This window comes from Hydra viridissima, unplaced genomic scaffold (genome assembly GCF_058129835.1).
Source record: "Hydra viridissima isolate aposymbiotic clone 2 unplaced genomic scaffold, HvirCarnegie_v1 scaffold_3, whole genome shotgun sequence".
Taxonomy (NCBI): domain Eukaryota; kingdom Metazoa; phylum Cnidaria; class Hydrozoa; order Anthoathecata; family Hydridae; genus Hydra; species Hydra viridissima.
In genome coordinates this window covers 14,274,997-14,419,175 of record NW_028324302.1, presented here as the reverse complement: position 1 = coordinate 14,419,175, position 144,179 = coordinate 14,274,997, and the positions used below count along the sequence as shown (strand labels likewise).

The following is a 144,179-nucleotide window of genomic DNA, read 5'->3' as shown; positions in this document are numbered from 1 at the left end:
CTGTAGTACTCCAAAAGTCTTTTATAATTTGGGTTTTAGAATGAAATACTCCAACTAGTAGAAGAAGACCAACTAACTCACAAATTTCATTAACTGTTATGTCAACCAATTGCTTTTGTTCTAATTCTACGAGTTTCAGAATTAGTGCAGTTAACAACAATGCGAATAATTTCTGATGTTATAAAAAGTTTAAAGGCAGAATCCACATTCATACCAGAAGTTTTATCTTAATAAGTAAAAGTTGTGCAATAAAAATATAACAATAAATAATGTATGCGGATGCTACAATTTACTCATAAACATCATATCAATGCTTCATATCAACGCTTCTCGTATATCACGCTTATATCAAAGCTTCTCGGCCTAATGGCTAAGATCAAGTGTAGCGAGCTGGCTAGGCCGGGGTGCTTGTGTTAAACTGATGCTTTTCTTTTTTTTCCGCCCGTTCCTCAAAGGGGAGGCAAACTCAGGGTCGACGTGCTTCTGGGTCTTCCCTGGAGAGGTTCGGGCAAGTCTGCAAGGCATTGGATGGAGAACTCAAAATACTCAATACCTCATATCAATGAAAAAACAACTAAAAATAAATTAATTACTTATTTCATGTCATTTGTAGTTTATAAATTGGTATGCTAACTAAAAATGAAGAAATTTGGTTGGGGCAGAAAAATACCCCAGCCGTCATTAACGCAACAAAATTTATAAATTATCAAATATTGTTGTTAATTTATAAGTAAAACAAAAGATTTGTACACCAAAAACTTCATTATATAATACTAAAAGATGTTTTAATGTTGCAGATCAAATCGAAACAGTTTGTGTCTACAATATGTAAAAGTACACCCTTAGATTCTTAAATAATATATGACGAGAAATTTAAGACGTCTGAAATGAAAATTAATCATTATAAGGAAAATCTTAGATTACTTTATTTGTTTAAGAAAAACTAAAAATAGCTATCTTGGAGAGTTAATTTTTACTTCAAAAGTATGAATATTGAAAAAACTTAAGAATACACTATTATTTTTACTTGAAATTGACTTATGATAAGCAGACCATAGTATGGTCAAAAAGTTAATTGTCACTGATTATATTGACACAAGTGTTTAAAATTATAATTTACCAATAGTTTGATGACATTTCATATTTGAATTTAAAGATATCACTTATATTTCAATTTACATGGTCAATAAATTATACTTTGTGGATTTAATTGAGTTATTTAGGCCTGGTTATTAACCTCTTATTTAAAATGAGATTGTTAGAGACTTGCTGCATTTCCTTCATCAAAAGGAAGAAAAGAAGCTAAAACTTTAAGAATATGATGTGAAATATGATTGGTTAGAGTAATTTCAACAAAGAGGCAGTTTGCATAATTACTATTCAGATTATGAAATGTTAATTAGTTAAAAGGATAAAAATAAATGTACAGGTTTTAATAACTAACGTTTATAAATATTTAGAAAAAAACGTACTGGCTTTATTAAGCTTCGGAAATACAAATGCAGTTCAAGAGAAACCCAAAGTAAATTGTCTGTGTAAGTAAAGTAAAATCAAAAAAAGTAAGAAGAAGAGTTTTACAATTCATCTAAGATTTTCACTTGTAAATATAAATCCACTTGAAATCCACGATAAATTTACTATAATCCACTGATATAAATCCACTTGATATAAGTGATATAAATTTACTTGTAAGACTTATGTAAATGATTGTTAAGCGGTGGGTCAGGCTGATTAAGGTACTGATCAATTTATTTTAACTAGGCAGGGTCGAATATGTTAAATTTAGTAGGATATTGGTAAATTATTTACTAAATTTGGGAAATTTAGCAAAGTCCCATCACCAACGTCATGGCAATCCAACTTTCTAGTAATAAAAGAGATTACTTATTAGAAAATTTAACATACGATAGTTTTTAAATTTTAAAAATAACTCGTATGACACAGATCGTACTGGAATATTAACTTATCGTTCAAACGAATAATCGTTTGAAAAATATTTGAACGAACGAATATTCGCTCTAAGGATATGCACGAAAGAATATTTTTTCGAATGCTCTTTAACGAATACTCGTACACACATATACGTAAAACGAGTATTCGTCCCTGCCTTATTTGGCTAAGACAAAAAAAAACAAACTATTTGTAAGGATTTTTGAAAAATGAATGCTGCGGTGTTGACACTCCACCATTTTTAAAAGCAGCATTTCTAACAAAGTTATAGGTTTTCTGACGAAGTTAGACGATGTTCGAAGCCGAATTAGATGACCGAAGTTGGTTATATAAAAACTTTTCCACTTCAACGAAGTTAACATTGGCTTCCGATCTGAAAAAATTAGAAAATCCTTCGAACTTTGTAAACTTCGCTTCGTTTATTATCAATTTTAGAATCGTCGAAGTTTTTCTCACACCAATCAAAATCAATCGTAACATTAATTTACTTAAAATAACGAATATCATTATATATGGAAACTTATTTTAATGATTTATTTAGGGAAATCATGAAAAATCACAATTGACTAGAGAACAACATTTTCTTCTCACTTATCTGGCTCAATCAGCTGAGCAATTAATAGCATTCTTTTTATCTAAGAACTAACGTTGTGTGTTCTAGAAAGAAACGGGTGAAAATTTCACGTAATATTGGCAAATACTTAGGTTCTGCTGAATGTATCTATGTGCAACAATTGATTGAAATATGGAGAGAGTGTGGTGCACATTCTCATATCGAGTTAACCAACTTTCTTTGTCTTTGATAACCATTCTTTTCTAATAAAGTAAATGAACATCTTTTATTTCGTAACTTTTCAAACCTTTTATTTTGTAACTCTTCAAAAATTTGATTTAAATCAATAATTCCATATAGGTATCCATAATCCCTGAAAGTATACTAGAAGGGTATGTTTTTTTTCTAAGATAATCTTCTATTTAATCAAAATCAAAATGCCTTTGTGACTTGTAAATTATACTTTTTAGAGTCTTAATTTAATGCTCTGATCATAAATTCCTGAGAAATTATGACTCACGACGTCAAAAATTTATAGGGAAACCAACGTTTTGAAGTCCTATTTTCCTGGGGTCTTAATTTACCGCTAAATCAGTTAACCATTAACTGTACACTGTACTTCGCAGAGGCCTCTAAAAAATTCAAACTTTCTGGATAACAATCTACTTTAGTTTTCAGGTCTGTTTTAGGGGCGTGATATATATTCAGAGACTTTATGATGATCTGGTATTGTTAACTCAAATCACCATTGACTTTCAGTCACAAAGTTTGCTTCTCGGTTAACACTACGTGTTGAGATTTGGTATTTTCAATACTTTTTCTTGCATTGGATGGATCTTTTGAAGACATTCATATCATCTTATCCAAATCTTTCTTACCCGATATCAATATCATCTTACCCAATACTTTCCCTAGAGTTGATTTAGCCCGGAAAGCATTGGCTGCTGTTAATGCTTCTTGAGTTTTTGCGAAACTAAAATAAAGTATAATAATACCTTTAATTTTATATAACTTTAATAACATATAACTTTTGGCTTAGAGTTTATTATCTTTCAAATATTATTTTGAGATAAGTACCGCGGTTGTACCTAAGTATTTTTTAAACAATATATCTAGTTATTGTTTAAAAGTAATAAAATATATGCAAATATTTCTATTATAGCATCCAAATTTTATCATTAGTTACAATAGGGCTTTCTTACAGCATATTTTTATAAGAATCATGGTGTGACATGGTGTGACCATAGTGTAACCAAACAAAAGTGCTGTATACAGCACTTTTGTTTGGTTACACAATGGTAGTTCCAGTATATTGCTTTGTCAAACGAATTGTTTACATCTTAATTTTAGGTACAACCAGGTCCGAATAGTCTGATGTAAAATGTGGGCACCTAATATCTAAAAATCTATACTTGTCGCTTTAAAATACTTGGCTTCTGATTTATCCCATAATATAATGGATTCATCTGGTTTTCATGCTTCTAAAGGTTATCTTTTTTGGGTATTATTTATGTCTGCCTCTACAGCTATAAGATTTACCTAGCTTTAATCTGATATACAACTGCAGTAGAAATATATTTTTCAGATAAATTGAAAATTGTTTGAATTGCTGCAATACAATCTGATTTGAAAAATTAAGAATACTAGCGAATGGATCTTAAAAATTGAAACAGGTTTTGGGAAAGGTTGCGAGTTCAGATTGATCCAGCATTGATGCTGAATGTTAATATTGATAAAAGGAAATATTGATTAAATACTACATGATTTGTCCAACTTTGATTTTTATTTTTAAATATCTTCATTTTGGTGGACTGTTTTGAAAGTAAAAAGTTAAAGAAAATTTGAAAAGTATCATTTTTTAAGGATCCAAGTAGTGTATTAATACCAAACTTCATGTTAAAATCAACATAACTAATTTATTAAGTGTAAAGTTCAAAAAACTACTACAACTCTAAATTTTAGAAAAAAATATCTAAAAACTTGTTTATAAACATAAATCTCTTTAAAGAAACTTTTATTACCTGTTGGTGTCATTTTAAGCATTAATTTAGATTCTTTTATTTATTTTAGATGTTTTAAATGTTAGGTCATCTTTTTAGTATAGCTAGTGATCAACATGTATGGGGTAATTTTTTTAAACCTTTGTACATGATAAAATTCACTTTTAGATTCTCTTTTTTTTAAAAAAAAAAATCATTTCTTGAACATATAAAGAACACAAATTTACCTGTTCCCTAAAAATATAAGTAACACTGCAATTGTCTAGATCAACATTTGTAAATGTGTTTAAGTTTTAAAAATGTATTTATTCTAAAAAAGAAGGCTTCATCTTTAAGGATTAAATAATATTATTGCTATTAAGATAGAATAAAAAAAAAAAGAAGTCATCTTGGAAAAGTCCATTTTTTAAAAAAAAACCAAAGTGAAAAAGGTAAAGCTGAAAAGTGAAAAGAAATTTAAGGTTTCTCTTTGAATTTTAGTCTTACTGCACTCTCTGGCATTTTGACTATAGTTATTTAAATCAATCCTGGAATATTGTATTAGAACTTATAAAAACTAGGTTGTGAAGAGTATGCTGATTATTAGTATATTTGTTTGACTTTTAAAAATAAAAAAGTAAACAAGTTTAAGTCTCTATAATTTTATTCGATATATCTGTTTTTAATTGTTTTTTTTTTCAAAAAATGTACACATTTAGGCTTTATTGAACTACCTTTTTATTTATTCGAGAACATCTTGTTCAAAGTTTTAATTATTTCAAGTATCTAATTGATTAAATCAACAATATACGCTTTTCTTATTTAAAATTTCTACATATTTTTAGGTTATTACCGTTTTCTTGTATTGTTCTTCAACTGTATGCTTACATTTGCACCGTACTTCTGCTTTGATATGCCAAGGTTATTTTTCAAAGATTATTTATTCAGTTTTAATTACACATGTTTATAATTGTATCTGTGAAAACACAAAAAAATGCACAAGTAGAAGCAAATGTTTAAATCTTTTTTAAAAAAAACATGGTAAAGTTTTAGAATGAAAAAAGTTGTTGCTTGATTTAATCATTTTTTTACTTTAGTGTTCTACAACATAATTTTACAGGAGTAAGTTCTTTCCTTAAAAATGATTGTAAAATAAATTTGGTATATAATTTTTTTCTGTTCAAGGCTTTTTATAGGTTTTCTAAATTGACTTGAAAAAGTTGTAGTAGAAATCTGTTCAAATTTACATTTTATTTTTTCTTATTTTGTTTTAAAGAAGTATGGGCTTAATTGCACAACAAGCAAAAGTAATGTGACTACATGCAAAGAGTATCTTGGTTTGTCAGAGACAGAGTATAATCTACTTTATACAGTCTATGCTTGGATGTATGTCAAATGATAAGTTTCATAGTAGAGATTGATTATGATTATTCATTTACCAATTACTTTTTAAAGAGTTATTTAATGTGTTTTCTTGAAATTTTAAAAGTTTTCTATTTGTGTTATTACTTGATTTGTTCTAGATTTTTTGATAAACTTTTTTTTTTAACTACAAAAAAACAGGAATGCTATTGTTGTTATTGGTGCTGGTGTTTTGATTGATAAACTAGGGCAAAGAGGTATATTGTTATGTTAGTCTTCTTACCAAAACTAACTGCAAGAATTGAGATGTAACTTATGTTTGTAGGAAAGCTAATTACTCCCTGCTATATTTAGTTGGAGCAGTTTTCTTCTCTACACTTTGTGTGATTGGTTCAACGACCTTTGCTGCTGCCTATTTTTTTAAAGGAAGGAAAGAAATGTTTGTTTTGTTCCTGTTTGGCAGACTCCTTTTTGGGTAAGTGTGTGATCTAAAGGTTTAGTTAGTTTAAGTGGAGGAGAAACTTTATTTGTTATTAATGTTTAATTTTTAGTTAAAACTTTTAAGTTATTATAGTATTATATATACCAGAGTGTATATGAAGTACCTTTAAAGAAATCAGAAAAGGTTACCTTGAATTACCTACAATAAGTCAGTGGTTTTAAAAAAATTATTTTAATAAACAATTAAGTAAAAAAATCATCTGAATTAAGTAAATAAATCAGCTGAATAAGATTGCATAATTAAAGGTTTTACCAAAGTTTAAAGGCAATAAAATGCTTTTATGGAATTGCAGAATGCAATTAGAAATCTGTGGAAAACATCCCACTTGTAGAAACATCTTTTAAATCAAACAAACATCTTTTAAATCATTAAGTAAGTTAAACTTATTTATAAAATCAATTTAAAAATCTTTAAACTTTATAGTAGGTAAGCATGATCTCATTGTAAATTCTAAAAATTATTTTAAAGTTCTTCTGGTTGTATATTGTTTTTCTAATTTTTTTTTTCTAGTGCTGGAAACGGATCATTAACCAGTAGGATTGGTTTTTTTGCTATATTTCTTTATTTTTCTTGCAAATGAAGTATTTGAAGAAATTTTGTAAATTGTGTTACTAACCAGTTATACTAATTTTCTTAAAGCTAATCAAAATATCAATTTGTTCTTGTGTTCTGTTCCTGTAAGTTTTTTTTTTTTTTGAAGTATTATGTATGGAGAATTATCCCCCTTCTATTGTTAAGTAAAAAAATATTATTTTGACTCCAAATTCAGAACTTTAAATATCGATTGACTCATTGATAAATTTAACTTTAGTTAAACAATTCAGGGAAACATGTGTTTGAGCACAGTTTGAGAATGCATAATTTCCATAATTAATAGCATGGTTGCATTTATATTGTCTTCTGTTAAAGCATGTGTGCATAATAATTAAGTAATATATTTTTCTTTAATGATATCAGAATAGTTTATTTGCTATACATTTTTTGCTAAATAAAATGACAAGGAGTTGAGTTATGTATTTTTGAAGCATGTTGCTAAGGAGGTAATGAATATTAGGGTGGGTTGTCCATAAAGGATTTTTTTTAAAAAAATTCTATTAGTGAAAGAAGTATGCATTATGATCTCCTAAAACAATATATTAGAATAACATAGAAAAAAAGCTAGTTTTTAGGCTAGATGGTCTTGAATTTTCATAGAATGCATTAGAACATTTAGCGTTTATTAAGGATTTCAGTTTACAGTGTAAATTAACCCATATATGTAGTCTTGTATTTTTGTGAATGTTTGCAATTACTGATAATGTTTAAATGAGAAATGTAAAAACTGTTGTTGGATTGCTAATATCCAAGAGGGTTTAAAAAATTACTAAGTTTATCAATTTGTTTAAACTTTGCAATGTCAAAATACAGATTGTCATGGAAATTGTTTTTATTTTAAGTAATTCAAAACTTTTGATAAGCTGAGCGCCTGTAATGGGTAAAAGAGTTGAACATCTAATTGTATAGCCTTCATGAAAGCATAACCACAGATTCTTCCGTAACAATTTTATAAGAAATGTATTGACAATTTATTATACTGAGACTTTTCTACAGTGTCCAAGTAATTTAAAAAGACATGGATTAGAAGAAATTCAGTAAGCAATCCAAAGGAATTCTGTGTTGATTTATTTACTTTTAACTACTATTGCGCAAGAGTTTAGATTGATTTTGTCAATAAAATCTAATTAAGAAAAATATTTTAATTAAGTATCAATCAATTTTGTTGTGCATGAATATTAAAAATTCTCACATTGAATGTTTAACATTTACATATTGAGTTTTGAAAATTTATGTTTTAAAATTAAAATAAAACTAATAAACAACTTTTTTTAAATGCCAACCAAAGTTAAAAAAAAATAAAATGTTTGTTTCAAAGATTTAGTGACATTAAAAAAAAAAATGTTGAAAGAAATTTCTATAAATAATTTGTTTGATTCTATTTTATAAAAACGTTTTAGTTGCTCAGGGCAAAATATTAGCATTTTGGTTTGAAGGGAAAGAATTAGCATTTGCATTTGGTTGTACCTTATCATTTTCACGACTGGTATGCATTTTTAGAGTTTTTGCAAAGAAAATTTAAATGCTCTCTGATTTCTGAAAGTAGAATATTTGCATATTTAGGGAAGCGTTTTTAATTTTCTGTTCACTGAATCTTTTGCTTGTAATTATGGTTTAAAATGGACTCTGTGGGGTGGTAAGTGTCTATTATGATACATAGTAAAAATAAAAATTTTGATACATAGTAAAAGTTGGATGCTTTTTAAGTCTGCTTTTCATGTTTCTGTTAAAGACTTGTATCAGTTTTCAAATGAAACTAAAAAATTTAGGTGCGTTTTTGTGTCTATTTGGATGGTTCAGTGCTATAATAGTATATGTACTTGATCGAAATGGACAACGGCAGCTAAATCAGGTAAATTATTTTTTTGTTTTTTTGAGTGTTCAAATTTTTATTTTTTAGGTTTTTATTTGAGTTAAGTAAATTAGCTTATTGAATTATTTTTTAGGAACAAACTATGAAAGCGTCAGCAAAAAAAATGGTGAATAAATATTCTTTTTAGCATTAAAAAATGTGTTTTATTTTATGCAGACCATTCTCCATATTTTTTTCCAGAGGTTAGGTGATATCCGAAATTTAAACCTTCAATTCTGGCTTCTTGCTGTTATGACCATGTTCTTTTATAACACCATGCTTCCATTCATTGCTGATGCAAGGTAATTTTTCTTTTTTTAATTTCTAAGTTTAGATTATTCTTATAATTAAATTTCAATTGGCATTATAAATTTATGTAGTTATCAAGTTATCAATCTGATTATACTGGTCATACCATTCCATTTTAATTTAGTTTAAATTATTATTATACTTTAAACTCAAACATTAGTTAAATTAAAAACCATAATTAAACAAATAGAACATATAATAGAGCATAGTTTCCTAACATAATGTTTCATTATTTTATACTGCTCTTAACCTAGTTTAAACTGTTTTTTTAAATTTTAATCATGAAGTGTCAAAATGAAAGTAAGCTCTTGTATAAAGTTACTTCTGCAGTTTGCAATCTGGTAAAAAAAAATACCTTATTAAAGATAAGGTATTTTTTTAACCAGATTTTTAGAAGACTTAGGGAACAATATTTTATCTGCAATTGTTGTTTTATTAATAAAATTCCAAAAAATTCAAATTATTAGTTCAAGTTGTTATTGCATTCTTGAGATTAATGAGAATAAAGTCATTGAGGTTTTTTTCTCCTTCTTATGATATTTCCTTGTTGTTAAAGCTTTGGCAAGTTGATGCATTTCTCTTTCATCTAGTCCAATTTTGGCAAGTTGAGGTATTTCTCTTTCATCTTGTCCAATATGCCTCTAGACTCAATACAAGCAGAGTCTAATTCAATGGACTCGGCTTATATTAAGCCTAGAAGAGAACAAGGAAAATTGAATAACAAAGGTTTAAGTTATTTGAAATTTCATTATGTCAAGTATTTACTACAATGATAATTTAGTTCAATTTAGAGAATGAAATTTAATAAGTGTATAAAATAAAAAGTATGCATATAATATACAGCTATTCACGAAAGTTTAAAGGATTGCAGAATTTTCAAATCTAATCTTCGGTTTTTCTTGAATAAAAATCTAACGGAAATAGATATCACAATAATTATTTTTCCAATTTGGTAAATAGGTTATTTGTTAATAGAATAAAAAAAAGTAGGTTTTGACTCATTACCGTTTACTCAGAAATTTCACTAAAAGGTAGGTGATACAAATTAAGAGGTTTCACAAAAGTTTAAACGATTTTATTTAGGATCAATTATTTGCTAATTAATTGATAAATCCACTGCGAAATTTTTTTTCGCAGCAAATTTATCAATTAATTAGCAAATAATTGAGTAGTTTTTCAATCAAAAAATTCATCACAACATCATCAGGCAGCTTTAATTCATTAAAAATCAACTTAAATATTGTGAATTTCAAATTAATTTCAATTGCGTGCAAATGGGTCGAAAATCAGTTTCTAGTGACATCAAATGGCAAGTTATTGGTATGGCGAGGACAAAAAATCACACAAACGTTCAAATAGGCAAAATACTTAACATTTCTGAATATTGCGTTAGAAAAACCATCAAAACCTGGGAACTTACCAAGGATGTCTCTGACATGCCGCGTACTGGGAGACCATCCAAACTCAGCAACCGTGACAAAAATGGTATATTCAGAATGAGCAGAAAAAACCTCAGACTCAGCTACAAAAAGCTAACACAAATCTTCAATGAGTCAAAAAATAATCCAAAAGTTAGCAGAGAGCTCGTGAGACGAACATTGTCGGACAAAGGTATTGGAGCGTACATAGCTGCTAAAAAACCTATTCTTTCAATCAAGGATAAACGTAAACGACGAGTGTGGTCCAAAGAAAGGGTGGACTGGTCTGTAGAACAGTGGGCAAAAGTTATTTGGAGTGATGAAGCTAACTTTCAAGTTGTAAACCGCAAGGGAAGAATCTATGTCAAAAGATTTGCAACTGAGAAATATTCAGACAGGTTTTTGCAACATCGTCGACAAGGCGGTGGAGGTTCGGTTGGCATCTGGGGATGTTTTTCTCACAAAGGTATAGGCTTCTGTGAGCTGTATGAAGGCCGAATTAATCAATACACCTACAAGAACACATTAGAAACGTGTTTAGTTCCATCAATCAGACACTTGTATGGCAGAAGCAAGCAATTCATCTTTCAACAAGACGGAGCTTCAGCTCATACAGCACACTCAATCAAAGAATATTTTTTGAAAAAAAAGTTCAATGTGATGCCCAGGTGCCCTAGATCACCAGATCTCAACTCTTCAAAAATATTTAGTCTCGGATCGACAATCAACTGACATACCATAAAATTCAATCAACTCAGCATTTAAAGCAATTTTTGAATGAGTACTGGCTGAAGGTACCTCGCGTGATGTGCATGAAATTAGTTGAATCAATGCATAAACGAGTTTATCTTTGCTATAAAAACAAAGGAGGACACTTCAAATATTAATTTCGCCTTTTTTTTCATTTTTTGTTCGAATGTTGCAATTCGTTTAAACTTTTGTGCTTCTTATTTTTGCTATAAGATTTTTTGTAATAGCTTTTTTCTAACTAAATATTAAAATTTTTATAACATGTTCATATTCATTTTAAAGCTAATTACTTTTTCTTTAATAAATAAAAAAAATTAAGTCGATATCATTTTACAGTTTTTCTTTATTAAACAAAAACCAAACATACTTGATAAAAATTCTGCAATCGTTTAAACTTTCGTGAATAGCTGTAGAGCAGTCTTTCAAAATTAAATCACTTTTTGTTGTTTTTTAACTAGCAGAATATTTATCAAACCTTGACAAGAAATTTATTTAAAAGCAAAATGATTGCCATAGTTAACGCTGAATCAAAAAATTAAAATTTTTTACAACAAATAACATTTTTAATTAATTTTTTGGTTTTAAATGTTATAAACCCTAAAAATTTCAAGTCAGTTTTATACCTTCTTCTCAACGAGCCTAAGTTGAAATTAAGATTTTTGTATTATATACATGTTATATATTTTGTATTATATACATATTATATGAATTCGGTTTATTTGTAATATGCTTACATAGTAAAACGTTTCTTGAATTTTAATGATAGCAAATTTATTCATGAAAAGTATGGGTACGAAGATCAGAAATCTGCAGTTGTTGCTGGTTCTGTTTATGATATCTCTTTGATCCTTACACCTTTACTCGGGATAATAGTGGTAAGAGTTTTTTTATGATTAATCACGTTATTTTCTGTGACCGATCTGTTTGGGTTAAAACAGTTCTAATCTTTGCATAGGGTTTAACGAAAATGTAAATTTCTACCAAAGTTAAGAATTTAAAAAATATAACATGGACAAAAAAGATATATGGATTGCTTTTTTGTTAGGATTATATTGGTTATCGTGGAATAATGGCATCAGGATGTGCATTGTTTACTATACCTGTTTTTTGTATACTTGCGTTCACTTCTTGGCCCCCATTAATTGGAACGCTATTGCTTGGTACAACCTATTCAGCTGCTGCGGTAGATTTTAATTAAAAGTTGTTTTGCAATGTCTGTTTGAATTCAAAGCTTAAAAAATACTTCCTTTTATACTTTATTTGTTATAACATTCTAAATTTTCAGACAAGCTTATGGTCTTCGGTACCATTAGTTGTTAATCCTAGTTTTCTGGGTACTGCCATGGGTCTGATGACCTCAATGCAAATGGTTGGAATTGGTTTATGTAATTTAGTGGTCGGAAGCATTCTTGATGTTTTTAAGTAAGGAATTTTTAATTGGCCATCATTTTAGTTTGGCGTTTTATAGTGCAGGGTCTTTTGCAAGATCTCATTTCAAGTTTTAAATGAGTAAGGGATTTTGTTATTTTTGCTTTTCATCTCTTTGATGTTTATCTTATCTTTTTGTTCAAAGAAAAAATCCTCACAAGTGGAAATATGCAATCTTATTTCTTTTTGGAAATGCAGTGGCATTCGTGGTATTATCTTTTGTTCTGAACATCGTTGACTTCAGGCGGGTAAGATAACTACAGGTTTTAATCTCCATTCTTTTTTTTTTCTTTTGATGTTAACACAAGAGACCGCCGATCCGTTTATCGGATTGTCGGATTGCGCTCCGAACTATGTTTGCTGATCGGTTCAAATTATTTACGGATTGATTTGATCCGAAAACAATGTATCGGGAAATAGTTCGTTAAATTTTTTCAGATAATAATTTGGTCCGATACTTTCGGATCGGATCGCAGTCCGAAAATTTTTTCTCGAATTGGAATCCGAACCGACATTATTTTTGCGGATTTATACAGATTCAGAATAAGGAATGCTTTTGAAATAAGATTCATTTTTATTTATTTACAATATTCAAATATACAATAAAACGAAATGAGTTGCACGTTAAGAAATAAAGAAAAAGATGTCAAAATCACAGTGAAAGTTAATCATTTTGTAAATTCATTTCCTGGCCACGCAATGTCTTGAGTTTTGCTGAATTCCTCAGTGTTTTCTTTCAAAACCGAAATCTCAACCTTTAAGATTGAAAAATTGGTTCTTCTAGTGTTGTATATGTTCCCTGCTGTTGAGAAAACTCTTTCAGATGTTGATGATGCAGCAGGTATACAGAGGTTTTTTTTGGCCAGCCTTGACATTATTGGGTAAATATACTGATTTTCTTTCCAGAATTTCAGTACATTTATATTTGCTGAAACTGTTTTTGCATTCAAATACCCATCAATTTCAGCTGAAATGGCTTACTTGGCCCTTGTTTCACCTCCAGGATTAATGTAACCTGCACCAAACACAGGCAGGTTTTCACTGAACAGCTGAGGAAGACATCATTTGTTCAGTGAAATCCAAGTTGTCATCATCGTCATCATCCAACATTGAAGGAGAAGTGGTTTGGCTTGCAAAAATTTTTTTTTAAACAGTTCTTCCATAGCTTTCTTTGCTCTAATCTAATCTTCCTCTAATGTTCTATAGGTAATTAATAATGGAACAGATGCTAACATTCTTTTCGCTGCTGCATTCCTCGGAGAATTCTAAGAAGCCTTTCAGAAGCCAGATGACAGATTGAATAGATTCCACTTCATCTTCTTTTGGTAAAAGATCTGTCAACTTACAACCTATAGAAACAGTAGGGTTCGGATTCTTTAAAGAATGCATCGCCTGAAGAAGATCCTTCACAGACTCCATTTGTTATTTTGTGGCTGAGAATTGACCACTTGGGACACCTTTTATCATCGACAGCACCACTGACAACAACATTTAGACGGTGGTCGACACACCAAATTGCACTTTGTACGCCAATTGATTTTCTAACACCTGCTTGGACATAAGCTGCACCGTCAACCGTTATCCAGGGCTTAACTCCAAAATCAAGTTCAAGTTTGTTGATAGATTCATTGAGCTTCTTGGCAATATTGTCCCAATTCATTGAGCTTCTTGGCATTATTGTGTTCGGGAAAGTAGGACATTTCCACCAAGAAGTGCTTTAATTGTAACTTTGAATCTATATAGGGAAGTGTAAGGCTCATGAAAGACAAATTGTTGTGATCAGTGGTCCACACGTTGGATGTAAAGACCACTCCATCTAGATTTGATTTTTTCTGTATTGAAAATATTTTTTACTTGCTCCTGGATGAATTTTAAAAGGAAAGGAATGTATTTTGTAGATATATTGTTTGCTGTAATGGCTCTGAATTAACCTTTGGTTGCAGTTTTCATCATCCAAGTGAATGCGTCAGTTTCTACAATAGAAAATGGTCGACTGTCCGCAGTTACCCATCTATTAATGTTAACAGCAGTTCTTATTTGGTTGATGTCTGTGACTTCCCATTCTGGTTTGGTAGCCTGTTTTCTACCTTGCCGTGTCTGAGCATTGGAAGTGCCACAAGTTCCACTTGGTCCAGGCTGTGGCGATGCTGGTGTATCTTTCTGTGTCTGTGGATATCTCTTCTCTTCTCTTTCTTGTGTTTTTTCAAAATCTAAATCTTCAGAGGCAAGCTCATCAAAAATGTTTGGAATTATTGATTTTTCCTTGTCTTTCCTTTCTTATTTGTTTATATAAATTCAAATGGACCCTTTTCAAATGGTTCCTTAAAGGACTTGTGGTGCTTTCATTGATCAAGTATGTTTTGCCACAGGCCTTACATTTTCCCTTGTTTTCCTCCACCTTGTTGAAGAATTCCCAAATATTAGATAGCTAAGGTATCTGAAAAGAAAAAAAAAGAAACAACATAAAAATGAAACAAATTGGATTGTTTTTCGGATTAAGTTTGCAAGATCGGATCGGACTAATATTTCGGACTATTTATCGAATTTAAAATCCGCAAAAACGGATCGAATTAGATTTTTGGTTTACGAACAATTTATTGAAATATTTGTCTCAATAATTCCTTAATATTTACCTCAAAAGTTTTGAGGCAAATATTAAGGAAATTTTTGATGCATGCAAACAGTTTCCGAAAAAGAACTAATCATTTAAAAGTTATTTGAAATTTGTCCTTAATATTTATCCAAATAAACAAGGATATTTTAGAGGCCTGCATAAAGTTTTCAATAAAGGAACTAATTATTTAAAGGTTATTTGCCTTAAATGTTGAAATGAAAGTAACAATTTTTCAAACTGGTTTTTATCTCTATTTTTATTTTTATTATATAACCAATTCACTAATTGTAGCAACCGCAAAGCAAATTAATTCGCAAAGGAATTCGATCCGCAAAAAAAAAAAAAAGAAATTCCGCAAGAATTCAGTTAAAAAAATTCTTAACTTTTAAATCAAAATAATATAATAATGGCGCACCTTAAAAGATGTAAGTGAAGAGCAGTAGACTTGTTGATTTGTTGAACAAATTGTTTTAGATTTCCAAATAGGACTGATTGAAAATAAAGAAACCCACTATTTATATGACGTACACAATAAAAATATAATTTTTTTTCGACCGTACCATTTAATGGTGACGTGAACGGAACGCGATTGATATAATTCGCTAAGCGAACTAAAGTTCGGAATCCGCAAAATAAAAATTCGTTATTAGTTCGTAAATTAATTTTCGGATTATGGTTTGTAAAATGTTCAACGAACGGACTGTTATAATCCACAAAATAAGTCGGATTGGCTTTTTGCGGATTTTACTAAGGGTCTGCGTATCGTTATTATTTTGAACCGATAACGATATGAAACGATAATGATATCAAGCGATATGAGTTTGTCTATGAAACGATAATATCGGTTTAGTTATCGTTTCAACCGATAACCAAACGATAACTTATCGGTTGAAACGATATTATCGGCTTTTTTTATCGGTTTATCGGAATACATAAAAATAACGAGAATACCGATATTTATCGGTATAATAACGATATTGTTTACAATATTCCAATTTATTATTTTTTTTAAATGCCAAATTTTAGTTCAAATATATAATAAATCTTCAAGTCGAGTCAAGATGTCGTTTTGCCTATCTTTACCGGTTTTACAAGTTAATCCTTCCCAATTGAATATATTATCTAGATGTCTAACTTCACAAAAATTCTCTAAAGAAAAAGTGAAGCAATACTGTTCTCCAAAATGAACCCCAGGTTGAAACTCTCCCCACTCCTGATTTTTTTACATTTAATCAATCATATGCATTAGTAAACACAATATATGTTGTCAAAAAAATCTGAACTAAGTGCTAAATATGTATACTTCCAAAATTAAAACGCATAATTTTTGGCTTTTTTTCTTCCAAAGTTTTAATAAAGTCAGCCATTATGGTAGTCAAAATAACCCATTAATATATATATAGATCAAAGTACCTTTGATATACTCTCTAGCCAGTGTGTGTGTGTGTGTGTGTGTGTGTGTGTGTGTGTGTGTGTGTATGTATGTATGTATGTATGTATGTATGTATGTATGTATATATATATATATATATATATATATATATATATATATATATATTAACACAAACACATACATATTGGTATTATATAATATACTTAAGGTAAAATAATGTATTTGATAAAAAGAATGTATTTCAGGTAAATAGGAGTACTATTAGGCGAACCTCTGATATGTATCCAGACAAATAATTAGCCAGGGTCAAATACTTTAAATGTAGCTGAAAAAATCTGTGGACTCTGCTATTTAAATCTTAGTATAGATTATTTATATTTATGATTTTATAATTTAAAAATAAGGTTTAAAATAAGATCAGTTAAAACATTTTTTCTCTTTATGTTATTTTATAGTTTGATTCAATATATTTTTTCTGTTTTTACTTATTTCAAAAACTGATATAAAATTCTTACTATTAATTTTAGAGGAGTTTCTCATGATTGTTGCAAAAGTCAAGCTGTAACCAATATCGTAGATATTAGTGAAACACTTGGAGATAAACATGCAGAACAAGTAGCATCTGGATTGTTAAAGCATAAAATGGAGAGTGAAAGCATTTTAAGTGTAGAGCAGTTCAAGATGTCTACAGGTGGAAATCTTCTCTCTGTTACAGTTGGAGTAAATGAAATTAAGTCAAAAAAAAAGAAAGAAAATCATATCTTGTTCCAAAATATTATGGAGCTATCAAATGCATTAGAACTCTCTAAAAATAAAACCAAAAAATCATGTTCTACTTTACACAGGAATCTAACAAGTGCTGTAGAACCAATTATTAATGTTAAAATGACTGAATTGCAGGAAACTCTGAATATCTTTAAATGGTGGTCAAAACTTCTTAAAAGTTATTATTAATGTTTTCGATCCAAAAAATCATTATTCTTCCTTTGAAATATATGAAGATTCCGGTGTCAAGAGTGCTATATTCTTGCCATTGTGGAGATGGTCTTAGAGGATAATGGAAATCTCCAAAAATTATTGGCACTTCTTCAACTTGAAGTAAACTTCAGTATGGCATTTGACCTAAAGTGTGCAAATAGTGTTTTTAGAACTTTCAAGTCACTCTGGTAAATATGCTTGTCTGTATTGTGAAGGAGAATGCTCCCTTGAAGCAGGGAAACTAAGAATGTTGGGCTCCATAGACTTACGTTATGATCAATATGTATATGGTGGAAAAAAAAGATTGAAAATGCAGGAAAACAAAAATGTAATAAATCCTCATTTCATTTACTTAAAAGAAGATCAAGAAACTCTTCTTGAACACATTGTTCCTCCACCTGAGCTTCACATTATGATGGGAGTTGTGGATAAACTTTGTACTTTGCTTTAATATGTTTGGTCAGCTTTTCAAAGCTGGTTGAAAACACATTACATATTAATGAGAGGGTATCATGGTGTAGGTTTAGATGGAAACAACGATAATTGATTTATGCCCCTGTTAGATATTTTGGAGAGGGGTTTTACCTTAAAAATCAATATTTTACCAATAATTGTTTGCGTAAGTTTTCATTAGTGAAATCAGCTGTGTTTGGTTTGGAAATGGGTACAGATATTTCTGTTAAAATTGAAGATTTCAAAAGTTCATTTTCTTAACTATATACAAAAGATGTATTTGGCTATGACTTAACAGTTTAATTGAAAATACATATTTTAGTGTATCACATTCTCACCTTATTAGATTGCAATAATATTAGCTTAGGTAGCTATGCAGAACAATGTGGTGAATCAGTTCATCACAAATTTAAAAAAACTTTGATGAACTATAAAAGAAACATAGGACAAAAAAGTTATGGAGAAAAGCTAAAATCTGCTGTGGTAAATTTTAATTTAAACAACCATTAACTTAAATATCATTTGTGATGATATTTAAGTTAATGGTTGTTTTTTTCATTTACAAAAAAACCATAATATAAATACAAATGTATTTATATTATGGTTTTTTTGTAAATGAAATAAATAAATATTAATGGGTTATTTTGACTACCAAAATGGCTGACTTTATTAAAACTTTGGAAGAAAAAAAGCCAAAAATTATGCATTTTAATTTTGGAAGTAAACATATTTAGCACTTAGTTCAGATTTTTTTGACAACACATATTGTGTTTACTTATGCATATGATTGATTAAATGTAAAAAAATTAGGAGTGGGGTCAGTTTAGAGAACAGTGTTGCTTCATTTTTTCTTTACAGAATTTTTGTGAAGTTAGACATCTAGATAATATATACAATTGGGAAAGATTAACTTGTAAAACCGGTAAAGATAGGCAAAACGACATCTTGACTCGACTTGAAGATTTATTATATATTTGAACTAAAATTTGGCATTTAAAAAAAAAAACAAATTGGAATGTTGTAAAAAATATCGTTATTATACCGATAAATATCGGTATTCTCGTTATTTTTATGTATTCCGATAAACCGATAAAAAAAGCCGATAATATCGTTTCAACCGATAAGTTATCGTTCGGTTATCGGTTCAAACGATAAGTTATCGTTTCATAGGCAAACTCATATCGTTTGATATCGTTATCATTTTATATCGTTATCGGTTCAAAATATCGGTTCATACCGATATACCGATAACGATACGCAGACCCTTAGATTTTACGAACCAAATCGCCGGTGCCTAGTTAACACTCTTTATGCTCTAAATATATAATAGCTTTTTAAAGAATCTTTTTTTGTAATGTTCTCGAATAAATATTGACAACTTTTGAAATTTGTTGGTTAGCATAAAAACAACTTTAATTTAGAATGGTGTTTTGAATAAGGCCATGAAACGCAAGCGAACGAAAAAGTATGTTCTAAACGATAACGATGCTCTAATCGTAAATGAAGCCCACGACAGTACAAGTAATCTTTATTCTGTAAGTAACCGTAGTTTTTATTCTCATTTGAGTGAGAGCAAAAAAAAAAATAGAATGTCCGTTTTTTTTATACATTTCTTTTTTTCGTGTAGAAAACTGGTTGATAACGGCTGAAATAAAAGAAGTCTGACTTTTGCGAACTTTTGATGCTTATGATATTTTCTACTAATTGATGAAAAATGTGTTCAATTGTAGTAAAGTATTTCTAACAGTTTTGTTTTATGTAAGAGTTTTATAAAATAGATATATTTTTTAGTATTTATTTTTTTAATAAATTTTTTTTTTGAATTATGATTGTTTTCATAACGCTCACGAACAAGAAACCCAAAGATTCCCCTAGTTCTTTAATTCTTTTGCAAAGTTTGAAAACCTATTTTGAAATGGATTTCAAAATACTGAATTTGTGAATGTATATTATGTAGTTTCTTAAACGTGCTGCTCATTTAAAGTCGAAGTTTTTCAAAAAAAGCCGATGTTATCGTTTAATCAATAAGTTTTCGTTTTGTTATCGTTTCAAACGATAAGTAATTGTTTCAAAGACAAACTCATATCGTTTAATATCGTTATCATTTCATATAGTTATCTGTTCAAAATATCGGTTAATACCGATATACCGATAACGATACACAGACCCTTATCTACCACCTTTGTTACATTGAAAATATTTTTAATTTTCATCCCAGAAATATAAAAGTCGTTAAACTCTTCCCTTCTCATTGATATTAAATGTTACGAGGTTCAAGCTGATTGATGTTGATGATCAAATGTTGTGTTCGGTGTTTTGATCAAAAGTTAATTCTTTTTTACTCACTCTCCACCTTATAACCTGGTTTCCTACACCGACTTTAAGATTTTTCGATGGAATTACTAAACTTTGTCTCTCACCTTTGCTGTTCTATCTTGCTAGATAAGTTAGCTTTCTTAAGCTGTTCTATCTTGCAAGATAAGTTTGCTTTCTTACTGGAAGTATTTTTGAAAATAACTTAAAGCACTTGATTAGATGAGTGGAGAAGGTATTACTAGGAAAATGAGAGTTCTGGGACAAAATCATTTTTTCATGTTCGTTGTGCAAATTTTGATAATCGCGGGGGGTTAAAAATGTTGTGGGTGAGAAAAAAAATTTCAAAATTTTTTATTTTGCTAAAAAAATTTCAATTTTTGTAAAGATGTTTAAATTTTCCATTGCGAAAAATTTCTTTTTCTTTTTTTCTTTGTTCTTGTTCTTGTTCTTTTTGGATGATGGATTTGTAAATTTCAATTTCGCGCCACCCTAGTCCATTATTTTTTAAAAATTGAATGGGATCCAGTATTTTAAAACTTCGAATTTTTCCGTCGTCATTTCGTAAGATTATAAGATTTCGTAAGATTTCGTAATAATACGCTTGTCCGAGAAGGTAAAAGCTTCCGGATTGACCGACTTGCGCGTCGCCAGAGTTGAGTGTGACAACGAGCCTTCTTCCAGCTGCGACGCTGGGCATGGAGTCTGCCTTTGCAAAATTTCTGTAAAAGGAAATGGTGGTGGTGGAGCCGATGGATGCGGTGGATTGGTACAGCAGTCCTGTTGATTTACTGTGGAACGAGGTTAAGTTTGCTCCATTCCACGAAGACAAGTAAAAGTCTTCAAGTCCAGACGATGAAAAGAAGCTGGACTTGAAGACTTTTAAGGACTGGTGCAATGATTGATCCTGTCACAGTTTGCGACTTTAAACCCAAACTGGTGAATCCTGATCCTGGAACAAGTCCTAAAAAGTTGGATTTTTGTAACTAAACGTCTGCGTAACTTTTTGTCACGGCGTCTTGCGCGTTTGATGGATTAAGCACATTGATCAATTTATGGGAATTTAAATTCAAGTCTGCAGCTCCAATCACGGTGCCAGTTCTTCCAGACGAATGCGTGTCCACATAATTTTTTGTGGTGGCGTCGTGTGAGTTGGTTGGTTCTGCCAAATTAATGATTTTTTGAGAATTAAAATCAATGTCTGAAGTGATGGTGCTGGAACCGTCTGTTTTAATAAAAACGTTGCTTGCTGAGTCTGTTGAATTATTGTCGAAATAAACGCTGAATTCGCTTCTGATGAATTTGTCAATCATTTTTAAATGGGCGAAATTTTTTTAAAATTCAATTTGCATTTACCAAAGGGTGTTGACGACGTCTTGAAAGCTGTTTCTCTCTTCACATTTTTTCAAGACGTAAAGACACAAGTGACCGTAATAAGACGTGTTTCCAAATTGAACTCTTTCGCTGTTGTAAAAGACAGGGCTTTTCAAATAACCGACGAGCTCGACAATAGGGGATTGAGCGTAAGAGTCAAAGTTGAACTTTGCGTCTCCGTCTTTGTACCAGCACACCCAATGAAATCCTCCCGTGCTCGAATCCCCTGTGTTAATAATCCCGCATTCTTTTCTTCTCGGATTTTTTGGCAATTTGTCTCTGACAAAAACTCCCCGAAAGTTTTTTATTTTTAGTTTTTTTGCAGCTTCCATCAACTGAAAAGTGGACAAAGCCTCGTTTGGCAGATCAATTCCATGCATCAATTGAAAATTGGTCAAAGTTCCCTGCACAATTATTTTTTTGTTTCTCATTTTTACTTTGTTAAAATTTTTTTAAATCCTCTGGACTAAGCGATTATCCCTCTGCACTCTGAGATTAACATTTTTTACTTATTTGAAATTTCTTTGTTCTCTGCGATTATCTTTCTGCACTCTGCGATCAACCTTTTTGCCTCTTCCTCTTCCTCGGGTTCTGTCTCTTCCTCTTCCTCGGGTTCTGTCTTTTCCTCGGGTTCTGTCTCTTCCTCTTCCTCGGGTTCTGTCTTTTCCTCGGGTTCTGTCTCTTCCTCTGCCTCTGGTTCTGCCTCTTCCTCGGGTTCTGCCTCTGTAGATTTTTTTAATTTGTAGTGGCCAACGTGTGAATTCCATCTTCTAAAATGATTCTTTTGTCGTCGGCAGAGCTGAGAGAGACTTTGTTGATTTCTTCCGTGTAAATGTCGTGCAAATGGGATCGGATGATGTTCATTTTGTTTACCTTTTCTTTTTTGGTTTCGAGACATTTTTTATAATCGTCGTGGGTAATGTATTTATCGACGACATTTGTTTTGACACCTTTGCATTTTTTGTATTTTTTTTCTTGTTTTTCTTGATGTATTTTGTAAGAGCACAATTTCGACCGGAGGCCGACAAATTCTTCAATCTGTTTTCCTCCGGTTTCGTCTTTGAACATCCCAATGACCTTTTTGTTTACGCCAACTTTTAACCCAGCGCTTTGAATGGCTGGATGGTTTTTGTCAAATTCGCTCGTGTCGAACTTGCTTTCCACATCCTCGGAAATGTCTTTGTAAAAATCGTCCGCTTTTATTTCATAAATCAGCGAGTCCGTGTCCGTCGCCAACAACTTTGTTTTGTCGGAATATTTTTTTCTGATGTAATCTTAGTGGAATTCAAACATCAAAGTCTTGCTCTAATCCAAGATGGACATTCCCAAATAAATTGGTTTGTTGAAAAAAAGCTTTGTTCTTTTCATGTGAACGGCGAGCAAGTTTTTATCGAAAATCGTGTGTCTGGTGTAATTTGGTCAAGCCGATATTTCATTGCCTCTTCCTTTTTTGTCACAGTCTCACATTCACTCGCTTTTCAATGTTTTCCATTGTTTTTCCAAACACCGAATTGTTCATCAGCTTGAAAAAATCCTTCTCAAATTCGCTAGTGGCTTTTGTTCTCAAATCGGTGTTGAGGTCAATGTATGGTTTCATCCAATCCTGTTGCTCAAATTTGATGCCTCTGTGCACCTTTGAAATTTTCATTCCCAATCGTTAGTACAATTTCAGATTTTCGCTGTGAAGGACGTAATTCTTTTTGTCGTTCAAATTTGGAACGAGTTTGTCCACTTTTTCAATTTTCATTCTTTCAGGAGCCAGAGGGTAATCGTTGTGTTCGTAGTGAAGACTTTCTGGATAATCCAAATCAACTTCCAAAATGCACGGAATCGATTTCCAATTTGAAAGTTCGTCTTCAGTCATCCATTCAAAACCGTGAGTGTGAAGAGGTTTGCACACTGCCCATCCGTACAAGTTGTTGGCGTCCAAGTATTGAATGAAGGACGACTCTTTGCTCGAATCGAACGAATCTCCCATGTATTTCTGGTTCGATTTTCCATATCGGTTTGAAATCATGCTGATTCCTCCACGTGTTCCTTTTTGGACGATGCGAATCATGTCAGGATCGCTCAACAATTCCAATTTTATTTTTGTCATTTTCAAACAAGCGTCCCAAGCCAACCCGGGAGATGTGTAATACCAGGCGGGGTCGAGCTTGTAATTTTTCATGCAAACGTCCCTGAAATTTTCAAAGACATCCGCCAGAATCAAAACGTCAGACACGTTGTACAAATCGTGATAATCTCTGAAAGTTTTGCATTGAAACTCGTTCCAAACCGTTTGAGCATGCGCGTAATTTTCGTCGCTTATTCCGTCGTGGCAGAGTTTTGAGAAAAACGCTTCTTTTGGAGGCAATTGCGTTTCTTGAAATTCATCGAATGTGTCTACCCTAATCGTAAGGGTACACGCCTTTTTTACGAATCAAAACGAATTTTTTTCATTCAAAATATTTTGCGAGGTTTTTGAACTGTTCTGGCTTTAAACTTTTAGACAAAGTATCCAAACTGAAGTTCAGGAATTTAAAACTGTCGATGAATCTCAATTCAATTTTTTTTTCTTTGGGTTTTCCATCTTTCCCAGTGTACTCTCCCACTTTGATTTTTTTCGAAAAGCTGATGCATTTTTCCTCGTTGCATGGAATGCAGTTTATTTCTCCGCCTAATTTCTTGATGAACAAATGGCAGTCGTAACCTGACAAATTGTAAAAAACGACAGGAATGAATTTTGGAATTTTGTATTTCAAATTACAATCGTTGTGGGCAGCTCCTCGATATTCTCCAGTAAAATGGCAGTGATCGCGCACTTTGTCTTTATCGAGAATTTTGTCTTCGCAAATGTGGCAAACTGTCGCGGATTTGAAATTATTTTCATCATCCTTTGTGAGGACCATATTTTTTTTCTCTGTTTTTCTATAAATTTCTTTTATTTCTTTTTCCAAACTGTCAACAAAAAATTTGGCAACGTCAACATTTTCGTCTAATGTTTTGCACGTTGACGGATGGCCGTCATAAACGGTTTCGTTAAAACATTTGATGTAATAGGAAAAGGAACTTGGAACGTGCTTTTGGAACTTTTTAGTGTACGACTGGTCTGGATTTTGTTCGCACGAGTCCATCGGTTTGACAAAACTTTCAAAGTCTGCATAAACCACAAATGGGACTCTCATCGACCTTTCTTTGTACTCAAATTTCATGAACGAATTTTTTGGAGGAAGATCTATTCGAACTGCGCTGTGCTCTCTGCAATAGGCTGAATGTCTTGAAAGATTTTCCTCGCTTTTCATCCCCTGCAAGCAATTTCTGCAAAAATATTTTTTTCCGTTGTGTTTGGATGATTGGGAGGAAATGAGTCGACTCAGATTTTTGATCAGGCAATAATGATTTTTTTTTTCGTCTGAAAGGAGCAGCAAATCAATTTCATTTTTCCGTTTCAAAAATTTAGATATTCGTAAAGGTTGAATGGATTTATTTTCGCACATGAAAACGTTGACGCTGATTTCTGGATTATTTTTTTCAAATTTTTTGATTTGATCGAGTTTGACCGGAAATTCAATCCCCTCCCAATATAACTCTTTCGATTTTTCAATCAAATCTTTGTCAATTCTTTCACCGTGTTTTTCTTTCATGTTCAGCGCTCTGGTGACACACCACTTGAAACATTCGTTGTCTTCGTTTTCCATGTTGATGATTGCTTTTTTGCTTGACAGAAAGTCATTGAGAGGGACGTACGACCGACCTCCGATGGGTTTGTAATTAATCATGTTCATTTGCAACCTCAAAATGGAATTCAAAACCCAATCCGATCCCTCCTTGTTGTAACCGATAATTTTTTCAAATATTTCTTCTTTCGATCTGTTGTAAAATTCTTCCAAATCCGTCGACTCCAAAATAATTTCAGAGGTGGCTGAAAAATCAACAGATCGAAGTTCGTTGGTTTTTTGACGTTTCATCTCGCACGTCAAAAGAATCCAAATTTTTTTATTTTTGTTTTCTCTCAGGATTTTAAATACTTCGTCTTTCGCAAAGTCAAAAAAGTCGGGGACGTCGTTACGAATTCCCTCAACTTCATATGTAAATTGTTTTACAACACGCCCAAGAGCGTGATTAGTCAATTGAAAATTAATTTGTGGTCTGTTGAACACGAGCGATTAGAGAGACAAGATTCTTTTTTTCAATTCTCTTTTTGTATTTTTCAATCTTTTTTTCAACACCTCTGGAACGTACGGATCAACGAACTCAAGCACGCTGTTGAAACTGTTGAGGACTGCATTTTTCACAGCCGTCGTAAACCTTGAAAATATTCCAGGAGTCATCGCAGGAGGCGAATCTGGAATAGGAGCGTCAACGAGGTGATGCGATGGCTCTTGAACAGATCTCGTCGCAACGACAGGATTTTGCAAATGAGCTGGTTTAGGAGCAAGAGCTGGTTTCCACATGAGAAATTGACTCGACGAGATGACAGGTCTCGGTGGAATTGTTGACGGTTTCGGAGCGATGACAGGTTTTTGAACAATTTGACGCGGCGCGATGACAGGACGCGGAGCAGGAACCGGTCTCGAAACGACAGGACGCGGAGCAGGAATTGGTCTCACAACGACAGGACGCGGAGCAGGAACCGGTCTCACAACGACAGGACGAGGAGCAGAAACCGGTCTCGTGTTTTTTATTGCTTCAACGAGATCAGCCTTTCGCATCTTTGAATAGTTTTTCAATTTTTGGGCTTTGGCGATTTCTCGCAATTCTTTGACAGTTTTGTTTTCCATTTTATCTTACCAAGAAATTTTTCTTAACCCAAAATCATTTTTTTTTTCTTTGGCAGTTTTGTTTTCCATTTTTATTTTGCCAAGAAAATTATTTAACCCAAAATCAATTTTTTGGACTTTTGCATTTTTTCGCATTTTGTTTTCCATTTTATTATGGCAAGAAAATTTTTTTTCAAAATCAATTTTTTTTCTTTTTTCCAAGAATTTTTTTAATTCTTTTTTCCAAGAATTGAAAAAATTTTTTTCGGACTTGTAGATTTTTCGCTTTTTTTTTTTATTTTTTCGGACTTGGCAATTTTTCGCATTTTTTCATTTTTTCGGACTTGGCGATTTTTTTCTGTTTTCGAGTTTTTCAGAATTTAAAATTTCAATCTTAATTCCATTTTCCACTTTTCCATCTCGACGCTCCAAATATCTCCATCCATGCCCCGTCTTTTTCATCGCTTTGTAAAGAGACTCATATTCAACCACTTCCCCGGTTTCGATGTTGGTTGTTTTCACAGACACAGGTTTTTTTCGAATTGAACCAAGCCTCTCGTATTTTGGGTCGATCGGTTTTTTAACATTTTCCGTTTGCACCTTTTCTGTTTTTATTTCTTTTTTTGGTCGACCCACCGACCTGTTCTTTTGCACCTTCCAAAAGCAAATCTTTGCTGGTCAGATTGTTCTCAACCGCAATCAACATCAAAGTCAACAAGTTGTTTGAGGTTTTTGTGACTCCATTTTCCCTCAGCAAATTTTTCAGATAATTTTTTGTGAATCTCATGTTTTATTTTTAAAAAGAAAAAAAAAAATTTTTAAATCATTTTTTTGTCAAGAACCTCATGACGGTCTTTCAGAACTAAAAAAAAGCGTTCATGTTGGTTCCGTCTGAAACAAATTTGATCAATTTGTCGGAAATGATCACTGCGAAAATAACGGTGCCGTCTGGCACTGCCGTTCGGAATTTGAGGTTCACGACCAATTCAGCCGTTTCAGAAACAACTCTTTCCTTTTGCTTGCTGATGTCGACAAAAAACAACGGAAACAAATTTTTATATTCAAGAAGACTCAAACCAGATTGGCAAACAAGTTCGTTTGTGCCGTAATATTTTTCGTCAATAGAGAAGGCGTCAGAATGAGCCATGACAATTTTCTTTTCTCCAAAATTCAAGTCGTAATTGTAATTTGGATATTTTATCCCATTGAAGGTCACGAAAAAATTGTTGACATCGCTATGATCGAATACAGCTGGATTTGCAGTTTGACTGGAAGGTCTGTTTGTCTGAAGTCCGAACACGATATATCTCGGAACGCTTTTGTCCGTGATTCTTCCGAGAGTCCAGGTGAATTCTGTTAGACCTGAGGGAACAGCTTGCCTTTCGACTTTGTTTGCTTTATAAGCCACTGGAACGGAAATTTTCTTCGACATGAAATTCAGGAATTCGGATTTCTTCAAAACATCCAGCTCAATTCTAGGCATAAAAAGTCGGAATTTTTTGATGTCGATCATACCTGCAGCAACAGTTCCAGCTCTGTAAATGGCGTCGTCATATTTTTTTTGTGTGAAGGTGATGGTATGTCTGAATCCATAAACGACTTTGTCGTAAATTTCGCAAAAACCAAAAATGTGTTTTTAAGGTATCCTGAACGAAAATGCGCCAATGGATGTGGTGTCTGCAAACAAGTGGTCTCGTCTGACGACGAATCCTGAATTTCCAGTGGCGTTTGAAGTGTCTTCGTACCACATTTGCTTCAAACCATCGGCAATCTGAAAACCGAAAGGATATTTCAACAATCCAAGTATTGTTGTTCCCTGACCTGCATACATGACTCTTTCCACTTGCTGTCCTGACAAGTCATAAGTGACGTCACTGAACAAATACATGATGGCGTTGTTCACCAAGGCAATTTGGTCTGCTGCTGCGTAAGCAGTTCCGTCCGCTTTTTTCAGAACTCCCTCGACGAGGATGTAGGCCTCAGACGGAAGTGTCTGCACAGACTGGCAATCAATCTCAAAAACGATCAATCCTGAAGAATTTAAATCGAGATTTGTGGGAAGGTACTCGAAAAAATCAACTTTTTCAATGCCGGTGTCGTACTCGGGCATTTCATCAACTCTTAATCTGTCGGTGTTTATCATTTTTTAAAATGAGAAAAAAAAAAATTTATTTCATTTTTGATTCGTGAAAAAAAAATCACGCAATCAAAAGTCCACTCCCCATTTTGACGAGATCTTGAACTCTGGTCGCGTTCTTTTTCGTCATTTTCCTTTTTACTTGAATGGACGAACCAAACATTTTTTTATGCAGCTCTTCCATCGGATTAATATGTGCATACTGGTCCACCTTTGCCGCTTCGTTCACAATAGTGTTAATCAATTGGTTCGGATTCACCGTCCCTGTCTTGGCGTAAACTTTTTCAATCGCTTTTTTTCCTTTGTCGATGGCAACGTCTTTGGCGGTCAATATAGCTGAAGAGGCTAATTATCGCTTCTCTTCCAATTTCGCTTGCTGCTGCCTTTCTCAATAAATGAAGAGACGATCTCGATGCGTTTGAAGCTGCCATTCTCCTCAAAAAATTTTTAATCGTGTCTACGATTCCTTCGCCCCCTACGACGTTCTTTTTTAAATATCTTCTGTTATTCACAATGAGCATTTTTAAAATGAGAAAATATTTTTTTAAATCCGTCGTGTTTCACGACTCGATGTATTTTTGAATCGACTTGTATTCCTCTTTGTTGTTTTCCCCCTGCCTCAACAGCTCGTCACAAATTGCGACAGCTTCGTTTCTCGATGCGATATTTCCAGCATGACCTGCGGCGATGCTCAAGCTAAGTCTTTGCGCAAGCGCATTCGGATCGCTCGGAAGAATGATCACTCCGTGACCTTTTTTTCCCCTCGTTTTAATTTTATTTCTTTCCCAAATGGGTGCAATGATGGTAACATATTTTTCACTTTTCGAAGCTTTTGGTCTGTTCGGATTTGCATCAGATTCAATCGCTCCAGTGCTGATCAGGATTTTTTCGTAATTTTTAAGGTCATCGTCCGTGTAAATGCTTTTGTCAGGTTTGGATCTTGAAATCAGCTCCCAAAGACCTTTTGTTCCAGCATACTTTTCTCCACCCACAATGACGTCATTTTTATCGATGATAATTTGTTCTTTTCCAATGTACATTTTGCCACCTTCTCCTGCGTGAATTCCAAACACTCTGTCTGCAGAAAATCGTTTGGATGCGTATTTGGACAAATAATCAAAAGCAGTATTTCCAATATTCATTTTTTCAGGAGGCTTTTCAACACTCTTTAAACTTTCAAAAGACGACTCGCTTTCTGGGTAAGTCAAAGCCAATGGCTCAACTTTAACCACTCTATCAGCGATGTTCTTCAGCTCGTTTTTCACCTTTTCGTTGCTCTCGATGAGCGGTTTGTAAAATTTGCTCAAATCAGTCTGATAATTTGCATCTGAAATGTTTGCGTTGATACTGTCATTGTAAAGCTTTTCTCTGTTGGCCATATAATTTTTCACAATCTCCTCTCTCTTTTTCGGGTCTTGTATTTTAAAGAAGGACATTTTTAAAATACGGAGAAAAAAAAACTTAAACAAAAACCCAAACTCGTTTGTGTTTTTTGTGTTTATTCACCTTTTTTAAAAAGGTTGTTAAATGCTTTTATCGCGTCTTCTCTTCCTTTTTGGATCAACGACTCTTTGGTCAATTCGTCAATGCTGCTTTTTGCATTTGTTCGGATTTCTTCAGTCATGGCTTTGAATTTTTGAAGCTCTCTGAGAATTAATTCGTACTCGGAATCGCTCACAAATCCGTCCATGAGCGATTTTGAAATGTGATCGCTAATGGTGTTCAATTTTGACTCGGAAAGAACTTTTAATTTTTCGTGCTTTTCGGCCTTCAGCATCAGTTTTTTGTTCTGTTGATTTCCGAAAATGGACAAAGCTCCCATTCCAACCGCAACACCCTCACACGCAATCGAAACTGGAGTGGCAACGACGGTTGACAAAAGTGCAATTCCTGTGATTCCCAAATCAATGCACACCGTTTGCAATCCATCATCTGCTAAACGAATAATCTTTGCAGCTCGATGGTATTTTTTGCTGAGAGCCATTCTCTTCACTTTTTCATCCTCCATTTCTTTTTGGATCTCGCTTATTTTTTGAAGTCGGTAAATGTGACCTCCATCAGATGGTGCTGTTGGAAGAACTGGGTAAATTTTTTCAGTGTTTTTCAATATTTCCATCTTTTAACAAAGTCAGATTTTTTTAATTCCAATCGATGTGATTTATTTTACAGAGCATTTCACATTTTTTGATGAGGACGTCCTGGTGGCTGTTGTTGCACACATCCAAAACGATGTCATCCACAGACTCTGAAAAAATAACATCGTTTTTGTGGTATTTCAATTGATCGCTGATTTTGTTCATCAAAGTGACGACAGCAATTCCTTTCTCCAAATTCAATCCAACGGACAACGATATTGGCGTGTAAGAAAGAGCAACAAATCTAATGTCTTTCTGAGCAAAAATCTCGTACTGTCCGTTGACGTTAAAATAGGTGGGATGATCCAACTTTTTTTTGACCACAATAATATTTTTCGGATTTTTTCATTCCAACTCTTTGATTCTCTCCTCCAAATGTTCCAAATGCAAATTCAAATGTTCCAAATTCAAATTAAAACTGTGAATTTCTGCTGGGGCGCTGTTTTTATACAACTTGTGAGGGGCGTGCATTTTTAATATGAAAAGAAAATGTTTTAAATCATTTTATTTTCATTTTTTGCGTTATTTTACAATTCATCCCCAGATTCCACTTCTCCCAAATCTAAATCGTCACCCATGATGCTTTGAACTGAAGGTGAATTTTTTGCAATCACAACTTCAAGAATTCTAACCTGAATGGACTCGATCTGCGCTCCGACAAAAACACCTTCAATTTTCAAAGAAGCGATGGCATAGCACTTTTGTCGAACATATTCCAAAGGATTTACTTTCATGAACTCTTTCGTTTTCTTTTTGAAATACAAAGAAGACACTTCAATGTTTTTTTCGTTTTTCTTTGTGAACAACTTACCGAAAAAAATGGGTGCTGCGTTTGGATTATCAGATTTGTTTTTAAAAATGGACAAATCCTCCGTCATGATTTTTTTCGTTCTTCCTCCTTTTTTCAAAGTGGGCATCATTTCCATGACTTTCTCGCGAAGAAATTTTGATATTTTTTCAGTCACCTCGATGAATTTTCTTTCTTTTTCGTTCATTCCGTTTTTTTCGTTAAAACCGAGAAAGGACATGGAATATCCCTCCAGTTCTTTCGTTCCAAAACTGCAATTTTCAAACACACCCAGAGAAAACAAAACGGGAGTCCTCAAAATGACAGGACCTTTTCCAGAGGGGTACTCATAAAAAAGCGGAATCTTTTGGTACTGAATTGGTTTGGTTGCTGAATAAATTTCTCCAACCGATAATTTGCTCTCATCAAAATTTTCAATCGTCACAAAATTCATCTTTTTAAAAAGAAAAGAAAGTTTTTTTAAATCATTTTTTCAAACGGATCAATTCTTTATGATCCACCCAGGAGTTGAACGAGTCTGGATATCCTTGCCATTTGACTAATGATTTGCTCTTTGTTCGGCGAATTATTTTTTCAATTCTGAATATGTCTTGATGGGTCTTTTGCATTTCCTGTTCGTAAAGAGTTCCTTGAATTTCTTCACCGTTGGCATCGGTGACTTTGTACGTGGGTGGATCCGTGTTTTGAATTTTTGACACTGTGAAAACCTCCTCAGTCCATCTCCAATTTTGAAAAAGGGTACACCCCTTTTTCAAAATTGGACTTCTTTTTTGTGATCCTCACATTGTCACTCATTGAAAATTTCGGCTCTGGTCTTTCTGTTTGCATCTTTCCATTCAGGTTCATCCAGACCTTATTTTTATTTTTTTCATTGCTGGCTTCAACTGGAGTCATTTTGATGGAGGAGTGCTTTGTGTTGTTGTAATTTTTCACCATTTCGTTCAAAACGTCAATGTATTTTTTGGTGTTGTTTGCTGAAAAGAATTTGAACATTTTTTCTTTCATCGTTCTGTTCCATCGCTCAACGACACAACTTTTTTCCTCGTTTTCAGTAGAATACAACTGCACTCCCAGCGCTTTCACGTGTTTGTTGTAAAATTCTTTTCCTTTGTCCACCCACATTTTGGTGCACTTTCTTTTTTCAAAGATTTTTTTCAGCGCTTCAGCCACATCAAGACCAGTTTTGCTTTTTAAAGAAACGATCCACCCATACTTTGAAAACACGTCGATCACCATAAGCAAATATTTTACTCCGTTGTTGAATTTTGAAAACGATTGCATGTCGACCAAATCTGCAGCCCATATTTCGTCGACGCCATTCACAAACACTTTTCTTTTTTTGAAATGTTGAATCACCGGTTTGTGAAGCTCCTCTGCAAGCTGATCCGTCTATTTCAAACTGGGAATTTTTTTTTTCGCAGAGACACCCAGTCCGAATTTGGCTTTGGCTTTGATGATGGGCGTGATTATTTTTCTTTCGTTGATTTCTTTTTGAGTGGGGTTTTGAATGGAGTTCATTTCTTCAAGCATCATTTGATCCGCCAAATTTCTGTTTTGAACGTCGCTAAAATATTTATAAGCCAAATCGTGATGGTATGCTGCATTGTCCACTCTGTCCACCGGTTTGCTCCATTCCTGATACATGTCAGTGGATGTTAGCCTTTTGTCCAAGTCTATACCAGGTCCTGCAAAATTCATTCCTGGAATGTGCATTTCTCCTGGGAATTTTGCCCACGGAAGTTTTATTTTTTTTGAAAATTTGTTTATCGATTCCACCAAGTCTCCTCCTTTTTGAAATGATTCATGCAAAGGAGCAAACTTGCATTTTGTCGTTCCGCAAACGTCACAAGTTCTTTTGATCATATTTCTGTTGTTTTTTGAGATTTCGCTTCTCAAATGGGTCGTTTCTGTTTTCCTTTTGCATTTGACGCAGTACATTTTTTATTTTAAAAAAAAATATTTTTAAATTAAAAAAATGGAAGTTGCTGATTTGTCATGGAATATTGGAAAAAGCAAAAGGAACAACAACAAGCTTCTACCGAGAAGCATTCGAGGAATCATCGTCGGAAAGTCAGGTTGTGGGAAAACAACTTTGCTTCTGAATTTGCTGTTAAGACCTGGATGGTTGGATTACAACCATTTGCAAGTTTTTGGAAAATCTCTTTTCTAACCCGAGTACAAAATACTGAAAAATTCGTTCGAAAAAAATTTGCCAAAAAAGATTATTCTTGATTTGTTCAAGGTACAAAACGAAATGGAAAAATTGAACTTAAACCCTGAATGCGTCATCGACGACCTTTCAAAAAATTATTCCGAAAACGAGGACATGGAGTGTCAGTTTTTTGAAACGGCTGACGGTGTGCCTGAACCTGAAGATCTCGATTCGACCAAAAACAATTTAATGATCTTTGACGATTTGCAACTCACCAAGCAAAACAAGTGCGAAAAATATTACATCCGAGGAAGACACTCCAACGTCGACTGCTTTTACCTGGCACAAAATTATTTCATGCTCCCAAGGCAAACAATCAGAGAAAACACCAATTTCATTTGCCTGTTTTCTCAAGATTCAAAAAATGTGGACCATATTTATCGAGACCACGTTTCGAGCGACATGAAGAAAGAAGAGTTCAAAAAATTTTGCAGACATTGCTGGTCTCAACCTCACGAATTTGCAGTGATTGATTTGTCATCAAAAAAATACTAAAAATAATTTTTATTTTCCAAAAGAGGTCATTGAAAAAAATGATTTAAAAAGAATTTCGCCCATTTAAAAAATGTCAGGCATAATAATCGACGTGGATGGAAATTCCAACGTAATAATAACAGAATTTTTGGACAAAATCGTTTTTGAAAAAGGGAAAACTTATGAAATGGCTTTTCTCGGTCTGGAGACGTACAACAGCTTTCCAAACATCACCAGCAAAAACAATTCTTTCAGGTACAGCATGAACAACGGAGGAAATTGGGAAAACGTCACCATTCCAGACGGGAGCCACGACATCATCGACATTAACAATTACTTGCAAAAGTCCGTCTCAAACACAATAAAAAATTACGCGTCACAAAGTGCAAGCTACGTCACAGCAAATAAAATCAGCTACTCTCCAGAAAACATCAAAATCGGATCCAATTCAAACACTTTAAAATCAACCATCAAACTTGGCTTGAATTATTTGATGGACTTGAACGTTGAAAACAGCATCGCCTCACTTTTGGTATTCACAAAAAGACAATTAGACTCCAATTCAGAATACGAGTCCGACGACATTGTCAGAATTTCAAGCGTCAACACGATCAGAATCGTCAACAACGTTATCGGGTCGGCATACATCAACGGCTCACAATTAAATTGCATTTACTCCTTTTATCCCGACGTGGGTCCAGGTTTTAAAATCATCGAAAGACCCACCCACTTGGTTTACCTCCCTGTCAAAGTCTCCGAAATTTCCACGATGATCACTCGCATCGTCGATCAAAATGGAAATTTAATCGACTTTCGTGGCGAGGACATCACGATCCGTTATCACATTCGAGAAGTGAAATAAATATTTTTTTTCCGGCATTTAAAAAAATGAGCAAATATGTTAGTGTCAAATTAAATGTGTCTCAGGGGCAGATTGAAAAAATAAAAAAATCAATGATGGAAGGCAAACCCGTAAGCATCAGGATTTCAAGAAAGGATTTTAACGGAAACGATGTTTTGCTTGTAACGGAAAGTCAACATCGAAAAATTGCGGACGCTCTCCATTGAGGAGTTGGAGTCACCATTAAAATGAGCAAAACTCAAGTAGAACACAACTCAAGAGTAAAAGGAGGATTTATCGGAGCTCTTTTGCCTTTATTAGGAATGCTTTCAGCTCGAGCCGCTCCCATTGCTGCCACTGGTCTATTAGGTGAATTACAGGAAGGGGTGTCGTTTACGTCAAAAAAAATGGAAATGGAATTAAAATGGGACTCACAGAGGAAACGGACTGTTTTTAACACCATGGGTCAGAGGAAGCTCAGTCAGAGATGGACTTTACGTCAAAAGCGGAAGAGGATATGAATCCATCGGCGCCGGATTGCTTCTCGGACCAAACTCCCCATTCTCAAGCGTTCCTTTTTTAAATTTAATTTTGTGAGAAAAAAAAATTTCTTGGCGTATTAAAATGAATGACACTCACAAAATTAGAATCTTACGAAATGACGACGGAAAAATTCGAAGTTTTAAAATACTGGATCCCATTCAATTTTTAAAAAATAATGGACTAGGGTGGCGCGAAATTGAAATTTACAAATCCATCATCCAAAAAGAACAAGAACAAAGAAAAAAAGAAAAAGAAATTTTTTGCAATGGAAAATTTAAACATCTTTACAAAAGTTGAAATTTTTTAGCAAAATAAAAAAATTTTGAAATTTTTTTTCTCACCCACAACATTTTTAACCCCCCGCGATTATCAAAATTTGCACAACGAACATGAAAAAATGATTTTGTCCCAGAACTCTCATTTTCCTAGTAGTGAAGGTTGTTATTTCAGTCTATTAATTGCATAATGTCTCACAATAAAGCCTCATAATGCACAAATAGCATTAAAATAACATTAAAGATTTTGAGAGAAGTTCAAAAATTTCGAGGAAAAAGTATAATGAATTTCACACAATTAAATACATTTTTGTTTCACTGCATATTTTTTTTTCTTTCTACTTTAGATTATAGCACTTTACTACTAGTTTTAAGACCTATGTTTTTACACTAATCATAATCAGCATAAAGTTCTTTATCTTAATCAATCATAAAAATAAAGGGAGGGGATGGGTAATGGTTGAAATCGAGTAGCGCCAGTTAACCATTCACTTTGCATTCTACTTGGCAGAAGTTTCTGTAAAATTTATACCTTCTGGATAACAATCTACTTTAGTTTTCAGGTCTATTTGAGGGACGTATACATATCAAAGACTTTATGATAATCTGATATTCTAAAATCAAGTTGGTATTGACCTTCAGTGATAAAGTTTGCTTCTCGGTCATCATAACATGTTAAGATTTGGCATTTTTGATACTTTTTCTTGCATTGGATGGATCTTTGGTAGATTTTTTTATTACCTTGCCCAAATCTAATTTTCCAAGACTTGATTTAGCACGGCTGTTGTTAATGCTTCTGTAGTTTTTGCCAAGCTAAAATAAAGTCTAAAAATGTTTTCCGTGACACTTAGAATTTTATATAAATTTAATAAAATATAATTTTTTCCCAAAAAAAACATGGTTAACGTATTTTATTATTTTGGTCCGTTATTACTTTCCAAAATATAATTTGGTTACAGGAAATTGCTTTGTAAAAACAAATTGCCCTGCTTTTCCTTTTAGGTACAACCAGGTCCGAATTATTCCGATCGTGTAGGCACTTTATATCTAAAATTCCATACTCGTCGTTTTAAAATACTTGGCTTCTGATTAATCCCATAATATAATGGATTCATCTCGTTTTCATGCTTCTAAAGGTTATCTTTTTTGGGTATTATTTATGTCTGACTCTATAGCTATAAGATTTACCTTGCTTTAATCTGATATATAACTGCAGTAGAAATATATTTTTCAGCTAAATTGAGAACTAATTGCCGCAATAAATCTAATTTGCAAAAATTAAGAATACTGGCAAATGGATCTTAAAAATTGAAACAGGTGTTAGGAAAGGATGCGTGTTCAGATTGATCCAGCATTGAAGCTGAATATTAATATTGATAAAAGGAAATATTGATTAAATACTACAAGATTTGTCCAACTTTGATTTTTATTTTTAAATATCTTCATTTTGGTGGACTGTTTTCGAAATAAAAAGTTAAAGAACATGTGAAAAGTATCATTTTTTATGGTTCAAACAATATGGTAGTAGTATATGACCTTTATTAAGTGTAAAGTTCAAAAAACTACTACAGCTCTAAATAAAAAAAAAAAAAAAAATCTAAAAACTTCTAAAAAATCTCTTAATAAAGATTTTCTTTTTTTTTTTTAAACAAAACCAAAGTAAAAAAGGTAAAGCTGAAAAGTGAAAGGAATGAAATTTAAGGTTTCTTTTTTGAAGTTAAGCCATGCTGCACTTTCTGGCATTTTGCCTATAGTTATTTAATTCGAACTTGGAATGATGTGCAAGAGCCTATAAAAACCAGTAAGCAATTTAAGTTAACAATTTATTAAATCCACCTTTTTAAGTCTAATTCTCTACTTAATTAGTTGTTTTTTCAATGTTTTTTTTTCTAAAAATCATTTCATTTATTACTTATTTTATTTCATGTTGAAGCAATAGTTTAGATATTTAAAATTTGCATTAATTTTTTTTTTCAATAGTCTGATTAATCAGAATAATATAGATTAAGTAACATCTTCTAGTTAATTAATTTGTATTATAAACTGATTAAACGTCGGTAATACTGATAAATGGTGATTGTTAATTATTGGTAATATTATTTTAATACTAATACTATGATTTAAAACACTATCTGTTTATATGATATGGAGTTAGTAGGAATAATGCATTTCAATATATTTATATATTGAATTAGCTTTACACTTTGGGTAGAATCTGAAAATATTCTTTATTTTAAATGGAAAAAATGAAATGACTAATGAGGTATATAAATTTAGCTTGTGTTTAACTTTATGAAGTTTATATGATATAAAATAATTTAATTCAAATTAATGTTAATAAGTTTTATAGAAAAAGTTTAACTTGGGTAAAAAGACTCTTTTACTAACAGGCTTCAGAGGAAAAAATTAATTTGATAGTTATGCAGAGTAATTTCATCAAGATTTATAACCATGTAAAGCTTAAAATTTTCTTTTCCTTTAAGATTTATAACTATGTAAAGCTTAAAATTACCTCCAATTACCCCCTGATATAATTTTAAATGGTCTTTATTTTTAAATGAAAAACTTTTTTTGATGTAATTTGAAATCTGTCGATGGATTTTGATCTAGTTGATAATGGAGCAACAACAATTAAAGGAGACTTAGTTCTAGAAAGGGGGTAGTTAGGGGTCGGGGCGTGGTTGATTTAACTCTAATTACCCTAATTTTTTGCAAGTCATCTTCATTTGACTCCAGTATCAACATACTAGAATTTTGAGTATGCCCCATGCCTCTTAGTCTTGAACAACAAAATTCCTGGGCACTCCCCTAAAATATGTGATTTCTCCGCAGGCCCCCAATTTAAAAAAGCTGTCTTTTACATTTTTTGCATTAGTAAATGATGATCGAAAAAAAAATTTCTGGGGATATGTTGCAAGGTCTTAGAGCATGTTCCTATGCACTGTGAGATTCTTATCTGACTATTTTGATAAAAATGAAATTGTCAAATTTTAACAAGTTTTTGTTAACAATCTTTTTGTTTTAGTGCTTGTTTTTTTTATTGGCTTCAAAAAAAAATTTTTTACCAAGGAGTATACAAATTGTTATTAAGTAATATTTCATGTATGCTCTTCTAGTTTTAAAATTTCTATATATTTTTAGGTTATTATCGTTTTCTTGTATTGTTCTTCAATTGCATGCTTACATTTGGATCATACTTCTGCTTTGATATGCCAAGGTTATTTTTTACAGAGTATTCAGTTTGTTTCGATTACACATATTTATAATTGTATCCGTGAAACACAATAAAATTTTTATAAGATTTTACACAAGTAGTAGTAAATGTTTAAATCTTTTTAAAAAAGAAAACATGGTAAAGTTTTAGAATGAAAAAAATTGTCGCTTGATTTAATCGTTTTTTTTACTTTAGTGTTCTACAAGATAATTTTACAGGAGTAAGTTCTTTCCTTAAAAATGATTGTAAAAATTCTTTCTTTGACAATTAAAAAAATGACAATTAGATAATCTCAGGATTTAATTTTTTTCTGTTCAAAGATTTTTTTTGTAGGTTTTCTAAATTGACTTGAAAAAGTTGTAGTAGAAATATGTTCAAATTTACATTTTACTTCTCCTTATTTTGTTTTAAAGAAGTATGGGTTTAACTGCACAACAAGCGAAAGTAATGTAACTACATGCAAAGAGTATCTTGGTTTGTCAGAGACAGAGTATAATCTACTTTATACAGTCTATGCTTGGATGTATGATGTATAAGTTTCATAGTAGAGATCGATTATGATTATTCATTTACCAATTACTTTTTAAGGAGTTATTTAATGTGTTTTCTTGAAATTTTAAAAGTTTTCTATTTGTGTTATTACTTGATTTGTTCTAGATTTTTTGATAAACTTTTTTTTTTAACTACAAAAAAACAGGAATGCTATTGTTGTTATTGGTGCTGGTGTTTTGATTGATAAACTAGGGCAAAGAGGTATATTGTTATGTTAGTCTTCTTACCAAAGCTAACTGCAAGAATTGAGATGTAACTTATGTTTGTAGGAAAGCTAATTACTCCCTGCTATATTTAGTTGGAGCAGTTTTCTTCTCTACACTTTGTGTGATTGGTTCAATGACCTTTGCTGCTGCCTATTTTTTTAAAGGAAGGAAAGGAATGTTTGTTTTGTTCCTGTTTGGCAGACTCCTTTTTGGGTAAGTGTGTGGCATAAAAATTTAGTTGGTTTAATTTGAGGAGGAAATTTACTTGTTGTTTTTGTAAATAAAACACCTGTGATTCAGTATTTTTTACTTTATTTTTTAATGTTCTTACAGTAAGTATAAGCTGATAAGGTTTATTATTAAAATTACAAGTATCATTTTATCATTAAACCTTTATGGAAGGTGAGCAAGATTTCTTTGAAAATTCTAAAGATCATTTTAAAGTTCTTCTACTTGTATATTGTTTTTCTGCTTTTTTTTTTTCTAGTGCTGGAAATGGATCATTAACCAGTAGGATTGGTTTTTTTTTATATACTTGTTTATTTTTCTTGTAAACGAAGCATTTGAAGAAATTTTATAAATTGGGTTGAACTTTAGTTCAGCAGTTCGTGATTTGAATTATGATTAAAATTTCTGAAACCTTTTGAAGCATGAACTTATATCATGCTCCAAAATAACTCATGCTTCATGAATTTTATAATAAGCATTTTTAATTGAGGATGTGATTTGTTAAAAAATTTACATTCACTACAATTATTTCGGAAGATATTGATTTTTCTACTAGCAAATAGCTTATATCAATTTCATCTGCAACAGTTATTTTAAATTTATATATTCAAAATGTCATGAATTTTAGATTTCAGATCATAGAGCAATATATTGCAGCTTTGATTGTTGCTTACCCTTTAAATGCTAGCTCATAATTTTTTCTTTAATTTCTTACTTTTAAATCGTCTTCAAGATTCAAGAATGCCTTTGTCAGATACTTGCTAAAGAAAAAAATATTCCTATAATAGGGTAGTTGCAAATGTTTACATTTTTGCTATATATTCAATACATGACCAATAGTTGGTAAACAAAAATGAAAATAAATCATATTGTAGACAAATTTTTGTAGTTTTGATTGCTAAAGTAGAAAAAAGGAGTTTTTAAAATTTTTTACTGTATTCCATTTGGTACAACAACAGAAATAGAAAATGGAACAAGGAATATACTGATAATTACAACAAAACATGATAAATAGACAGATAAAAAAAAAAGACAATAATCCTATTTGCAGTCTTTGTTTTATATCAGCTATAGTTTTATAAATTAGTTCTTTGAGATATTACTTAATTGTAAGGTTGTTTATAACTCACATGGAAAGAAATCAATCCATTAAACCCTGACTCCATTTTTACTTCCCAGCTTACTCTGTTTCAATAAAGCAGAAAATTAAACAAAAATGGAATGATAATCATCACGAGCAATCAGTAAATCAAGAAAATAAAAAAACAGAACTGAAGAAGAGGATGAACTATCTGAAGCAGAATTATTAGTTATTGAAAATGAAAAAGTTATTGTTGATTAAGGTGCCTATAATATATTTATAAGACTGAGTTTTTTTAAAGTTTGTTTTTAATAAAAAATTTAGTTTTGTTGTTCTATAAAGTTAAAGATAATCAATAAAAACTAATTCCTTTATATTGAAAAAATAAAAAATATTAAAAAAAATATCAGTTAGCTAAAAAAGAGTTAAATATTTTGTTATATGGACTTTTTGAACAGAATTACAACAGAATCTTCCATTAGAATTTTCATGTTTTAAGAAATTTCATAATTGATTTTATTGAGATTTTTGTACCACATCCAAGTAACTTACAAAGATGTGTATTAGGAGAAATTCATTAAGCAATCCAAAGAAATTCTGTTTTTGTTTATTTACCTTTAACTAATTTATGGCAAAAATGTAAACATTTGCAAATATCCTGTAGATAAGTACTTAACTTAAACATCATTTTTCATTATAAATGAAGTGAAGATTTAATGATGATACTTTTTCTTTGACTTCACTTGGATTAGTTTATTAGTTTATTAGGATATATTTATTTATCAGTTTATTAGATTAACTTAGATAGTTTAACAGTTAAATGATTTTGTCAATAAAATCTAATTAAGAAAAATACTTAAATTAACTAAATATAATAAATATGCTAATGTTTTACATGTAGATATTGAGTATTGAAATTTTATTGTTTAAAATTAAAACAGCACTAATAAACAGTAAGTTTCTTTAATAGCCAACCCAAATGTTAATAACACGCAAAATATCTAAAAGTTGAAAAACCTGTTGAACAAAATGTTTGTTGTAAATGAAGTTTAATTTATTAGTTTGTGTTTGACAATGTCTCTTGTGTCCATTGGCCCTCAAATGTGGAAAGAAATTTTTATATTGCTGTAAATAATTTGTTAGTTTCTTTTTTATAAAAACATTTTAGTTGCATATTTTAGTTGCTCAGAGCAAAATATCAGCATTTTGGTTTGAAGGGAAAGAATTAGCATTTGCATTTGGTTGTACCTTGTCATTTTCAAGACTGGTAATTATTTTGGAGTTTATGCAAAGGAAATTTAGATGCTCTCTGATTTCTGAAAGTAGAATATTTGCATATTTAGGGAAGCGTTTTCAATTTTCTGTTCACTGAATCTTTTGCTCGTAATTATGGTTTAAAATGGACTCTGTGGGGTGGTAAGTGTCTATTTTAATACATAGTAAAAGTTGGATGCTTTTTAAGTCTGCTTTTCATGTTTCTGTTAAAGACTTGTATCAGTTTTCAAATGAAATTAAAAAATTTAGGAGCATTTTTGTGTCTATTTGGATGGTTCAGTGCTATAATAGTATATGTACTTGATCGAAATGGACAACGGCAGCTAAATCAGGTAAATTATTTTTTTTTTTTTTTTAAATGTTCAAATTTTTATTTTTTAGATTTTTATTTGAGTTAAGTAAATTAGCTTATTGAATATAATATCTTTTTTAGGAACAAACTATGAAAGCGTCAGCAAAAAAAATGGTGAATAAATATTCTTTTTAGCATTAAAAAATGTGTTTTATTTTATGCAGACTATTCTCCATATTTTTTTCCAGAGGTTAGGTGATATCCGAAATTTAAACATTCAATTCTGGCTCCTTGCTGTTACGACTATGTTCTTTTATAACACTGTGTTTCCATTCATTGCTGATGCAAGGTAATTTATTTACTTTTTTCTACATTTCTAAATTTAGAAAAAATTTAAATTTTTAATTTTAATAAATTATTTTAATTGGTATTATAAATTTATATAGTTATCAATTTATAATATTTTTATTTTTTAAAAAACAAAACCATTATCTTAGTTAACACATTACCAGCTTTCATAATTTAATGAGCAATCAAGTAAAAACTCTTCTTAATTGATTTTTTGATTTTCAATGTCATAAACCATCAACATTTTAGGTCAGTTCCATGCCTTCATCTCAACAAACCCAAGTGAATATCCAGAAGTTTTATCTATGACTTTATTGAAGCAGAAACTAAGATTTTTGTATTATATACATGTTATATATTTTGTATTATATACATATTATATGAATTCGGTTTATTTGTAATATGCTTACATAGTAAAACGTTTCTTGAATTTTATTGATAGCAAATTTATTCATGAAAAGTATGGGTACGAAGATCAGAAATCTGCAGTTGTTGCTGGTTCTGTTTATGATATCTCTTTGATCCTTACACCTTTACTCGGGATAATAGTGGTAAGAGTTTTTTTATGATTAATCACGTTATTTTCTGTGACCGATCTGTCTGGGTTAAAACAGTTCTAATCTTTGCATAGGGTTTAACGAAAATGTAAATTTCTACCAAAGTTAAGAATTTAAAAAATATAACATGGACAAAAAAGATATATGGATTGCTTTTTTGTTAGGATTATATTGGTTACCGTGGAATAATGGCATCAGGATGTGCATTGTTTACTATACCTGTTTTTTGTATACTTGCGTTCACTTCTTGGCCCCCATTAATTGGAACGCTATTGCTTGGTGCAACCTATTCAGCTGCTGCGGTAGATTTTGATTAAAAGTTGTTTTGCAATGTCTGTTTGAATTCAAAGCTTAAAAAATACTTCCTTTTATACTTTATTTGTTATAACATTCTAAATTTTCAGACAAGCTTATGGCCTTCAGTACCATTAGTTGTTAATCCTAGTTTTCTGGGTACTGCTATGGGTCTGATGACCTCAATGCAAATGGTTGGAATTGGTTCATGTAGTTTAGTGGTCGGAAGCATTCTTGATGTTTTTAAGTAAGGAATTTTTAATTGGCCATCATTTTAGTTTGGCGTTTTATAGTGCAGGGTCTTTTGCAAGATCTCATTTCAAGTTTTAAATGAGTAAGGGATTTTGTTATTTTTGCTTTTTATCTCTTTGATACTTTATTCTCTTTTTGTTCAAAGAATAAGTCCTCACAAGTGGAAATATGTTATCTTATTTCTTTTTGGAAATGCAGTGGCATGCGTGCTATTGTCTTTTGTTCTAAACATCGTTGACTTCAGGCGGGTAAGATATTTACAAGCTTTAATCTCACTCTTTTTTTTCCTTTTGTCGTTAGCACTCTTTATGCTCTAAATATATAATAACATTTTAAAGAATCTTTTTTTGTAATGTTCTCGAATGAATTTCGACAACTTTTGAGGTTTGTTGGTTAGCGTAAAAAACAACTTTTTTAGAACGGTGTTTTGAATAAGACCATGAAACGCAAGCGAACGAAGAAGTATTTACTAAACGATAAAGATGCTCTAATCCCAAATGAAGCCCACGATAGCACAAGTAATCTTCATTCTGTAAGTAACCGTAGTTTTTATTCTCATTTGAGTGAGAGCAGAAAAAGAGTAGAATGTCCGATTTTTTTATACATTTCTTTTTTTCGTGTAGAAAACTGGTTGATAACGGCTGAAATAAAAGAATTCTGGCTTCTGCTAAGTTGTGATGCTTATGATATTTTCTACTAATTGGTGAAAAATGTGTTCAATTGTAGTAAAGTATTTCTAACAAATTTGTTTTATGTAAGAGTTTTATAAAATAGATATATTTTTTAGTATTTATTTTTTTAATAAATTTCTTTTTTGAATTATGATTGTTTCCATAACGCTCACGAACAAGAAACCCAAAGATTCCCCTAGTTCTTTAATTCTTTTGCAAAGTTTGAAAACCTATTTTGAAATGGATTTCAAAATACTGAATTTGTGAATGTATATTATGTAGTTTCTTAAACGTGCTGCTCATTTAAAGTCGAAGTTTTTTTCTGTTAGATTCAGAGTTGTGGAGTCGGCAAAAGTTCAACTCCAACTCCGACTTTCCTCGTGTAAACGTTTATGGTATATATTTTTAAGTGAAAAGTGAATATGATAGATTGCTATTTACAATATAATTATTACATTATACTATAATTATAATTAAAAATACATTACAATATATATTACATCAAAATGATAATTGCTATTTACACTATAACTTGTAGCTTGATACCATATTCCACGGTGGCTTTTTTAAATGCTTAGGTAGCCTATAATAAGTTAGTAACCTTACCTGTATTTATAGATACAAATTGTAATAAAGTATAATCACCATAACTTGTATATTTTTTATCTTTAAATGTTGATTAGCCAAAGCGCCTAATTGATAATTAAACCAGTCTGTGGTGATCACAGGAAACAGAACTAAACTAATTGATACACTACTGAAAGCTTTAGCTAGGAGCTTAGTGATAATAAGTACAAGCTACCTATAAAACACTGAATGATCTTTTGCATATTACTTAAGAGCATAACTAGTGATCACTGAATGATCACTAGTTATGCTCTTAGGTAATATGCAAAATGACAAATCAGTCACAATAAGTATCTTAAGACAATAAGTATGTTAAGACAATAAGTATGTTAAGAATGTACTTTTATTTATCTATTAATCGTCTCAAAAAGTTATTATTTTTCTCTATTACAAAGCACAAGCTGTAAATAAAAATGGAAGACTTAAAATAGTATGTTACAAATTTTGTTTCACACTACACCGTTCTACTATGGTAATATTGCAGTACTTTTATTACTAGCGGCTAGTAGCTGTCAAGCTGAGACGTAACATTAAAGATTTCCTATTTTTGCAGTAAACAAATTTTAAGGAAAAAAGTTATTGAACTTCACGCCCAACTAAAACTACTTTCTAAGAGTATAAAAACTTCCACGTTATTGACACGTACGTTATTTGCCGTCGCTTTCTAAATAACTTTTCGAAAAACTTTTTTGATTACTGATTATCTTTTTTTTAATATCTAACTATTTTTTCTTTATAGGTAGTCATGATTCTCACACGTTCTTAACAAGCCGTAGTTAGTTTGTATTCCGCATTGTCGTAACTACCTTCATTATACAATCCGGATTCGTCAGCAATGGTTTTGAAATGTACAACACTTTTAGATGAATTTCCAACTAAATTTGTATTGCTTTCAAAGAAATTATTTTCTGAAGCTTTAGTTTTGTTTTGTGAACGAAAGCTTGGAAATTTGAAACACCCAATCGACTCTTTAGGAGCCCTTACTGCTGTATTTTTAGGTTGATTATTATTATCAGGTAACGAAGGTTCATCCTTCGATTTTCTTTCGGAGTTTTTGGTTGAAAGGTAAAGTCTTTTGGCAAGTTGTTCTCGATGAAAGTTTTTAACAAACAAGTAAGATATAAATAACAGCATCACCACGCATATAGCAATAGGTATGGGCCATATAATGATGTTCTCTTTAATAGGTGCAACCACTGCCGCTATAAAAAAATAAGATCATGCACATGTTAGTTAAATCGTGACGTTTAACATAACATAATATTAAGAAATGTGATATTAGGAAACATGATATTAAGAAATAAGGAATTTGTTTGTCTTACTAATTTGGTTTATTCATTTTTTCCCAATTTTACTTTCAATTCTTCCTAAAATGAAACATGCAGAAGTTTGCACATAAACACTTTAAAAAATCTTACATTTTTCGCATATAAATGGTAGTTGGCTCAAACAACCCACATTATTCCACTTTCCCCCTTTTATTATTTGAATGCATCTCCCGATTCCTGACGGACTAGTAAACGCCCAATTTGTGTAAAAATTTTCCGTCAAATCTTCCCAGGTTTGAAAACTTGATCGTTTATAACCTAGCCAAGCTTCACTTAAAGTATTGTTTCCAATTATTTGCTCAGCGAATTTGTTTTCGAATTCATCATTTATCGTCATTAAACTAGCTGTTGATACTTTACAAAAACTTTGCGCAGTATCGTAGTATTCTTGCTGTTGGAACAACTTATAACACGATTTGCGAAACATGACCCAATCATCTTTGCATTCTAAGCAGATTGAATTGCATAAATACATGATGCAAATGAACCTTTTTTCAAACTGATCAGCTAAGATTCATGTAAGGTGTAAACTTTAGACAATCAAAATAAAATTTTACAAAACTAGTTTTATTAAATTGAATTTCAAAGACGAGACTCAATTTTAATAGACCTCGTTTTTACACTGATTTTAATAGACAATAAAAGTATAGATGTTTCACATAAATAAATCAAATGTCCGTGGCCTAGAAGTATGACACTTTAATAAATAAATAAACAAATGCCTTGCTTTTACAGCACCCCTTTACAAACTTATCAAAAAGTTCTATCTCCTATGTAAAACATTGCAAAAAAAATTACAACGGGTCCTGCTTCTAAACTTCTTATTCTTTCGTTTTCCCAGTAAAAATAAACAATTTTTAAAAAACACTTTTTTTTGTTGTTGTTGTTGCCAAACATTTTTTTAGTTTCGCAAATCTTTTGAGAAATTATCGCGTTTGTATTTTTAATTCCCGCTTTTGATTTAATTTTTAGAAATCACAAAATAGCAAGTTAATCGCAGGTGCCTTTCATCGCAGTACATCAAAAGTTTATACCCCAGAAATTCCTGCTGACTAAGCAAAACTAAATGCATTTTTAACAGTAAATGAAAATCTACTTTTAATATATACTTTTATATGTCATTCTTATTCATTTATATGTGCACGTAAAGTGTATACATCCAATACCAAGGGTTTTTTTAAATTATTTTTTACAATTAAAAAGATCTATTGAATTTAAGGGTTCGATTTCAATATAATAAACTCAATTCAATATTTTCTACACATTTTTTATATAATATTTTACATATGTTTTGCATAAAATACTTAATAATTAAAATTATTATGTTTCATGAGAAGTCCAATCAGCGTTATTGAGTTGTTGAAATGATCAAAACTTACTTTGCGTAAATGAAACCGCACGTTAAAATTATTACTTCTTTTTTTTTTTACTTATTACTTTCAACGGAAAAAGAAAAAAAAAAAAAAAAAAGCACAAAAACCATGATTTTGAAGCAGATGTATTTAATCAATGTGCTAATGTAGTTTACTGTCTTTTGAAAATTAATCACTGTTTGATTATTGTTTATAACTTTGTTTTTAGAAGTTTTTATTTCAAATAAGTTATTTGTTTTCGTTTTTGTTGTAAATCTTTAAGTCTTATTTCAGCTAAAAAAATAATGTACACACACTCTTGGCCATAGCTGATTGGTTTATAAAATTGGTGAAATCGCACATAATAGTAGTAGTAGTAGTAATAATAATAATAATAATAATAATAATAATAATAATAATAATAATAATAATAATAATAATAATAATAATAATAATAATAATAATAATAATAATAATAATAATAATAATAATAATAATAATAATAATAATAATAATAATAATAATAATAATAATAATAATAATAATAATAATAATAGTAATAATAATAATAATAATAATAATAATAATAATAATAATAATAATAATAATAATAATAATAATAATAATAATAATAGTAATAATAATAATAATAATAATAATAATAATAATAATAATAATAATAGTAATAATAATAATAATAATAATAATAATAATAATAATAATAATAATAATAATAATGATAATAATAATAATAATAATAATAATAATAGTTACAAAGTGTAGATGAAAAAATGCGCGCTTTTAATTTTCAAAAGTGCAAAAAATGCATCTGGTTTTTTCTTCGCCTTTTAAAATTTTCGGTAGCAACTATTTAGGATTCCTTAGCAACAGTCTAGTAGAAAAATGAATTGGTATTTTGATAACTTGATTCGTACGTAAACAAGTAATAAAATAAAAAAACTTGATTTTTTTTACAATTGCTGTCAAAAAAAGATCTCCATTGACCTTAATCTCTTTGATGTTACGCTCAAGAACATTTCAGCAAGACTTGAGATTGCTAAATGAACTGTGTATAACATTTTAAATTGATTTAAAGAGTTTGGTTGCATAAAGAGGAAACCAGGAAGTGGTATGACAAAAGCTGTGAGGACCTCAAGGCTTATTAGAGCAGTCAAAGGGCGAAATCTTCGCAATCCAGTCCGTCCTATGAGAGAGATGGCCCAGGTACTGTCTGTGAGTGAGCACACAATCAGAAAGATTCCTTCTGTGATAATGGTTGGAGTTGTGGCCTCCAATGTCTAAAGATGCTGCCAGATTTGAAATCTTGGAAGCCGTATCTTGAAATCCTGATGAAACAGGACTGCCAGAAGCAGAAGTGGCTCAGAAAAAACATACCAGTTTTTTGGGGGAAAGTGTTTTAGCAACCATTTTTCCCAGATTTAAACCCTCTGGACTACGGTATATGGGCACAAACTGACTCCTCACTATGCTATTGTAGCCTTTGTCATAAAAAGGTGGAATTTCATGCCCAAGATGTATGTTCAGAAGACATGTATGAGGTTCAGGCAAAGAACTGAGGCTGTGATTAAGGCAAATGGCTCACAATTGAGTAACCCAATGCTGGCCTAGATGCGCTTTCGATAACGGCGCGATGCCGTTAAGTATCGCTAGCATGGGATAATTTTCCTGCATTTATCCGTGATTGTATGCCAGCACTGACCCGTTACTTTTAACCAATATACATACCCTTGCACGCAAAAAGCAAACACAAAAATAAAATATTTTTTGAAATTTATTCCAATTCAAGTCGACAAAAATAATTTTAAATAGTACAGATATTATTGATAGTTTGAAATAGTACTATTTTTTCAAAGAACTTTTTCGTTCTTCCTGAGCTTTTCGTCCATCATTTCAATCTCGTTAAAGCTGAAAAAACTCTTCAGCCAACGCTCAACCTCTTCGCTTGATGCTCCCGAGTTTAAATGATTTATTTTTACAACACCTAAACACAAAATTTAATTTTAATGTATGACTAAATTGTATATATATAGCATATATGCAATATATACATATATAGTGCTATTATTACAATACGTATTGCAATAATAGCACAATAAAAAAACAACAGCAAAAGCAAGAAATTTGCGAAATATATCTTGTAAACCTTTTATTTCCCTTCTATAACATCATCATGGATAACGCAGAAAACATTCAAAATAATGATGATTATGGCTGAACGAAATTCGGCCAAAACTCTGTGGCTACCAATAATATATATTAACTAGATATCTAACTCGTGTTTCAGCAGTAAAGCAAATTTTTTGCCAGCCCAGGTTTGTTTTGCCAGCCTAAAATGACACAATGATAAATCAAAGCAAATCAAAAATGAATTATTGTCAGTTTAAATAAAACGGCTACCTGCATTAAAAACTTTAAAAACTTGCTACACTTTTACATACAGAATTTTTGTGAAGTTAGACATCTAGTTAACATGTATCATTGTTAGCTACTGCAATCGGGCCAGTGTTGGCTAATGCCTGCTAACTCGGCTAAAAATCCATATATTTAAGTGTAATTGTCTGTACATTAGAATATGGGATGTCTTGAGGAACCATATTCTAGACAACACTTTATGAAACACCGCTGTTTTCTTTTTACATATATATATAAATATAAAATAATTTTATTGATACACTTATAATAATATTAAATATGCCATCCTTTTGTTCAGCCATCAATTGTGTAAACAAGCGAAGAAAGAGCGTTGGACTATTAAAGATAAACTTTTAGCTTTGAGGATTATGTATTGCAGTCCACAAGCTTTCAAAATGCTTAGAAGAGTTTTTTCATTACCTCTTTGAAGCACTGTTTCCATGTTTCTTGAAAAATCTTTTGGGAACCTAGAACCTGGATTTTCCGATAAGGTTATGGCTTTACTAAAAATGAGAGTAGACACCATGATAACATTGGAACGGAACTCTAGCCTTGTTTTGATGAAATGTTTTTAAAGCAACACTTTGTTTTGACAAAAACAGTGATAAGGTCATTGGAATTCAATCTAATGGCAAACAAGTGAACCAAATTCTTGTATTGATGGTCTGTGGGTTATCAACCAAATGGAAACAACCAATTGCATATTTATAGTAATAATTCCATGTGTTCAACCAATTTAGCTAGGATAGTACAAATACATAGCAGTCAAATTGCTACTGCTTTGATTGTATATGCTTCTGTCAAACTATTGCCTGAAAATGTTTTGTCTACACCCTTTTTTTATCAAAATTATGGATTTTTTTTCACATACTGAATTTTCGTAAGCCAAAAGCAGATAAACCAACACTTTCAATAAGTTAACACAACAAACCAATAAGTTTATACAACAGCTTGAAGATTTGAGAGCTTGGATCAAGGGTTGGTATTTTTATGGTGCTCACAGTCAAAAAGGTTTATCCAGCCATAGGGGTTTAGATGTCACTATCTCTAATTTTATTTGCATTACAAACGAATAGCTTTTTGAGGATTTCTTTTATGTTTGCACAGCTTAGTTTAATCAGAACTGTGTAGAGAATTTTTTGCATTAATTCGAAGTAAAGGAGGTTGGAATGATAGACCAACGGCAATGCAATTCTAATCAGCTTATCAAAATGTGTTAGTACTCCTTTCAATAGAACAATCTAGTTCTAACAGTAATTATCTCCCAGAGTCAGGCTGCTCTGTTGCAGTTACAATTGACTTAATTACCAACATAGTATTTGAGAAACAAATGAACAAGTGATTTTCAAACAGCTATCGGCATTATTAAAAAAAAATTAGAACCTTAAAATTAGTTTTAAGTGATTTAATATATATCTTTTTATAATAATTACCAAAGTATATTAAAATATGATTAATGCACGGACGTATAAAAGATGGACCTGCAACTCATTGTTTTACATCAAAGAGGCCGCAGAAATCAGCGAGCCATGCGAGTTTCCGACAAACTCTAAATTTTCACCCGTCAACAAAAAAATCTACTAAAATGGCCGCCCACAGTTTTAAAACAGAAACTCTGGTATTAGTTTAAACTTTTATTGCATTTGTTTAAAAAGACTGTTCAGGATAAAGTAACTACTTCACGCGTTTACAAATTACTAAACAAATTACACCAAGGTAAAGGAAATTAGTTGTCGGGACGAACAAACTTTATCATTTTTTCAAGACGAAATTTGTAAATTCTTAAAACTTTTTTCGTGTAAACAAAGCCCGTCAATGATAAAATAGACCTATAAAGATAGTTTTAAAATGACTAAAAAAAGTATAGCAAAACAGCTATACTTTTTTTAGTCATATTTAAGCTTTTAGATCTATAAATATTTATCTTAATAGGTCTAAAAGTTTAAATAAAATTTTTTGTCCACATCTGGTTTTGATCACCAGCCTTAATTTTGTGCATTTTTTGAGTGTTTTTTCCAATATGTCGCCATTTTTTGCCTCGACTACTCTATAAGCTCCATAATATATATTCCACAATGGATAATTTTTTAGTAGGTGTATTTTCTAATGGGCTTTTTTATAATTCATTTGATAAAGCCAAACTTTTTAAAAAGTTATTCAAATTTATACTTATCTTGCAAAATGCGGTCAGATATTTCATGTTTTCGTTTTTCATATTTCATATATTATTTGATTTGCCATAAAAAGTACATAATAACCCATTTGCTTTTGTCAAATAAAAGTTAGTTTATATATAGCTGATAAATCATATTATGTTAATATTAAATACTTAGTTATTCTTGCAGTTTGTCATAAATTGGCTTTGCTAAATTCTTTAAAACTGTGACAAGTTATTTTTTTCTTTATTGTATTTACATTCATTTTATGTATAAGTTATTTATCCTTTACTTTATATATTTCTGTTGTAAAACATAAAAATAGAAAGTTCTATAATATTCATAAACTGGAAGTCTATAGCAATATAGTAGATAGAGTAGTTCCCTGGACAAGAAACTATTGTGCTTTAGGTAGCTACAAAACTAGTTGATTTTTTGTATTATTTATTATATCTCTAGTTATACATGTACTAAAGTAGTTAAGTAAATAATCTCAATTTCTATATCATCATCAGCGTTATTTCTTAAAAAATCAAGAATGCCTAGCTATATAAAGTTAAGCTTAAAGCTTGGTTCTATTGCTGTTATCTTTAATAACTAAAAGGGGGTTGATGTGACTGGTTGGTCGAGACCAAAAACTCTCGACGAATCCGACAGACTTTAATATAATTTTATTTCTATTGTTTAAAACAAAAGATTTGTAACAATACGCAACGAGCATGGTTCGCAAAAAAAACAATAACGTTGCACGTCCATCTCTTAAACGTCCATCATGGCCTACTTAAAGTATATACTTTAAGTAGGCCATGCGCCATGATTAATGCAAAAGTTTATATATTTCATTAAGTTGCGTTTTATAAAGATTATTTGGTCCCGCAAGACATCCCGTTATGCTTTGCGCCTAAAATTACTATTTTATCGGGAGTTGGCAGGCATTGCCCGTCTCAAATATAGTCAATATAGTTTATTTAAAATTCATAGGAAAATGACTTGAAATAAATTACTTTGCCGAAAGTATTTTCTTATTCATTTGTTTTTGCGACTTATAGCTTTCAAAAAATTAGTGCGGATTTTAAATTTATGAGGAAAAAGAATTATCTTTGTCAAAGATAATTCTTTTTCTTCGTTTCTTTACTAGTTTCTTCTTTTCTTTACTAACTTTCTTCTTTTCTTTACTAACTTTCTTCTTTTCTTTACTAACTTTCTTCGTTTCTTTACTAACTTTCGTCTTTTCTTTACTAACTTCTTCTTTTCTTTACTAACTTTCTTCTTTTCTTTACTAACTTTCTTCTTTTCTTTACTAACTTTCTTCGTTTCTTTACTAATTTCTTCTTTTCTTTACTAACTTCTTCTTTTCTTTACTAACTTCTTCTTTTCTTTACTAACTTTCGTCTTTTCTTTACTAACTTTCTTCTTTTCTTTACTAACTTTCTTCGTTTCTTTACTAACTTTCGTCTTTTCTTTACTAACTTCTTCTTTTCTTTACTAACTTTCTTCTTTTCTTTACTAACTTTCTTCTTTTCTTTACTAACTTTCTTCGTTTCTTTACTAATTTCTTCTTTTCTTTACTAACTTCTTCTTTTCTTTACTAACTTCTTCTTTTCTTTACTAACTTTCGTCTTTTCTTTACTAACTTTCTTCTTTTCTTTACTAACTTTCTTCGTTTCTTTACTAATTTCTTCTTTTCTTTACTAACTTCTTCTTTTCTTTACTAACTTTCTTCTTTTCTTTACTAACTTTCTTCTTTTCTTTACTAACTTTCTTCGTTTCTTTACTAACTTTCTTCTTTTCTTTACTAATTTCTTTGTTTCTTTACTAATTTCTTCTTTTCTTTACTAACTTTCTTCTTTTCTTTACTAACTTCTTCTTTTCTTTACTAACTTTCTTCTTTTCTTTATTAACTTTTTTCTTTTCTTTACTAACTTCTTCTTTTCTTTACTAACTTCTTCTTTTCTTTACTAACTTTCGTCTTTTCTTTACTAACTTTCTTCTTTTCTTTACTAACTTCTTCTTTTCTTTACTAACTTTCTTCTTTTCTTTACTAACTTTCTTCTTTTCTTTACTAACTTTCTTCGTTTCTTTACTAACTTTCTTCTTTTCTTTACTAATTTCTTCGTTTCTTTACTAATTTCTTCTTTTCTTTACTAACTTTCTTCTTTTCTTTACTAACTTCTTCTTTTCTTTACTAACTTTCGTCTTTTCTTTACTAACTTTCTTCTTTTCTTTATTAACTTTTTTCTTTTCTTTACTAACTTCTTCTTTTCTTTACTAACTTTCGTCTTTTCTTTACTAACTTTCGTCTTTTCTTTACTAACTTTCTTCTTTTCTTTATTAACTTTTTTCTTTTCTTTACTAATTTCTTCTTTTCTTTGCTAACTTGCGTCTTTTCTTTACTAACTTTCTTCATATCTTTGGTATCTTTCTTGTTAATTACCTTATTTTCCTTTGAATATAAGTTATTAGTTAGAATTAACCTTTTTTCCTTTTTTTTTTTTAGGTACATAGCTTTTATTAAAACTCCCCTGTGTGTCTTCTATGTTGTAAAAATCTTCTATGTTGTAAAAATCTTCTATGTTGTTAAGTTAATAAATTTAAAAAATAAAAAAAAAAATAAAAAAGAATCCAAAAAAAAACAAACACCTAAACCAAAATAAACCACAAAAAAAAAAAAACAAATTATATAACCAGGAAAAAAAAAGAAAAAAAAAAGCAGGAAAAAAAACCAGGAAATATTAGACGTTCCAGGTGAAAAACGGGAACAGGAACGGGATTTTCCCGTTCCCGCTTTTTAAAATACGGGAACGGGAATTCCCGTTCCCGTTTTTTTCCAAGTCCGGGAAATGAATCCCGTTCCCGGAAATTCCCGCTTTCATTTCCCGGAAAACGGGAATTGTCACAGCCTAATCTTTGATGTCGAGTTTTTTACAATTTTTAAAAAAGCCGTTTTTTTTTTGCACACGAACTAGCTGTTTCTAAGGAATCCTAGTTTAGTTACCACAACAATTTTAAAAATGAAGAAAAAAACCACGAACGTTTTATTTTTCAAAATAAAACATTCATGGTTTTTTTTCTTTACTTTTATTGTACATTTCAGTTTTGACTTGAAAATTACTTGACAAAATGCAAAAAAATTCGACCGCTTTTGTAAGCTTCCGTACCTAACAAAATAAAACAACACGTCAATTTAACATGCATCAACTAATCTGTACGTATCCGGTCGTTAAAATAGTTAGTTGAACTTAATTTTTCATTTAATCCCCCCCCCCCCCCCCCACAATTAAGATTACTTTTATCAAGGTTAAAAGTAAAAGTAATTAAAGGGAAAAAATCTAGTTTCGTAAAAAACATTTTTATTGTAAATTTTTACGGTTTTATTTATAAAACTTATTCTGTAACAGAAAGCAAGCATTTAATTAGTTTGAGGTTGGCAACTTCTTTTTTCCATTTTTTTCTTTATTTTAAGAAATTGACAATTTACGCATCGTTGTCAAATACTAAAAAAATTATATTATAGAAACTTATTAGATATGTGTATAGCATAAATGAGAAACTCTGCACTGGTCCATTCTGCATTATGAGAGTTCTCTAAACCAGTATAAAAATATTTCGTTCATCCTATTCGAAACGCTAAAAACGCATAAGTACCTTTTTAAAACTTGGAGTATTGAGGCGAAGCAATCATCAGAAAACTAAATGAAAAACGAGTTGCCAAGGGTTAAATAAAACATAAATGCACTATAATTTATAATAGTAAATGTTAATATGTTAATCATATTTCCCCATTTACATCTATCCCCGTTAGAGTCAATTGAACGATGAAAAATTTTAATTTTTGCTCTGATCATACGAATTGCAATGAACGTCAAGTTTCTTCAGCGACAATACTTTAGATATAATAAGAATGAATCGTGTTTTTGCAAAAAATTTCATATTAAAAAAAAGTTTTAATAATGCGAAAGTAAATAGTTCACATAGTTTGGTATATAGGCATGTTTTAATTCCAGCCAAAGAAATGATTTGTGTAATTGGCCTCATTGATTATTAGCATAAACAAGTTGTTATCTATTTAGAGGATTTAATTGTTTGAGTGTACATTCAACATAAATCCTCGCATACAAAATTGTCTGTTACTTTAAACTACTCCTTTAAAAATCAGCGTCGATACCTCAGAATTTATCATATATTTAATCTAAGCTTTTTACAGACTTTATTTCAAATAAAAAAATTCCTATTAAAACAAAAATTTACAATGTTGTAAAGTTAATTATTTAAGACTAATTTTTAAAATATATCTATCAATCATTACTAAATATCTATACAATAAATACGAAATAAAGCATCACCATCTTAACATTTAAATAAGTACGCATCGTGAATTGAAGATGATCCATTCAAAATAGGTAAAAAATCTCAAAAAATTTGAAACTATTTGATATTTTGTAGAAACCTATGAGTTTTGCTTAAAAGTTTAGCTTTTAATAAAAGTACAACAGAGAGCGATTACCGCTGAACAGAAAGTCATAAGGATCATCAATGTAACAATCTTTTTCAAAGAGCTCGTTGAGCAAGTCCTTGTGTTTTCGTGCATTATATTCCTACTGTTAGATTTATGTTTTTCCTCCAAAAATTCAATCTAAAAGTTTAAAAGTTCTCATCAATCAATTTTACAAAAAACAAAAAAAAAACATAGGCAAAGTATAAAAAACAAAAGTCATATGAAAAGCCAGGATCACATAAAATAATAGATTGGATAAACTTTTTTAATTTCTTCAGCTTATGATAATTGTGTACAAATAAGTTTATTTCTGATTTTTCATTTACATAATTTAGTTATGAATTGCTAACCAGGCAACTGCTAAGATAAAAAGTTGTGAATTAAGTTAATTATACCGGTTCAATAATAGTAATATGCATTATCGCTCTGTAATCAGGTGGTGGATCGTTTATAATTTGGTTTATAAGACTTTCATAAGTTGGAAGAATGTCATTGCTTCCATGCTGATTGTTGCAAAGCTCAGGTTCGTTCACTTTTATACAAACACAATCGCAAGTTTCTTGGTCTTCTGATCGAACTTTTGTTTCTGCAGAACTCATCGTTACATTCTTTTTTCTGGTTCTTGAACTTCTCTGATGATTGCGCTGTTTTTATTCTTATATCTATAATTTCATTAACAATAAAAATAGTGATACGTTAATCCTGAACGTGACTTAAAAAGCATTTACAACAGAGAGATACCTTATCATGAAACGCTAAGTATTATATTTACAATGGTGTGGTAGGCGAGGAATGCGGCACCATGCTTTCAACACGTGAGGTATTTTCGATTCTTAAAAGTAAAGTTTTGTTTCTTCCACGTGACACTCGTGAAAAAAAAAAAAATTATTAACAAAAGCTGACGTTTAGGAAAACGAAATGGCTATCTAATGAATAACAAAGCTAGTTACTGTATTTGATTTCCACCTCACAAGTTTTGAAATAAAACAAGTTTTACGATAATTACATCAACCGAAGCGTGATGTAAATTGTAAATTTATTCTTGCGTTTCTTCTAATTAGCTTTATTCAGTGAAGTTCAGCGAATAATAGTTGCTAAGTACAAATGAAAATTGTCAAAACCCGATTTCCTTTTCATCTTTACATTTTTTGTGTTATTACATCTAAGCTTTTTTCTTTTCTTAACATAAAATAATTTTCTTGTTATAAAAGGTTTTCTGTGTTTAGTAAACTCATTTATAAATCCAAACATGTTTGAACACAGCATCCTACATCTTTGAGCAGCACTTTGAATAAGTATTCTATATCTGAATATTAACTCTTTTCTAAAAATACGTAGATGTATTTTACAATCTTTCACTTTTTTTTTACTTTCATTCATTAGTATTTTGCTTTTTACAAATGAAAGGTCATCGTATTTATCCTGGTCATTGTCTTTAACAAACAGAACTGTCTTCTTAATTGATGACATTAATTTTTTTTTGCAATTATAAAACAAAAATTTTTTAAATCACAATCGTTCCTATCATTTACATTTCTTTGTATTAGATGTCAGTAAATCACTTTTGATTAAACGAATTTAAGTCTTTTCGAGATGAAATTTTATGCATAAATTTAAATGTCTAATTTTAAATGTTTCTAAGGGGGGGGGGGGGGGGTTGACTCCATTACATAGCCATGTTGTTAATTTTAGTCTACGTTTCCGTAATAATTTTTCAATTAACGCCGTTCGTAGTAAAAATTTCAACTTTACTGTCTCAATAATAATTTTTTAAATTTTGACAAAAACATTTTCGTTTTTTTGACTTCAAAATAACATCAACAAAAAGATTTCTAACAAACGATCAGTTGATGCGCCTCTGACAGTAGGTTATATGTGAATTATTATTTAAAAATACGTAGATACATGTATTTTAATGAAGTATTTTATTTTTCTGATGTTGTATCCTTTTCTGACAACCTCATTCATAAGCTTACCCAGATTTAGATTTCAATTCAGCACAATTAGAATTTACCAAATATTTTTTAGTTGATCATTTCATGCTTATTTTCAAAGTGTCTTTAAAAAAATCTTAATAGAATTTTTTTTTGTTAAGAAATGCACAATGTTGCAAAAAGTTGTAAATGTATTACAGTCATTTATTAATATTTATATTAAAAGTATTATATTTACATATTGATGATAGTTATGTAAATTTTTGTACTCATCAATTATAGTTATAATGATAATTATGCAGGTTTAACATTTAATAGTGATATTTATGTAGATATTCATTTTATTTCATAATAATGTTATGTAATAAATATTTAAGCGGGTATCATATTTATTTATATATATTATTGATGGAAATATATTTATTTAATGACAATATTTATGTAGGTGTCATAATTATTTATCTGTAATGTAAATGTAGGTACAACATTTGTTAATGATGCTTATGTATTGTTTTATCAGTGGACGCATAAAATGTGTTATATTTTTGGTAATTAAAGCGTATATACTGAGGACTTCCAAAAAATATATAAATATATTTGGCCAAAATCCAAAATTCAGAAAGTTACACAAGCAGCTAATCAAATTTGTTTTGAAATAATTTTTATTTTCAAATTGGTTTAGAAACATTGTTTAAATAGTTGTATAAAATTTCGTACACAATGAAATTTTATACAACTATTTAAACAATTCATCAAAAAAAGATTAAAGCGCAGACAGCTAAAAAAAATTTTTTTTTTCTTTTGTTAAGTTTACTAACATTAATCTATTTAAACCATTTTCATTTGTTAAATCAATATGTATATATATATATATATATATATATATATATATATATATATATATATATATATATATATATATATATATATATATATATATACATATATATATATATATATATATGTGTGTGTGTGTGTGTGTGTGTGTGTGTGTGTGTGTGTGTGTGTGTGTGTGTGTGTGTGTATAAAATATATATACATATATTACTTCTTTATCTTTTGTTTGTGGATTATATAAAATGCAAAATATTGAAATCTATAACTGTCTATCAACCACTCAAGATCATCGTCATAGTCTCCCTTGTCATTGATTAATGTTAAATTGCAGGAAATTGCATAACTACTTTATCAAAAATTATTTCAATTACAATCAATTACACAACAGCTTTATAGATTTTTTTGTATTTTGTCGGGATGTAATGGTGGGGAAAGTTTAATTGATAACTGTTGAGAAAAATTTTTTCAATCGTTTTTTTTTGGCAACTGCTTAGGATATGCACATAATTAAAGATCCGTTGTATACAAAATTACAGCAGTGAGTTATTTAAAAATATGTTCACATCTAGAAGATTTGTTCAAGTGGATAGTAAAAATGACTTACAAAAGAAATAAACACGTTGCTTACTTTTTAAACTAGACAAACTGGAAAATACAATAGTTCAAAAGAAGCTAGATTTTAACAATATTTTTGAAGCAACAGAAAGATAACGCTGAAAATATTTTTAGTATTTAGCAATTTAGATAATACTTAGTGCTAAAAAGTTAAATTTCAATTTAATGATAGAAATTAGGTTAACAGGATGTAACAAAAGGCAATGAGATAAAAAGTTACACCGAATTTCGTTTGTTGGAGTATAATGTCGTGGTCGTGGGTAAACAAACGATTATTATCATCGTATTTACAAAATGGTTGCTGTATAAGACAATTGAAAAAGTTATATCTCTATTTAATCTTAAGTAGATGTTGAGCTTAATAATATCTTACAAATGGACATGGTTTTCACAGTCGTAGCAATTAGTTTTAAAACAGGCTGGTTAAATGAGACAACAATAAGCAATTAGTAACAAGCTTAGGAATATAAGAAACATTTAAATACAAAAAAGATTTAAATCATTTTTTAAATAAATTTCTTGTTAAAAACGCTCTTAAAAGCAGTAATAACATAGCTCGAAGTAACAAATGACGGAAATAACGAATAATATCATTTTTTAAAATTTAAATAAAACTACTCTGCGTTTGTCAAAAACAAAGCAGAAGTTAATTTAATTCATTTGAAGCAAAGATTTTCCATAATTAGTGGTAAAAAAAAAGGGACATGAGCATGTGCACTGGAAAAAGGGTTAAATAACTAATGGAATGGATGGTTGAGACGTTTAAAAAAGATCCATAAAAGACGTGAGAAGATGGATCCATCTGTATTTCCACGCAAGACGCAAAAAATAATAAAATAAGTTTGAAAATTTGTTGTTGAATAAAAAACTTAAATCTTAAATAAAATTTAATTTTAAGCTTTGTTAATAACATGTGAATTTTAAAGCCACCAGAGATTGCATTTCGACTTGTTTTTGATATCAAAAAAAGCACATTTAGGCTAGTTAAGTTACTTAAGAATGGTTAAAAATCTTTAAGCTTTATGTACCAAACATTAAAAACATCAAAAATTTTTCGAAGGAAGCTTTCATAAACGTTTTTTGCATTTTTCAAACTTTCTTAACAAAACTTTTGATCTTTGCTTATTAATTTTCTTTTTGATTTTTACTTTTTTAAATATAAATTTTAGTCAGAATTTCTTGTATTTATTTTTTATTCTTAGACTTCCGAGACAATTCCTAACCCAGAGAAGTGCTAACCAGTATTTAAATATCAATCTTACAGCACTTTTATACTGCTTATTTTCTATAATGAAGACTTTCTATTAAGACTTGAAAAGAATTAATGCAAGCGATACCACAAACCAAAGATTTTTTTTTCAATAAAAGATAAATCTTGCTCTTATAAAGAAAAACTTAACTATGGTTTGATATTATTTATAAAACATTTTTATTGCTTTAAAAAAATTATTCATAAAACATTAAAATAAATTCCTTTCTAGCTCAGAGTAAATGTCCCATGATAAATTACCCCAGGAATCGACGTAAAATCCAATCAAATTGATAATGGATTCTTCTTCAATCATTAATGGATTATACCGGTCAATAGGAGTTTCGAGTCTTGGATCAGTGTATCTAGTTGTTAATTCTTCCATTTTAGTAATTTTTAAAAAAGGATTTTACTGTTTTGGCATTACAGTTTTAAATTCCATCAGAAACCCAACTACCGTATGCGAACATATACTTTGTAATACATTTGCCGATTCACAAAGCAAATTTGCCGATTCACAAAGCAAATTTGCCGTAAAAACAACACTTGGAATTTTCCTAGGATTTCCAAATTTTTGAAGTCTTTTTTAGAGTTGCTGTTGCTGTAGAGAATATTTTATACATAGACAATATTTCATATATATATAATATTTCATATATATGTAATATTTAATATATATATATATATATATATATATATATATATATATATATATAATATTTCATATATATATATATATATATATATATATATATATATATATATATATATATATATATATATATAACATTTCATATATATATATATAATATTTCATGTATATAAAATATTCATATATAGATAATGTTTCATATATTAGAAGTTTTAATGTTAGAAAGTAAAAGCTAGAGTTCCAATGTGAAGTGTTTTTTTCCGAACCGCGTTAACCCCATTCAAAAGGATTTTAAGAAACTCGATAAAAAAACTTTTAAATTAACTATCTATATTCGAATCTTTGCAAAAGATTTGACGACTTGGCATATAAAAAATAATCAAAAACATTAAAACAATCAATATTTTAAAACGTATTAAATTTAATAACTCAATTCTGTACTTAACTCACTTTGGCACAAAAAATGGATTTATTACGTTTTGGAACAAAAAGTAAGAGGAATATTTAACAAACTTATTGCTCTTCATCTTTACTTTCAATTTCACCAAATGAAGACATCTCAACTATTTTGTAAAAATTCAATGCTTCGTGAGTCTGATTAATTCCCATATTATCAATTTTTTGATATCAAACAGTTTGACATTTTTAACATGACTTTTACAAGGAAGCTCGGCAATTTTTACGCTAAAAACTTTTGACATCTAATTTTATGTTGACATGCAAAAGTATAATCATTGAAAGCGTATCTTTATTTTTGTTTTGTCCGCCACAAGAGACACAAATCGAATAATATTAAAATTATTGCTTTCAACAAAATTTGTCAAAAAGCTATTAACAGCACTTCTAATAACGTTAGAATCTCTTCTTTCCTGGTATTCTCCCCAAGCATAAAAATAAACATCTTCGTGACTTTCTTTTAATTCGAAAACCTTTATAAATAACAATACCAAAAAAATATTGTCAAAGTTGACGCAAATAATATGGTTCAGCAATAGGACTTTTAGGAAACTTTTGATTCTTTATCAAATCAAAACAAATTGTAACTGTGTCCTCATTTGTCTCAATTGTTGGAAAGGTTTTTTTTGCTTGAAACTTTTGTACCATTAATTCACAAACTAACGAATTTCTCTTATGCTGAACTTTTTCAATATGTATTTAAGCATTTATATTTCGTACAAAAAGAGCAAATATACTTTGGAACGGAACCAAAGTCTAAAGTGAAGTGAGTAGTAAAAGTATTATAATAAAAGGTATTTAACTTCCACCGACGAATTTTCTTGTAAAAAAAAGTGTTATATAACGTAAACCTGGAGGCTACGAGGGAGTGTTGCGAAGTCAGGAGGATGGATAACCTTTGTAGAATTACCAACGACCACCCTCACGACTATCGCAACGTCTCACTCAGTAAGCAGAACCTAGATGATGAATATGAACTTGAAATCAGGCAGCAAGATTCTTATTTGAAAGACCATTTCCGGTTTCATACCCACAAAGATCAACCAGACCCTAGGCATGCCCGATCAAGTTCTCAAAAAATGTCGGAAGTGCGGAATGACAGCAGAAACTGATTGCCACATCTTGGCTGGATGCCATACAAGTGAAGACGCGTTCTCTTAAAGTCACAAATTGCTTTGTGATAAACTTGCCTTAGTTGCCATTGTTACCATTGTTGGGCAATCTTAAAATCTCCACAAAAAGCCAATTTTTATTCCGCTGGGTACTAGATTAAAAGCAACTATCCTTGTTCACAATTTACCTTGTAGCAACGTTCCATTTTCTTGTTGCTTAAGTAGCTCTAAAGTAATGGGAGAAGTTTCTTTGATTCTCATTAAACTTGCATATATTTCAATGATGCCCGTTACTCTTTTCATGACCTTGAATATCTGCATGCTTCTAATCCTTTCACAAAAGTTATATTCTTAACAGTAGCTGCAGGTGTGGAACAAGATAGTTTACAAACATAACAATAAATGACACCTGTAGAAAAAGAATGTATTAACTATTTTCTTTTTACTAATTCCCCATAATTCATTGCCCTGGTAAAAAAAACGTTGTCCTATAAGTTTTTTTCAAACATCCAAAGATCTTTTTGAAACATGATGATTGTCAGGAGGAGTATTTTGAGATGGAACTTCCTTTAAGAAATAATCAATTAGTTCAGGATTAATTTGCAATTTCTTCTTTTTTCTCTTTTAAAATATCATGCTTCATGATACCTCTTGCAGTCCTGGTGTTTTTTCAGTTGGAGAACATCAAAATCCTTCAATCTAAATAACTAAAATATAGAAATAAATAAACAACAACCATTGCTAGAAATTTCTTAAATATATATTGTTCTAAAGTGCCAGAAAAAATCTCAAAGGTTTACGTTTTCCGCCTGAAATTTTCATTAAATAAATTCTGCGTTGTATTGTAATAAATCTTATGCACTGTAACATTGATAGATGTAGATTCTTTACACTCTTATAATATATTTAAAGAAGTTTGTTTAAAAGATTAAAAATTAACGACGATAAAAGAAAAAATGATACATGTATACCTAACAGTTATTTCATCTATATTTATAATTGAAATATAAATATTATTATATATAAAACATCAATAACATAACAAATTTTTAAGATAACGTATGTTAACTGTATTATTATAAGCTTACATAGACAAAAATTGGGTTTGTTTGAACTAAATGATTCTATTCGAATCTGATTTTATCTTAAAAATTCTGTATTGCAGAATTAATTCATATTTTGTCGTTCCAAAGATGTTTCAACAAGTCGATCAGTACAAAAACTTCATGATTGGTCTGAATTTGAAAGCTGCGCGTTTTGTTTGGTTTAACAATGTTATGTGATTCAAATTGCCTCACACCATTATTCAAATTGCCCCACACCATTAGTCAAATTGCCCCACACCATTAGTCAAATCAAAAAAACTTTTATACAAACTCAGGATTAGTTAACCGAAATTCATCTTAATTGACTGAGTCACATAATTTTTTAAAAACTTTTTCAAAAAATTTAAAAATTTAAAATGTATAATGTATGATCAAAAATGATGTGAAATATGCACTTTAAAAAATACAATTTAAAAAAAAAGGTCTAACTTTTTTGTTATTTCATATGTTTAAAACAAATGAGAAATGCCCCATCTACCCCAAAGATATTTCAGTCCTATATATATGTGTGTGCTTGTGCGCCCGTGTTTACGCACACACATAATATAAATTGCTTATTTATTGTTTGAAATTTTAATCTGAATAAAAAAATTTGTTTACTAAAAGATTTAAAATTTCCTTTAATCAGCTAAATATTCTTGCTTATGAGGAGTTGAGTTGCTGTCATAAATCTAAAGAGTTTGGTAATAATAGGAGTTTAGCAAAAGAGCTAAACATGAATTTGATAACAGCTTTACATTTTATATGCAGCAAATTGTTACCAATTATTTACATAATCAGTAATTATTTACATAATCAGTAAGAAAGCGATTAGATGATGAAGGGATAATCGGTCTTTTACTTAACAAAACCATTTGACGTTTTTTAACAAAAAATTTGTTTTTCGAACGCTGGGCAGTTCGAACATTCCATTTTCCGATTTTAATTAATTTTCATTTTTTATATTTTCCTCGATAGAAGGAGAATTCGTGTAATTGGAATGTTTTTTCTACCTTTTGTATTAGAGTTATCTTTTTTAAGTTTTTCATCTGCTGAAACAGGTAATGTTTTTTAATTTGGTTAACCTGTCTTTTAATTTGGTTATTAAAATTCATGGAAATTAAATCTATAAAAAAGATAAAAAGGCTCTTTTAATTTCATCTTCAGCAATCATCCATCAATAATTACTTTAGTGTAACAATATTTTACTATGCGAAATAAATTTAGGTAAAAAATAAAGTTGCGTTAAAGTTAAAAGTATCTTTTCTTATTACTATTTTCTTGCGTGATTTTTTTAATTCATATATCATAAAGTAAAAAAGTTAAAGTTTATTCTTCCAATTACCCAAACGTTCTGAAAAATTTTAAAATATTGATACGCTTTTTAATGATAAAGTTAGGTAAACGATGGGAAACTATGTGAATAGTGGAAGAATGATAGTAACAACAATGAGTCCTAATATGATTCCTAGGGGAAAAAAATACCGCTATTACAACGCAAGCGATTATAAAGCTAGTCAATAGTTTATAAAAATATTCTTTATACTCGTTTTCCTAAATGCTTAAACAATGCGGCAAAGTTTGACATGTATTCAAAGTTACATAGCCTTCATAAATTATATTTCATCACTTATTCCTGCTTCCTCCTTTATCTGCTGCGATAAGTATTTAACTACACTTTCTATTATCTGAAAAATAGAAAGTCAAATTAAATGCACTAGTTAAATTATGTTTAATAAAAATCTTTTTTTTTTTTTTAATTTAAAGTGAACCATTATCCATGTTCGTGCATAGAATGCTTTGCAAAAGATGCTTGTTCCTTGGCAGACCAAAAGGATTTGTCAATTAGTTTCATGCTGAAATTAATCTACGAACACGGTTTAGTTACGCAACATGAGGTTAACTTAACCAACAGTCGTAACAATAAAACTTTTAATAACACCTGTTTCATTTACAGGCTTACTTTAACTGCAGCCTATCTATTTGACTTTGAAGCTCCAGCAGATGTTCCAGGTATGAATTATTATTTGGTCTAGGTTTCATCATCTTATAGTTTTAGAGGAATAGCGGAAAACTAGTAATTGGATATTATATCGTCTGTTGTAAATTTATAAAAGGTTATCGTAGAAAAAATCTCATTATTAAATAAATATTGCATATAATATCTATTGCAAAAAAATTTTTTTTAAACTTGCATATTAAAATTGTAATCAGTTTAGAAATTATCTTGAAGAAATAACACTTTATATAGAAACACCAAAACAGCTGCAGTTCTACAATACCACAGCTTGAACATATGCATAACAAAGGATGATTTTGAAAAAAATCTAAAATTTTATTAAAACTACCGAAGTATTAAGTTTCAAAAAATGCAATTGTCTTAACGAAACATTTGTTTTATTCATAAAGAAAGCACGTTTCTGCTTTCTCAATTGAGCTTAATCGCATAATACGTCCAACAAACTAATTTGTTATAAAGGACTTTTTTTAAATTAATAGAAAAACTTTAAAGGGTCAACCATATTTTCTTGGTTATTACAATCAATCTGTCCAAAGAAATTTCTTCTTTTATAGTAAAAATTCTACAAAAATAACATTCTTTCATCTTGAATTCAAAAAAATATTAGAAATAGTAGTTTTTTTAAGTTGCTTTTAAATAAAGATTATTCCACAAATTTAAGTCGTAGTTCAGCACTAGAGTATCATATTTTTATCAATCGAGTGTATCAAAAACTCTTAGATAAAACCTGAAATTTTACCGTCTATAATCACACAAATGTTTATGTGATTACTCCAAATGTTTCCAAAAGTCGACAACAAGTGGAAACTTTTATTTAAATACTTACTATACACCAGTAGAGCAAATAGGCTGTGAACTATGAATGCCTAACAGCTGCTTTATTATTTGTATTTTTTCCTTCAAAGTCCACTGAGAACATATGTTCCTTTGCTTGCGGCAATTAAATGCATTTTTTTAAAAAACTCAAGATGGGGATTCTTCTATTGTTACAAATGGCTCTTGGAGGTAAGTTTCTTCAGAACATAATCGAGTTGGTTCAGGATATTTTCGAAAAGAACTAATCGATAATCTTCCTAGAATGTGGCTAGTTTTTGGACTAAAATCCTCCTCATCAACACCTTTAAATTTTGTGGCAAAAATAGCTTTCAAAGCATTCCTGAATGATCTTAGACGGATAGCGCATGCATAAGGATTAACTGCACTATTAGATGCAATAAATAAAAATTGCAAGTCACGGATCACATGTTTGAAAGTGCAGCCACAGCGATCGCAAAATTTTAAAATGTACATCATGGTTATTGCGGGAATATAGCACAACAGAAACCATAACAAAATCGTGAGAAATAACATCATTACTTTCTTATCAGCAGTTCGTACACGCTGGCTAAAAGTACGATTTATTATTTCTTGTCTTTCTCTCGAAGATTTTTGCAGTTTATTTAACAACCCATATGTTATTGCGCATATAATAAGCGCAAAAGCCACAGCGACTTGAGCAAATACGAACAAATACTCTGTAAAGTCAAAAGCGAAATAAAGCATTCCAATAACAATTGCTAAGATCCAAATTAAAATAGAAACACAAAGACAAACTTTACCGTTCAACATTTGTCTGTATTTGATTGGTAGCGTTACTGCGATGTAGCGATCGACGCACAAAGCTACGAGGTTCAAAACGCTCGCGCTGCACGAGGTGAAGTAAATAACGCGGCTCACATTAACGTGGCTATCTTTTTTTGTTCCTAATGCTTCTAAGTAATGAGTTGCAACTGATATAGGCATTGTTATTAGCCCTACAACAAGATCTGTTGCTGCCAAATTCACCAACATCAGCATATACGGGGTGCTGAGCTTCTTGTAAGGATCCTTATATACAGCGAGGACAATTAATAAATTTCCGCAAACCGTCACAATTGTCAAAACAAACGAACACGCTGCAGTGAAGTAAGAGAGTTCTGTCGGTGCCCAAACTTTAGAGCAATTTGTACTCAAAAGCTGTCGCATTTTTTATTGTTTACAAAGTTGTATGATTTGCTGAATCAAAACTTTCGTAACAATGGAACTAAATACCAAACAAAACAAAACAAAAAAAATCTAAATCATATACCATCGCAAATAAGTTAAAAACTTTTACTTCCCTTCCCTGGCTTTAAAACATACCTCATCGACTTAAAACCCTAAAACTTTCTTATGTTACCAATAGATATGACTTATTTATTTAGAATTAAACAAAGTTGATGTACAGGCGTTGAATAGAAAATAATTGAATGACTTCTTTCTCTAATGCTATGTATACTTCATACCGAAAATAAATACACGGTTGATGTTTTCAAAGCTTGCAACTCTGAAAAACTTATTTCTTTAGTAAATATCAATACAAATATATCTGATATCTAATTACATAAGAGTTTATTCAAACAGCGTCGCGTAGTTAATAGATTAATTCCAAAACGAAACAGAAGACGGTCCTAATTCAGCAGATTAGAATCTTAGTTTTCATGAAATTGATTAAAGTGAGCTGAATCCACATCCTAGCAAACAATCACTATTTTCTAGATTTGTTATTGAAAAAGTGAGTAAAAAAAATGCATATTATCGTAATCATTGTCGCACATGAACACTCTTTCCGTTAAACAAACCCAGGGTGTGTTATCTATCTTACGTATAAGACAGAACCCTCTGTTAGTGATAAAATCTCTTTTTTTAACTTCATAAAAAAGATAACGTTAAAAAAATGCAGCTAATACAAAACACAAAATCAAAAAAAAAAAAAAAAACGGCATTGTAATTCAATCCGTCAAAAGCTCGTTCAAAAAGTTTATAGGATTTTATAAACCAAAAAAGACGCTGAAGCTGTAAGATCTAAATAATGACTAGATTTCCAATTTTTTAAGCGTTACTTTAAAGATTTTCACCTTTAATATGTTCTTGAAGGAAAATGCAAAAATTTCCTCTTCATTTTCTGAAAGCCATTCTACTTAGGAAAAACCTTATTTACCAAGTATGTAGACTTATTTGTAAATGGGGTTGTTTAATCCAATTTATAAGTGTATGATAAAAGTATCAAAAGATATAAATAAATATTAGAATTAGTTTAATATTTAATTTATATTCTGCGTACAATACCAAAAAATGTATAAGAATTAAATTTAATTACAGATTAATGAAAAATTCAGTTTTAAAATTTATTTAACATTAAAAGCCCCATGGTGGATCAATTGATCCAACACGACTTAGACACTTTACCGGAGCCAAAATATTAATATTAAATTGAAAAAAATAAAATATGATTTTGTGACCCATTTTGATATTGTTTACTGAAAAATGAATAAACTACATAAAAAACGCTTTCAAAGATTCGTTTCAAGTTGCGATTAAGTTTGATCGATTTAAAACTTTAGGATTTACAGGTATATAAAAAACCTTTAGGCTTCTAAAGCTATATTTAAATAAAACCTCTAGAAGTTAAAATTCATCGTCTCATTGCAGATTATTTCAGGTTAACGCAATTGTTTTAAAAAAATTCTCACCTCCTTTTAGACAGGTGATAAATTGATTTAAGGAAAACCGAAATCTAATTTTTAACTTTATAGATGTGATGCATTATTAATTGGGAAAATAGCTGTGATTTTCCATAGCATTTTTGTAAGGCATTAAAAGTCGGTGTTAGAAATGATATATTACTTATTGTGTGGATTCTGTTGGCGACATTTTCCTTGTCCTTCCGGTAGGCCTGTCTGTCTACAGGCCAACGCCAGTTTTAATAGCTTTTAATAAATTTTTTATCACAATGCGAAAAAATCAAAAATAAAAATAACCTTAAAGAATGAAATTAAAGTACGTTTAGGTAACAGTGTTGACTGAGAAATGATAAAATACCTTATTTCAAATATCTAAAAACAATTATACTGCTTTCCTTCTACTTATGTTTAGCTGCGCTTTTTAAGCTTCCATTTTGTTATTTTCCATGTCAATAGGTAACTGTTCGGATAGCATGTGTTCTTTTTTGGTGTTCATCACTCTGTCTTTTTTAGTATATCAACAATATTGAAATCATTATCTTTAAATGATTATTTTAAAGTGTTCATTTCTTAACCCCGCGTGGAAATCGAGTATAGATCTACAAATGTAATCAAATGAAATATATAATCTGTTTATTCCGTATGAATTATAAATTGAAGCCGCTGGACACAGAATTATTTTTTTTATAATTTTTAATTATACGAATAAAAATAATTTTTTATTCGAAAAATATATATATAGACATGAATTACATTTTTGGTTATATGGCATAAAAAATGGAAAAAATCAGGCAACTTATTTACGATAACTTTTTTGTGATTTTTTCTTGGGTAATTCATGAGAACGAGGTTGAAAGTTTGAAGCATTTGAAGAAAAAAATCGAAAAGCACAATATGCGAGTATCATCCTAAATAAATGAGCAAAACATACCGCTCTAAAATCGCACGCGTTAAAATATATTATCATTTTAAAAGAGAAAAAGAATCAAAGCAAAAAGAAAAAAAAAATAGTCGAGCTTCATACCGAAAAAATAACAAATACAAATAAAAATGAAACTAAGTAAATATTAAAAACTATTGCTATAGAAATATTTTAAAACAAAATGAGTAATAACTTTTCCGTACAGAAAAAATACTAAAAGATAACTTTTTCATCTTTGTTAGGTAAGAAAACATAACCAACTTTATATAGAGAAGTTTATTGAATTAAATATATGAATGATTAATCTATATTGTGCAACGAAAGGCTGTTCGTTTAATGTTCTTTCTCCACTCCCCCCACCCCCCCAATGATATGTGGTGATAACTCACATTTTCTTGGCAAAAGATTTTGAACATTATAATAACATACGTAGTGTACTTTTACCTAATAAAGGCCATTTTCAGGCGCCTTGTTTTGTCTACCGTCGATCGGTGTTGAATGACGTTACATTTTAAAAACTCCTTTAAGTGGGTGTGTTTTAAAAGCATAACATCCGATAAATGTCTTAATTGTTCAAATATTTAAGGAATTATTTACGATAATTATTTAATTGTTCGAATATTTTAAGAACTATTACTCTTTGCCGCCTCGATTGTTAAAAAACTAACACTATTTTTTTATCAAATGTTTTAGTTACACTTGCATGTTTTTAATTAAATTCTAATTGAAGTGATATCCTGGCAGGAAATGTACTTCTTTGTCAGTAGTTTTACGTCGTTCTCTAAGTCCAAAATCCGTTTATGCAAAACTTTTTTTTTCCCCGTTAATTTTTTTTTTTCAAATGGGATGCAAAAAGAAAAAAAATAAATTTCACAAACTATAATTCTTAAAAAATTTCTTACCTTATAAAAGTATGTAAGAACTATCTATCGATAAAAACGCTCCTAACGTAAAACCTTTTCATACTAAAATATGTACTTAATGAAACTTTACGACGATCCTCTAGAAGAAGTTTTTCAGAAAATAGTCTAATTTTGTTATCATTTTTGTAAGTAAAGTAAATAACAATGAAAAAAAAAAAGGTTGATAAAATGTTGTTAATAGTTTTGATTTAATCTCTCTCTCTTTCGATTTTCACTGTTAAGTGGTAAATAACGGACTGATTTTTAAAACCATCTTCCAAAGTTTTTTTTCCATAAAACAAATTATGCTTTTTTAATTATTACTCTTTATGTTCCATTAAAAATGTAAAAACCACTCGTTGACCAACCCTTTTATTACAATTGTCCAATAGTATGAAGCGTAGGATTATGAGACGTATCGATGTTTAAAACTCATGCCGAGCGAATTTGAATCCAGCTCACCTAAAGATCTATAGGAACTGCTTCAAAAAGAAAAGAGCTCTAAACCGTAACTTACCATTAAAAAAACAAAACAAACGGTTCACATCTTTAATTATTAAAAAAAAAAAAAACTGTTTATATTTATAATTATTCAGCATTTCAAAACTGTTGTTAAAATCTAAATTTGTAATACATAAAATAGAATTGAAATTAATAATCATTAAAGTTTTACATCTTTTAGAATAACCTAAAAAATATCTTTTTTCGTATAACAATTCGTATAATTACAAAGTTACTTTCAAACAACATCTCACCCTATTCCTTTTATTTGCCAACCAATTTTACCCGCCCCTTGAAAGAGTGTTAATACTCCACTTGCAGTAAAGCGAGATAAACGTTTAAAAAGTAACGAGGCCAGTAATAGATTTAAAAAGAAATCAAGCTAATAATAAAAATTATTTTTTGGTTTTTATCCTGTAAACAGATGCATTTTTAAATTTTGCTAAATTATGTCGAACTTCCATTGCATTTAGTTCTTCGCTACTTCTTAAAATACTTTTCACAATTTGTTTTTCTTTTAATTATTATTTTTTTCTTTTAAAGAAGCATTTCTTAACACAAAAAAGGAATAATCAGATATTTAGACATTTCATATTATGTCAAATATATTTGTCTTTGATTTCGGTTATCATATATTTTTCTGCAAATTGTTTTTTTTTATTATTATTATTTCTTTGATTGCTGTAAAGCACAAACATAATCATAGTTAATAAAAGTGTTTAATTGATTTATATATATAATTAAATTAGGTTTTTTCATTTTTCATCTAAAGTTATTTAATGCATTGTAAGCAACTTTAAAAGTATATATATGGATAATAGATAAAATAAATATTAATATAACAATGCATGTAATTCAAACTTGCTCAATACATTTTTTATAGTAAATAAAACTTACCAAATGGCAGAGATTGCTATCACGATAACCAAACTAACAGTCTTTTTCTGATTTAGTATTAGAGAAAAAAAATATGCATACACAAAACGGTGGCACAATTTCACCATCTTGAACTAATCTATCTTACACAATACGAATAATAAAAATATAACGAACGATAAAAGTAAAGTTTAATAAGACTGACCAATAATCATGCATGTGCTATCAAAAGTTTTCATATTTCAACTTTTATTAAGTTAATAACGATGTAGAACAACTTAACAACTTTAACAATAGAAGATAAAATAGGCTTTAGGTGTTCTTTTACATAAAACAGGTTTGCCCAGTTATGACTATTCGATAGATTTTTCGTTTTGTAGGACGATGAGCGTTGCCTGATGTTCAAATAACAATATTAAAAGAACTGAATAAAAATCTAAAACCATCTAACGTATTTTTTTAAATCGTTCCGGATAAATACGCTTAATGTAACACTGCGTAATGCGTAATTATTGCACTTAATAGTTCCGATTGTTTGAGAGAATTTTAATTAACACCAGCATAGTCGAAAAATTCTTGAATTTTATTCTTGGAATTCTACTGGTTTACGATTCCGTTTGGGTTAGTTTTCTTTTCATCCTCATTTGCCCATTCTCGTTAATGGGTATTCCAGGTTGCTGATATTCGTTTTCAGGTTTTCTTTGTAAACGCGCTGTTTCTATTAGCTACGCGCTAACTTGTTTCCTTCACCACTACAATAACTAAACCTTGTTTACTGCTTTTAACTGTATACATTTTCTTTAGAGTCTAGTTTCCCGCTACGTTTTAGGTGTAACACATACAGCATTTCCTTTGTTAATATTTTCTATTTGTGAAATATTTCTTATCAAAATATCTCTTAAACTTTTGCATATTTTACGACCTTTTTTGACATAATTATCGAAAGGTGATTTTTCAACCTTAATCGATGGAGATTTTTTTTTCCATGTCTCTTGATAATAACATGGACTGTATTCGTTTCTTATTTTGTTTGGATATCCAAATATAGCGAACAATTTTTCTAGATTGTTTACAGTGTTTGGAACTGCAGTAACTTTTATTACGTCAACAAATGGGTATTTAGAATATAAATTCCATATAACAAAGAAACGCTCCCTCGAAAATAATTATGCAAAGGACCCCATAGCTAGTTCAACCCAAGATTGTTGCAATAAGCTCGACATTTTGTTTGTTTCTGATTTTGATATACTTGAATTTGTTTTGTTCCCAAGATATTTTTATTATGCGAATAAATATCCGTGTTCATTATGGACAATTTGTGAAGCTCTTTTTTAAAGAGACTTTGTAATACGATTGTTTCAATTAATACAATACCCTTATGATTAGTTTAGTAGTTTTGAATTTTCCGGTGCGGGCCGAGTATTTGGTTTTCATACCATTTTGCGGACTACGATCCTTTTTTTTACAACTGCTAAACTTATATCTGCTATAGTCATTTTTTATATCTTCAAGTTATATTTAGGTGCCGCTTTTTCACTAGGAAATTTTACATAAGCTGCTACTTCATCTTTGTCTGACTTATTCGATACATCGCGTAAAATAGTTTTGTATAAATCTGGCAAAACTTGCCAAGCACATTTCACCATTTTTTAACAAAACAAATGACGTTTTTGGTTTTAAAATCAACGGTAAGCAAAACAAAAGGTAAGTGAAATCACTTCATGTGACATGAAATTGAAAGACCTTTTTTTTCAATATGCAATCTGCACTATCTTTCACAACTTTTATTATTCAGTTATCTTAGCTCATCCAGAAATTACAAAAAACACTGTGGAAGATTGGGTAGAATCTTGTGGTTTTTGAAAAAAGGCTAAATAAAGAATGGATTTTTAGTCCTATACCGCTCACTCAGGATCTAAATGGTTTTTCGATCTTCTGAGGGCTTCTTTGATTTCAAGATATTTTAACATTAAAAAACCAAAAAATATTAAGTTTTTTTTGCTGCAAATGATTCAATAAATTAATTCATATTTTATTTTCAAAAATAACGAGCTTTGTGATTGTTAAACGAATCAAACTTACGCAAGAAAAGTTACATATAGAAAGTTACATATAGAAAGTTACATATAGAAAGTTACATATAGAAGGTTACTTAGGGAAAAGGCCTTTTAAAAAGAAATATTTTCTTATCTTTTTTTAAGGTAGGTAATTAAAATTTTAAAGGATAGCTATGGATAAGTTTTAAATATAGTATTTAGATCTAATAATTTAAACTTTTTATAAAATTAGCACCTGAATATTAATTGATATGATAATGTAAGGGTCGGTGAAACGCATTCTTCGAAACGTAACTAAACTGAGTTTTAAAAATCGCAAAAAAAAAAAAAAAAATTCGCATAGTCTTTAAAATCCCCATAGAACTATTTACAAATCAAATGTTTCGTTTCAAAATAACGTTTCGATCATCCTTATAAAATAATAGCTTATCTTAATCAAAAACACAGTAATCAATGTAAGTACACTTAAGTTTTCCTTTATCTTAATTTAAGTCTATGTATATAAATCTCATTTTGCCCAATTTTTCGTATAAATAAAACTTATTTATACAAAAAATTTACTTATTACTTTAAAAATCAAAACGAAATTTTAAACTAAAACTTTAACATTTAAATTCTAAACTAAAACATTTAATGTGGGATTTAGCTTCTGATTATATAAAGTTCTAATTTAAAATTTCGTTTTGATTTTTAAAGTAATAATTTATAAAATATTAATTACCAATTAAAGAGATAAATGGTAAGCAAGTACAAGAAATGCAAGCTAAGCAGTGAAAGTTGTAAATTTTAGATGATGACGCAGAAGTTTATGAAGAAAAAATGCACCTTTTTTTAAGTAATGAAACAAATGACAAATCAGTTTTTCCAGAATACTGGTCGGAGATTCAATGAAAATATTTATAAAAGACATTTGAATGGTTGACTATTTTTAAAAACTGGCCCAGTTCGTTTCGTTCGTAAATCCGTAAACTGTTTAGTCTCAGAAAATAAAATGAAAATTAGTGACAGAGTAAATATATTGGCAATAAAAAAGAGCACGGTATAAAAAAAAACAACAAAAAACAAAGAAATTAATCAAGGAAGAAACTTTATTTTCATTAGTTATCAAAAAAAAAAAGCTTTCTTTTAAATAAGTTTCTCAACTTAGTTATAAAACATTGTTGTATCCATCCTTTAGAATTAACTGTGAATGCTATGCGTCATATTCCACCAGTTTGTCACACGAAAACCTTTTTTGAAAAGTTATGCAATTTACATTTTATTTTCTAAGAAAAATTCTGAGCCGGAAAATGTTGCAATAGCTTCTAAGGGTCTGCGTATCGTTTCATTTCCATATCGTTATCAAACCGATATGATATCGGAAAAAAAAAAGAGTTATCGGAATAATCCACACACACACACACACACACACACACACACACACACACACACACACACACACACACACACACACACACACACACACACACACACACACACACACACACACACACACACACACACACACACACACACACACACACACACACACACACACACACACACACACACACACACACACACACACACACACACACACACACACACACACACACACACACACACACACACACACACACACACACACACACACACACACACATACAGAGCATATCGAGGAGATCAAATATAAGTGAAATGGTAATAAAAAAAATATTGATAATCATTTGTCTTTTTTTTTTTCCAAGTTTGAGCATTGTTTAAAATTAAATGTTTGAAGGGTGTTCATGAAGAGTCTTTAATTAATAACAAAAAAGTTCCGAATTAAACAAAAAAATGGGCTTCAATTTTCGATTCCAGAATATTCGAAGAATATTATTGATTTCGTTTTCAGAAATTTCTCAATAAGCATTTTATATGTGATGCTTCACTTCCATTAACATTTTTTAGACTACCAATTGTATGAAAATATTACTTCCAATAGTAGTTACGACTACCAATACCAGTATTAGTAGTTGTAACTCCTATTGGAAGTAACACATGCTAACACACAATATAGTCAGTCTTCACACAATATAGTCAAGAAGACTATATTGTGTGAAGACTGACTATGTTGCATGTGTCACTGAGCTAACGCACAATATAGTCACAATATACTTCTTCTTCATGTTGTATTCTTTACAATAAATAACTTCATTTACTTAGGTGAGAGTAAAGAATTTTCAAGAAAAAAAGTTAATAGATTAAGATTTTTTTGTTAATAGTTTGTTCAAAACAAATAAAAACAATCATATCAATTATTTAAAGTATTGGTTAGATGATCTTTTAGTAAACACCATATCAAAACATTTATTACATCAAATGAAATTTACCACAAGTCAAAATAGGTCAAATAAAAAGTAATTGGTAATTAAAATACTCCCCCCCCCCCCCCTCATGTACTTTTTTAAGTATTAATATCACAAGACTAATGATTCGCTTACTAAATTGATTTTTTATTCTTCTATCAATGCTTTGAATCTAAGAGCTGTTTTGATAGGAGTTCTCTCTTGTTAGTACCGCCACACTTTATTTTGATCAACCAGCATGTTTATTAAAAGATTTAGGTAATATACACTATTTCTAGGGCCACTATGTAAGGGTGTGGATTGATTTCACCTGTATATTGTGAAAAATAATGGCAACAAAACTGCTTTTTACAGTTTTGAGATTTATTGTATGACAAATATGTTTTTACTTTTGGTACAAAACTATAAGATATAAAAGACTTATAAACTCTTTCAGTACTTCTTATTCATAGATTTCATGCACATTCTTGATCCTCCGGAAACTCCAAGTCTTCTAGTTTGTCTTTTTTCATTCTTTCTAATGATTGCTTATATCAGGAATGCCAGCCTAAAACACATCCAGGTTAATGTGTCATGTTTATTAAGTTTTGGATATTAGTTACCTTGAACTTAAAGAACATTTGCAGATTTAACTTGAAAGATTTTACTATTTATTTTACTTTTATCACATATGGCAAATTCAGCTCTGATCCAAAAGTTCCTTACCTCTGTCAAAATGCAAAAGAAAATTCAAAATAAAGTTTAATTGTAACTTGTTTTAGCAGATTTTATTGCTAAAATGACTAGTATCTTCTTTAATGGTGAGCAGTTTCATTTTTTTTTTTTTTTTATCTTTGTTCATTATCATTTTTTTTTTCTTTTTATCAACTTTCTTTATTGTCATTGACATGAAATATTTTCTGTAATTCTTCTAAGGTTTTACGAATTTAAACCAATAATTGCAACAATATTTAGAAAAAAATTACACTTAAAAGTTTGTTTTCTTAAATTTGATAAGTAAAATGAATATTAGTTGATTTACAAATTTTAATTAATTATTTTATTAAACTCAGAACATTTAAGTAGTGATAATTTTTAATCATGTTGATTGGTCTTTGAACAGATTTCAGAATGATCTTTTTCAGGTCAAGCTTTTTAGGGATTAGTTTTTGCATATTTATTTTAAACCTAATATATCAGGGTATGTTATATCAAAATTGTTATTTTTCACTACCCCAATAAGTATGGCTCATGGATCAGCTGTGCTAATCATTACTCTGCCACACTGCACCAGATTAAGTTTTTTATTTTTTTATTTAAATCATACACCTGTTTGTAATGCTACAAAAGCTAGTTGAATTAAAATAAGTTCTATTACATAAAAAGTTATACTTCAAAATTATAGATTGTAGTGATAATGGATGTTTACCATGCTATAAAAATCTCAAGGTAATGAAATTTTTTTAATTTTATTATTTATTCAGTAAATATCTTTTCTACCCTCAAATATTCTCATTTTACTGTTAGTATATCCTTTTGTTTCACTGCATGCCTATTGTAACTTTTTATCAACTATATTTGTTTAAATTATTTATATTTATTTTCAGAATATTAAATCCTGGAGGCAGCTTAATAATTCATATGCTACATGTAATCAGGAATTTGATGCTCAAATTGATACATTTGAAAGGCTCTTAAATGCCTTTAAAGAAATTCTTTTCAGAGGTGTTAAAAATCAGGTAACTATAATTTTACATTTTAAAATGATAAATTTTGAAGCTCATTCTATATTCAAAATAGGAAATCAATATTAGATCTTTTGGTAATGATTAAAGTTTTATTGAGGAATGTTTAGCCTTATAGTGAAATTAAATTTCTTAAGTAATTTTTCCTAAAACTATTCACAGAGCTGTCATAAATCATAAAAGTATAAGATCTTTTAAAGGTTTCATTATTAAAGGATTTTCTTGCCTGATATCTAAAAAGAATTCAAAATGTTAAATAAAAATATGCATGTGTGACCTCTATGGATTGAGGTGACCCTAATACATTTTTTTAAAAATACTTTGTTTTTATACCATGTCTACATAAATTTTAAAAGTCATGTATAAAAATAAATCATTTGTCAAAAACATCTTTGCATTATTAAAGTAAATGATTTGTCTTATTTTTTTTTATTTTCATAGCTTGATGCTAAAGATTTTGTATTACCAGATTGCCCTCAGCAAAGTGTGCTTTCAGTGACCAATATGATTGAAATATATTTAGAGACAATAGCTGTAGTCTTCAGATGCTCATTAGTTGTAAGTGTTAATGAAATAAATCGGTTTCAGGAGAATTTTTTAACTCTGTTTAAAATCTTTAAAAGATATTAACTGTTAAATGAAATATAAAAAATTTGTGTATTAAGTTGCATAAAGTAAGCTTCAGTATGCTTGTAAAATTACTTTCATTATCTGATTTTAGTTTAAACTTTTATTCTTTCTTAATAAAAAAGAAATACTAATTTTTTCCATTATTAGATTTTCATATTTAAATGAAAACTTTAATCTTTAAATAAAAAAATGGCCACAGCTCTGGTTTTTTTCACATAAACATTTTTGTATTGGTCTTGCAATAAGAAATTATAGTCTATCCTGTTCTTCTAAATCATTGAATTAAATGCACGTTTTATTCACAAAGAATAATGATGTTTTTTTAAATATATCTCCTTTATATCTTCTGCTGCAATATGTTATAATTGGTGGCAGTATTCTGGTTGTAGTTGCCACTTGGTAAACTCATACAAAAGAAAAAATAATAATAACAGCAAATCTCTTAACCCATAATAAGTTTATATATATATATATATATATATATATATATATATATATATATATATATATATATATATATATATATATATATATATATATTCACACACACACAATGAGTTGTGTATATAATATGGGTTAAAAATAGTATTACCATTTGTGACACATTGAAACAGACAATCTTGTGCTGGCAGTGTTGGAAATTTATTTAGTTAAAAATCTATCAATTTTTTTGTATATGTAAAAAGCGTTATAATTATTTGTGCATGCAGAGTAGTATATTGTGAGGATAAGAAAATATCTCTATTTAGGTACTATGCTAAAACAATATTATATTTCAACTTTTAACAAAGTAACTTACAATCTTATTTGTTTAATTAATTTATTTAAAATTAGAATCAATGAAAGTGCTTTAGAGATTTATTTACAACAAATTATCTTTTAATATATAATATGTAGGATGTTGATGGAGGTGGTACTATTGATCAAAATAGTCTTATCAGTTCTGGGAATGACTCAAGTGTTAGTATCATCAAGTATTGGAATGGTACTGTCAATAATGATAGTATATTCAGTTATGGAAATGTGTATAATGCAAGTCTGATTAATTTCCAAATAGAAATGAAAGAAATAGATAAAAGCACAAATGGAAGTACTTTTTTCTCTAAAAACTCTAACCTTAGTGTTAGCTTAAATTATGGCAAAGGAGTTTTGTTTGATGAACAAAGCTTTTCACAATCGACAAATAAAAACATTTCTCTGTTAAATGAATTATTGAGCCTGCGAATTGTTGTTATGTTTCAATTCACTAATGTTCTATCTACTTATAAATATGATCCATGTAATGATGTTGCATGCTCCCAAGAGGTAAGTGGGTTTGAATTTTGAAAGTGTATTTTTAATAACTAGTTTTTTAAACTAAAATTTTAACTTTCTGGTATTTAAAGTTTTTTTTTTCTATTGTATCACTTTCTGTTTACCTTTAGATAGCAAAATGCAGCATGTATTGGGATAAGTTATATGCTTTAAAATCCAAATTAATTTCCTCAATGCAGAGATACATGCTTGGCTGCAGAAACTGTGCACTTGAAAATAATGTAATAAATTATATTCAAATTATTGTTTTATTCTTTTATAATTTTCTGTTGTAATTAAAAAGCAATTCTTTTAATTTAAGAGTTTCTCAGCTGTCAATTGCTCATCTCAAGAATCTTTGCTTAAATTGATAGTTTCTGAAGAAGCCAATAGGCGTTGGTTAAAGCGTATTTTTGTTGAAGCTATTGGGTGCAATCCTGAAAATGTAAGACATTTTCTGATCCCATTTCACTGATGCCCTTAATATGACAGAAAATGTTGTTTAAATACTGTTTGATTACAAACTATATGTTTGGTATCAGTTTTATTATTGCAACTAGTTGCTTTTAGCCTCATTATCATATTTCAGTTGACATGTATTGATAGAAAAAAGCGTGATATTCCTGTTGAGATTTTTCTTCTAATTTCTCAATCAATGAAGTTGATTCTTGGTTGTGAAAATTGCAATGTGAGTATCAGTGTTTTTTTTATTTTGAAAAATATTAAATTGGCTTTTTCTTGTTAATTTTTTGAATCCTTAAAATGTTAGCTTAGATTTTAAATAAAAACAAACACAAAATTTGAATAGGAAACTTGTATTAGTGATAGTTGCCAAGTGAACTTAGCACTACCAATTACTAGCAAATACAAAGTAGTCACAGATGTTATGAAAATGATGAATTCTTGTATCATGGACTTCCAAAGTAAATTTTTAATAGCTTAATGTTTTTAAAATTGTATCTGCTTGAAACTTTCAAATTTGGAAATCTATTGTTATTTGTGTAGTCTGTTTCTGAAAAGTTATTTGAATTGTTTGATAACATTATTTAACAAAATTAAGAAAACATCTACAAAATTATTAATCCATGTTTTTTAGTGTTTTGTTAGAGTAAAAATCTACTTTTTTATTAACTTTATGTTAATTTTTTATTTTGTTTTGATTATGGTAGATGAAAACACTTCTTATTTGGAGAACAGCACATTATCTTCCATAAATATTCCAGAAAATTTGAGAATGAAAATGGGTGGCATATTAAAAAGGTTTTTTGATTTTCATATTGCTTTGAAGCTAGTAAAAATGCTTATGTCTCTTAAGGAGGTGAATAAAAATAATACAACTCAAAAATATTTTGGAGAAGAAGTAACAAAGGCTGTAAGTGATCCCCTTTTATTTTGTTTGTTAGTTTTAAAATATTACACTTTTGTTCTCTTAATATCTAGTATTTATTTTGTTTTACAACTTGTTTTGCAGGAAGTTATATATTTTATTGCTTGGCTTTTAGGAGTCAGAATGTATCTCAATTTTACAACTACAGAATCCAGCATGTTCACCATATTTATATAAAATGCAAATACTAACCTTCTTGCATGTGCTTACCAATTTATTGGAATGTGGAAATCAAGATGTATTTACATGCCAGGTATGTTAATGTTAGCTCTCTTTCTTTTAAGATAGAGTAACCTCCTTCTTTTTAGCTAAACAATAAATCTATAATATTGTTTTCATAACCTGTGTACAAATTTTGGATATTTAACAACTATTAGAGAATCAAGCAAATCTCTTCAGTGTATCAGTTGATATATAATTTGCATTAGCTTTTATGCCCTGTTTATTATGATCATGACTATTACTAAATGGAGTTGACCAGTTATTATTAATTTTGAAAAGTATATTTTGGTAGTTTTTAAAATGTTTTAACTCTTAAAGTCTAACAAGCCACAATTGTAACCTAGCTTGTTAGCCTTTGAAACTAATCAGATTCCCCATAATACTGGTTATAATAATGACCAATTCCTACCATTTTCTTTTTCTAATATTTTTAACTCTATTTTTATAATTTGTGATCCACAATCATTGATAGCAAAGAGGTTTATACTCTGCTATGGGTGTTGATGATAAAAGTATGAATATGTCAGATGCTCAACTCTATATGTAATTATCTGAGGGACAGATCATCAAGTGGTCAACAAGTAAGACCCTTTCTTTGATTTGCGGCTCTACTCCTAACAGCTAGCTGTTGTACCAGCCAACAGAAAAGTGTTGCTATAGTCAAGAAGGCACTTTGTAATATTAATCTTGGAATATTTGGCCCTAGGGCACCATCCACTCATAATAGATATATCAGAATATGTATCTCAGTACTTATTATATGAAATTTTTGTGTTTATTTATCTTTTGTTTTTCAAAATTATAAGCAATAATGAACTTGGATTCTTTGAATTGTGAAACATTTCATTTAGAGCACCAGGTGCCATGTATTACACCATTTGACTACCATTTAATATACTAAAATGTTAAATGAGATTTACAGCTGCTAAAAATTTTGATTAATTATAATAAAATTGATACAAACATTTCATATCTATCTTTTTCACACCTCATCAATCATTTGTAATGTTTGAGCCAGGAGCAAGTTGGTTTTACTTTAGATAAATGAATCAAAGTTAACATGGCTGCAATACTATTGTCATTAAAAGAAAAATTTAAGAAAATAAGCTCATTGAGCTGAAGAAATAAAACATACAAGATGATAGAGTAGTTAAAGCAAATTTTTGTTTTGAAAGTAGCTTATTCTTTTTAAGACAAAGAAGTTGATTAATTTTTTAACATTAACATTAAACTTTCCGAAACATTCAACATTTTAATTAATTTTAACACTTTAACTAATAAGTTAATGGAATTGGGTTATTCCATATAAAATGAACCAAATCTTTGCAAGGTCACCTACATGGACCACCTCAGATTTTTATGAAAGTTGTTGGGGTGGTTTATATCAATGAGATATACACCACCCCAACATATCTTATGTAGTCCTTGAGAAACAGCTAATTAAAAAAAGGGTTTTTTTCTTCATTTTTAAAGGTTAATAACTTTTGAAGAATTTGTTTGTATGGCTTCATTTTCCCAAGCTAGTAAATACTCTGGATATTCATAATCGATTGAAAATTAAGGCAAGAAATCACTAGACCCTTCTCTTTGATAAACTGATTAAAACAGAAAACAATTTGTTTTCAATTTTTTCTTTTTTACAAATGTTTTTATAAACATTAGTATATAGGATAGAAGAAGTATATAAGATAGAAGAAAGGTATACAATTTATTATACAAAATAATGATGTAGTATTCATAGTTTAATAAATAAATGACTAAAACAAATATGTAAGGACAAGACCATGATAGGCTGTAGTTCTTCTTGGTCCTGTTTGTATATTTTAATTATGCTTTAAACTAGTATGAAATAGATTGAATTTTAATATATGCTACTGCAAGTTTTATTTGGTGTATGTAAAAAATCTTTTTAGATTTATATACACCTTATAGAAAGATAAAATAACTACTGCTTTATTTACTGTTGCGTACTAAAAGTAGTTTATCTATACATATCTTTCTGGTAATTTTTATTTATAAGAATCTTATCAAAAAACAGTTACAGTGTGATACTAGACAAAAAGCATCTTTTTTTTATAAAGAAGATTTTTTAAAAGGTATATTTTTAAAATTTATCTCAGATTTTTATAAGCTCCATTTTTATCTTAGGTGGACCTTATAAATCAGCTAAACAAAAACTGTATTTTTAACAGTAAAAATGGTGATATTGTTGGTAATGATGCAAAACTTATTGATTTATCATTTGTTCTGGCTGTTATCTTTTTTCAAAGATGTTCATTTTCAAATGTTGAAAGCGATTTCTTTACATTGTTGGTAAATTGTTTTTATACATATAGAAAATTATCTCCATAGATATCAGTATATGGGTGTGTGTGTGTGTGTGTGTGTGTGTGTGTGTGTGTGTGTGTGTGTGTGTGTGTGTGTGTGTGTGTGTGTGTGTGAAGTTTAGCTTCCTAATAAACTTAAAACACTTCACTTAAAACCCCATATTGCATAAATAAGTTTCTGATACTCTTTTTCTCCTTAAGATTAAAGGTGTTATGCAATCCATCTTCACCATTTTTGCATGATAAAATGTCTTTATGTTTCTTGAATGTCTTTATGTATCATATCTGTATGTATTTATTGTTGGATTAGTTATTTTTAGATGCAATGCTCATATTACAGAATTGTTCTTGGGAAAAAAGAAAATGTTTTTGGCAGCATGGAAGGAGTTGAGTTATTATCTAAATTGCAGTTGTTAATGCCAACTTTGTTCACAACAAATAATTTGGGGAGTGAAATGGTTTATAAATTGTATCAGGTGAATTTCTTAATAAATCAATTTGTTTTCTCAATTTAAATAAATATAAAAAAATGAAAATATTGTTTAAAGAAATTATAAAAATTGGGAAACTTGCTTGCTGATACTACTTGAAAGTTTTTTATGCTAGACTAACTTTATTGGTTTAAATTACACATGATAATTTATCTAAATTGTTAAGGCTTTTTTTGTTTTTTTTTCCTCTGATTGTTTTCTAATATGGGTAGTTCCAAATATGTGAAAACTAAGCTGGAATAAAAATGTAATACAATATTTTCCATAAAAATTCACATAAGTATAAGGTTGACTTTTTACAATCTTTAGTAAAAATTCACAGAAATATACTATGGTGTGGCGTAAGAAAGTCCTAGTTTTCGATATCTTAATTTATAAGAGCGAATTAGTAATAATAAATAATGAATTCAATTTTACCCTATTTTAGATGTGAATGTATTCAAAAAAGTCTTAATTCAAGCTCTAATTTAGTTTGAGGTGATGACAAAAAGAAAGTACTGTAATTTTGCTTGGAATAAAAGAAAGTCCTTTGTTACTTTCAGTAAAAACTCACAGTACTTTGTAGACACACTCCTCTATCTTGAGTAAAATTTTAGGAAGGTTTAGAGATAATATGAAGTAATTTTTTTAAAAAAAATTGTGAACAATTTTTTATGCTTATATATTTTAATATGGGGTATTATGAACACAAATGTTAACTACATAAAGTATGCTGGAGGTGAACTATTCTAATTTATAAAAATTTAATTTTCTTGAAGATGACATGATTTGATTAAGATGTTAAATCTAAATCCAAAAATGGTGTCTATTTTTTTCCATTATGTTTTTTAGATTTTTCTCCAGATGATTTAAAGTCAAATTCAACTTCTAATGTAAAAATATTCTTTTGTAAGACATTTCTAGTGTATAAAATGAAGGTTTTTAAAAGCATTCCAATTAGTGGTTTTTATATTTTTTCTGAATATACATTTTGCAATTATATGAATAAACTAGTTTTGTGTCTTTTGATTTCCTGGTAGAAGACTAATTAAGATTTTTTAAAAATGACTAAATTTTTAGCACAAAGTATTGATGTAAAAAAAAAAGCTAGCACTATGATTTCAAAAAGTCACCATTAAACAACGTAAGTTTTTGCAAAAAACACAGTAAGAAATAAAAGCCCTATCTTAATTTGCATTACCTTTTGTAATACTGCTAATCTAAGATTATCAAAATTTAATCTTCAATTCAGCAGTTTCAAGATTGTTATAAATATATTTAATTTTCAATGCTACATTTAACAAAGGTTAATTACTGAACATAGACTTCTAAAAGAATTTATTAGATAAGATTACCATCATGATATTTAGTCTTATAATCTTTATTAGATTGTTGGTTATGTAATGTGTTTTAAATCTATTACTGATTTATTGCAAAATTTTGAAATTATTAAAAGTTTGATGTGATTTAGGTACTCAAATGCAGTGATAATTGTCCTCTAAATTATGTATTTTGCTTGGAAAAAAACAAATGTCTACAAAAATGGGAATCATGTGAAGTAAAAAGAGAAAGTATGGAAGTCTTTATTCTTCCTCAAATGTATTCAAATATGACTTTCAGTCAGACTTGGTTAGTAGACTTTCTCTCAAATGAATCAATCATTCTACTTAATCAACGCAACATCTATGAAGAGAATGGATTTTGGCAGTATAAATATGGTGATCACTGGAATGATTTATCTTCTATTCCACTCAATGCTGGAGTAAAGCTAGGCTCTAATTCTCAAGTACGCTATAAAACGTTGTCACCACAGTATGGATTACGTTTACTTTATTACATCATTGATAATAGCAAAAAGACTGTTGGAGACATAATTCTAACTTCTGATTTTAAAAATGTTAAAATTGCTGCTATGTTTATTCATCCTATAGCTTTTAATTCTAATTTTTCTGTCTTAAGCAATCTTAAAGTATACAAACTCAATGAAAATGAGTATTGGAATAAAGGAATTCTGCTAAATGAAATTGTTTATCTGCATTCCCCTTTCAACTTTAATCTTCATCCAATACCAAATGAATATACCAATAAAATTCCATCTTTTTACTTAAATTCTTTTTATCAAAATCTTGAAAAATTTGAACTTTCAAGACCAGTTGGAATAATTACAGAAAATTTTAAAGATTTCGGTCGTTTAGAAATTGAAGTCCAGACACAATATGGCCTGCAATCATTTGATTCTCAACAAAAAAAGTATTTTTCATTAGATTATAATAACTCAAAGTTAGTATTTCGCCCTAAAGAAAATTTTCATGGAACCCTTAATATATCTATTAAGTTTTGCAATTGTTTCTCTGATGACAAAACAATAGAATCAAAAATTATTACCCTAATGATTATTGTATATCCTATTAATGATTCTTCTGTGAATCCAACTCGTATGCTTTATCTTCCTCCGATTGGTTTTAATTTCACTGATGAACCTAACAATGGCTTTACAATCACACAGCTTGTCATGTTTACAAAAGCTTATAATGTTGAAAAGTTTAATAATATTGGTATTGTAGTCTTCAAATTGCCTGAAAACAAATATGGTATATGGCAGTATTTAAAAGATGATAAATGGGAAGATATTACTGTTAATAACACCTTAGATATATTTAATGTGAATTATGGCACTCTTGCAATAAAAACAGTCCTAAACCTTTTTTACCTGAACAGTTATGAAAGAATTCGCTTCAACTTGAATGGAGACATTTTATGGAAGATAAGTGATGCATACCAGTTGGCTTTTCTTGGATTTTCTTTCTGGAATAACCAAGAGAATGTTAGTACTGGTAAGTTCTCATTTATTACTTATTTATTATTTATAACATTTTTACATTCACCTATTTTTATTGATTTATTTTGGAATATTTGTGAAAAAACAAAATAGGTGTTCAAAATATACCCCTAAGCCAAATTCTACCAACCAATTATTACTCCATGCCCATACTTGGAATTCAATTGCGCCGAGGGTGTGACAATGCAACTGGTTCAATGAAACGCTATGATAAATGTGGTATCTGTGGTGGTGATGGATTTAAATGTCTTGGGTGCGACGGTATGATTAACTCTGGTAAGTCTTACGGGTATTTATTTGTTTTTTTCAATATCTGCTTTTAAAGTGTTTAAGTTTAAGTTTCTCCTATTTTTATTTTCTATATAAAATCAATGCTATCTTAAAAATGCTATCTTAAAAATGCTATCTTAGAAATGCTATCTTAAAATTCTGCTTAACTTCTTGATTTTTATTACTCTAAAATATTTCTTCCAATTGCAGTGTTTTTTTTCCACTTAATCAAATCTGTAATATATTTTAAAAGAAGCAAATGATTCCAGGTGCTATTATTGACATTTGTGGAATATGCACAGGGGGAGCTACAAACATTACTTATAACTCTGTAAAGGACTGTGCAGGAACATGTGGTGAATCAGATCTTGATGATTGTGGTATCTGCCAGATTAAAAAATTTCGTCGCAATTTCAAAGATTGCAGTGGTGTATGTTTTGGTAAAGCTTCTGTGGATAAATGCGGTGTTTGTTCTGGTGGTAATACCAAAAAAAAGGAAAATAGTAACTTGGATGCTTGTGGGGTTTGCAATGGTAATAACTTAACTTGTATGGGTTGTGATAATGTACCAAATAGTGACAAAAAAAAAGACCTATGTGGTCAGTGTTTGAAAATTACAGATCCTTTATATAATACTGGATGCTTCAAAATCTCTTATGTTAAGCCACTGTCAGCCTCTTCTGCTGGAAATGAAACAATAACTGTGATAGGTGCTGGATTAGTTTCTAATGTAGTATGTATGTTTACCAATGCTACACACATTTTCTATGCACCTACAAAAGGTAAGTGTTATTCTCTGTATACATTATCTTTTTAAAATCTTTAAATATATAATTTTTCATATTTACATTGTTTTATAGAATTTAAAGTCTCATCTCAACTTGAAATTATCTCTCCTGCAATGCCACCTGGCATATACAATTTTAGCTGTTTTTCTAAAAACATTACTTACCAGTTGAAAAGTCTTTTCTTTGTATATGATTCATCATCTCTTAAAATCTTTGGAGTAAAACCAACTAAGCTACCAATTAGTACAAATGCATCGGTGGAAGTTACTGGAGAAGGCTTTTTAAATACAGGTTTTTATAAAGTTTTATACTGATGGATATTTTACTCATCTTGGTTTAATGTTATTTTTTTCATTTTTCAAATCATTTTGTAATAATGTTAGCAATAAATTTACTCTTTCTCTTTTTCTAACTGATTACATGCAAAAAAGCTTTATCTAAGTAAAGTATTTTATCTAAAAAATTATAAAATTGTTTTATAAATGAAAGATTGTTTGGAGTTATTAACTATATTTTAGGTGAAGTAGAGTGCCTTGTGCTAATGGAAGGTGTAGTTCAGAATCTACCTGCTGTTGTTATAGACTCCAGTACAGTCCTATGCCAGCTTTTACCCATTGAAAAATCCATGGAAGTTCAGCTCAGTGTATTTTTTGTTAAAAAAACTTGGGGTGTGCCAGAATTTCTTTCTAACTTACCTAAAATTGATTTGATGTTTTTTGCTCCTCCTCCTCTTTTATTGTCTGCCATATTCTCAGATGATTATCAAAAAATCTACCTTACTTTTACTAAATGGGCTTCTTTTAAAGGCTTGTCATGTCAAGAGATATTTACTGACACTACTGCTGCTTCCTTTGGTCACAACTTTGAATGCGGTTTTACAAGTTTAAACATTCTTCAGGTTTATCTGAGTGTTAATTCCTTTATTAAACCTGGTGATTCAATCTCAATTAATAACAATTCCATAGTGGTACCTTTCCAGAGGTTTGCAGATCCAATGCCTGCTTCTGATGTTATATTATTATCTCCAAACACATCACTCTTAGTTCCTGAGTCTGTATTATCTGGTAATGCTATACTTGGCGCTTGTGATAATTTAGAACTTAGTGGCCGCAAATCAACAGGTGCAGGAAAGCGTTCAATGGTTTATGAATGGGGTGTTGAGTTCTCTGAAAGTGTGAATGTTAAACTATTGACTTATAACACAACTAATGGCTTAAAATTGCTCAAAAATAAACTGGTATTGCTATCGGAAGAAAATACAATTTTATTGCCACCATATGTTCTATCTCTTAAAACAACAGCAGAGTTTGTTGAGTATAACTTTACTTTAGTTGTTACTAATTTTCTTAACCAACGAAGCTCTTTAAAATATTTAACAGTATTTCGTACTAATAATGTGCTTCCAATAGTGAAGATTAATGGTGGTTTTGTACAGTCTTTTCGTGCATCTAAACTCAATAAGCTTGAAGCTATTGCACGAATGCCAGAGTGCAGTGAAGCTGCACCAGATATTATTTTCTCATGGGAACTTGATGCTACTCTAACTTCTGATTCTACACTTGAGTTAGATTCAAAATCTAGAAATAAATCCACTTTATACCTTTTCCCAGGAACTTTGAAATCAGGTCAAACTTATATTTTTATATTATCAGTCTCTATGAAGTTAAATTCATCAATTAGTACTATAGTGCGTGTTGAAGTCAATGTGCTCAGTTCTCCATTACAAGCTATAATAAATGGTGGAAATAAAAGACTCGTAAGCAGCAAAGAGAATTTTATACTTGATGGTTTTTTGTCAAGTGATCCTGACAAAGGAAATGAAGATGTTACATATGAATGGACATGTGTGGATTCAAATCTGGTTGGATGTTTTATCTTTAACAGTTCTACAAATAAGTATACTCGTTTTGAGATAAAACCTGAACCCACTGTAGTTATAGCACAAAACACATTGCAAGGCAAACAAAGTTACATATTCACTTTACATTACCATAAAGGATTTCGTTTTTCAGAAGCGTCTGTAGAAGTGTTTATTGATGAAGGTTTTCCACCTGTTGTCAAGATTTTACCTCAGAGTAATCAAAAAGAAGATGTAACTAACAATGTTTTTATACGTGGAGAAGTTATGAGTTCTGTTGGTAATGTACATATATGGTTTGAATGCCTTGCTTCAGCAGACTATGCTTACATTAATCTTTCACAACCAGGTGTACTGTTATCTGAAAAAGAAACAAAGATGATCTCAAAAGGAAAATTCAATGTTGCACTGGCTTTTGTAAAAAATGTGTTATTATCTGGTGCATCATACAAATTTATGCTTAAAGCTGAAAGTGAAGGAGGTATTGGGTTTGCTGAAGTTATCCTAATAACAAATTCTGCACCAAGTATTGGGAACCTAAAATCAAATGTTATAGAAGGCACTGCTTTAACAACAGAATTTACTTTAAGTGCCACTGAAGGTTGGGAGGATGCTATTGGCGATTTACCTCTTCTTTTTAGTTTTGGTTACAATGATCTAATGTTTGAGAAACATTATTTGACTTCACCAAGTTTTGAAAATCAAGTAACTGTTAAACTGCCTAGTGGAAATGGCCAAAACAATGAGTTATCTGTATTTGTTGAAGTTGCTGACATTTTTGGTGCTAAATCGAAAGCTTTTATTACTCTTGTGGTAGCCCCTCCGCCTTTCATTAATAGTGCTGTTATAAGGGATATGAAGTCGTCTATTGACATTGCCATTGCCTCAGACGACTTATCTTCTGCATTGGGAAATATAGTTTCTACTCTCTCTACTTTCAGCAATGGTGAGCAACTCTATCTTTACGGATAAATTTCATAGACATATAGATCTTAATCAAAGTACTTGCTCTTTTTTAGGGTTTATTGGAAAGGTCTATTTTTCTTTTAGTAAACTCTGACATGAATGCTACTGAGCAAAAAGATGTAGATTTGGTTGCAGTTGCAATAAGTGATTTTAAAGAGAATGTTACGAAATCTATTCTGGAGTTAGCTACAAATGTTCAAGATGTTGAAACTCAAAATGTTATCATCTATTCATTAAGTAAAATGACTTCTGGAGGTAGAAACTTTAATGATTACACAAAGTATGAAGTAGCAACAAAGCTATTTACTATTGTAAGACGACAGATCGGTGCGGCTGTTGCGAACAATGTCAGGAGGCGAAGATCCGCTGAAGTTTATTCAAATATCGCTAAATCTTCTGATGAGGTAAATCTTGTTTATAAAAGTAAATTTTAAAGGATTTTTAAATTGATAAAAAATATATATATATTACGTTCGTGTGAGCGTAATATTTTTTTAATACTTCTGTTGAGCCAAAAATCTATTTCAGCTTAATATGTTCTCTGCGCCGACTTTAGCTCGTAATGCATGAAGATGTATTAAATACTTTTTACTTATTATCATAGTTGAACTTTATTTATTTAAAAAAATAATACGTTTAGGTAGAGCATATTTTGCAATCTTATGTTAACATAATAACTCCAAAAGATGTTACAAACTCTTCTATGGTGTTGAAGAAAACATTTACTGATATAACGACTGATTTGATCGCTTCTATGTGCAGAACCACGACTTACGGCCTACCTGCTTTAGTGGCCAAAAGTGAACTGGTGAATCTTCAAGTCGTAAAGAAAAACTTTGCTGGAATATCAAATAAATCGTTAAATCTGGGTTGCGACGTTAACTGTACTAAGCCGACATATGCTATGTTAGGCGAATATTTGCAATCGACTTATGAAAATTGGTCTTGTGGTACAGATGCTTGCTCTGGTAAGATCTGTAGTAAGAAGCACAATTCAATATACTATTGAAGGGATTTTTTTCTAGTGTTTTATATCTTTATAAAGTTCATTTCAGGTTTTTCGTAAAATGTTTTGTAAATGCGTTTTTTTTCTTCATTTGTTAATATTTTTAATTCTATTTTTATATTATCTCAGGAACATGCATCGGATCTGCTCAATTTAAAAATGATCTTTTTTCATCCGACGCTGCTAGAAACGTCATTACTGATATAGTCTTGCTTCTTTTAATAAATCCTGTTACTTACACTGTTATTTCAACTGGTCTACTAAGTTCACCGGTGGAGATAGATTTGCCGCTAACATCCCCTCTTTGCCCCGATTGTTTTTATGAAGTAATTTTGATGAAACATGTTGCAATCAATTTCTTTAAATTAACTATGCGTATTTTCTCTTATTTTTGAAGAGAACTCATGCATAATAGTTACTACACAAAAGTCCTTTACATTGTCCATAAATACATACATTAGATTAGATAATATTACATAACATTATGTAACATTACATTACGCTACATTGCATTACATTACATTATATGCATATACAATTTCTTCTGCAATTTTTGAGATTAGAAAGTATTTTTTTCAGTGTGAAATGTTCGATACCTTACGTAATGAATGGTCAAAATCTTCCTGCTTAAGTAACCAGCAAGTAAAAGTTTTGAATGGAAGTCTGCACACAACTTGTATATGCTATAGATTAGGAATCCTCAGTGTAATATCGATCGAATTATCGGATCTATCTATCAATAATAATAGTGTTTCTAATAGAACAGAACCATCTAATTTTGCAAACGGTATAGTAATTTAGGATATGAACAGAAACGTTTTTTTGTACGCGGGTTTCTGTATGTGTGTTTTCTATATATCTTTTTATTATGCACTTTAAATTTTGATACATAGTTATGCTATCTTTAGTGCAAATTAAATTCGAAAACAACTATACTGCTGTTTTGGCTCGTGTAACAAAAGTGTCATTAGAAAATTCTGTGGCGAATTCCATCGCTGAAAAAATGGCAATTGATGTTTGGAGGATTCGTAAAATGACATGCAGCAATGGTTCTATTTTAGCCTCGTTTCAATTCTTGCCTCTTGATGAAGCACTGAGTCAAAATGCGTTATTGACTTTGAATGACGACTTGAAACGCTTCTCTGACTTGATTACAAATGGAGAGCTCTCAGTTTCGTTGAGTGACGGATTTCAGTTAACTTTGGATCGTACTTTTTTTAAGGCTCAATACAACATCATTGTGAAAAACGTTTCTGAACACGAAGACAAACATCCTGAAGTGGCGGCAATTATTGCTGGTAGTGTAGTCGGTGGACTTGCGTTTCTTATTTTAGTAATTTATCTTATCAAAAAGTTTAAAATTTTATCTTTAGCACATATTGTCTAAATGTAAAAAACAAGATTTAAAATGGAAGGTTTATTTAAGTTCAAAGTAATATGATGTTTTTAGTTTTTCGCAGACGTGGCTTTAAAGACCATATTGAAAATAATTTTTACCTCTTAGCAAATTAAAAAGGTAAAACTGAAAACGGAGTCTGACAGATCAACATCTAAAAAACAACATATTAATTCAGATCACATGTATGCCCTTTCATTGTGATAAAATTGTAAATGAACTACAAACGTAGCAGAAAATACAGAACGGAACGGTTTTTACTCGACCGCGTGGCATGATACAGTTTAGTATATAGAAGGATCTATAACAGTGAACAGGAACAATTATACTGGTATCTGAAATAGAAAACGTTGATATCACGTTAATTCTATATAAATTGATGATATGGTATGGTTATGGTACAGCTAAAATGCTTGTAATGGTATGGTTTAACAGGGGGGGGGGGGTGGTATTCAAGGGAGTTAACCAATCACATTATTTCTTTTTTAACAGGGGAATAACCAATCACATTCATCTATATTAAAACCAATCAAATCATTTCTTTTTTAGCAGGGGGTTATTTAAAGATAATTTATATATAAAAAATGTTTGTGTCTTATGAGAAGTATTCTACTTTTTAACATATCATTACAGGATTAATAAAAATGGATAGGACAACTCAAATCGCGAATTTAAACACACTTGTGCATATTAAAGTTTTTTCTTTCGTCTAATACATTTAAATAACGTCGTTCTGATCAATCAAACATATTCCTTATGATTACACTACCAGACATTTTTTCACTTTTCACTTTATACAAGAGGTTTTAAACGAAAATAATGTTCTTTGGATGGCCCTGAAGACCAAATGCATAGCCAAATTTGTCAGGGTCGAACCATTTTTTGGTAAACTAGAGTTACCGGTTTTCCCATTTTTGTAATAAAATTAAGCGATGTTGTTAAGGTATATGAGTGTATAATTGACAAAAGACAAACTAAACAGGATTGTAAGTCAGCCAGCAGAAGTCAGCCATCATTCTCTCATCGGCGCGCCCCTGGTAGCGATGCTCAATAGTTGAAATTGTTTGGTGGAAACGTTCTCCATGCTCGTCTGTAATGTTTCTCTCAAAATACTTGGGGAAAAAGTCCAAATGGCTATGCAAAAAGTGAATCTTTGGGGACATGTGCACATTCATTTCTTTGAAGGCTGATAACAGTTCTGAGATGATGTCTTTATAGCCATCCGACCGCTGCTTGCCTGAATAAATGAGTGCAAAGAAGAAATTCTTTGATAGAATACAAGTGTTATGTACTTTATTCTTAAAACTTGAAGATACTTACCCAGAAAGTTCTCCACACAATCTTTCAAAGCCTTCCATGCTCTGAGCTCAATCGGGGACAAGGAATTAATAAACTGTTGGCTTTTCAAATGTTCTCGAGTGTCTGGTCCAACGAATACTCCTTCCTTAACTTTTGCAAGTGACAGTTTTTGAAAGGCCTCCTTTATGATTTTCATTGGTTCGCCGTCATTGTGTAAAGCCTTAACAAAGTTCTTAAACAGGCCAAGCTTTATGTGCAATGGAGGTATAATAACTTTGTCAGAGTGAACAAGTGGCTCATAGCGAATATTGTAAAAACCAAGGGTCGCATTAACTCGTGCTGGTCACTCATTCCTGATGTAATGCTCATGTTTAGCGCGGCTATTCCACAAGCATATGAAGCATGTTTATTTCACGAAAGCTCCTTGCATACCTGTCAGCAGACCTACAACTTTCAGATCCGAGCAAACTCTCCACTGAAATGTGTCATAACGAACGAGCTGCAAAATAGATTTCATAGCTTCATGAGATTCTTTTGCTGTAATTGAGTAAGCAATCGGGATGACTGGATATGCGTTCTCATTATGCAAAAAGACCGCCTTAACACTTCTTGTGCTGCCATCTATGAACAACCACCAGTCATTCTCCACTTGTGTATAGATACCCATCTTCATCAACAAACCAGGAATATCACAACAAAATACAAAGTTATTGTCTTTACTTCTTTTAAAAAATGGCACGTAAGCTGCGTCTCTTGTCTTATAAACAGACGTTCTCGTTCATTTTGCAAGGACACCGAATTCTCTTAGCATTGAACCAGCCAAACACGCATCCTGTTTGGACGAGCAAAGTCTCTTAACAAATAAGTCCAGGTGTCTCTGGCTGATAGACTTTGGCTCGTCGTTAGGCAGCCAATCATCATCATCTTCATCGCTCTTCTTCATGTTCGGCACATCATTATCATCACTCAAAACAACATCAAGAAGATCAGAAGAAAACACAGGAGGCTCTTCTCCATCATCATATGCTCTTGGTCTTATCGCTGATGGTAAGTCAGGGTAAATTATGCTGTTAGCTGTCCTTCTGGAAAATTACGCCGTGTGTGTCAAACAAAAATAGCAATCAGTTACATGATCTTTTCTGTCGTGGTCGCGCCACGACATAAGTGTGGAAAAAGGCATTCTCTTCAATTTACCCCTAGACCACAGGGACAGGTTAGACAGACACTTAACACAGATCTGTTGGGGGGGGGGGGGGCGAAAACCTTGTCCTCATCCCCTAGTTTCATCTTGAAATAAGCATAATACAGGGTCTTAATTCGAGGTGTAATGGAACGCTCATCTCCTTTAAACATAAACCTCCCACAAATGTAACAGAACTTGTTAGGATCATTATAGCACTTCCGTCTCTGAGACATTCCAAATAATTTGAAATAGCAAAAATTGTTATAAAATAGTTAGAGTTATAATTCATCAAAACTGAAACTTAACATTTGCTCACATGAGTTTAATGTTGGATGAAGAATTAGATAAAATCGCCAAAAATAAAATGGTTCATTACAACAGTTAGAATTATCACCATTTTCGCAAATTTGTTCTTCAGCTCAAGTAATAGTAATGTTAAGTGATAATACATGATAATTACTTTAATATCAAGCCAAATAAATGTATTTGTCCCATACATTCATTAGAGTAAAAGCATCATAGAAATTATAACCATCGACTTCTCTTAGTATAAAGTATATGAAAAATGGAGAAATAAGAATTTCCATTTTACAATAAATTGTTTCGCCCTAGACTATCAAAACTGCACTTTTTCTTTCATCATTCATTAAGTATTAAATGTTTTCGTTACAGTTTCTGTTGTACAAAAATTCATGTCTGGTAGTATTATTATCATTACTTTTATTATTATTATTATTATTATTATTATTATTATTATTATTATTATTATTATTATTATTATTATTATTATTGTTATAATTATTATTATTATTATTATTATTATTATTATTATTATTATTATTATTTTTATTATTATTATTATTGTTATTATTATTATTATTATTATTATTATTATTATTATTATTATTATTATTATTATTATTATTATTATTATTATTATTATTATTATTATTATTATTATTATTATTGTTATTATTATTATTGTTATTATTATTATTATTATTATTATTATTATTATTATTATTATTATTATTATTATTATTATTATTATTATTATTATTATTATTATTATTATTATTAATATTATTATTATTATTATTATTATTATTATTATTACTATTATTATTTCTACTACTTCTTACACTACTACTATTATCATTAGTATTATTGCATTACTATTATTGTATTATTATGAACTAGAATTTTCTTAAAATTTTCTTTTTTAGAAAAGTAAATACAATAAAAAAACTTCAGAAAAATGTTAAAACTTACATTTTAATGGAAAAAGAATAAAATTCAAACTTAAAGAAAAGTCCATTAAAACTTTTTTGGCATCAATTATTGTTTCATCCAACAGGAGAAAGGGCTCACTTTTTATTTAGATTGAAATTCTACAAGAAATTTACTAGGTCTATGTTAAATTTGTAGAAACAATACTAGAAGGAAAAACTAGTTACCGGATATAGAGATGGACTTGACCAAAAAACAGTTGCTTCCTTGACCAGAAATTCTACTGTTTATCAGTGTAAAATAAGAAAATTAACAAACTTATGTGGAAGACCCCGAGCAAATAAAAGTAGTAAGCCTGCTAAGTCTTATACATTACTTGAAAAAGTATGGACATCATGCCTTTCAAACGCAGGAAATCAAAAAAAACATAAATCAGACGATAAAATATTAGTAATAAAAGTATTCAAAAAGCTTCAAACTTTAGCAAATGTTAAGAAACAGATTGCTTTCAAAGTTAAAAACTGGCTACGTTAAATTTGAGCACTTTTTTACGGGAAATTTTTAAAATAAAACATAAGGTCTAAAATTTCGGCTAATGTCTTAATTCTGTAAAAAGTTCATGATATGGCGAGCGACATGGAGTTGTGGCCGTAAGTCAAAGAAAGTCAAAGGCGTTTCTCACTTCTCAGACAATGACCAAGGAGCTTTACGTCTCTGAGTGCTTGCAAAAATGTTTTCTACCTTTATCAAGTGCCATAATTGTTCCACCACCTTCTGGCCAGACCTCGCCTCATATCATTACACTAAACATACGATTGATTGAATGAGTGCCAAAGAGTTTGTTTTCATCCCGAAAGAGTGGAATCCTCCAAACTGCTCTCAATGGCGACCAATCGAGATTTTCTGGGCGATTATCAAGCAATACATGTCTAAGAAATCATAGGTAATTAAAACCGCCGACGTTATGTTAAATTTATGGGAGAAAGAGTGTCAAAGAGTTCCAGAATCTGTTGTGCGCAAGATAATGAGCAGCATCAAGAAAAAAATTGGTGCATTTTTCCGAAATTCCAAAGATTTGTGTATTTTTCTAATTGTAAATTTTTTATTATGTAGTTAATAAATGAGACATCCTACTTTAAGACATAAAATGAAATTTTAAACTGATGTTTTATTAAAAAAATTTCCCGGTAATAAGTGTTAAAATTTTACGTAGCCGGTCTTTATCACAGAAAAAGTGTGTAAACAACGATCAAAAAGAACTAAACTTGCTACAGGTAGAAAACCATTACAAGTATCATTGGCTGCCAAAATATAAACCCAGGCTGACCATTTTGGGGGATATGATAAAGATTTAAGCAAAATTTACATTGTCCAATAAAACAGTTTTAGTGAAAGAACTCAGATCTAAGGAATATTTTAAATGTTAGAAATGATGGAATAAGAAATGATTGAGTAAGAAAAAACGGAGGAGGAAATGATGGAGGAAGAAATGATGGAGAAAAAAATTGAGGAAGAAATGGTGAAACAAGAAATGGTGAAGAAGAATAAACGGAGAAAAATTTTTCTTAATGTAGTAAAATAAAGTTCGTATATTTTAAATTTAAATAAAATCAATTATGCGAGATTTAGTTAAGGTAGCTAATATCTATCATAGTTTAAGCCTACTCAAACCCCTTACAATCTGAGAATGAAAGTTTAGAAGTGAGAAAAGTTATCAAGGAGACAAAAAGTCAAGTAGTACTTATAATTAGTCTCAGAACTCTTGATGTAAAGAAGGCTCCGTAAAAGCTATTTTTTCTTTGCCTCAGTATCAAACGCTCCGTTGGTACTACGATGTTCTTTTGGTACTACAGGTTTCTGTGGTACTACAATGCTTCCATAATAATGAATAGACTTGGCTTATTTTTAAACTTATTCTTAAACTCTTAGCTAATTTTAAACTTTGTCAAATAATCTGTGAATTATCTCCTGATGCAATAGAAAAAGAAGGAACTGTTTAAAAAGGAGACTCTCGGAACGGTTGGTTCTTATGAGTAGCAATGTAAAAACCTTTCTCAGTCAGAGTCAAAGATATCTACTGCTAAAGATTTTTTCAATGTTACTCCATTAATACTACAAAGATCAGTTAATGACTCCCTGTCTCTAACAAAGTTACACTTAAATATAGGAGCCATTAATCATATTTACAAATATTTAGAAAAATGTGGTAAAAAAGAAGTAGTTAAAGCTTCATCAATGCTGAACATTTTTAACGAGGTACAAGACAATGTCTTTAACAACATTTCCAAAAGGAAAATCTTAGAAAACTATGATAAGTACATGAATGCATAACCAATTAAATCAAAACTGTTGATGGAGGGATTTTGACTTGTAAATATTGTCGTTAAGTCCTGTTTTGAATAAAAAAAAAAAAACTTGATTCTCAAACAGATAAACTTGATGACATAATATTTTAACTCAAACAGATAAAAACTTTGAAGATCATTACTGAATTCTTGTTGAAATTTTTGAACCACTATTTCGTTAAAAACTCATGTTATTTTGAAACATGTAGCTTTCTTTTGTGCAATAAGAGATAGCTGTTTAGGTTAATACTAAAGCAGTAAAATCTATTCACTGTAGCTTTCTTAATAAATTTTGGAATAGATTCAAGGTTTCTTAAAATAACAGCTCCAATACTGAATACATAAAAGTGATCTGTCATCAGCTTTAATAGAATAAGTCTCGTAAATGTGGCAAAAGATTGTGGTAATATTATGCTATCGTTATTGTATGAGAAAAGAAAAGAAACACACATTTAATTAATGTATAATAAAATCTAATCATCCTATTCATTAATAAAATGTATAATAAACTCTAGTCCAATCATCCTGTGGATAAATAAAGAGACTAGTATCATCTGAGGCATTCCTATATATTAGGGTGTCCCAGAAACACAGCTTTTTTTTAGAATACCTCTCAAGTTTTTCCCATTTTCTGATGTCCCCTAAGGTTAAAAATAAACGAAAAAAAACAAAAACAAACAGTTATCAAAAAGTGATATCTGTAAAATTTAAAAAATACGTTTTTTTAAAAATAAATGTCCATTATTTCAATGTTTGATATATTTGTAATGAAATTTTTCTGATGTTATATTTTTTTTTTAATAAACTTAGTGATGATCCCCTAGTTTAACAATATTATTATTACTATTAGTGTGACTAAATGCCAATTTAAGTCGTCTGTGGTCAGTTAAAAAGGTAAATTTAATTACGCGTAATTTGATCATATCACACGTTTTTGAGATATGTACTACATACAAATTCACTTTTGTTGTCATGCTACATAATGTATTTTACGCATAGCTAAAATTTAAAAAATGATTCAATGAATAATATAATTGTTTAATGAATGATTGAATAAATAGATTAATTAAAGAATGTTATGTAACTTAATACTTAATAGTAATTTTTAAAATGGACCGTCTTCGTAAGAAAGACAAGAATAAAGGAGAAAAGAGGAAAATACAGACTAATATAGAAGGCTACTGTTTCTTCTCAAGTATCCTATCAACCAGTTGCCCACGAACCAGTTCCCCAGAATTGGAAATGTGCTCAAATATATACAGATCAAATCTTCCAAGGCTTTAAAGTTTAAATCTACAAAACCTGTTGAAGCTTGTCCTAAAAGTTTTCCAGGCAAAGACCTTTTCTGCAAGGGTAGATCCTGTAAAGATCCCAACCATAAATATGTTACTTCTCTTGTAATGGATGTGTGGAGCAAGGCTGGTTTTGGAGAATTCCTTATTTCTGGAGCTGCTGTCAGATAAAAAATAAAGTAATTTCTAATTATGCAAATAAACAAATAAATAAAAAACAAACAAACAAATAAATAATTAAATACCAATACAAGTAAATGAAAAATAACCAATACTTATGTAATTAATAAACTTCTTTTATGAATAATCAGGAATAAGATTCTGAAGCTCCACATTAAGTATTGCAAACTAATCCATCTGAGAGATCTAAACTGGGATTCGAGCATTGGTAGATTTACTAAGATACAGGAAGAGTTCATTGAGCAGAGCAGTAAACTCCTCGAGATATCTGTGGGGAAGTTTGAGGAGAAGATCCAATCAGATCGACTTCGTTCCCAGAAGGCCAAGGCAGAGGACATTTAGTTTTTTTTAGATAAAAAAGAAGGTAGAAAAATGTATATTACTACAGAGGTAGACAAAGAATTTGAAAAATATGTTAAAAAAAGACTGGAACGGTGGCAGAGAATGAAGAATATGAAGATTACAGAAGCGAAAAAAGGACAAAAAACAAGGGAACTAGTTCTGAGTGAACTTGAGCCTTCCTTTGAATCTAATGCTGGTTCTTCTGCATCCGAGTCAGAAGTTGTAATTTCCACAGTTGAAGATTCTGTCGATGAATTCCTCCAAAACTCTGATTCTACAGTAAAAGGCAAGGTAAATAAAAGATTGTAATAAAATGTAAAGTTGGTTGTACTAATTTTGAGTAAAAATTAATCAAACTGAATTCAATTAGATTAGAAATATCATAGCTGTTTATTATGTAGATAATGATAAGTATCAGTTCTGAGGATCTGGTGGATTGTCCTTCTGAAGTATCTGCTCGATATCGACCTCAAACCGCAATCATTGCAACAATCTGCAATAAAGCAGGCGTGAATCTTGAGGATGTGTCCATCTCCAGAAGCTCTGTTCATCAAAATAGATTCAAGAAGATTGAAGATCTAGGTAAGAGTAAATAGTAGAATATAAAGTTATTGAAAATAATGAAGATCAAGTAAAACTAAGAAAATAAAGTTTAAATTATATAGGTGATAAAGTTATTTTAATTACTAGGAGGCCAGATAAAACAAGATATAATGGAAAACTTGAAGGGAAAGAAACTTGTCCTGCATTTTGACGGCATACAGATTAAAGAGATGGAGGAGAACCTGAAGATAACTGTTACTGTTGAAAGGATTGCAATCAGTGCTACATCTCCTGATATTGACGACACAAACGACATTCTCCTTGGAGTAGTTTAAGCTGAAAGCTCCAAGGGAATTGACCAGGCAGATGTGATCTTAAATCTCCAAGAATATTACGATATTGTTGATCAGATCTTTGCCATATGCAGTGACACCACTGCTTCATGCACTGGAGTATTTGTTGGGGCCATTACCATCTTAAAAACATCATCAACATTCCTTTACTCTGGTTTCTATGCGGGTGACACATGTTGGAGTTACACATCTCTCATTTTATGGAGGCTTTTACTGGTGAGAAAACAAAGGGACCAAGGAGAGCACTCTACGTAAGACTGTAGAAAACCTGGCCACACATCAAGGAGGAGGTAGACAAGACGGAGGAGATCATTAGGTTTGATTGGAATGAGCTACAGGCCCTGGTTCTCAAAATCCTGTATGGTCGACAAGTCCACTTCAAATGACTTGGCTGCGTTTAAGTCATCGTTTAACATAAGGGACCAATACTCAAAACTTGGACAGGCCCTTCTTTCTAGCATGCAGCGGCATGCTTGGTATTTAACAGAACAGTAAGTTATTCTGCCCCTAGCTGACGATGATATTGACAATGAGGTTAAGAAAAAAATGTTGGAGAAGTTGACAAGATGTCCCGGACCAGTTTCATATAAGGAAACCGAAGCTACCGGTTATTAGCAGGTCAACAGAGCTTACTAATCCAGGACTTTGTTGGAGGCTACAGGTCGAACAACATGAAACAGAACCTCATGCTGGTTGCTAGAGACAACAGAAAGAAGCTGAAAAAGGACCTGAAAAAGAAACAACTCAAAAATATTTAATTTCTTAAACTGGAAATATATATTTTCAAGAGAATTTCTAAAATACATGATTTTTTTCCAAAAAATTGCATTTTTTTTAAAAAATGAAATTTTACAGATATCACTTTTACTGGAACAAAAAATTTTCTGTGGTATTTTTATGCCATTTAGACCTTAGAAAATGGGAAAAGCTTGAGAGGTAATTTTTTTTTTTTGGGACACCCTACTATATATTGTATAACAACTTTATTTTTAAAATACTTTAGAACATCGCAAACAATTGACTAAAGGGAATTTTTTGATTTACCGACATACCGAATTTAAATCTAGAGCGAATCTAAGAATATGTGTTAAAACCCTTGGTCAAAACATTGAATTTAAGAGAGCTTGCGGGGAAATGTGCTGTGAATGCCACGAGCGTCAATCCTGTCAGCCGTTCTATTTTCATCGTGTATTTAATGTTGGTTGAAATGTTTTGAAAGCAAAAGTAAAAGAATGTAAATTTTTACCTGAAATTAGTTTCTTTACTCAATGTAATCTCCCTCATACACTTATTCCAATGACCTTAGCATCCAGCTTATTCAAAGGTTTACAATAACATTCATAGTTAATTGTTTTACCTTTCTCAAGATAAGAGCTTTGTAAAGTTTTGGCTAAGGTTAGAAAAATAGTTTAAGCTTTTAAAAAATCACCTTTAAAAATTGAACCTTTAAAGTGTTATTCTGAAGAAGGGCGAGAGGAAGTAATAATTTGGGAAAGAGCAACTAATAATTTGGACAAGAGCAAGTACTAATTTTGGATTAAAAAACTCGCTGGAATTCAATTATAGACTTTTTCAAATAATGACAAAGTAGCAACTAAAGTTGATTATGTTGATAACAAATAGTAGCAGTATTACTATGAATCATCTAAATCTATGGCCGAACAATAAGAAAAGCTTTTTTAAAAAAAATTTAAATTCATTTTGATAACTCAACCCTACGTAAAGAATTTAAATTGTTTAATGCTGCTAACAAAAGATCTTGTAATCTGGAAATGTTTTATAATGCTCTTTTTACTATTTTTCTGTCTAATGTTGAGGCTGAAAGAGCAATATATATATATATATATATATATATATATATATATATATATATATATATATATATATATATATATATATATATATATATATATATACATACATACATATATAAGAAAATTTTTTCACCATTGATATCCAATTTATTTTTCTCAAACTAAATTTAATAGCAGCTACTTTAAGACATCCTCAAAGAACAAAACATTACGCAACGTAATGCCTAGTTTATATAGATATAAAATAGAAAAAAATAAAACCAAAATGTTTGCAGTGAGAAAGTGAATCTCAAAGACCGGAATGGACGTGTAAAACGACTGCTATTATTAAACTAGGCTTAATTACGCAGTTTCTCAAGTTTCTTAACGCGGAGGGTGATTGTTTCAAATAAATTAGTTCTTAATTTCCTAGTCAGATGTAGGACAAAAAAAAATCAGTTAATTGGCCTAAAACTAAGTTAATGATTGACGTACAGTTGAAAAATTTAAGAACTAAAATAGAGAAAAGAGCTTTTATGAATTTCGTGAAAAAAATTTTAAAACTAAAAAGAGCGTGGAAATCCTTTTTTGAATTTCGTGAACAAATTTAAAAACTAAGAAAAGCATGGAAATCCTTTTATGAATTTCGCGAAAAGACTTTGGGAAGTGCAAAAACCAAGAATTAAATCTTTTAAAAATGGTTGCTTGAGAATTTACTGCAACATGAGCATAAAGGTTCTTTCCCAGCTAGCACACTTACGTTGGGCCAACGTATGTAAAACCATCGCGAACGTCGGCTGTTTTTTCCAATGCAAAACCAACGTTGATCCAATGTCATATGTTTAATTATGAAATTAATACCGACGGAACTAAAAACAACTGGAAAATTTACATTGGTCCAACGTATGTTTTTACATCGTAAAAAGTTAATTGCTTTTACGATGTAAATCCAACGTTGATCCAATGTATTTAAATTGACATTGATTCAACCAACGTTGAATAAATGTATGTTTTTACATCGCAAAAAGTTTATTGTTTTTACGATCTAAACCCAACGTTGATCCAATGTAATCCCAGCTAACACAATACGTTCGGGCACGTTCTAAGAACGTTCTGTAAAAGTTCTTTGAGGTATATTGAGTATTTTGAGTCCTCCGGCCGATGCCTTGCAGACTTGCCCGAACCTCTCCAGGGAAGACCCAGAAGCACGTCGACCCTGAGTTTGCCTCCCCTTTGAGGAACGGGCGGAAAAAAAGAAAAGTATCTGTTTAATACAAGTACACCGGCCTAGCCAGCTCGCCATCAATCCAAGTGACTACACTTGATCTTAGCCATTAGGCCGAGAAGCGTAAAAGTTCTTTGAGCATATTCACCTAACTTTTTTTTAGCTTCAGTCTGACAGCAGTTTGGCATAAGTTAAAACTGTAAAAGTCGTAATCACCAAACTTGCGCAGTTGCGTTTCAAAAAAACTTTCCTAAGTTTTTGCGTAAGTTTAGCACTGTCGGTATTCACCAAACTGAAATGGTTTCACCAAACTTTTTAGAAACTTGCTCTCCTCAAATTTTCGCAAGTAAAGTTAAGTTTGTAATGAGCTGCCCTTAACTTTGGCGTAACTTTAAAATCACTTAATAATGAGAATGGCATTACATTATTATGATGCATATGTAATTCTATTGTCAGATTGATATATTATTAGGGATCTTAACATACATAAATTATATATATTATAAAAAGGTTTAATAATAATCATAGATATTAATAAAAAACAACTGAATTTTAATGATATAACATCTTATTAAGATGTTATATTATTATATATATTAAGCTTAATATATCTTATATGTAATGATATAGCATCTTATATTAGATGATATATTGTCATATTGTTAATATGACATAATTTAATATCTTTATAATGTATATATATATATATATATATATATATATATATATATATATATATATATATATATATATATATATATATATATATATATATATATATATATATATATATATATAGCATAACATCTTTATAAAATGTTATATTATGCGAGGATTTGTATTATACAAGTCCCTGTACAACAATATAACATCTTATAAAGATATAATATTTTTATTATTAAATATATTTTCTTCAGAAATTTTTTTTAAAAAGGTACATGTCTTATTAAGTATTATGATCATAATTCATATTGTTGTTTTAACAACTTTATAAAAGTTTAGCCAAAATGGATGTTCCAATTATTCTAGCTGCACATGGTCAAGATCAAATTTGGTGTTGCTTTAAGCAATTACTCTGATGTGGAATGTCTTCAAAACCTTCATTTACCAAAAAATAATATAAGAGATATTGTCAACACTTTACACGATGATTTGTCAACAATCATATTAAGAAGCAACCCAATTTTTTCAGAAGCAAAAGTACTGATAGCACTAAGGCTTTTATCAACTGGGAGTTTTCAACCAGTAATTAGTAAGAATTATTAGTTAATACCAAAAAGATTAGCTACAATCTTATGATTCTTTATTGTTAAACATGCTTGTTATTAATGGATTGTTACAAATGCAACTTAAAGGTGGTGCTTTATACAGGGTTTTTATTCAACCTAAAATGCCTAGCAAACCTAAAGGTAGCAAAAATCCCAGGGAAAACCTGGAAAACTTGGTTTACAGAAGAAAAAGAAAAAAGAAATAAAATAAAATTTATTTTTTCTCTATATGAAAATATGAAACTTTATTATTGTGTAGCAAAAATCAAACAAACCCTAATTTTTTTAACTTAGCATAAAAGATTGTCAAAAGATTAATTTTTATACTGCACCCTCCTACTTTTCCTAAATTGTGATTTTATATTTTTGCAGACTTTTGGTAAGGTTACTGTATTTTTCAAGTTATTTAGAGTTTAATCTTGTCAAAGTTCACTTTTCTCTCAGATAACTAACTTGCTTTGCTTAATTAAAATATAGTAGTCAATATGTATATTTCGTTCACATGTTGTTTCATGTAATTTTAGGTGACACCTCTCATGGAAGCCAGTCAAGCTACAGTTGCACACTTCGCCAGTTTTACAAATATTTTATTCAGCACTATCATCACCTTGTCAGATGGTATGATAGTCCAGAGGAGATGGCTGAAACAAAGAGAAAGTACTTTTAATCATTCGGAGTTAAAGGTCTCCTTGGAGTAATAGATGGTACAATGATACAAATCAAAGGATTTACTATGGCTGATGAGCCAGCATATATTTGCAGGTAAACTCATCATTTTAATTTAATACCTGATCATTTTGATTTGATACCTGATCATTTTGATTATATTACTTTAGGTCATTAGTCAAAAAGTTTAAAGTATACACTGCTTGGCCTACTTACACAGGCATAGTTAACATGAGAAACTTAAAAAGCTTTTGTTTCACAGATTTATTCTGTCTCTGTATGTTTGCATTAATGCATGCAAGGTTCAAAAAAAATATTTCTGCTCTATTATTCTTTATTAAAAAAAAAACTATCTTTCCTTTTTTTTTAGGTGCTAATGCTTTTTATGCTGTATTTTATTTCACATTATTATGTTATTATAAAGGGCTTCATGTTGTTAATAATATGTAAAAAAATATATTTGATTTATGAAGAGACATTTCTTCAATTTCACAAAGAGCAACATGTTTATTACAAAAGTTGAAGTTTTTTTTAATATTTTAAATACCACATCATAGTTCTTTAAAGTTTGAAAACATCAAGTTAGTTAACATAAGTGCTAAACTTAAAACAATATTATAATATAAGGTCATATAGTTTAAGGTGAACAGCTGTTCTAACATGGTGTCAATATTTCCCAAAAAGGTTTTAGCTGCTCTCAGGATTTTTAAAAATTTTAACATTTTGAAGATTTTTAGCTTCTTTTTTTTAAAAAAGAAATCCTGTTTTGAACTGTCAGGTTGTCATTGATGCTGATGGAAAGTTTAGAGATGTTGTTGCAAAGTATCCTGGATTGTGCCATGATGCCTTTATTTTTTCTAATTCTGCATTAAAACAGACATTAGAATGATCCAAATGCAGGTTTCTCAAACCAACCAAATTTGACCTGGTATTTTAAGAAGAGCACAAACCAAAAACTAAATATTTGCAATTATAAAGAAGTGATTGGAGTCTGAGAATAAGAATACATCATAAAGTTTGCCTAGGGCAATGAGTCAATAAAATAGTACTAACATCAAGAATGACATGTTATTCTTTGTTTGTAAATGAATAACTATGTAATGATAATGTTATATATATATATATATATATATATATATATATATATATATATATATATATATATATATATATATATATATATATATATGAGCTTTTTCATTGCAAGAGGTGTTATTTTGTGTTACATATATTTTTAAATTGTATACAGTTCAGCCAGTTGTGTCCATTATCCTTGACATGTAATAAATAAATCATAGTCTTTCAAATAAGCTTGATATGTAATTCAGCTGATAAAAATAATAAATTTGTACTTGTCAAGTAAATCTCTGAAAGGTCAAAAAAGCATTACATGTATATGGTTGGTTAAGTTGTATGTTAAGCAGTAGCTTTGTAAGAGTAAAGATTGCGTTTAAATTTTTAGTAAACTCCATTTGAAAATATTCTTCTAAAATTAAACGTTCAACTGAATAAATTTATATATTATTAGCTTTTTATATAGTATTAGCTTTTTTAACTTTGTTATTGTTTTTACTTTTACTATTTAGTATTGTCTTTACCTTATGCTGCTTTCCATCTTAACAAAGCAGTAAAATCAACCGATGCGGATATTGAAGAGGTGATAAAACAATGGTTAAGATATGCATGCGATCGTGATAGCGGAAGGAGGGCGGGAAACAGGAAAAAACTAAAGAAAAAAATCCATAATGAACAAGAAAGCGATGAATTTTATGAGAGTAGTGATATATAGTTTGTTTTCTTTTGAATAATATAATCTTTACCATGTTAAACGGTGTTCTTTCTGTATACGTATTGCCTTTAAGCGAAAGGGTTTATCTAAAGAATCTATTTAGAATGCGGCGCCAAGTATTTGGCATTTCTATATAGAGACGCAACGTCGAATCAAAATAAAATACGACGTTGATTCAACATAAAATACAAATTTGAATCAACATAAATACATTGAATCAACATAAATACAACGTTGAATAAACATAAAATACAACTTGAATAAACATACAAAACAACGTTGGATCAACATAAAATACAACGTTGAATCAACGTAAAGTACAACGTTGAACAAACATAAAATACAACGTGGAATCAACATAAAATACAACGTTGAACAAACATAAAATACAACGTTGAATCAACATAAAATACAACGGTGAATCAACATAAATACAACGTTTAATAAACATAAAATACAACGTTGAAACAACATAAAATATAACGTTGGATCAGCATAAAATACAACGTTGAATAGGCATTATATACAGCACTGCGCCAACGTAAAATCCTACACTGTACCGACTTAAAATAAATGTTGTTACAACGTTGGATTTTTGTTGTTGGCGACGTCGCATTTGTAACCATAATGATATAAAAACAACGTTGGCAACCGACGTTGGGCCAACGCTCCGCGCGACATTGTTCTAATGTTTTAACAACGTATAAGTGCTAGCTGGGTTTCCTTTTCTGCTACCTCGATAAAATTCCTGCAAACCTATTTGAAAATGATTGTTAAGATATTGTCCAAGAGTCCCAGAAATTAACCACTCCAGATATTCCGCTTTTATTGTTGAGTTACATTATTCTTCACAATTTTAGACTTGATTTTCATTAAGTATCATGGTTTTGAGCAATATCATTTAATAAACTTGACTGAGTAATACATCAATGCATTGGGGTGTGCTATAGATCACAATTGACATAGGAGTGAGGTTATGATAAATACTCAACGTGATAAGTAAACAACTTTACAAACTATGCTAAGTTTTTGAAAGCGGCCACCCAAAACTAAGAACAACTAAAACTTACGTCTTTTAAAATTGTGACCTGCGTAACAGCTTAGTCTTAAAACAATCAAAAATAAATATCAAGTAAGCAAACTAAACAAATATCACGTAAGCAAACTAAAAAAATTGGCTGCAGAACACGGATCAACAAAAGCTTAGTGTCAATCAATCTAGAAATCTCAACATACTTTGGATAAATATTTCAAACTCCTCTAAAACTTGCATATCCGGCATAAAAAAAATTATCTCTGAGAAAACCTAGCGAAAGGCGTGAAAATGCGATGATCCATGTTAGCAAAGGTGTATTATAGCAAGATTGTTTACCTTCCCTGTTAATCTGTAAGACGCTTCAATTGTACGACCCGATTTTCTTTAAAAATCTTTGGAACCAAATAAATTTGGCCAAAAGCAAGAAGGAACAGTAAAAAAAGAGTTGGTTAAAAACTCATGATTTAAGTTTATTTATTTATTTTTTTAATTTGTGCTTTTCTTTTTAGAGCTGGTGAAAGTGAACTATCAGATGAAGTTCAGTTCAGTAGCTGCCAGAGGAATAAATGATGCAGTGTCACTATTCTTAAAAAGGTCAGCTTTTAATCTTATCCTTTTAGTTTACATTTTAACAGATAATAAATTACCACTCTCTTGCATTATTTATTTTTTGATTAATAGAGAGCAACGTATACCATCATTCGATATATTAATGTTTGTGTGTGAGACATCAAATACAACTCATGTAGGTTTATGGACTGTACCAACAAATTGACGTATATTCATTTTCAGCAGACAAATCCAGGTTTATTTTAAAAAATTTATAGCAAGAATTAAAAAGGCTTTTTTTTTTATCTCTTCGAAGATTTGCTTATAGAAGTATTTTTAACGCATTTTTAAGATAATTTTCCGTTCGAAATCGAAGTTTATGATGAAAATGGTTTTTTAAAAAAATAATTACCTGTTACCCTGTCATTTTTTACCAACACTTTTTTCAGGTTTATGCTGCTGGACAGAGCGACTTGTCGAATGAATTCACATAAAAATTAAACTGTGTTGCAACAGTTAGCATAAATAGTGGCTTCAAAGCAATCATGAAGAAAGCAACCTGTGCTACACATGTAATGGTTTTTGAATTGAATAAATAGTTAGCTGTTAAATATATTCATGTATAAAATGTAGAATAAGACGGATTTTTTACACTTGTACCTCATTACCATATTTTTCATTATCTTTTAAAGGTATGTCAACGTAAGTTACCTTCGCAGACAATTCTGTCATCGGTGATTAATCTAAACACAACTCCAATATTAAAAGTTAGATAGTACAAAAAAGTCCACAAAAAAAAAAAGGGATAACTAAAGCTGAATGAAATTTAAAAACCGCTTTTTTAAAGTATTTTCAATGAAGTATCGAAGGTTTGAGCTGATTTAAATGCACGGGTCAAAGCAAAAGGAGTTTTATTATACTTATTATTGTGTTGTATTGTGACTTAAGGTGTGTTAATCTTTGTTATTGTGTGGTAATGTGTGTTAAGGTGTGTTAGTCTTTGTTAATATATGTTAATGTATGCTAATGTGTGTTAGTATAAGTTAATATATTTCGCTAATTTATGTTGATATATGCTAGAGATTGCTAATTTATGTTAATTTATGCTCGGGATTCTGTTTTTTAAAGTCTCTCTCCAGTTTCCCTTAATCAATATTAACAGCTAATCGAAGTGAATAGTCAACTTTAAGTCTATCAACGAAAAAATTGTTCAATTTGTTGTTTATGTTGCATATTACTTAAAAATAAAAGCATGATATTTTATTAAGGGCATTAGATGAGTACATGATGACACGTTTGTGAGTGTGTGTGATTTAGTATCTGCTTGATAAATCTTTTGTGATTAATTGTATACTCTGATAATAAAATGTTTTTTAAAAACATAGATATGAAAAGTTTAGTATTTCTCCTTGTGTTCTTCGTAACACTTGATCAGCATCATGCTGCACCCTTAACATCATGCGTAACTAGTGCTGATTATTGCAACCCAAATTGGACTCCAGTAAATAATATGGTATCTGCTCTTCAAGGGTACAATATTCGAGAAGGAGATCCAACAAGCAACTATGATCCAGGTTTTCAACAACAAATATTTCAACCAACAATTATGCGTAGCGATGGAAGAATTGAGCTGGAAGCTGGCATTACAGCTTCAGATCTATCAAGCTGCAAAACTTCGTTAAATACATTATCTTTTACAACTTTGGAAAGTTACAGGTACGTTCTTTATCAACATTATTACTTTTTTTGAGTTCATATGAAGAAATTAGCCACTTTAGAGATATTAGCTAGAAAGTTTGATATGTTTGTTAGCGTCCCGCATTATCATCAGTTGATTATTGTTGGCTAGTGTTATGCTTTTCATAAAAACGCGTTTTTTTGAACTTAAAGATCCTGTCCGTCTTTGTTCACGACATTTCGTAACAACAAATTTTCATCGAAGTACAATTTATTGATAAGTGACTATATCCCAATCAATTTAAGTCGGTTGCTTTAAAAAGTACTGATGTCAATCCATATGCTCTTCCAAAATGCTTCGTCACTTCAAAGAAATTTAGTTAAGTCTTCAGAGACTTAAAAAATCATCCGTCTAGTTGTTGCTATCTATCAGCCACTTCATCTCCTACATCATCAAATACATCCATGAGAATTAGATTGTTTCACTAATAAATTTCACTATGAATTTTGTTTTCGTGGCTGCATTCAAAAACCATTTCGTTCTTTATATTCAATAAGTTTCCTTATTGATATACTGTTATCAAGTATTTTTTCAGGTAGGTATAGGATTTTGTGACCGGGTTGTACGACCTGCAACGCAATATAATTCTCCATAGAACAAAAGGTGTCTAGTTATTTTTTATTTACTTATATGACTCTTTAGAAAATTCAGTGTAGTTCTTACATTTTTCAGCGTTTAAAGATTTAAAATGGCTTGCGTAACTTAACTTTAAAGATGTCTCGCTGATTTCGTAATAGAATTTTTTTTTGTTTCTTGGTTGTTAGAGGTGATGATAGCTTAGTAAACTATGTTTCTTATAAGGCATTGTTAATGTAAAGGAAACCTTATTTCATCTATGCAGTGGCAAGATTTTCTCTGATATCGGGGTATTTTTTTAGAATGTGGTGTGAATTTATGATGCCTTTCATGCTTGGCATTCAACTGTAGCTCACTTTGATAGAATTTGAACGAAACATTTTGTGGAGGTAGTGATTTAATGGAAAATGTTGATCGACTATGTTTAAAAGCCGCTTTCCAATATAACTGCTAACAATTTTGCTCTATGGAGGATTTTACCAGATGGTTTTTCGTTTACGACTTTTTATATTATCGGGGTGTCAGTATATTTAATGCATTTATAATTTTGGTTATAACCAAACTTTATAAAGCTTCCTCGTACGTATAGGAAGAATTTCTGAAAATAGATTCGCTAAATGAAGTGACTAAAAACCTTTTAGCGAAATAGTTAAGGACATTGTCAAGGTTTAATGTGCGGCTGGAATGAGGTTTCGTCGAGGTTAAAGTTGACATCAAGAAAGTTAATACTTTTCATATTATATTGAATAGAAACTATATTAATCATATTATTTTATTTTTCTTAAACATTCATATATGTATAAACATATATACATATATATACATATCTATCTATCTATCTATCTATAGATAGATAGATAGATAGATAGATAGATAGATAGATAGATAGATAGATAGATAGATAGAAATAGATAGATAGATAGATAGATAGATAGATAGATAGATAGATAGATAGATAGATAGATAGATAGATAGATATATCTTTGCATGTTCAGCTTAATTAAACAATAGAATATTTTTAAATTCAAAGTGTTTAACTTGTTATAACAACTATTACTTTTAAACCTTTTAGAAGTGCTCTCACCACTTCCTCATCAACTGGGGTTGACTTGCAGGTTGGCACTGAAACAGAAGTTACAGCGGGAATAGATCTTAAGGGGGTAAGTGTTTCAGCGCAGAAAACCATCCCACCTCCTTTTACAAGAGCATGGGGCGATTCTAAGTCAATAAAAGATGCTGCAGCTTTTTTTACACAAGAAAAAGGAATGATATCTACGGCTTCGGGTTATTGTTTTCTTCATGAAATTAAGATTAATACGTTTTCTCCTCCACCTTTTACTGACAGTTTTAAGGAAGCTTTAGGATATTTGCATTCTAAATCGCAATCAACATCATCGGAGAAAATTGAAGCTTTTAAAACATTTATTCGTGCATATGGTACACATTTTCAAAGTCGTACGAAGCTAGGAGCACAGATTGCATACCGCACAATGTATTCGAGTAAAATTAGGCAAGAAATTTCTGCTACTACGCTTCAACAATGTAATTACGTAAAAGGAGCAAAGGTATTCGGAATTCAGGTTGAACAGAGTTCATCAAGTTGCTCAGAGAAAGATCTACAGTCACTTGGTCAATACGACACAGAAAACATCAAAGTAGATATTTTGACGAAAGGATCACGACCTGAGAGTAATATCAATGATTGGGCAAAACAGAGTTTTACTCCGGTTCCTATTTCATTCCAGCTATCACCGATTGTTAATTTGTTTAAAAAGGGTTTAATCGATGATAAAGGTCTGCTGTACAATGGGAAGCAAATTGTGGCATCAAAAATTCGAGATTGGTTTGTTCCTCTTTACTTCGATTATTGCAACACAATGGGTATTGACTGTTCAGAGCAAAACTCGGGATGCGGTATTAATGACCAATGTTCAATAGATAAAATTTGCGTTGATAAATCTAACAGCCAGCAACAATGCTTATGTAAGTTTCTTTAATTATATTAATCATTTTAATTAGTTAATTGATTAATATGATTAGTATTGTTAATATTAATTAAATAATTTATAACTCACTAATATCAAAAATAATATTTATTGAAGTTTCTTTAATCATATTGAATTAATATTAATAATATTACTTTGATTTCTGTTAAACATTCATATATATATATATATATATATATATATATATATATATATATATATATATATATATATATATATATATATATATATATATATATATGTATATATATATATTTGAAGTAAGTGTATAGATGTATTTGAAAGTATTTTGTATATAACTCGTATTCGAGCACAGTTCTATAACTTTCCGGATTATTTTTATCGTGTAAATTAGATATATAACTATCAGTAAATTTTCTTACATTCAGCTATGTTTACTTGCGAAACAAAGACTACGCCGTTCAATGATGAAGGGGGCGGTAAAGTTGCTTATTTAGATCGTCATGAATTAGCGTGCGGAGAAAATCAAGCCATTAGCTATTTCAAGTTAGAAAGGGCTGGTGGACGTTATAGGTATGTTTATAAATGTTGCTCAACCCAACTACCATGTGCACAGGTGAATTTGGTAGAGAATAGTTATACCGACGCTAATGATGCTTACTATTTGGATCGACAAAATGTTGATTGCTCTTCTAAATACATCAACAAGTTTAAATTAAACACTTCAGGAGGTAAACTTAGATACACTTATTCGTGTTGCCATATCGACGAGGAAAAAGAGTGTTACGACTTCAAAAACACAGCTACTGACAGTGGTAGCGGAAATGCAGTTTATCTTGATCGACAAGAAGTATCTTGTAAAAATCTTTACACCTTAACACAATTTCGATTGCAAAGAGAATCATCAAACATTTATTACATCTACAAGTGCTGCAGGACTACACCTCAATTAACAACAAAAAGTAAGGACTATTTATCGACGTTTGTTATATAATTTGTAACGTAAAATCAAAAATGTCTTTAAACTAATTTTGTCCATATAGTAAAATATCATCTGTCCCGACATGAAAAATCACAAACTAACTGTTATACTTTGGAAATATTATAGCGTAGAACATATTCTAAAGAATAGATTTTCCTTGATACGTTAATAAAAAATGACTAAAAGGCAAACAATTCTTGGAAACAAATAAAGACTACAGAGAAAGACCGACAGTTTTCCACTTATTTTTTTTTGAGAATAATTTTTATTTGAAAACTTCATAAATTTTTAGGTAATAGTAAAGCAACAGTTCATGATGAAAAAGACTTAAATACAATAATTTGTAAAGTCGGATATCTGTGGTTTTTCTCACGTAGTCAAATTTTTAAGTTTAACCATAATGTCGGATCATTGAGTTGCTTTAGTAACAATGTTACATTAAGTTGCTTTAGTAACAATGCACGCATAAAATGTTTTATATTTCTCTTAACTACTTTTTTTTGTTTTAACTTTTTTTTTTACATTTAAACTTTACTCTTTTTTATGTTTTTTTCCGGATTGTTTTATGAGTCTTAAGTGAGTTTGTAAATTTTGTTTGTCGCATAGATAAAGGTTTGAAGTAAATTGCTTGCTCATTGTTAACAAATTTACGTTTTAGAAACCTTTTGCAAACCTACTTATACTGCATTTAACTCAGATGGAAATGGTGAGGTATACTATCTTGATCGTCATAACCTTAATTGTGAAAACGGTATGGCCCTTAATTCTTTCAAGCTTGAAAGAGATGGAGCATCAAACTATCGTTATGCAGGCGCTTGTTGTACTTTACCAAAAGCATATACCAACCGTCCTGTTTCAAATCTTTTCACAGACGTAAAAAGTAGTCAGGCCGTTTATCTAGATAGACAAGTAGTGTCGTGCAAAGACAACTTTATCACTGGCTTTCAACTTAAAAGACAAGGGGATAAAGTAGGTTATTCGTACATCTGTGGAGAAAAGTCGAGCGTTAAGTCATGCTACGAAACAAGCACCTCTTTTGAAACTGACGGCGGTAGCGGAGGTAATGCTGTCTATTTGGATCGCCACAATGTTGCATGTTCTGATGGCTACTTTTTATCTACTTTCAACTTAATTAGGAGTAATGATTTCAAGCAATGGAGATACAACTTTCGATGCTGCAAGGAAGCTTAATTCTGACAAATACTGCTTAGTTTGATGAAAAATTCTTTTAGATATCTTTGTAAAAGCTTTTATAAAATGCTCAATTTTAACATTGATTTTTTTAACTGAATCATAATTTTGATGGATATATGCATTAACAATTTTTTGTCTTTTTTTTCTTTTATTATTTTTCGAAAATTCGGTATAAAAAAGTTTCAGATGAGATGCGAAGGATTCATTTTTCATTGAAATAAATATCTTAATCTAAACATGAAAAACGAAATTACGATTTCGGAATTTAGCTGTATTACACACTTCCATAAATTTTAAATTACTGTGAAATGGGGAGGGCTGTGTGGAGGGTTAAAAACTTGGAATATTCTTTAAACAAAACGAAAACTTAAAATCAAATATTTTGGTCGCAGTATTTACTTAAAAGTACATTACGGTTTATGGTTCAATCCATTTTAATTTCCATTTTATTCAATTTTTTTTAAAGCTTGAATGTCACACCACAAAGATAAAACTCCCTCCTTTAGAGTGGGCCTAAAAGTGGATAAAGCTCCTAAAATCAATGTAAAAGAAAATTAATTTTTATGTTAAAGTCATTTGGGCAGTAGAAAATTATTTTTTGAAAATATGGTTACTTTCTTCTCTTCTAAACGCCTTTGACAGTAAGCCTCTTTTTACCATAAAATTTAGTGCTGGTCCTGGGAAATGTATTAGTGCAGCACCCTGAAAAGTAGAACTCAATGACTTTTGATGTACGCTTCCGTTCAAAATGATCACATTTTTATGTGAACTTCAATTGTTTTCTTAAAACTGTGAATGCTTTGCATGACTAGTTTACATGTTTTGATCAATTATTTACCACTAATGTTAAACACATGATAATTGAAGATGCAAATAATGGTATTGCGCAACAATAGGTAATGTTAGAAAAGTCACATTTACTTAACAAGTCGTATAATTTAATTTATCTTTAAAAATGATAAAAGAAACCGAGAAATTCTTCTTTAATTTTATCCTATTGCGACGTTTTGTTTTCTGAAGATAAGCAGGTTCAGATATATCCATCTTGTTTTTATTTCGATCATTTCAAATTGTGAGGAATGGGAAGAATGAAGTTTGTCACAGTCAAAAAGCTTTTTGTATAAACCATTTCAATATGGGGAAACATAGAGCAGCAAGTCTCCAAGTACACTTTGAAAATAAGTAAAGAGATAAGCTAAAGAAAATAAAAATACTAAATGTTAAAAAAAAAAAAAAAAAAAAAAAAAACAATGGAAGAACATTTTCACTGGAAAACCGTAGAAACTAACTCAATGACGTTAGAATTTTAAACTAATGTTAAAAAAAAAACTCAACTAATTCCACAAAATAAAGTAAAAATATTGACTTTGGCTGAAAAACATATAAATTGGCGATTAATCAAACGCAAGAACTAGCATTGTGTTATTCTAGCCAGTCAATATTTGGGATTGTAGTGAAAATAACCAGCTGGGTGATTTAATTAAAATGAGGGAATTCTTAAGAGAACAAATTTAAGTTTGTATCCAATCAGATCAGGGAAATATTTAATAAGACAAAGAATTTTCGGACGAGGATTTTGTTGAGAAAATTCAATTTTCAATGAAATTATATAAAGTTCCGTCATTCCTATATTCTGCGAGGTTCTCTACTTCTTTATATTCAAATAACAACGCACACGTCAAATGCTTCTTCAACATACTTATTGTCGTGATCACCAAAGCAAATGAGGCCGTTAACATTGGCTTGAATCTCTCTTTAAGTAATTTTTCACAATGGTTAGTTATGGTTTTTAAGTTAGATTTTTGCTTGAATTTTCCCCTTGAGAATAAGTAAGGTATCGCATCGTTACATTGTAAAAATTCAGTTAGTTTAAACTGCACGTCTTATTGTTGCCAGATAAATTAAATGCAATAGTGCGTTAATTTGTAATAAAAACAACCATCAAATACATACGACGTACGTGCGTCTTCTAAATTACAGACATTCCCAATAGGATATTTTGTGAAAATATTTATCTTTTTTTATTTTATAACACAACACGGTCGTTTAGACTTTAGAAATAAATGGAAAGTTATTATACGCAAGCGCAGTAGAGTTAAAAATAATTTAAAATTTTAAAAATGGCTACGGATGCAAAACTTATCATTGACAACGAGTAACTTGTTTAATTTTAGATAATTAAATAGGTTTTTAACTAGTTTTTTCATGAAATTATTTTGAAAATAACTTGCAGCTGTACGAAAAAATTTTTCAAATAAAATACAAGACCTCTGAATGTGAATAATATCTACTTTCAGCTAAAGCAAATTTAGTGTTTTTGTTTACAATTTTTAAACCTTTTTTAAAATATTTTTGAGCGTAGAAATTTTTTAATTTAAATTTATTCAGCAAGATGAACCTTTTATCTTTTTTGTATTTTTTGCTTATATGAGGATTCAATTTTTTTTTGCAGGGTTAAAAGAAAATCTTAATCATTAAACTTTTGTAACCTGTTGCTATGGTACTCTTTTCCGATATTACTATATATATATATATATATATATATATATATATATATATATATATATATATATATATATATATATATATATATATATATATATATATATATAAAAGGTTCATCTTGCTGAATAAATAAAAATTTTAAAATTTCTACGCTCAAAATTTTTTTAAAAAAGGTTTAAAGATTATAAACAAAAACAGTAAAAGTAGCTTTAGCTGAAAGTAGATTTTATTCACATTCAGAGGTTTTGTATTTTATTTAAAACATTTCTTAGTACAGGTGAAAGTTATTTTCACAATAATTTCATTAAAAAAATAGTTAAAAGCCTATTTAATCATCTAAAATTAAACAAGTTACTCGTTGTCAATGATAAGTTTTGCATCCGTAGCCATTTTTAAAATTTTAAATTATTTTTAACTCTACTGCGCATGCGTATAATAACTTTCCTCTTACAAACGACCGTGACAATGGGTTGGCAATGCTCCAATAACTTGACGTTATATCGTTTAACGATGAGTCAATCAATCGTGTTCGATGAGTTGAACTACTAATTGTGTTCAATACATTGAACCCAATTAGTTTTTTTGATATATCGAACTCGATTAATCGAACAATAATGTACCTCAACGGTTTAAAATGTGTCACATAAAAATATATATAACGGTATAAAATTACTTATATTAGTTGTTTTTTCGATTTTTGATTATGTTTCTGAGAAAAAGTAACTTACAAATTAATTAAAAAACTAACAAATAAAATGAGTCGTAATTTGTTCAATTAAATAGATCATTTGATATGTTTTTAATCGTAAGTCGTGAAATTAAACGACTTATTAATAAGAAATAAATATTGCTCATTTCAAATTTTTAAATGATTAAAATTTAAAATTTTGAATTAAAATATTTCTTTTCGATGTACGATGCATGATGTATCATTAAATACTTACATCCTTATTACTTATATGTATTTATATATAGGTATATATATATGTATATACATGTATATAGGAGATAGATTGATATAGAAATGTATAAATAGATTTATTAATTGATTAATAAAGATATTGATAATTTCATTAATAGATTGTTAGATGCATGATAAACGATGTACGTTGTACGATGTAGTTTGACTGTTTTCTTAGTTTGGGGTTATTCACCAAGATCAATGAAAACAGGGCTAGCTGCATTAAGTGTGGTGGGGATTTCAAGGAAACAAGTGGGAGCACAACAGGGATGAGAGGCCATCTTAGGACAAAGCACAAGACCAACTTTGAAACACTAGAAACAAGGAAGGCCAGGGCGAAAGCAAGATCAGTTGTTACAACTGTCGATGCATATTCTGACTCTGATAATGACTTTGTACTTGAACCCTCTTCTGGTACTGGACTATCAAAAGCAGCCACTTTTAGGACCCCAGTTTGAAAGAGGTCAAATAAAGAGCAAAGGTCGGGCGACAAAACATTGATAAACCGAATATTTACCAAAAGTCAATCTTGATGGAATATCATTCACGTCTGATCTTTGGACCGACAAGACCACCAACGCTGCATAGATTACTATGACTGCGCACTATATTGATTCTTATTTTCGTAGAAAGAAATCAAAAGAGATTCGATGGCTTCACTAAAGACTTAAACTTGGGACCAAATGTGCCAAAAGCAATAATATGCGATGGTGGAGCAAACATGAAGAATACGGGAAAGAACTGTGTTATAATTGACGTGTTCTGGATTGTGTTATTACTGATATGTTCAATGATGACACACAACAAAACACAATGACACAAACACAGCCACAGGAAAACACAAAAATTAGATACGTAAGAAGGTCTTCCAAAAGTTTGAAGGTCCAAACTTTCGGAAAAGTGTCAGATAACCCGGAAGGGAGAAAGTCCTTGATGACGGAGATTAAGGCTGACTTAGAAAACTATTTAACAACAACACCGATTGCCGATAATGGGGATATACTTCATTACTGGAAAAATAAATCAGTTAAATATCCTAAACTTGTCCACTTTGCCAGGAGAACATTGGCAATCTCATCAGTTTCCTCCTGCTCTGAACGACTGTTTTCTACAGCTGGAAAATCTGCAGTGATAGGAGAACATATCTGTCAGCATCCAAAGTTGAAAAACTTGTTCATATAAAAGAGAACTTAAAGAAAATGAATTAAGCGCTTTTTATAGTTTGATTCAACTTTCCAAAAAAAAATTTGAAATTTTTTTCTTTTCTGTAAATTTTCTTTGCGATTATAATGACCAAATAAAATTTTAGATTTTAGTCTAGCTTTTTTATATTTGATTTTTATTCTTTGGATGAGTTGTTTAACAATGTAGTCTTTCGATACATTGTTTTACGTTGCGTTCAACGATGCATCGCTAAAGATGCATTGTTAAAGATGCATTGTTAAAGATGCATCGTTAAAGATGTATCGTTAAAGATGCATCGTTAAAGATGCATCTTTAACGATGATCATATTTAACGATGTTCATATTTAACATTGATCATATTTAACGATGTTCTATACTGATATGTATGTATGTATGTATGTATGTATGTATGTATGTATGTATGTATGTATGTATGTATGTATGTATGTATGTATGTATGTATGTATGTATGTATGTATGTATGTATGTATGTATGTATGTATGTATGTATGTATGTATGTATGTATGTATGTATGTATGTATGTATGTATGTATGTATGTATGTATGTATGTATGTATGTATGTATGTATGTATGTATGTATGTATGTATGTATGTATGTATGTATGTATGTATGTATGTATGTATGTATGTATGTATGTATGTATGTATGTATGTATGTATGTATGTGTGTATGTATGTATGCATGTATGTATTTACATAAATATCAAAAATTTTTGTTACAAACACTTACATATTTATAAATAAAAAGTTCATAGTGAATTCTCTTCATTTAATTATTAAAGCTATTATTAGTATGAAAGATACTAATGGGAAGAAATAGCATTTGAAAATGTCACTAAAAGACACTAATCCAATTGCCTGAACAAAAGTTATAAAAAAAAGAAAGAATATTTTATTGCAGCCAAAACATTAAACGTTTCTGCCATAACATTTTGTTGAAGATTTAAAAAAGGCAATTGCGCTACAAAAGGAGATTTGGGAGGTCCTGAATTTCTCTTTGTGGCGGCCTCGCTTTTTTTTTATTACTAAGTTATACCTCTGAAAATGAACTTAGTAAAATACACTTAAAGGGATATAGAGATGAAATTTTTTTGATTTAACAACTAAATATCTAAGAGAGCTGGTATTCGGAATAACGTAGTTTTAATCAATATTTTAGATTGGCTGGTGGTTTTCCTGCATTCTGTAAACACTGTGTCTAACCACTTGATATTGGAGTTTTTGGTCCATTATAAATACATTAACGGGCAATAACATTGAATTTGGCCTGCGGTTGAGGAGTCATAACTCACTTCAAAGTAAAGATTAAATTTTAAGGAGATTTAGATAGAGTTTTTGATCTATTTTTATTATTTGAATTAGTTTTTTTTCAATTATCCCATTTGTACGGACAAAATCAACTTTAGAAAACCAACCTTTTTTTCTTGAAAGTAATCAATCACGGTTTAAGCGTAATGAACAGACGCCAAATAAGGTCAAAATACATATTCATCATTAGAATGGTGCTCTTCAATTAATGAAATTAGTCTTTTTTTGATACAATGTTCTAAATAAATTTTTCGGTTGACAGCAAGGCCGCTTGGAACGAAAAAGGCGTCGACATTCCATTTTTTGAATAACATATCCAGACGAGCAACTTCTTATCAAATTTAGCAACAGGTTTGTATTTTACGTTTGTAGAGGTGTCATTCATATTGCCTGTGTAAAATCTATTGTTACTTTTTTTTATTGGACATTTAAAACTTAGTGAAAAAAAAAATCGCGTTGTATTTTGTCCTTTCCATGTGACAATGTTGCATTTTTAATTGTATCTAAATATATATTCTGATTCATTATACCTTTGATGCAATTAAATGGAGCAATAGAATCTTGGCTGAACAATCTTCAAACGATGATAATGCCACCCTATGTTTAACTGTTGGCATTTAATACTTAGGAGCAAATCGTTCGTCTTTTGGACTTTTCCCGTACTTTTCCCGTACTTTTCCCGTACTTTTCCCGTACTTGATACAATTGCTAGCGAATTTGCAAAACTTTCGTTTACGATCATATTTGTCAAATCAAATCCAATTCAAATTATCTTTTGTAAATTTTATTCGGGGTAAACAACTCTTTGACAAGTTTCATGGTTTCTTGGCAGAACAGCGACCAAACAAACTTTGCTGACAGATGACGTTTTGTAGTATCTACGCTGCACTTTACACCATAATCCTTGTTCAAAACGCCATTTAGTTTGACAGCATTTTTCCTGGCATGTTTTCAACAAAACTTGAACTTCTACCTTCCGTTATAAGTTATTATTTCTTTGAGCTAATTAATCAATGTAGTTACTTTAAAGGAACAATTGTTAAAAAATTTATCAAAGACAAAAAATTTATCAAAGACAAAAAATTATGAAAAAAATACCCGAAAAGTTTAGCTGTTTATAAACTTTTGCACACTAAATTGATATAATTATACTGCACTTAATTTATAATATTGCTAATAATATATTGGATAGAAATAGAATGTTATATTATTATAATACGTAGATTTGGTACATGTACAATAGTTGTTAAAAAATATTTTATTATATAAAAAAATATTGTTATAGTTTGAAACTTCTTCAACCCATCTTTCCACCTCCCAGCCCACGGTGAGATGTGTCCTACTTACATGAATAGATCAAAGATAGTTTTTGAAGATATTTTTATTCATAAGTGATCTTAATAACCAATCGAAGCGAATGGTCAACATTTAGATTATCATTGACAAAAAATTTTCAATTTGTTATGTAGCAAATTACTTTATAATAATGTATGATGATTTACTAACAAGGATACATGCGTGCACGTACACGTGTTTATTTTCTTTATATCCTTTTGATTAACCCTTTGTGGTTCCTTGATAATAAGTTTTACCAAAAATATAGATAAATGAAGAGATTGTTTTTGCTACTTGTATCCTACATAAAATTTGATTAGCATCATGCTGTAATTCAAACGTCATGTGAAAGTAGTGCCAATTATTTTAACCCAAACTGGACGCCAGTAAATAATATGGTATCTGCTTTTCAAGGGTATAATATTCGAGAAGGGGATCCGGCAAGCAACTCTGATCCAGGTTTTCAACAACAAATATTTCAACCAATAAAAATGCGCAACGATGGAGTTGAATTGGAAGCCGGTATTACAGCTTCAAATCTATCAAGCTGCAAAGCTTCGTTGAGTACAGAACTTTTTACTACTTTAGAAAGTTACAGGTTTATTGCCATAATTGGTTTTCCTGAAGTAACACGAAGAAATCAGCGTCTTAGGATTGCTCCTAGGAGAGTTTTATATATTTTTAATGCCCCAAAAGTTTCATAAATTGAAAATTGTTGGAGCATAATAATCTTCAATTTAATCTTCATCGAAAAACAAATTCCTAATCCTAGTCACTAAAAATATGTGGCTTCGTAAAAAAAAATGAGGTCATTCCATAACTCTTTGCAAAACGCTTCATCACTTCAAAGTAATGTATATAACCCTTCAGAGAATTAAAAATCTTCTGTTTAATTTTTGCAATTTATGAACCACTTCATAACCTACATAATCAATGGAGTATTCAGAATGAAATCGCTAACGGCTGTGAAAGTCTTTTAAAGTTTCTCTCCATATTTAAATTTACAAAAGAATTTTAATATATAAAACACTTGTTCTTACTCCAATCAAACTAGTTACAAAGTTGTATTTAACTATAATACTCAATTAAAGGTATATATATATATATATATATAGAATTCAAGATATTATCTTTGTATGTTTAGCTTAGTTAAACTAATGAACAATTTTTAAATTAAAATTATTTAACTAACTGTGACAAGTACTACTTTTAAATGTTCCAGATCTGCTCTCATCAATTTCTCATCAAGTGGAGTTGATTTGCAGCTTAGTATTGACCCTGAACTAGTGATGTGCGAAACCAAGATTTCAAGTTCTAAACGATTCGAAACGAAACTAAGCCATGTTCGTTCGAATTCAGTTCAATTCGAAAGTACGCTGCACTGATATTGAAATTTGGTATTTAAATAGTAATAATTTACAGTGTGTGACAGAACACAGAACAGAAACGATACATTTTATATTCAATAACCAATCATATTGCAGTTTTACAATGTAAACAAAATACTAAGCAACACAGGTCATGGCCGCTTAAGGCAACATGTCCACCTCTACCAACACCAGTACCGCAACAAGATCGGAATTCCTTAGAGTACTGATGAAGACTGTCTACAACAATAGCTTGCTGTTGTTCAGAGAAGAATATGGATTTGTAGCTTAGATCAAGAAATATACACGCTGCATCAGGCGAAGCTGATATGAATTGCGGAAATCGTCGGTCTAGTTTTGACTTAATCATAATCTCTTCAGCATAAAGTAATCCGAGTTCCACCTAGTAGCAACATTGATTATCAGTTCTCGTTCTGCCTTTCCTAATTGCTTCTGCTCTCTGTGCAAATTCTGTGTAGCCTGGTAGCTATGGTGATAATGTGACACAATACGACGGCTTTTGGAAAGGAAAGTCTGCAATCCATCAATTTCACTCACGACATCATTGATTGTTAATTGTAAAGTGTGATCAAAACAAGAAAGATAATAAAATGGTTAAAATAGATTCATGGCGCTCGTCATATTACTGCTACTATCACGCAACGCATAAATTGGAACAGTCCGAGGAAGTTCCCAATTATCAATACTACTATAAAAAGCGGGTTCTGGCTCATTGATACATTTCCTATACTTAAGGAATCTAAGATGGTGTTATCGGGTTCTGGCTCATTTCCATTTTTCTATAGAAAAAATGACATATCGGTTTCTAGCTCATTGATACTTTTCCATACTTAAGGAATGCAAGATGGCGTCGTGTTTTTTTAATGTAAAGTGTTGTCTGAATATTTTTTCCCGTTCTAAAATTATTTCTTTGCGCATTTTCATAATGAGATGACATTATGAAAAAAGGTTGTGAATGTCTTAGTTAATTTATTCTTTGTAGTTGTTCTTCAAGTATGGAAAAAGATGTTTATATTTTTCTCTTCGTGTTTCTCTTATTAATTGATTATGTTCTTTTTGTCGTTGTTCTTCAAATCCATGTTGTAGTAAGAGTTTAGTATTGTGATGAATGGGTAAGGTATTTAATTTTTTAATTTTATTAAGGTAATTTTCATCAATTCTTTTTTTGTGATTATCATAGTGGAATTGTATAGCAATTCTGTGTAATTCTGGGTCAAAAGTGGGTTTATTTATTTCCTGTAGTTCACTGTAACAGAAATCCTCATATTCTTCTTGTTCTGTAATACTCATTTTTATAACAAGAAAAAATTTATTTAAGTCATTTTAAAAAAGTTTTCACTGTATATTTTACAAAATTAAATTTAAAAAAGGGATGCTTGAGAATGGAGAGTTTGGTCCGAGAAGCAAACCAGCGCCGATAGATTCATATCCTCTTCCGCTTTTAACGTAAACTCCGTCTTTGAATGATCCTCCTTTAGGCCAGGGTGTTAAAAATAATCCGTTTCCTCTGTGCGTTCCCATTTTCATTCCATTTCCATTCTTTTTCAAATAAACGATACCTCTTCCTGCAATTTTATCAACCATAGCAGAACCTGCAGAAGATCCTACACCTGCTAACAATCCGGTGGCAAGAGCTGGAACTACTCTTGTTGCAAGTGTACTACCCAACATACCCAATAAAGGTAGAAGAGCTCCAATAAATCCTCCTTTCACATTTGCGTTATGTTCCAATTGGGTTTTGCTCATTTTAATGGTGACTCCAACTCCTCGATGGAGAGCGTCCAAAAGTTTTCGATGTTGATTTTGTGTTACAAGTAAAACGTCGTTTCCGTTAAAATCATCTTTTGAAATACGGATGCTAACGGGTTTACCTGCTATCATTGATTTTTTTATTTTTTCAATCTGTCCCTGAGACACATTTAATTTAACACTAACATATTTGCTCATTTTTAAATGTGGGAAAAAATATTTATTTCACTTCTCGAATGTGATAACGGATCGTAATGTCCTCTCCACGAAAATCAACCAAATTTCCATTTTGGTCAACAACGCGAGTGATCATTGTGGAGATTTCTGGGACTTTGACAGGGAGGTAAACCAAATGGGTAGGTCTTTCGATGATTTTAAACCCAGGACCAACGGCTGAATAAAAAGAGTAGATGCAATTGAGTTGGGAGCCGTTGATGTAAGCAGACCCGATGACGTTGTTGAGGATTCTGATCGTGTTGATGCTTGAAATTCTGACAACATCGTCAGACTCATATTCGGAATTAGGATCCAATTGTCTTTTTTTGAATCCTAAAAGTGAGGCGATGCTGTTATCCACATTCAAATCCATCATATAATTCAATCCAAGTGTGATGGTTGATTTTAAAGTGTTTAAATTGGATCCGATTTTTATGTTATCTGGAGAGTAGCTGATTTTATTTGTTGTGACGAAGCTTGCGCTTTGAGATGCATAATTTTTTATTGTGTTTGAGACGGTCTTTTGTAAATAATTGTTAATGTCAATGATGTCATAGCTCCCGTCTGGAATGGCGACATTTTCCCAATTGATTCCGTTGTTCATGCTATACCGGAAAGAATTGTTTTTGCTGGTGATGTTTGGAAAGCTGTTGTACGTCTCAAGCCCTAGAAAAGCCATTTCATAAGTTTTTCCTTTTTCAAAAACGATTTTGTCTAAAAATTCTGTTATGATTACGTTGGAATTTCCATCCACGTCGATGATTATGCCTGACATTTTTTATTATGTGACATTTTTTAAATGGCTTCTTTTGGAAAATAAAAAGTGTCAAATCCGCTTCGATATTTTCCATTGTCCTTTTTTGACGACAAATCAATCACCGCAAATCCGTGAGGTTCAGACCAACAATGTCTGCAAAACTTTTCAAACTCTTTTTTTCCCATATCGCTCGAAACGTGGTCTTGATAAATGTGGTTAATGTTTTTTAAGTCTTGGGGAAAGAGACAGATAAAATTGGTGTTTTCTCTGATCGTTTGTCTTGGGAGCATGAAATAATTTTGAGCGAGGTAAAAGCAGTCGACGTTAGAGTGTCTTCCTCGGATGTAATATTTTTCACACTTGTTTTGTTTGGTTAGTTGTAAATCGTCAAAGATCATTAAATTGTTTTTGGATGAATCAAGATCTTCAGGATTAGGCACATCGTCAGCCGTTTCAAAAAATTCACACTCCATACCCTCGGTTTCGGAAAAATTTTTTGAAAGGTCGTTGATAACGCATTCAGGGTCTAGTTTCAATTTTTCAATTTCGGTTTGTACCTTGAACAAGTCGAGAATTATTTTTTTTGGTAATTTTTTTTCGAACGAACTTTTTAGTATTTTGTACTCGGGTTGGAAAAGAGATTTTCCAAAAACTTGCAAATGGTTATAATCCAACCATCCAGGTCTGAGCAATAAATTGAGAAGCAACGTTGTTTTTCCACATCCAGATTTTCCAACGATGATTCCTCGAATGCTTCTCGGTAAAAGCTTGTTGTTGTTTCTTTTGATTTTTCCAATATTCCATGACAAATCAGACACTTCCATTTTTAGTTTAAAAATATTTTTTTAAAATAAAATGTATTGTGTTAAATGCAAAAGGAAAACAGAAACGAATCATTTGAGAAACGAAATCACAAAAAACAACAAGCATATAGTCAAAGGGACTTGCAACGTTTGCGGAACGACCAAATGTAAGTTTGTTTCTTCGCATGCGCTAAAAGGATCATCTTCGCATGCGGCAAAAGGAGGAGACTTGGTGGAATCGATCAACAATTTTTCAAAAAAAATAAAGCTTCCATGGGCAAAATTTCCAGGAGAAATGCACATTCCAGGAATGAATTTTGCAGGACCTGGCACAAACTTGGACAAAAGACTCACATCCACCGATATGTATCAAGAGTGGAGCAAACCGGTAGACCGAGTGGACAATGCAGCATACCATCACGATTTAGCTTATAAATATTTAAACGACGTTCAAAGCAGAAATTTGGCAGATCAAATGATGCTTGAAGAAATGAACTCCATTCCAAACCCAACTCAAAAAGAGATAAACGAAAGAAAACTGATCACTCCCATCATCAAAGCCAAAGCTAAATTCGGTCTAGGTTTAAAAAAAAAGCACCGGAGAACCTGAAATGGACGGATCAACTTGCAAACGAGCTTCATAAACCAGTCATTCATCATTTTAAAAGAAGAAAAGTGTTTGTGAACGACATGGATGAAATATGGGCTGCAGATTTGGTTGACATGCAATCGTTTTCAAAATTCAACAACGGCGTAAAATATTTGCTCATGGTGATCGACGTGTTTTCAAAGTATGGATGGATCGTTCCGTTAAAGAGTAAAACTGGAGTTGATGTAGCTAACGCTCTAAGCAAAATATTTGAGGAGAGAAGGTGTACAAAGATGTGGGTGGATAAAGGTAAAGAGTTTTATAACAAGCATGTACAAGCTCTAGGTGTGCAATTATACTCCACTGAAAACGAGGAAAAAAGTTCTGTTGTCGAGCGATGGAACAGAACGATGAAAGAGAGAATGTTTAAATATTTTTCAGCCAACAACACCAATAAATACATTGACGTATTAGATGAAATGGTGAAAAATTATAACAACGCCAAACACTCTTCTATCAAAATGACTCCAGTGGAAGCTAGCGATAAAAAGAATAAATATAGGGTTTGGATGAACCTGAATGGAAAGACGCAAACAGAAAGAGCAGGACCAAAATTCTTAATGGGTGACAAAGTGAGGATCGTAAAAAAAAAGTCTCATTTTGAAAAGGGGTATACACCGAGATGGACTGAAGAGGTTTTTACCGTGTTAAATGTTCAGCATACGAATCCACCCACGTATAAAATCGCTGATGCTAACGGTGAAGAAATTAAAGGTACATTTTATGAACAAGAAATGCAAAAGACCAATCAAGACATATTTAGAATTGAAAAAGTCATTCGAAAGCAAAAGAACAGATCTTTAGTCAAATGGTTTGGATATCCAGATTCATTCAACTCTTGGGTAGATCATAAAGAATTGATTTCTCTGAAAAAATGAGTTAAATAATTTTCTTTTCTATATAAAAGAAATGAATTTTATTACAATTGAAAATTTTGATGAGAGCAAATTATCAGTTGGAGAAATTTACGCAGCAACAAAACCAGTAGTCTATCAAAAAGTGCCAGTAAAATATTCTTATCCAACTGGAGATGGTCCTCTTGTATTACGAACACCTACATTATTTTCGTATGGTGTGTGTGAGAATAAAGATCCGATAACACAAAAATTGACTGGATATTCCATGTCCTTTGTTTGCTTTGATGCTAAAAAGGGTAAAACTGAAGAAGAAGCAAAGTTTATTAGCGCAATGGAAAAGATTACTTTGTTTATTAGAGGTGAAGTAGATAAACTGTCATCCAAACTTAAAAAAGGAGGAAGAAGAAAGCAAATTAACTCTAACGAATTGAGTATTTTAAAGTATAAACCTGACCATGCTGATGCAGCGCCAGTGTTTTATGCTAAAATGTATATAACTAAAAATGAAGACGAAATATTCATTACTTCTACATTTCATAGAAAGAAAACAGCTCTTGATATAAAAAATGGAGTCAAAGGAGAACGTAATAATAAAAATTTGGTCTTATCTTCTGGACATGGTTTTATCAATCAACGATGTTACGCTATTGGAGGACTTAGAATTGATGGGGTGTATATTGGTCCTTCGATTGTGTCTATTCAAGTTAAACTGTCCGAAGCCATCATCGTAAAAAATGCATCTTTACCTCATAGCATCATGATGTGTGAAAACTTGGATTTGGGAGAAATGGATTCTGACGAGGAAATGTAAAAAGCACAAAAAACTGAAAATAAAACGACTTAAAACATTTTATTTTCATATTAAAAAATGCATGCCCCACACAAGTTGTTTAAAAACAGCGCCTCAGCAGAGATTCACAATTTTAATTTCCATCTGAGTCATTTAGAGGATAGAATCAAAGAGTTGGAACGAAAAAATACAAAAAACATTATTGTAACAAAGAAAAAGTTGGATTATCCTACCTATTTCAACATCAACAGACAGCACGAGATTTTTGCTCAACAAGACATTAAATTTCCTCCTGTATCTCACAAGCAGATATCGTTGTCCGTAGGTTTACAATTAGACAAAGGAATTGCTGTCGTCACTTTGACGAATAAAATAAGCAATCAATTGAATTATTTCAAAAACGATGCTATTTTTTCCGAGTCTGTGGATGATATAGTCATGACCATACACAATTATAACAACCAGGAAGTCACCGTTAAAAAAGGTGAAAAGCTTTGTAAAATAAACTACATCGATTCGAATTAAAAAAAATGTGTCTTTGTTAAAAAGATGGAGATAATAAAAAACACTGAAAAAATTTATCCAGTTCTTCCAACAGCCCCATCAGATGGAGGACATTTATATCGACTTCAAAAAATAAGCGAGATCCAAAAAGAAATAGAGGATGAAAAAGTGAAACGAATGGCTTTGAGTAAAAAATACCATCGAGCGGCAAAAATAATTCGTTTCACCGACGACGGATTGCAAACGGTATGCATTGGTTTAGGGGTTGCAGGGATTGCACTTTTATCAACCGTCGTTGCCACTCCAGTTTCGATTGCGTGTGAAGGGGTTGCTGTTGTATTGGGAGCTTTATCCATTTTCGGAAATCATCAGAACAAAAAAATGATGCTAAAGGCTGAAAAGCACGAAAAATTGAAAGTTCTTTCCGAGTCAAAATTGAATACGATTAGTGACCACATTTCAAAATCTCTTATGGATGGATTTGTGAGTGATTCTGAGTACGAACTCATTCTCAGCGAGCTTCAAAAATTCAAAGTCATGAGTGAAGAAGTCCGAACCAAGACAAAAAGCGTCATTGACGAATTGACTAAAGAGTCGTTGATCCAAAAAGGAAGAGAAGACGCGATAAAAGCATTCAACAACTTGTTCAAGAAAAATTAAAGAATCCAAAAAGAAATAGTAAACGCAATCGAGTTTTTGTTTTAAGTTTTTTTCTCCGTATTCTAAAAATGTCTTTTTTTAGAATACAAGATCCTGAAAAGCGAGATGAGATTTTGAGAGAATATAGAGCTTATAGAGAAAAGCTTTACAATGAGAGTCTCAACACCAACATTTCAGATGCAAATTATCAGACTGATTTGAGCAAGTTTTTTAAGCCTCTGATTGAGAGCAATGAAAATATAAAAAACGAACTAAAAAGCATCGCATACAGAGAGGTTGAAAACACTCCAATGGCTTTGACTTATCCAGAAAGTGAGACGTCTTTTGAAAGTTCAAAAAGTGATAAAACTTTTGGAAAAATGAATGTTGGAAATATTGCTTTGGAATATTTGTCCAAATATGCAGCCAAAAAATTTTATGCAGACAGAGTGTTTGGAATTCACGCAAAAGAACGCGGAAAAATGTTTATTGGAAACAAAGAAATTTTTATCGATAATAACGACATCATTATTGATGGAGAAAAGTACCAGGGGACGACAGGTATTTGGGAATTGATCACAAGATCCAAGCCTGATACAACAAAGGTAACAGATGAAGACATGAAAAATTATGAAAAAATACTCGTTGAAACGCATGCAATGGAGAAAGAAGGGAGACCAACCGTGCCAAAATCTTCGAGAAGTGAAAAGTGGGGAACGATTGTTTCAAAAGTTTGGGAAAAAAATTACACAAAAACGAGTGGAAGAAGAGGTCGAGGAGTGATCATTCTTCCGAGCGATCCGAATGTGCTTACGCAAAGGCTTAACTTGAGCATCGCTGCAGGACATGCTGGAAACATAGCATCGAGAAACGAAGCCGTTGCCATTTGTGACGAGCTTTTGAGACAGGGGGAAATAAACAAAGAAGAATACAGAGCGATTCAAAAATACATCGAGTCGTGAGAACGGATTTAAAAAAATATTTTCTCATTTTAAAAAAAATGCTCATTGTGAACAACAGAAGATATTTTAAAAAGAACGTCGTTGGAGGTGGAGGAATCATGGACGCGATTAAAAATTTTTTGAGGAGAATGGCAGCCACAAATGCTTCACGATCGTCTCTTCATTTATTGAGAAAAGCAGCAGCAAGCGAAATTGGAAGAGAAGCAATCACAGCCGCCAAATCTGCTGGAAAAGAATTAGCCTCTTCAGCTATATCCACTGCTAAAGACGTTGCCATCGACAAAGGAAAAAAAGCGCTTGAAAAAGTTTACGCCAAGACAGGAACAGTGAATCCAAACCAATTACTCACCACGATTGTAAACGAAGCGGCAAAGACTGATCCGTATATTAATCCAATGGAAGAGCTGCATAAAAAAATGTTTGGTTCTTCCATTCAAGTGAAAAAGAAAATGACGAAAAAGAACGCGGCTAGAATCCAAGATCTCGTTAAAATGGGGAGCGGGCTTTTGATTGCTTGATTATTTTAACGAATCAAAAATGACATAAATTTTTTTTTCTCATTTTAAAAATGATAAACACCGATAGATTAAGAGTTGATGAAATGCCAGAGTATGACACTGGAATTGAAAAAGTTGATTTTTTCGAGTACCTCCCAACAAACCTCGATTTAAATTCTTCAGGATCGATCGTTTTTGAAATTGATTGTCAATCTGTGCAAACAGTTCCGTCTGATGCTTACATCCTCGTTGAAGGGGTTCTCAAAAAAGCGGATGGAACTGCATACACAGCAACAGACAACATTGCTCTGATAAACAACGCCATCATGTATTTATTCAGCGATGCCACCTATGATTTATCAGGACAACAAGAGGAAAGAGTCATGTATCCAGGTCAAGGAACAACCATGCTTGGATTGTTGAAATACCCTTTTGGTTTTCAGCTTGCAGATGGTTTGAAGCAAATGTGGTATAAAGACACTTCAAACGCCACAGGAAATTCAGGATTTGTTGTAAGGCGAGACCACTTGTTTGCAGACACGACATCTATTGGTGCATTTTCGTTCAAGATACCATTAAAACACATTTTTGGTTTTTGCGAAACTTACGACAAAGTCGTTTATGGCTTCAGACACACCATTACCTTCACAAAAAAAGAATACGACGACGCCATTTACAGAGCCGAGACTGTTGCCGCAGGAATGATCGACATTAAAAAATTCAGACTTTTTATGCCTAGAATTGAGTTGGATGTTTCGAAGAAAGCCGAATTCTTGAAATTAATGGCGAGTAAAATTTCCGTCCCAGTGGCCTATAAGTCAAACAAAGTCGAAAGACAAGCCATTCCTGCTGGTCTAACAGAATTCACTTGGACCCTTGGAAGAATCACGGACAAAAGCGTTCCGAGATATATCGTGTTTGGGCTTCAGACAAACAAGAATTCCAGTCAAATTTTAAATCCAGCCATTTTCAACCATTGTGATGTCAGCAATTTTTTCGTAACCGTCAATGGAATAAAATATCCAAATTACAATTACGATTTGAATTTTGGAGAAAAGAAAATTACCATGGCTCATTCTGACGCGTTCTCTTTTGACGATAAATATTACGGTACAAACGAACTTGTTTGTCAATCTGGTTTGTCTCTGCTTGAATATAAAAATTTGTTTCCGTTGTTTTTTGTAGACATTAGTAAGCAAAAAGAAAGAGTTGTTTCTGAAACGGCAGAATTGGTGGTCAACCTCAAATTTCGAACAGCAGTACCAGAAAACACCGTTATTTTTGCAGTGATCATTTCAGACAAATTGCTTAATTTCGTTTCCAACGGAACCAGCATGAACGTTGTTTATTAGGTTTGAAAGACCGTCATGAGATTCTTAACAAAAATGATTTAAAAAAATTTTTTTTCTTTTTAAAAATAAAACATGAGATATACAAAAAATTATCTGAAAAATTTGCTTATGGAAAATGGAATCACATTAACCTCAAACAAATTGTTAACTTTGATGATGATTGCGATTGATAATAATCTAATAAGTAAAGATTCGCTTTTGAAAGGTGTAAAAGAACACAGGTCAGTGGGTCGACCAAAAAAAGAAATAAAAATGAAAAATGAGAAAACGGAAAAAAAACCGATCGATCCAAAATACGAGAGACTTGCTTCAATTCGAAATAAACCTGTGTCTGTGAAAACAACCAATATGGAAACCGGGGAAGTGGTTGAATACAAATCCCTTTACAAAGCAATGAAAAAGACAGGACATGGATGGAGATATTTGGAACGTCGAAATGGAAAAGTGGAAGATGGAATAAAGATTGAAATTTTAAATTCGGAAAAGCTAGAAAGAAAAAGTCCGTGAGAAATGTAAAAAATTTTTTCAATTCTTTTTTCAGAGAATTGAAAAGAAATAAAAAATATTAGAAAAATGATTTTGGGTTAAATAAATTTCTTGCTATAATAAAAATGGAAAACAAAACGTTGAAAGAATTAAAAGAAATTGCTAAAGAGCAAAAAATAAAAGGGTATTCTAAAATGAGAAAGGGGGAACTTATAATGGCTTTGCAGCCTCCTAGAGTTGTCTCTGCTCCTGCTTCTTTTCGTAGGCGAACGACTGAGGCAAGACCTTTGCCTGTTAATGCTACCGTGGTGAGGTTTGTTAGACCAGCTGTAAAAGTTTCAATAAAGCCGGCAAAAGTTTCAATAAAGCCGACAAAAGTAAGGTTTGTTCCTTCTGCAGTGATAAAGCCTCCTATTGCTCCGAAACAAATTCATTTGCAAAAACACATCCTTGATGAACCGGTTTTAGATTTAACACCTGCCATAACACCAAAACCAGTCATTCCACCGAGACCTTCATTTTTTTCAAGTCTGAAGGCAGCTGCAAAAAGTGTGACGTCGTATGTTAAAACTAAGTTTGATGATGTTAAAGATTGGATAGAACCCTACGTTCCTGAAGTAGTCAAGGAGAAGGTAAACGAATCAGCGGAACAAATCGATAAAAAGATACAGTCTATCAAATCACTTGTATTAAAAACAGTGTATAAACAGCCCGTGCCAAAGCCTTATAAAATAAAATTCAAGTTGACTGAACACGCGTTGGGTAGTACTGTTAGGTTATATTCTTACGAGCCTTCTTCTCAATATCAAGACATTGCATCCTTTTTTAATTTGGTAAGAGAGTCTGCCATTCAAACCATGGAAGGAGAAAGGAATACAAAAGTAAGAATTATTTTAACGTGCGAAATGAAATCTGTAAGCATCATGACTGGTGAAGAAGTGACTCGGGAAGCAAGCTTTTCATCCAGCTCGGAAATTATTCGAGCAGCTACAGTTGTAAGAGAGTTAATGAGCGAAATGGAAGAAAAAGTCTTGGAAAGTAGTGTCAAATACAATGCTTTAGGTTCCAATAGTATCCTATCTAAGATTTTAAGAATGGATATAAACTTTATCGATTACACACCTCTCAGCGCTTCTTCCTACATTGAGCTGACTGACGATCTAAAAGACAAAAAGGCAATCATCAACATGAAAAACAACGACAATCAATGCTTTAAATGGTCAGTTACCAGAGCGTTGAATCTGAAAAATAAAAACAACGAAAGAATTGATGAAGACTTGATTGAAAAGTCAAAAGAGCTGAATTGGGAAGGAATGGAGTTTCCTGTGAATTACCATAATATTGACAAGTTTGAAAAAAATAATCCAGACATTAGCATCAACGTTTTTGAGTATGAAAATGAAAAACCCAACCCTTTGAAAGTATCTGACTTTCTCGATCGAAAGCATAATGTTGATTTGCTGTATATTAAAAACGAAGACACAGAACATTACTGTCTCATTAATAGTTTCAGTCGATTTGCCGGCTCCTCAGCATCAAAAGGTAAAAGAAAACAACATTTTTGCAGAAGGTGTCTTCAATGTTATGATCAAGAAGAAAAGCTTCAAAAACATCGAGAAGATTGTTATAAAAACGCGCCAATGAGAATTGAACTTCCTAAAAAGGGTGCAACTCTTCAGTTTAAAGGCATCGGAAAGTCAATGAGGGTTCCATTTATCGTATATGCTGACTTTGAAAGCTTTATCAAGCTGATAGACACGTGCGCTCCCAACTCAAACCAGTCTTACACAAAAAAGTTTCAAAGACACATTCCATGTTCCTTTTCCTATTACATAAAATGTTTTGATGAAACCGTTTTAGAGCACGATCCAGTCATTTCCGTATCGTTTAGCGAGAACAACGATGTTGCTCAATTTTTTGTTGAAAATTTGGAAAGCGCAATAAAAGATCTTTTGGAAAAATCGAGAAAAAAAAGATGGTTTTGACAAAAGAGGACGAAAATAATTTCAAATCCGCAACAGTTTGCCACATTTGCAATAAAAATCTAAAAGACGACAAAGTACGCGATCACTGTCATTTTACTGGAAAATATCGAGGAGCGGCTCACGACGATTGCAATAAAAAATATCAAGTTCCAAAATTCATCCCGGTCGTTTTTCATAATTTGTCTGGTTACGACACTCATTTGTTTATCAAAAAATTAGGTGGAAAACTCAATTGTATACCCAACAATGAAGAAAAATATATCAGCTTCTCGAAAAAAATCAAAGTGGGAGAGTACATTGGAAAAGATGGAAAACCAAAATACAAAAAAATTGAATTGAGGTTCATCGACAGCTTTAAATTCCTTTCCTCCAGTTTGGATACTTTGTCTAAAAATTTAAAGCCAGAGCAGTTTAAAAGCCTTGCATTACATTTTGAAGGTGAAAAATTTAATTTGCTTTGTAAAAAAGGCGTGTACTTTTACGATTGGGTGGACGGATTCGATAAATTTCAAGAAACGCAATTACCGCCAAAAGAAGCGTTTTTCTCAAAACTTAGACACGAGGGAATAAGCGATGAAGAATACGCGCATGCGCAAAAGGTTTGGAACACGTTTCAATGCAAAACGTTCAGAGATTATCACGATTTGTACAACGTGTCGGATGTGTTGATACTGGCAGATGTCTTTGAAACTTTTAGAGACACTTGTATGGAGCATTACAGTCTTGATCCTGCTTGGTATTACACCTCCCCTGGTTTGGCTTGGGATGCTATGCTAAAGAAAACTGAAGTTGTAATAGAGCTTATAACCGATATTGATATGCTCAACAATCTGCATGATCTCCAATCGGTATGGAACTGCTAACAACAAATACATGAGTGATGATTATAAACCTTCAGAACCTTCGAAATTTCTTCAATATTTAGACGCCAATAATCTTTATGGATATGCTATGAGCAAACCTCTTCCAGTTAGAGGATTTAGATGGATGACTGAGGATGAACTTTTAAATTGGAAATCCATGCCTTGCATTCTCGAAGTCGATTTAGATTATCCTGAAAGTCTTCACGATTTACACAATGATTATCCTTTAGCTCCTAAAAGAATGCTCGTTGGAAAAGTGGAAAAGTTAGTTCCCAATTTAAACAACAAAGAAAAATATGTCATTCACCATGAAAACCTAAAACTCTATGAACGAATGGGGCTGATCACTACTAAAATTCATCGAGGTATCACCTTTGAAGAAGAACCTTTCATGAAAAAGTACATTGATCTCAACACCGATAAGAGAAAAGAAGCTACAAGCGAATCTGATAAAGAATTTTTCAAACTCATGAACAACTCTGTCTTTGGGAAAACCATGGAGAATATTCTAAAACGCGTTGATGTTAGACTCATTACCACGAGAAAAGAAGCTATAAAATTATCTAAAAAAATTAAATATAAACGAAACACCATTTTTGATGAAAACTTAATCGCGGTTCACATGGAAAAGACATTTGTTTTTTACGACAAACCTGTTTTCTTGGGAATGAGCATCCTAGACATCAGCAAAACCCTCATGTATGAACATCACTACGACTACATGAAACCTAAATACGGGGATAAGCTGAAATTACTCATGACTGATACTGACTCGCTCTTTTATGAAATAGAAACGGAAGACTTTTACAAAGACATTGCCGATGACGTTGAAAGCAAGTTTGACACGAGCGACTTTCCTAAAGATCATCCTGCCATTCAAAACTTTGCATTTGACGTTGGGTTTAAAAATAAAAAGGTTATCGGTAAGTTTAAGGATGAAACCGGCGGTAAGCAAATTAAAGAGTTTGTTGGGCTTCGTCCTAAGCTCTACTCCTACAAAACCTATGAAAAAGAAGAGAAAAAATGCAAAGGAATTCAGAATTGTGTGGTTGAAAAACACATCACTCATCAAGATTATAAAGAATGTTTAATGACTAAAGAAGAACAGCTCAGAAAAATGAACGTCTTACGATCTCGCAAGCATGAGATTTTCACTGAAGAAATCAACAAAGTCGCACTCAGCGCTAACGATGACAAAAGAGTCATTTTGGAAGATGGAATACACACGTTGGCTTATGGTCACTACAAATTAAAAAAGGTAAGTGATAAAGGCGAGTAACAAAAATGAAGGAAAAACAAATTTAAAAAAATTCGAAGAATTTTTCACGGATCTGAGAGATCTAAAAAAAAATAACAAAATAAAAAAAAAAGAGAAACAAAAAAATAAATGTGGAGGGAATTGTTTTACCAAACGAGGCTTTATCCACTATTCAGTTGATGGAAGCAGCAAAAAAACTAAAAATAAAAAACTTTCGAGGAGTTTTTGTCAGAGACGCGTTGCCAAAAAAGCCAAGAAAAAAAGAATGTGGAATTGTCAACACGGGGGATTCGAGCACAGATGGATTTCATTGGGTGTGTTGGTTCAAAGACGGTGATAAAAAATTCAGCTTTGACTCTTACGCTCAACCCCCTCTCGTCGAGCTCGTTGACTATTTGAAAAGCCCTGTCTTTTACAACAGTGAAAGGGTTCAATTTGGAAACACGTCTTATTGTGGACACTTGTGTCTTTACGTCTTGAAAAAATGCGAAGAGGGAGACAGCTTTCAAGACGTTGTCAACACCCTTTGGTGAATCGAATTTCACTTGTGAAGTTCCATGAATCCGAAGGATTTAAAAAAAATTTTTCCCCATTAAAAAATGATTGACAAATTCAACAGAAGCGAATTCAGTGTTTATTTTGATAATCTTGCATCAGACTCAACCAGCAACGTTTATATTAAAACGGACGGATCGAGCACCATCACTGCAGATTTGGATTACAACTCTCATAAAATCATCAACCTGGGTGAACCCACCAACGCACACGATGCCGCTACTAAAAATTACGTAGACAATCACGTGACAGGTGGTACTGGAACTGTAGTGGGAACTGCAGATTTGGATTTGAACTTTCACAAGGCGATCAATTTGAACGAACCGACTAATCTTCATGACGCCGCCACAAAAAATTACGTCGACGTCAGCTCGAGTCTATGTGTTAAAACTGACGGATCCAGCACGATCACTGGAATCATCGACATGAACTCTCACAAGTTGATCAATGTAACCGACCCCACCGCTTTAAAAGACGCAGCGACAAAAGGGTATGTAGACACCAAAGTCTCTTACAACAATATTTCATACACCGACATTAACATGACGTCGCACAAATTAACTAATTTAGCTGAACCTACATCAGCTTCAGATTCGGCTACGAAAAATTACGTAGACACGCATGCGTCAGGTGGAACGACTGTGGGAAATGCAGATTTGGATTTGAATTCTCATAAATTGATCAACGTGACTGATCCAACCAACTCACAGGATGGAGCGACAAAAAATTATGTAGACTTGTTGTTGCAAAAATCGAGTTTGACCAGTGTCGTTCCAGGATCCAGTTTTACCAGTTTAGGGTTTAAGTCTCAGACGGTTGCGGCGCTAACCACTTCTCCTGTGTTTGCGTTTTCTGGAAAATCCGGAGTGCTGAGAAGATTGTGGCTGGCTTTATACAGCACCTCTGGTACGAATATTCCCGGGCAAGTTTTTATTCGAATCTTCACTGACGGAGAAATCAATGTGGGGAATTATGTAGAAACAACGGAAGGAATCGGAGTGGATCAAACAGGACTTGCTACCGATTTGCTTTTTTCACCATTGGGAGGAGCTTTTTACGCCAATTCTTTGCAGGGATGCAACATGTTTAACACCACTTCATTGGGAGGATATTTCACGTTGGACATGCCTTTCAGAAACGACATCTCCATTCAACTGGTGAACAGAAATGCTACTGCCATCACGTATTGGATTCAACCGTTCATTTCCACACTTGCTTCCATTCCTGCAACCATCCCTCTTTTCAAGCTGTACTGCAGAACGTTTCGATATTTGAATACCACTTACGGCAGCGAATACGTTTTGATGAACACCAACGGAAAAGGAAATGGTGTGTCGTTGAAATACATCAGGATGCACATCATTGGCGCCTCTGGAAACTGGTGGGAATCTAGAGTCCGAATGTACGATG

The 144,179-nt window shown here is 30.8% G+C and overlaps 9 protein-coding genes and 1 long non-coding RNA gene across 35 annotated transcripts; 5 read left to right on the top strand and 5 right to left on the bottom strand.

The window, feature by feature from the left end:
• The first annotated feature begins 3,846 nt into the window (after window positions 1–3,846).
• LOC149891130 (lysosomal dipeptide transporter MFSD1-like) lies at window positions 3,847–19,907 on the top strand. Of its 5 annotated transcripts, XM_090082862.1 has the most exons (18): window positions 3,847–3,990; window positions 5,328–5,403; window positions 5,580–5,604; window positions 5,759–5,868; window positions 6,046–6,101; window positions 6,199–6,319; window positions 6,857–6,879; window positions 8,341–8,426; window positions 8,504–8,576; window positions 8,710–8,792; window positions 8,887–8,919; window positions 8,994–9,094; window positions 12,036–12,144; window positions 12,315–12,452; window positions 12,555–12,691; window positions 12,843–12,945; window positions 19,557–19,670; window positions 19,763–19,907. In XM_090082862.1, exons 1-18 carry the CDS (start codon window positions 3,960–3,962, stop codon window positions 19,772–19,774), a joined length of 1,431 nt encoding a protein of 476 aa, XP_089938988.1. In that variant the 5' UTR covers window positions 3,847–3,959; the 3' UTR covers window positions 19,775–19,907. The 5 variants fall into 5 exon arrangements, 3 of the variants coding, with proteins under 3 accessions (XP_089938988.1, XP_089938990.1, XP_089938989.1); XM_090082863.1 differs by lacking the exon at window positions 5,580–5,604 and having other exon boundaries at window positions 3,925–3,990; XR_016451057.1 differs by lacking the exons at window positions 12,843–12,945; window positions 19,557–19,670; window positions 19,763–19,907 and adding an exon at window positions 9,658–9,711.
• Window positions 19,908–28,200: 8,293 nt separating this feature from the next.
• On the bottom strand, window positions 28,201–28,707 carry LOC149891129 (uncharacterized). Its single transcript, XM_090082040.1, has one exon. The coding sequence runs from the start codon at window positions 28,705–28,707 to the stop codon at window positions 28,201–28,203; it is 507 nt and encodes a 168-aa protein (XP_089938166.1).
• Window positions 28,708–36,991: 8,284 nt separating this feature from the next.
• LOC145180508 (lysosomal dipeptide transporter MFSD1-like) lies at window positions 36,992–46,499 on the top strand. Of its 3 annotated transcripts, XR_016450826.1 has the most exons (20): window positions 36,992–37,125; window positions 39,131–39,206; window positions 39,399–39,423; window positions 39,617–39,726; window positions 39,901–39,956; window positions 40,054–40,174; window positions 40,449–40,471; window positions 42,452–42,537; window positions 42,614–42,686; window positions 42,795–42,877; window positions 42,979–43,011; window positions 43,086–43,186; window positions 43,628–43,736; window positions 43,907–44,044; window positions 44,147–44,283; window positions 44,434–44,536; window positions 44,707–44,820; window positions 44,912–45,042; window positions 45,289–45,354; window positions 46,326–46,499. XR_016450826.1 is itself a non-coding variant. In XM_090082265.1 (18 exons), the coding sequence occupies exons 1-18, from the start codon at window positions 37,095–37,097 to the stop codon at window positions 44,921–44,923; spliced, it is 1,431 nt and encodes a 476-aa protein (XP_089938391.1). In that variant the 5' UTR covers window positions 36,992–37,094; the 3' UTR covers window positions 44,924–45,094. The 3 variants fall into 3 exon arrangements, 1 of the variants encoding a protein (XP_089938391.1); XR_016450827.1 differs by lacking the exon at window positions 45,289–45,354; XM_090082265.1 differs by lacking the exons at window positions 45,289–45,354; window positions 46,326–46,499 and having other exon boundaries at window positions 44,912–45,094.
• Window positions 46,349–47,480, bottom strand: LOC145180510 (uncharacterized). The gene is made up of 2 exons (XM_080055409.2): window positions 47,005–47,480; window positions 46,349–46,788 (listed from the first exon to the last, which is right to left on the bottom strand). Exons 1-2 carry the CDS (start codon window positions 47,387–47,389, stop codon window positions 46,349–46,351), a joined length of 825 nt encoding a protein of 274 aa, XP_079911535.2. The 5' UTR covers window positions 47,390–47,480.
• A 2,657-nt stretch (window positions 47,481–50,137) lies between these two features.
• On the bottom strand, window positions 50,138–58,220 carry LOC149891128 (uncharacterized). Of its 3 annotated transcripts, XM_090082593.1 has the most exons (6): window positions 58,092–58,220; window positions 57,746–58,012; window positions 57,360–57,488; window positions 56,501–56,544; window positions 50,431–50,614; window positions 50,138–50,268 (listed from the first exon to the last, which is right to left on the bottom strand). In XM_090082593.1, the coding sequence occupies exons 2-5, from the start codon at window positions 57,947–57,949 to the stop codon at window positions 50,548–50,550; spliced, it is 444 nt and encodes a 147-aa protein (XP_089938719.1). In that variant the 5' UTR covers window positions 57,950–58,012; window positions 58,092–58,220; the 3' UTR covers window positions 50,138–50,268; window positions 50,431–50,547. The 3 variants fall into 3 exon arrangements, with proteins under 3 accessions (XP_089938719.1, XP_089938717.1, XP_089938718.1); XM_090082591.1 differs by lacking the exons at window positions 50,138–50,268; window positions 50,431–50,614 and having other exon boundaries at window positions 55,120–56,544; XM_090082592.1 differs by lacking the exons at window positions 50,138–50,268; window positions 50,431–50,614; window positions 58,092–58,220 and having other exon boundaries at window positions 55,120–56,544; window positions 57,746–58,052.
• Window positions 58,221–66,245: 8,025 nt separating this feature from the next.
• Window positions 66,246–95,629, top strand: LOC145180744 (uncharacterized). Of its 5 annotated transcripts, none has more exons than XM_090081304.1 (24): window positions 66,246–66,351; window positions 67,058–67,303; window positions 79,801–79,844; window positions 80,003–80,134; window positions 80,582–80,698; window positions 81,668–82,075; window positions 82,195–82,305; window positions 82,386–82,508; window positions 82,653–82,751; window positions 82,872–82,986; window positions 83,233–83,435; window positions 83,566–83,703; window positions 85,821–85,985; window positions 86,320–86,475; window positions 87,941–89,303; window positions 89,402–89,584; window positions 89,848–90,360; window positions 90,439–90,657; window positions 90,885–93,170; window positions 93,275–93,594; window positions 93,831–94,158; window positions 94,326–94,522; window positions 94,776–94,983; window positions 95,105–95,629. In XM_090081304.1, exons 1-24 carry the CDS (start codon window positions 66,291–66,293, stop codon window positions 95,581–95,583), a joined length of 8,214 nt encoding a protein of 2,737 aa, XP_089937430.1. In that variant the 5' UTR covers window positions 66,246–66,290; the 3' UTR covers window positions 95,584–95,629. The 5 variants fall into 5 exon arrangements, with proteins under 5 accessions (XP_089937430.1, XP_089937434.1, XP_089937433.1 ...); XM_090081306.1 differs by lacking the exons at window positions 66,246–66,351; window positions 67,058–67,303 and adding exons at window positions 78,538–78,674; window positions 78,869–79,216; XM_090081308.1 differs by lacking the exons at window positions 66,246–66,351; window positions 67,058–67,303 and adding an exon at window positions 77,694–77,769.
• Window positions 67,796–74,184, bottom strand: LOC145201619 (histamine H2 receptor-like). 8 transcript variants are annotated; one of them, XM_090081316.1, is made up of 3 exons: window positions 72,656–72,779; window positions 68,909–69,372; window positions 67,796–68,824 (listed from the first exon to the last, which is right to left on the bottom strand). In XM_090081316.1, the coding sequence occupies exons 2-3, from the start codon at window positions 69,312–69,314 to the stop codon at window positions 68,274–68,276; spliced, it is 957 nt and encodes a 318-aa protein (XP_089937442.1). In that variant the 5' UTR covers window positions 69,315–69,372; window positions 72,656–72,779; the 3' UTR covers window positions 67,796–68,273. The 8 variants fall into 8 exon arrangements, with proteins under 8 accessions (XP_089937442.1, XP_089937441.1, XP_089937437.1 ...); XM_090081315.1 differs by lacking the exon at window positions 72,656–72,779 and adding an exon at window positions 69,471–69,665; XM_090081311.1 differs by lacking the exon at window positions 72,656–72,779 and adding an exon at window positions 74,054–74,184 and having other exon boundaries at window positions 67,796–69,372.
• Window positions 95,630–108,412: 12,783 nt separating the features above from the next.
• Window positions 108,413–111,140, top strand: LOC149891127 (uncharacterized). Its single transcript, XM_090083423.1, has 3 exons — window positions 108,413–108,629; window positions 109,170–109,407; window positions 110,898–111,140. Exons 1-2 carry the CDS (start codon window positions 108,413–108,415, stop codon window positions 109,310–109,312), a joined length of 360 nt encoding a protein of 119 aa, XP_089939549.1. The 3' UTR covers window positions 109,313–109,407; window positions 110,898–111,140.
• On the bottom strand, window positions 108,614–111,260 carry LOC149891126 (uncharacterized). 2 transcript variants are annotated; one of them, XR_016451266.1, is made up of 3 exons: window positions 111,132–111,260; window positions 110,910–111,037; window positions 108,614–109,286 (listed from the first exon to the last, which is right to left on the bottom strand). It is a non-coding gene; the product is annotated as an uncharacterized LOC149891126 (long non-coding RNA). The 2 variants fall into 2 exon arrangements; XR_016451267.1 differs by lacking the exon at window positions 108,614–109,286 and adding an exon at window positions 110,242–110,267.
• A 1,092-nt stretch (window positions 111,261–112,352) lies between these two features.
• Window positions 112,353–119,270, top strand: LOC145180464 (uncharacterized). Of its 6 annotated transcripts, none has more exons than XM_090083640.1 (8): window positions 112,377–112,448; window positions 112,646–112,730; window positions 112,818–112,941; window positions 113,135–113,257; window positions 113,378–114,401; window positions 116,072–116,982; window positions 117,395–117,928; window positions 118,607–119,270. In XM_090083640.1, exons 5-8 carry the CDS (start codon window positions 114,052–114,054, stop codon window positions 119,137–119,139), a joined length of 2,328 nt encoding a protein of 775 aa, XP_089939766.1. In that variant the 5' UTR covers window positions 112,377–112,448; window positions 112,646–112,730; window positions 112,818–112,941; window positions 113,135–113,257; window positions 113,378–114,051; the 3' UTR covers window positions 119,140–119,270. The 6 variants fall into 6 exon arrangements, with proteins under 6 accessions (XP_089939767.1, XP_089939765.1, XP_089939766.1 ...); XM_090083638.1 differs by having other exon boundaries at window positions 112,377–112,487; XM_090083641.1 differs by having other exon boundaries at window positions 112,353–112,448; window positions 113,135–114,401.
• The last annotated feature ends 24,909 nt before the right edge of the window (window positions 119,271–144,179 follow it).

Bases quoted from the DNA above. Each gene is read 5' to 3' on its own strand.
- LOC145201619 (XM_090081311.1), bottom strand. From the start codon at position 69,314: ATGCGACAGCTTTTGAGTACAAATTGCTCTAAAGTTTGGGCACCGACA.
- LOC149891127 (XM_090083423.1), top strand. From the start codon at position 108,413: ATGGTCAAGATCAAATTTGGTGTTGCTTTAAGCAATTACTCTGATGTG. The intron at 108,630-109,169 runs GTAAGAATTATT...ATGTAATTTTAG, and splicing joins GAGTTTTCAACCAGTAATTA to GTGACACCTCTCATGGAAGC.
- LOC149891130 (XM_090082862.1), top strand. From the start codon at position 3,960: ATGGATTCATCTGGTTTTCATGCTTCTAAAG. The intron at 3,991-5,327 runs GTTATCTTTTTT...ACATATTTTTAG, and splicing joins TGGTTTTCATGCTTCTAAAG to GTTATTACCGTTTTCTTGTA. The intron at 12,692-12,842 runs GTAAGGAATTTT...TTTTGTTCAAAG, and splicing joins AGCATTCTTGATGTTTTTAA to AAAAAATCCTCACAAGTGGA.
- LOC149891129 (XM_090082040.1), bottom strand. From the start codon at position 28,707: ATGATAAACACCGACAGATTAAGAGTTGATGAAATGCCCGAGTACGAC.
- LOC145180508 (XM_090082265.1), top strand. From the start codon at position 37,095: ATGGATTCATCTCGTTTTCATGCTTCTAAAG. The intron at 37,126-39,130 runs GTTATCTTTTTT...ATATATTTTTAG, and splicing joins TCGTTTTCATGCTTCTAAAG to GTTATTATCGTTTTCTTGTA. The intron at 43,012-43,085 runs GTGAATAAATAT...ATTTTTTTCCAG, and splicing joins AAGCGTCAGCAAAAAAAATG to AGGTTAGGTGATATCCGAAA.
- LOC145180744 (XM_090081304.1), top strand. From the start codon at position 66,291: ATGTTTTTTCTACCTTTTGTATTAGAGTTATCTTTTTTAAGTTTTTCA. The intron at 86,476-87,940 runs GTGAATTTCTTA...GATGTGATTTAG, and splicing joins TGGTTTATAAATTGTATCAG to GTACTCAAATGCAGTGATAA. The intron at 90,361-90,438 runs GTAAGTGTTATT...ATTGTTTTATAG, and splicing joins TTTCTATGCACCTACAAAAG to AATTTAAAGTCTCATCTCAA.
- LOC145180464 (XM_090083641.1), top strand. From the start codon at position 114,052: ATGTTTTTTAAAAACATAGATATGAAAAGTTTAGTATTTCTCCTTGTG. The intron at 114,402-116,071 runs GTACGTTCTTTA...TAAACCTTTTAG, and splicing joins ACAACTTTGGAAAGTTACAG to AAGTGCTCTCACCACTTCCT. The intron at 116,983-117,394 runs GTAAGTTTCTTT...TCTTACATTCAG, and splicing joins CAGCCAGCAACAATGCTTAT to CTATGTTTACTTGCGAAACA.
- LOC145180510 (XM_080055409.2), bottom strand. From the start codon at position 47,389: ATGTATTTATGCAATTCAATCTGCTTAGAATGCAAAGATGATTGGGTC. The intron at 46,789-47,004 runs GTAAGATTTTTT...ATTTTTTTATAG, and splicing joins ACCATTTATATGCGAAAAAT to CGGCAGTGGTTGCACCTATT.
- LOC149891128 (XM_090082591.1), bottom strand. From the start codon at position 57,949: ATGAGTTCTGCAGAAACAAAAGTTCGATCAGAAGACCAAGAAACTTGC. The intron at 57,489-57,745 runs GTATAATTAACT...TTAAACTTTTAG, and splicing joins ATATTACTATTATTGAACCG to ATTGAATTTTTGGAGGAAAA. The intron at 56,545-57,359 runs GTAATCGCTCTC...TTTTTCATTTAG, and splicing joins TTATGACTTTCTGTTCAGCG to TTTTCTGATGATTGCTTCGC.